The 144,179-nt window shown below is 41.7% G+C and overlaps 1 protein-coding gene across 3 annotated transcripts; it reads right to left on the bottom strand.

Annotated features, from left to right (window-relative positions):
* Nucleotides 1–48,740: 48,740 nt before the first annotated feature.
* On the bottom strand, nt 48,741–117,493 carry LOC138596911 (leucine-rich repeat and fibronectin type III domain-containing protein 1-like protein). Of its 3 annotated transcripts, none has more exons than XM_069668376.1 (8): nt 117,298–117,490; nt 116,248–116,399; nt 115,811–116,064; nt 115,417–115,660; nt 113,992–114,149; nt 112,643–113,017; nt 56,651–57,300; nt 48,741–48,873 (listed from the first exon to the last, which is right to left on the bottom strand). In XM_069668376.1, exons 1-8 carry the CDS (start codon nt 117,488–117,490, stop codon nt 48,866–48,868), a joined length of 2,034 nt encoding a protein of 677 aa, XP_069524477.1. In that variant the 3' UTR covers nt 48,741–48,865. The 3 variants fall into 3 exon arrangements, with proteins under 3 accessions (XP_069524477.1, XP_069524476.1, XP_069524478.1); XM_069668375.1 differs by lacking the exon at nt 48,741–48,873 and adding an exon at nt 51,881–51,933; XM_069668377.1 differs by lacking the exon at nt 48,741–48,873 and having other exon boundaries at nt 56,475–57,300; nt 117,298–117,493.
* Nucleotides 117,494–144,179: the final 26,686 nt, after the last annotated feature.

Here is a 144,179-nt window from a genome sequence, read left to right as displayed (position 1 = left end):
ACAAGCAGGTTGGGCCCTAGACAGTGTATTTGAGACCCTGAATAATAAGATTTTTCCCTCCCAAAAGTGCATTAGTAATATATTAGACCAGTCAGAAAAACACACATTGTTACAGCAACCCACTGTTAGTTACTGAACAAGTCTTCGCTGTGGTGTTGCCATTAATCTGTGAACAAACACATAGATTAGTTCATGACCTAAGAGACGCGAACGTTGGCTTTTAAACACTTTAAAACATGGCCATCATTTTCCGTGTTGTAAAATAAAAACACACGAGGGAAAGAGGACAGATTGTCTGGCATAAATCAACCAATCACCATCTTCCCTCTGGAGACCTCCTCCTTCCGTGTGTCAATGTGTCAGACTGACTGCTTGCACCCAAACTGCCGATACAGCATACACCAATTAAAGTCCGAGAGGACCAGAACTGCTACAGAAATTGTAAACACACTTGTACACACCTACACACACACGCATGGGCACAGCAGGAGGTTGTAAACACTCGCTAATTGGAGTAGTAAGAAGCAGCCTGTCAATCAAAACTCTCCTCGGTTCACTCCAGTATTCTGCTCATTCTGGTCCAACTCTGCAGCACTTTAATCAGCAACAACCGGGACTCGCGTTTACTTCCTGGACCACATTTGGTGCATTTATTTCAGGGCTTGTTTTGCAGTGAAAAGTGAAAGTAAACATTAGAATGGAGGGTTTGAATTTCCTCATTTCCTTTCCTCACTATTTATAGAATTCAAGACATGGCTTTTTAAATCATCAAAAAAGCAGCAGGAGTGCGTTTTAAAGCACTTTAAAGGCACATGAGTCACGAACACGTCTGTGAATAATTACTATGTGCTCAGAAGTGACCATTTGGAATAAATGGAGATGGAATTAAATGTGCACAAAAAAACACAGCGGGCCAATGTCGGGGGTTGGATAGCTAAGGATGCATGTACTTTATAGCTTTTAATTGCAGTGCAGTTTAATTGTAGGAAGATTAACTGCAAGGTCAGAAATAAACAGATACCAAATGCTCTCTCGAAAGAGCTTCTTATCGTGCTTTTATATTTACAGAAATATATTTCATTTAATAACAGAAAAAGTTTTGGAGATAGTCATTACTGTAATTGGCAGCATTGTGGCTGCCAAGTTTGTGTTGCTTCGTAAAATCTGGCTTTTTTTGGGGGGGAACCCAGAGAGGAAAAAATGTTTCCTATAGTTATCCATTAATAAAATGTGTATAAAAGTTTTTTCAACACTATTTCAATTTATTTTCATTTGAAACACAACACAAATCATAGCCTACCATCTGTTTTCGCTATATTGAGTTTGCAATCCTGCTACCGGTGCTGTAGTTGAGATCAGCCTATGGTGACTTTAATTGTAGTGAGGGTGGCGGCTGCACTGGCCTTCATGACGGCACACGTCTGTGACGAAGCTTTAGCTAGATTAAAGTGCTTCATCTGGGTAACACAACAAAATAGCTCTCTAGCCCACTTTTTAGATGAAGAAAAAAAAGTATTAAAAGTGCGTCTTGTACGCCGAATTTTTACGGTCATTTAGTGACCTGATTTTGAGTCTTTGGAGCTGCCTTCCAGTTTCAGTTATGTAAAATCTCGGGGGGTATTTTTAAAGTCGGGTCTTGCCTGTTGTTGGGGAAGCGGTTTGCGTTAGACACTTTTAGGTCCAGTTATATACATTTGAATTCTTTCCAATTTTTCCTCTGCCATGATATTCAACAACTTGGCACTATGTTTAATATAAGTCGTCTAAATACATTTATTGTACGTTTCAGAATTCTGGTCTGGTTAATTATTTAACTTGTGTTGTTCAGTGTTTCCTGGATGTTTCTGTTCGGCAAATGTGCCTCTCAAGTCCATGGATTTACTTTGTTTTGGGACATGCTCCAAACCAGGTTGTCAGGGTGGTATTAAATAGGCTTTGCAGACATCTGCAATTCTGACTAATAGAACACACCACAATGATGGATATAGTGTACTTTTTGTGAATTGGTCGACAAAAAAATCCTGCACCCATTTGCCAACTCATAAGAAAAATTATTTAAAGTTCAACTTATTTCTCCGCAGTCAAAGTAATTAAACCTGCATTCAAATCAACGCATCCAGGGGGCACAATGTGATCATAGCAATTGAGTAAGCAGTCTTAAGGAAGTTATGAGGAGGATGAGTATGCTGCAGTTAATCAGATAGCTACAGGCTAATTCCCATGTAGCAGAAATACCTAGCCAAGTGGTTGTGTGTAGAAAATAATAAATAATACTTGTTCCATTTTCAACATCAGCATATGGAAAATATAACTTTTTATTTCATTGGTATTATCAAGAAAAGCACAACTCCCTAACCGTCCAATTTTGTGCTTTGCCCTTACAACGTGCACCTTTGAACAGATTTTATGGAAGATATAAGAAGGCGGTTCTTGTTACTCATCATGCTTTTATCCTCTCTGGTCTTGTATTTCCTGTCGTCTCCTCCACATCACCACATACCTTTCTCTTTGCATTTAATAATCCGATTGTGGTCTCTCCCTGTTTTCTACATCGCCACGAGAAGATCAGATAAGCCTTTGTGCTCGACTGATGAAGAAAAAAAAACCAGTTGTGCCTTTAAATCGGGACTTAAGAGCCTTTTCAAAGTGGCTGCCTGCCAGCAAACTATTAGTCTGCATCTGACATTAAGAGGCTTCACTAATGTAAGCCTTTGTTATATTCTAAGTGAGTTCAATGATGTGATGATAATATGCAAAATCAGAGTCATATTGAAGTGGCACTCTGCCAGCTAACTGCCCAGCTGTATAAAGAAATTAAGGCTTAGCTAATCTTCAATTTTTGTCATGTTGCATTCTGGGAATTCCTAATGAGGGCAATGATAGGATGATCCTATCTGTGTCGCAGGCATCCATTGAAGGCAGAATGCCAGTGCACTACCCAGCTGGAAAGAGAGAATAGCTGCATCTCTTCTTTTATATTCAGCTTCCTCTTCTTGGTCTTTCTTGACTCAAATATCCAACCTTTGAAAAAGCTGCCACAGTGTAACCAAAAAACCTGTTTTAACAAGGGAAAGGTGAAATAAAGGCTGGGCCATTGGAAAGTTAGGGTGCTTTCACACCTTAAGTCCGTTTGTTTGATCCCAATGAAAGACCAAATTGTTATAATGTTGCAACGTTTTCATGTGCGAGGAAACTGCTTTCTGATTGGACAGAATTTCCATGTGGGAAAAAAAAGCCTGACAAAAACTGTCAGGTCTGAATACACCCTTAATTTGGTTTGGGTTGGCAGATATGGACCCATACCAGAAAAAAAAAACTTCCTTAAAGTTGCTATTTCCTTCTTTATGAGGGCCAAAGTGACATTGCAGTGGTGGTTATATAAGGACATCATTTAACATTTTGTGTGATTTCCTTTCCTGTAATTTGTAACTGCAGACATATGTTGATTAACACAAGCGTAGGGCTGCATGGTGGTGGGATGGTTAGCACTGTCGCCTCACCGCAAGAAGGTTCCTGGTTCCAACCCTGGTTGGGCCGGTGGGGGATTTTCTGTATGGAGTTTGCACTTTCTTCCTGTGCCTTCTCGTAAGGTTAGGTGAGTCTAAAAATTGAACGTAAAAATTGTCTGTGTGTATGCTGTCAGCCCTGTGATTGACTGGCGACCAGGCCAGGGTGTACCCCGCCTCTCACCAAATGACAGCTGGAATAGGCTCCAATCCCCTGCAACCCTGAACAGGATAATCTGTTGGATGGATGATACAGGCTTACTGCCATTTTGTAATAATGGTCGCATAAATCCACGAGTGGTACATCCTCATTAATTTGTCTATGATTTAACTCAGCATAACTGCAACCATCAGATGTGGAGATGATTTTAAGAAAGAAAACTTTCCTGTAACATGAATGTGTGTGACTTTCAAGGTACGTGCAGTCATGTGTTTGCTCTCACCGCCTTCACATCTCTTTGCCTACCATTTATTTGTGTGTATATGTGTGTGTGTTTCTGTCACATGACTGACAGTGTTCTCAATCACAGTCTCCCTGATATAAACACAAGGTGTTAATTGGCACACACACCTGCAGCCTTCTAGCCTGAACTGTATGTGCAGTGTTCACATCTGCAACATCTCATGACTTCCACCTTTGATTCTTATCTCTTACCTGTCGTCCACATAAGAATTATTTTGGTGTATTTCCCATAATCTGGCTTTAGCTGCTCTGTTGGTTGTTAAACAGGGAAAAAGCAACTCTTGCCAAACATTGCAACACTTACCCGGACAAACTGTGATAATCTTTCATTAACGTAATATCATTGCAGGTAAACACATCTGTTTTTTCCTTTCTTCCTTTCCCAACTTGGACATCTTCATCTCTGTTTTGCATGCTCCCCCCTTACTGTTCCTCTTAACTTTCCTTTCCTTCATCTGACTTTTATGTCTCCTTCTTCTCTCTCCTGTTTTCCTTCTTGCAACCACCTGCAGATGGCGGAGAAGAGGAAAATAAGAAGCAAAGACAAAACACGATGGATAGCGAGCCAGAGCAGAGGAAAAGGAAGGCTTCTTTATGTCTGTGTGTTCAGCCATGTGAGGGAAGAACTGGGATGCAGGCCAGCCAAAAGACTATCAAAGAAAACACACCGTACTCTGAAAGTATTACACACACACACACACACACACAAACAACTGGGTTATTGGTAAAACCTGAGGAGAAGATGAGGCAAGTGAGTAATGAGAGGACAGGGGAGTAAGAAGAGAGGAGAGCGGGATGATGAAACTGGTGTTCAGGCCGAGGGATTGAGGAAAAAAAAGAGGGATAAAAAAGAAGCAGAAGAAGAGCGTAGAAGCGGAGGAGAGAGAGTGGAGACGAAAGAACGTGAGGAGAAGCGAATCATTTCCTCCCTCTACGGCTTGTCATTAACTAACAGTTAATAGGACACACCCTTTGGGGAGAGAACAGATGACCCGGCGATGGAGGGTAAAGGACATGGATGAAGAACGACAGACAAAGATAGGACATGTATTAATAGAAAAGTGCAAAACATGAAAAGATAGATAAGAGAGCAAAAAGGGGCCTGATCCTGAGTAACGTGCTCGATCACTTCAGCGTGTGTGTGTCTGTATGAACTGTAACTGTACAGCAGCACTGACATCTAATTACCATCCTCCCCTCCTCCATCACTTCCTCCCCTCTTTCATCTTCCGTGCATCTCAGCTGTTGTGTAATAAAAAAAAAAAACCCTGATTGTGTTGCTCTTTGAAACAACAGCCGCTGCATAATGAACTGACAGGGCAGTATTTGCACAGCATGGGTCGATCGTGAACTCGACCCCATGCGTCGTGTTTTGAAGCGTAGGAAGAAGAGCGAGGCAATCAGCGAGTTCATGTACAACAGCACGAGTCATAAACCGGGTGTGTGTCTTAGTATGTAGACCAGGGTGCGAAATGCAGGCCCTTTGATTGACACTTGAGACCCCTTGGAAGCCTCAACAGCAAAACTCTGGGGGGCCTCTTGAAAAACATTTATTCACAAATATAAATAGCCTACAGAAAAATATTGTTTTGTTGGTGTTTCCTATTATAGCATATCGTCATTGAGTACGCTGCTGTTTCTGGTAAGGCCTTCCTCCAAGGGTGGCGCTGTTGCAAATGGTCCGCAATCCATGTGTAGTTCAGAGAACGCAACGTTAACCCATACAAACTGAAAAGCTGTGGATTTGTTTCTGCTTTGACTTAATGTTTACACTTAGTGAAAAATATGTGTGCATAAAGTCGGTAAAATATGTCAAAGAGAAAACAGAGTTCATTACTTGCTAACTTTGGATTCGCTTCTAAAAAGCCATAACAGAATTACAATGTAGCGGAGACCGTAGCTAACACTGGAGCATCTGCAGCTATTACATGCACAGGGGAGTTGGCTCCTCTCCCACCCAGTCACTCCCCAGAACCAGGTCAGGTTTTAGGTTGAGAGCTCCTCTCAGGGAGTTGATACGGTGGTTGCTAGCATCAGTGACATACCAGCTGGTTGGACAACTACTCAGGTGGGCGAATGGAAAGACGGGCCTCTGTGGTCATTCTCCGTTAAGGTGAGAGAATAATCGATCTCTTGCCTATGTTTGCTGCAACTGAATTATTATAGACCGGCTGTACATTCTGTGAAAGCTTTACACAGACACACGTGTTCATGTGAAGGGTTCATGTGTGTGTTTGTGAATGCGCACCCGCCGAGTTAGCAAGAAAGAGGCGAGTGTGCTGTGGATTCTTTTGCAGCGCATAGTTGTGTGAGTGGCCTTCTTGTTAACGATGCAACGCGTGTTTATCCCAGCTGATTGTCATGGCTTGCATCCATGAAGTTTTTTATTTTGCGTTGAGTCGCGTTGCGTTTGCGTTGGGTCATTAAGCTCACATGATCCTGAGTGTGAGAGGCTCAGCAGTTCCGCCTCAGCACCGTAATGAGGCTCCAGCCTCGTGCCACATTCTACATTGGACCACGCAACGCCGGTGTAAAGCTGCCCCAGTGGGTGTTTTTGAAATAGCGTTCCGCCGTTGCGGAAGCAAAACGTGCGCGAAGTGTAAACAAACAGCGCGTGCTCCTCACAAACACACACTGCACTGTTCCACCAGGCCGGCTCTGCTGTTTACACAGACACAGTTTCGCCTCTGTTACTACCTCTGATGCCGACTCAGAGAGCGGAACGACTTCGCCCCACCATTACGCCTTTGTGCGTTCTACGTAGAAGAAGGAACATAACACAGACATAATAATCCCGCCTTGAACTGGCAGTGTATAAAGGGCTATAGATGGCTTCCTTTCGAACCAGCGGTCTTCTCTGGCCAGGATGTGAACCTTGCTGTCTTCAAAGGAGTGTCCTTTGTCCTTTAGATGTAGGTGAACAGCTGAGTCCTGACCTGAGGAGCTGGCTCTCTATGCTGGGACATGCGTTTGTGGAGGGGTTGTTGTGTTTCCCCGATACACGTCCGTCCCTGCAGTCCTCATTGTACTGCAAGCACTACATTGCTCTGCTTATGTCTGGGTGTTTTGTCCTTTGGGTGGACAAGCCTCTGTCTGAGTGTGTTCAATGGTTTGGAGTGCAAAGGGATATTGTGTTTGTTAAAAGTCCTCCTAAGTTTCTCAGGTACACCAGACAGGTAGGGAATAACAATGCTGTGGCTTTTGTTCTTCTCTTCTTTCCTGTCGGCGTTTTGTTTCTTAGAGGTCTTAATTGGGCCTTCAACAAATTTGTCTCAAGTTGAATTTTTGACCTAAAACTGATTGTTAGCTGAACTTGCTGCAGTTATCTGTTTATAAAGATTAATAAGAAGGTAATTAAAAAAAAGAAGGCCAGTTTTTGCTCTCCACCTGGACTGTTTTTCCTGCACACGCCGCAGCCTGCTGACGTGACTGGTGAATACTACTCAGACTACAAGTGTACTACAAACGGGAACCAGAGCACTTCTTGTCCCTGCCTACAACCATTCAAATATTTGCACTTCCAGATATGTAGGTAAACAAAATGTTGTCATGTCTTGGTTGATCGCATAGCTCGGTAATTTTCCCCGCCTGCTCAAAGGACCGTGTCACGACAACTCTCGCTCAGGCTTCACGCTACTCGAGGCCGACCACTGCCAAGTTTGATGTCCTGTTGGCCAGGTAAGGCCCGGCTTCCTCTGCACCTGGATCTCTGACTGAAACCATCTGCACAGCACACACAGCAGCTGCATCTGTCCTTCTTTACACCTAAAAAGTAGTTTTTCCCCATCATGTTATTGCAGAAATAACTCATAATGCAGATTTGTTAAAAGAAAAAAAAAATCCTTGAAAATGCTTTTTCAGATCTGCCTGCAAGACAAGAAAACAACTGTTAAAATGCTTGTGAAGGGAAAAGAGGTTGGATAAACCACTTCTGACGCTATCTCGGGTTGTCAGTAATGTTCCCACGCTGATGGGCAGATGATGTGTAAACACGCAAATAACGTTTATTTGCTTGATTCATGTCGTGTCATTCAGCGGTTTTGTGTCAAAGTGCCAATTTGGCTCCAGCTTCTCTCCTTCCACTGCACCTTTGTGCACACAGAATACACACAGGCCACACATGAAATATTTTGATGCACAGATCGAAGATAAATCTTCTGCAGAGATCCCACTGCAGCAGAAATGGTAAGTGGATCTCTAGATTAAGAGAGACGCTGTGCACATTAACACACGGGCACAGCAGCATAAATATATTACATATATAAATCTCCAGACACAGGATGGGTCGGGATCTAACGTGTACTTACGTTATCTGCTTGGTCACATGGCTATTTTCTCCTATGCATGCGTAATGAACACTGTATCAATATTTAGGGCATCACTGTTGGTGATACTGGTAGTTATGTTTGAGGCACATGATACATTTACCCCGTAGGAGGTAGAGTACAACGAGCACTTCAGGGACATTCTTCAATAGTAAGTAATTATTAATATTTGCAAACAAACTTTGAGGTGACAAATTTACAATTCCGTCTTTCCACATGTTCTTTCGACTCCTTTGCCTCGCTTCAAGGATCAAAGTCGCTTTCCTTGTTGCTGGATGTAGCGGCAAGACAAAGTTATTTTTAAGTACAGGAGGAGGGTGGGGAGTACAAAGTTGCAGCAAAGGTGTGAAGATGTATAATTAATATCTATTTTTCACATGTTTTATGTAAAAACAATTAAATCAAATAATTTACATGAAATGATTTTCACAAGTTTTAAGTGAAGGTGTTTGTTAGTGTAGCTGCATGAGGGCTGTCAGAGCTGACATCTCTGAATATGCCTCTTGATTAACAAAGCTTTAATGCATTGTTAAATAATTTAGTAATGCAATGTGTGTGAAGATATATTTTTCGCATTTAATATTGCAAATTCTCCTCTTGCTGTGTAGAGATGATCCTTTTTTTTTACTTCAAATAAAGTCCTGCGCATTTTGAAAACCTATAAATAATGACTTTACAACGTCTTATAACAAAGGTCATATTTGATTCAATGAGAACTTGTATACGTAGTTGGTAAAAGAGCTGTTCAAGTAAGTTTTAAATATGTGTAATGTAGTTCAGTCAGCTTGATGGGAGGTAGTCATTTCATCTCTCTCTGCCATTTTTGGAAAGCATCCAAGAACAGCATTGCTATGCCAACCAATAAAAAGGCTGGATTGGTGTTTATTGACCAAACCTTGAATAACAATACGTCCTCTATTATGTAACATCTTTTTATGCCTCTGATCCAAGGACAGCTGTGGACAGAAGCGCCTGTTTTTTCTTTTGTATTTTTTAACTGATAATAACCACATGCTCTGTGAAAAACAGACAGAGACTTGCATTACGTCCCTCCTGTAGATGATATTCTGACCCCTTCTCCTGTTTAATGTAGGTTTATTTATGCTGCTGTTTTATTTTGAGGGAATTGCATTCTTTAAATAATTTCAAAAGATTAATATATCCATTGTTCTTTGCCTGAATTTGGTGCATCTTCTGGAGGTAAAATGTCAATGCAAAGTGCATTCCATTTTCAGTCTGTCTTTGGGAGGCGGTTAGACAGGGTGTCGTGCTGCACAGCGTTGCTGTTATGGATGTCCGACTCGATGCTGGACAAGGACGAGGAGTAGGGACGTTAGTCCTCCTGGCCTTTGCAGTGCAGACGTAGGTTTCATGCACACTTTGCATTAAGGCTTAACATCACTTGCCCTAAACCCGAAATACCTCAAAGCAACTGAACATTAAGAGCCTGCATGACACGTTTGCACAAACAACAAAGACATGACACAAGTATATTTAAAGCTTGTGATGAAAAACAACAAAGAGGCATTCACGAGGACAGCTTTCTTTTCCATGTTCAACAGCTGTAACCACGACCACCACAGACGTATTCGGCTGAAGGTCCCCAGTTAACATGGTTTAACTGTAACACTGGTCTTCTGTTGTTTACTTCCTTACTTTAAACTGCTGCTGCAAGGTAGGCGCTCATGACGTGACATGCTTCCCGAAAAGTGAAGCCAAAACCTCTCGATCGCCCCCTGGGGGAGTGGCTGTTTAGGAGGCGCTTGATTTGATATGCATCAGAGCACACATTTTAAATGTCAATAAATTATTTAATCGTAGGAAGCCAAAGTCGGGATCGGGATTAATATTCGATCAATTATGCAGCCCTCGGTGACCTTTAACCTCAACATATATTTCCTTAAGTTTCTGTAACTCTGTTATCAAGTTATGTTTAACACCAATTTTGCCCACAGAAGTAAAAAGAACACAGAATATTCTCATGAAGTCTGCAATACCGAACCAATAATAAACCAATAATGTTCTACTCTAAAAAAGTGAAAACGCTTTCACACAGGAGGGAAAAATACTGCTCATCTTCATCCTGATAAAATATGCAATACCCAAACTTTTCATTATATTCTTCCACACCTCCTCAAGGCTTTGCACGCGCGTACATACCTGGAGTTATGACACACGTGATATCATCCTTTGCCGCGCTGATCTCTTACAGCAGCAGAGCAAAGCCAATATCTTTTTTATCCAGCACTCCTTGTGTCATGTCCTTACATAAATCTCAGATATTTTTTGTATTGAAGAGCGGGGTAGCAGCTCTGTGGATCACACGGCAATGAGTCAGCTCCTGGAACACCTCAGAAAATACTCCAAAAGTACTTAACATATCCACCGTGTCCTCAGATCGCAGTTCCCTCTCTGATGCTTTTATTGTGAAATAAATTTAAAATTCCTTCTCAATATTTTTTATCACCTTGAGCTCACATTTTTACATACCTCTGCAGTCACATGCATATTTTAATTTTCAGTAGCTCTCGAAAAATGTCTGTGGGATCGAATTTGAACCGTATTATGTAGTTATAGTCACTCTCTCTTGTTTGTAAAGCCTTGGTTCTCTCTGTTTAATCACCAAGGCAACATATTCCACATCAGTTATGTCTTCATGTTCTATTTCCTTCTATTCAATCAGGCTAAGTACCCTTTGCAGTCAAGGTAGACTTATGTGACTCTTTGTAATTTCCTGGACCCTATATTCTTCTCATCTTTTCATCCCTTCTCTCTCTCCACCGCCATCTCTATAATCTCTTGAAGCTCCACTTCCTCTCTGTCACCATCTTTGTCAAATAACAGAAATTGTTTCTCTGCTACTCTTTCTGTTTTTTCATTTAGTTTCTCACACTCTTTCTCCCTTTTTCTCAAGTTTGCTTGTTCCAGGCATCCTTTGCTTTTTGCAAATAGCAGTTGAGTTGTGAGTTTTGTCCTTATGCTCCGTGCATGTTTTTCATTTAAACATAGAGTTCTTGTTGCGCAGAGTCGCTGCTCTCTAACCATTTCTGTAAGTGCTGCAGTCAACTTTACTTCAGGGTCAATTACAGTGGACTTTAAAAGAAATGCAGAGACCTCTGCAGCCGTCAAAGAGTTTTGTGTGGAACTCAAAAAACGTCAAGTGCAAACTTTGCCAGGTAAAACTAGCCAAGTCTACAACAACTATGCACACACAAGATTTTCATTTAAATAAATGTCTGTGAAGTCCATATCTATCGCCGAATGAGGTAACACAATGGTGATTGAGCCTATGGCCCACTGATGAAAGCCTTTGCATTTGCAGTATTATGGACTGGGTGTCTGTGGTGACATTCGCACAAAAAATCACAAGCGGCGCCCAGTTAGTGACGCGTTTTCCATCAGCCAGCAGTGGTTGGTCTGCCAGAGAGGGTAGGCGGAGCTAAGCGGCTGCTTTTCCGGTCTCTGCAAGTGTTGCGAGTAAACAGTAATCTACTATGGCTGAACATACAAAGAAAATAACTTTGAGGTTATATCTTTAAGTCTGCGTATGTTCTCGCAGGTTTTAAAGTAATGGTCGAATAGTTTCCAATAATTATTGAATAGTATTTTTGCCTGAAATGCCCATCCATGCTATATCGAACATGAAATAAGCAGTAAACAGGGATGACTGAGGATAGCAAACTAATCAACAATCAATCAAAAATGAATAAAGTTTGCATAACATGTAGCCCTCTTTGATACAATGAAGTTGACCAGAGAGCATACAACGTCTGCTGATCAACTTCTATTGGGCCACCATTGAAAGCCTCCTGGCCTACTGCTGCACAGTGTGGTTTAACAGCTGCTCAGCAGAGGACAAGAAGCACCTAAGGGGGGTGGCGAAGGACAGCAGAGCGGGTGATTGGGACCACCCTCCTACCCCTCAGTGAAATATATACACTGGCTGACTCCGAAGGAAAGCCAGCTGTATCATGAAGACCCCACCCACCCTGGACACTGCCTGTCCGCCCCCCTTCCCCCTGGATGGAGATGCCAGATAATCAGAACAAACAAACTATGTAACAGCTACTTTCCACAGGCAGTGAAATATTAAGGCCAAAAACAGTCCTTTGTTAAAGCAATGCGGGATGTTTAGTTCTAGCACCAGTGAGACAAAAGTGAAGATGGGGTTACAAAAGAATAAGTTACAATATGAGTCGCATCAAATGCCAAACAGTGCACAGTTACATACATTTATCAGAGAGGATTTTACATCTTAGGAAAGTGTAAGCTTTTCTCCCAGAAATTCACCAGGAACGTCTTCTTGAATGTTTTGCAATGCAGCTTATTGCGCCAGGTTCAGCTCCATTGCAAAGTTACCCTGCATTGTTTTCCTGTTTGTTACATCATTCATAAAGAGCCCAAGTTCTTCTGGACAAGGCCTAATTTAATATTAGAAGTAACAACTTCCATCGTGTTCAGTCTGAACATAGCTTTAGAAACATACTGTCCATTAGAATGTAAAGTAAAAAGCATTCCCTTTCACACAGAGCTATACACATTTTTGATGCCTCCACTTTAAAAGAACTGAAAAGGAGGAGTTTAATGTTATCAGACACACACAAAAGAATCTGATGAGTACAAGCTGCTCCTGGCACCAGAGAGGCAGCTGACCCAGACAGCAGCAGATGCTCAGACAGGAGCAGGTGGAAAATGTCACTGATATGGCTGATGTCTCTCTAGAAATCCAGGTAACTGCAGCCAAACCTCTTATCAGAGGTCAACCGCTGAACTGCTGCTGCTCTGTCAAGACTTATTCTTTCTAACAAGAAACTTTCTTTTCTGCTGTGATGATTAAAACAAGTGCAACGGTTTCTGCGTATTAATACTGCCCATTTTGGCTGTTTAAGGACACATTCAGTGCAACTGTTGTATGTTCTTCTTTTAATACGGTATTGGTGTGATAAAACTGAAATGCATACAGAAAACATTCTACTGCTTTGGATTGAGAATTATACTCTGATACCTTTGCACATAGACATTGTGGTGGAATTCGTTATGCTTGAAGAACCAGAAGATGAAGAAGACTCAGGAGACTCAGATGTCTTAAGTTGAAGAGTTTATACTCTTGATCAAGGAGAAGTGACAGAAACAATACACTAACAATACACACAATAACAGACCAGTCCGCGTGCTCGATTTTTAACCCTGTTTGGACGACAGGGTATCCATCTACTATCCGCCATACAAGGATCTTACTGGAGCCAATAGTCCTAATCTTAGAAATACGTTGTAAGCAATCTTACCTATAGTTAAATCAGACAGACAGCCTAAAATGGGCAGAGACACGGGAACAAGTGTTAGGAGGAGTAATCTGGGTATGGAGCCACTCTGTCCACAACAACAGATAACTTGAAGGCCAACTTGGGGACGGTGCATATCTTCATCAGCACACAGTAGGATTTACGATCTACAGTGTTATAGGGTCATCCTGAGCCTAGGGAATACTATCTCCTTATGCCTGACCTCTGAGTCCGTTGGGCCTCAGTGGATGCTTTAATCTCTTCTTACTCTAAGACCTGAATAAGGAAAATTCTACCACAGACATACTATATATCTTCTTGTGATCATTTATCCATGGTTACATGCTGAAAACTGTTAGACGTCCATTTAGCCACTTCCTGATGCCGTGTGTTGAGTCTATTGACCAATGAGAAGCAGCTTTGGCAAATTTTGGAAATAAGAAATTGGCACCAATAACAAGGAAACATGAAAACAATTAGGGCTGGGTATCGAGGGGGGGCTTTCTGGCTGGGGGCCCTGAGGGCAAACTCCTCCCACTAGCTATTACAATTTTAATGTTTTATTTACACATTGTTGTATAATGTGAAGAACTTTGTTAAAAAATGTTTGTATGAAAAGTGCTATACAAATAAAGTCTGACAGATTGATTGATGAGGATTTCCCGATTTGATTTCCGATTCGATATAGATTTGGTTAGGGGTATTTCAGTTACAATATCAATGCATCTCTAACCTGGTCAAAATGTGTAATGTTTACAAAAACAATTGACCCCAAAGAAGTTACATCATGTACTTAATGACCATCACACAGCAGTCAACACAATAGTAACAATTTCATGAATTGCTCCAGTTTCAGATTTTCAGTCTGCACATCTGGCTCATGGTTTTGATTACGAACTTGGCTTCAACGAGAGATTTGGCCACAAGATCTCATAGCGCGAAGAACAAAACCACACAAGATTAAGGGATATGGGGAAAGGCATATTGTATAACATGCCGATAATAAACTTGCGACCAAAGCCGATGCTAACAGAGTAACATAAACATCAGTGCAAAACTAACTTAGATATTTATGGACGCACACACGATAAAAAGGGTCCGTCGGCGATCACTGATGTCTCCGTAGTAGGTGCAGTAAACGAGTCCGGGCATGTCTCCCTCACTGTCGTGTTTCGGGTGAGTCGTGCTGCGTTCAGGAACGCTCAGAAACGTGAGTGATCAGACGTGTTTTACACATATTTCTGAAAATTTTTCTCGGGATTAATTTATCGATACTGGGTCATTCAAATGAGGATCGATTCAAATCGGAAAAATCATTTTTTTTAAAACTCAGCCCTAAAAAAAATGATTAAAAAAAGGGACAATTCGTAGCAAAAAAACAAATCCTACTGCACTTCTCACTTGAGGTATTATCTTTAGTCAGTTGTTGTTGTTGAGTGGCTACCAATGTCTACTGAGTATTGTGGAACTAAGGTGACAGATTGTATCCCCGGAAATATTAACAGATGAAGACATGAAAATGATCTTGCAACAAGAATAGAAGACACTACAGAAAATGCTCTCATTCTAGACTAATAATTGGAATATCAAAGAAAACTCCACAGATGTGTCAAAGAGACGTCTATGAGTCGGATATATTTGGACTTAACCTGAACTTTAAAAAAGTCAAACTCACAGCACCCGGTAGGATCAGAGATGGATTTTTCAAAAGTAGTCTGTATTAAAGGTTACTTTGGCATCATAGATAAAAGCTGTTTTTAGAAAGACAATGCAACTATAGATAGATCAAAGGCAGGTTCATAGCTTTCACTTCTCGGTTACAGATTTAAATCCTTAAAGGAAGTCTGCACAACCTGTTCAATTAAGTACCAGTGTTCCACACAGTGCTGTATTTACACACACAGGAGGCAGGTTGCTTGCCTTAACCTCAGGAGCCAATGAGCTGTGACCTGGTACCCTGGTGGAGTAGACCACGGTTGTTTGTGTATTGTCAGCTTCCCTGTTTTGTAAGGGAACAAAGAGCGACAGCCAAGTGAATCAAGGTCAACATAAATGAGTGAAAATCTGCAACTGTTAAATTAGATTTCAGATGGAAATAATGGAGACGGTGCTGCTTATGAAAGGATTTATTTTTCTTGGTTAATGTAGTTTTCTGTGACACACAGCACTCAAATTCAATACTTCATTTTACTGCAAGGTGCACATTAAACAGGTCCACGCAATATGCAATTTTTTTTCACAATCTTGCACAACAGCTCTAAGGCAGTGACGGACTAAAACGGTGAAAGGGCTCATTGGTCCAGGGTAATGATTTTCTGGATCACTTTGCCTGGCCCTCCTGGCCTTCTTAAACTAAATTCTGTCTTCAATATCAGACCTTAGGATTGAACCAGACATGTATATTTTCAGCAAGAGGCAGCAGTGAAGTACGACTAAGAAAGGAAGAAAAGCTTAAGAATGAAGCATATGTTGTTTAGTGAAACATTGTGGATTTAAGTAGGAGGGGGGAGCAAAGGTTTTCTATGCTCATCTTTCAGTATGCGTAGTAACACAACGGGGAGAGAGAGAGAGAGAGATCAGCATTCACGAACTTTGTGTTTGCTTTGGGAACAGTCAGATCATTCTGATTACTAATTTGGCGTTGGTAAATCCACATCTTGAATAAATCCTCTCCCGGTGCGTCGGATCCTCTGCTGTGCTGACACATTACAGCTCAATTGTGTGGGAGAGGAGAAGAATCCCTGTTTATAAAGTGTCTCCTGTTTTTACCATTCACTAAATGCAACTTGGAGTGATTCTAAAACGGCAAAAGATGTATCCTCATGTTTTTTTCACTCTTACTTACACCAGCAACAATAATTGTAGATGATGTTACACATTAGAAAAATGCATAAAACACCAACTAAATCTCTTAACCCAATGTTTTTAATGTGAATGCTCAATGGAGGGACGGGGTTTGTATCCTGGTCCTAAAATAAAACCTTTTATAATGAGATATGATGCAGTAAAACTATGGGGACTAACGGGGAGCAAACATTTTGTCTGTTTGAGTTTAATTCATAGACTGTATAATAGATGGAAACATGACAGCTCCTCAAAAATGAAGCCAAAACATCTCTATCGCCCCCTGCTGACTGGCTGCAGTATAGGTCATGAAGCCCGCCTCCCTCATGTTAACAGATGGGACATGAGTCAAACTATAAAATCAAAATACACGGCAAATAGATTTTACCCAAAAATGTTTTCTGTTATTATAGTAAGTTATTATCATGCTGATTTATGTCCAAATGTTCATTTTGCTGAGACGTTTAGTTTTAATTAGTTATTTGATGCTGTAAAAATGGGGTCTAAAGACATGATTGACAGCTCTGTTGACTAATACGGCACCTGCAGCCGATCTGTTCCGGATTAACAGAGTAGAGGAGGAACAGTGAGAGGAGACGTCTACGGACATTAACTTTCCATACCTATTATTTTGCTTCCGACCAACACAAGAAGCTGTTCTGCTGCAGACTGTGCCAACCTAAGGGATCTTTGCTGTTTTGTTGGTAAGTTAAATGTGAGTTTTGGGAAGCGGAAGGGGCGGGACATCAATTCCCTAGCTGAGCAGACTCTGGCTCCAAATGCACAAGACAGGGTTATTTTGGCTTCCATCTTTACATACAGTCATTGTTTTAATTCCTTCTTTTTTTTTGTTAACTTTACTTATTATAACACATTTTTAAAATTGTGCCCCACATTTGGCTCCAATTTGTCTCCATACAACCCTCCTATCACCACAGACGCAGGGGCTAATTCACAAAAGGATTGCTGGGTTTTGAGGCAGCTAAATCTGCTCAAATGTGACAAAAATGAAACATTTGCTTATCAAAGCACAAGCAAAGGATTAAATGTAACCCTAACTGAGCTGCCAAGCAAACAGCATGTTGGTGCTTTGGTGCTGTACACTTATATTTATATTAGTAAATGTGCAAATTAATGGTGCAAAATTGGCGTCTTTGTATGCAAATGAGACCCATTGCAAAAAACATGCGCAGTAGAAGTGAAGCGTCTTTTAAGAGTTTGTAGTAACTGCAGAGTATATTTAAAGATGTGTCACGCTCAGACTTTGCAGTGATCATGACAACAATTCAAACTTCGAGCTTAAACTACCTAAAAAACACTATCTGGGAATACAATCTGTAAAATTCTTTTGACAATACTTTAAAATCAGGGGTGGGATCGGTCCCATGGGGACCACTTCTTCCCAATGTGTTGAGACAGTTCTGGAGCCATTAAAGAGGCTGGGGATGAAAGTGTTGTTTTATGCGGACGAGCGGCTCTGGCAGGCTCACTCCAGGGAGGAAGCAGCGTCACAGGCAGAGAAACTTTCAAAATAACCTGGATAAGGAGTTACCCCCTCCCCCGCCCCCTCCGTACTCATCTGTCTTGGGATGGGACTGAACTGAAATGACACGGCGGCTCTCCCGCAAGAGAGTGGAGGTGCTGATGGCTGTTCTCCACAATCAGACACATAACAACAGCAAATTGCACTCAACTGCAATTCTTTATGGGCTTGTTTGCACTGGAATATCATGAGCGCAGTATCCTTGGAGAACGGGAGCTTGAGACGGTGCGGATAGAGATGCCGAGTGATGCGTAAGTCATGCTGCTATTATATTGAAGTTTTTTGTGGATTTGCCCATCAAAGTTGGAACGTTTTGGACACAGTGTCAACAACAGGAAAGGTAACGTAAAAATAAAAAGTAAAGATAGTTAATTTAAGGGAACACATCTTAGCAGAGAAAAAATATTCCTCCCCTGATAAGGCATCAGTGAAATCTTGGAGGGGCTTTAGCGCTTCAGTGATCGCTTCCAACACCTGGATACCTGCGGTATAACCTTAAAGAAGGTTATACTGCAGCATTACCGCATCACCATTACAATTGTGCTTCACTGTCCACCATATGTTCATGTTTGTTCACAAAACTACTTGAATCTTCTCACCTCGCTTCTGTCGAGTTATTTTCCCCCACAGCTCTGCTGGACTCGCATTCAGCGGCTTGTCCCGCTTTGCCTCTCTCTGTTTGTCTGTGTGCCTGTTTGTGTCTGTTAAACCAACAGCTCATGATGGATGTAAACAGAACAAAGTCGCCAAAATGACGCAATTCGCGCTTTGAATTTGTAACCCGACACCTTTTTTTACACAGCAGCAGGTGAGCTGCGGGTAAAGGAGGCACGTTGTTAAAGACGTTGCTGAGAGGCTGACGTGGTAAAAGACACCGTAACTACACTGCTGCACTTAAAAGCTTTAAGAAAGGTGGCATAAGAAGGGCCATATTAAACACGGACGTACTAGAAGTCGTCTCTCTCTGTATGTGTGTTTCTGCAATGAGCATGTGTGGAGACGCAGCTCGTGACAGTTACAGCAGTGGCAGAGCGCAAGGGAAGAATAATCAGTCGTGGATGAAGATCATGGACAGATAAAATAAGAAACATGATAGAATTAGTCACCAAGTATACCTGGGCAGCCAGTGGGAAACACTGCTGTGGGTGTTACGTAGGTCATCGCTGTTGGGGGAAGGAAATCTCCCTCGTGTGTGCACTAAAACCAAAACGTGTGTAACGTCACCGGTAATTGCAAAATCAATGTCGTTGCAGAACGTGACACCGGTGATGGTATACTCTTGAAGTCTATAGTCTATATAAGTCATGATTGGTCAAACAAATGCAAGTACAAATGGCAAAAGTTGCACCTCAGCACAACCGGACTGGCAATTTTTGTCTGGACTGGCCCCATTTTTCTCCAACATACGCAGCACAATGTCTAGAGGGAGAGACGGCGCGAGACTGAGAGAGAGAGATGATCCAGAGTCTGATCTACAAGCAGTTTAGCTGAATTTATAACAATGTGATCAGTGAGCAGTGAGCAATTTATAAAAATGCAGCGCTGTGAGGACAACGATCTGTGAGTGGTTCTCATGCTCTGCCCCTGAGTCAATAAGGGCGTGATCACTCCCGTATTTCCACGAACAACCTTTATATAAGGCATTCAATATGTTTATCAGAGGAGACGGACGTTAGGAGAGGAACAGATATGACAATCTGTAGAAGTATAAACATCGTCTCCACAGGCTGTCATATGTCCATATGCTGTGCAGTTCTTATATTTCACTGATAGCACAGAGCTGTGGAGGGGTATCAGGCTGATCAAACAGAGTTTCATACCACATCATGTGATGTGAAGCCAGGGTTACCAGGTCCGACTACTTCTGAGGAGACCGGAGAGCAGACCGTTCCTGTTGTGTCGTTCCAATTAGCACCCCGGTGCGATTGTATCCCTTTCAGAAGCTCTGTAATCCAGCCTGAACTGTATTTCTCCCACACACACACACACACACATACATATTTCTGGTGGCCTGGCAGCCTCAGTATATTCAAGGGTCAACTACAGTCTTTTATTACAAAATGTACATTCCAGTTCCCCTTTTCATGAACTTAATTTAACCGCCCCTCCAGCCACCATTAAGCCAATTTTGCACTTAAGTGAAGCCCATGCTTCGTGATAATCGGCGTGTGCTGTCGTAACAAAGACATAAAAACAGGATTCAGTCCTTCAAGGGGGAAAAGTTCAAACACAAGTTAACAACCTATTTAAACAAAATACATCTAATAGGACACATTTAATTCCTAAAATTAGGGAATCCTCTTCAAAGATCTTCAGAATTAAAGAGCCTCTTCATGGTCTGGTTTCCAGTGGAGCGTGGAGATCGATATACGGATGGCGGGCCGCAAATATGCTCCTCTTATATAAAGATAGAACGATGGAGGAGAGTGGAGATGGCTGATAAGAAATGATGGCCTGCGTTGTGCACACACACACACACACACTAACAGACAAACACTCATACACTCTTGGCCTGAGATAACTGCAGCCACTGGCAGTAACATCTCAATCAAGTCTCTCCACCGAGCCTAATCACTGCTCTGATTGGTGTACCAGATTGTTTATCTCCGGCAGGATCATTCCGATAAAGCCGTCTCCTAACTAGACTCTGATGACTTGTGAAACTTTCCCAGTCTTTTCGATGTTTTCTTTTCCTTGTGTCTTTATACACCAGTTTACAGCTCCCTCTCAGGTTTAGCAAGAAGCAGTCAGGGAAACAAGCTAATGAATCTCTTCAGCTTTAACTGAATGCATATTCAGTAGCTCCTTTTAAACCCAGTTGAACTAACACTTAAATTTCAGTCCCAGAATGTGTGATGCAGCTTACATTTGTTGAAGCCTTTTCATTCTCTCCTGTAAAACTTGCAGAGGATTGCGTTGGACAGCAAATCACTTTCAAAGCCCTGGCCTCTTTCTGCCCCTCTGTGCTGCTCACCATTAACAATAAATGGAAGCCGACCTCTTACTGTCAAAAAGCACTCGGGCCAAAATCAGACATCAGCATCTCTTCCTGTCCATCGCTCTGCTATGTTACAAACACTTGCTGACTCTAGACACACGTCTATGGCTGTGTTTCAGTGTCTTATAGTATTTAGTACACCTAAAAAATTGTTTTGCAGTGTAAAAACCAGGCTGCTTTTTCAGCTATGCTGACACACAAGGAAAGACACGTCACATCAAAGAGCCACAGAAAAAGTTTTATTTTACTTTATTATAACAATTAGCTTTAAATTAACGGACAATAAAGGTTCTCTGTATTATAAAATTTGCTTACATTTTATTTCAAATAAAATGTTGGAAAAAAGGAAAAATAAAGACAACTTTCAGGGTCAGTTGGAGTCATGGAGTACATTTTAAAAAAGTGTTTTACTTTTCAAAAGTCATTAAGTTAAAAGAGCTCTGACAGATTGGGTCAGTTTGAGTCCAAGAGTTCAATGGAGCAACTTTGTGACAAAGCAGTATATCCAAATTGTGTGCACACCGAATGGAAAAGTACGTATCGTAACCCCTCGATCCCACAGGATCTGTCTCCAGCGCGTTCCGTCTGCGCTGCGTTTCTGGTCCGTCAGCGGAGCACTGGCCCAAGCAGCTGGATTCGCGAGATCACAAGATCGCGGGAGGACTACATAATCGCGCGATAATTGAGAAATCACGCAATAACATCAATGTTAGCAGAGCAACACACAAACTACAGTTCGGTTTGCACATCCGAGGTTGATTATCTGCTCATTTGGAGATCATTCCGTGATTTTTGTGCTTCTACCATGGAGGAGTACACTACTTAATTAAAAGTGTTCTTTTTTCGAGATTTCAGTGTGTTGATCTTAAAATAAACGGAAAAAAACAGGAGTCTGTACCGAACATGGTGTTTTATTTTGAAATGACCGGATGCTGTATGCTGCTTTCGTGTGTGACTTCCTGTTTGGAGCAATCTGCTCTGTTCAGCTTCATGTGCGTTTGAAGCGGCCTCTGTCAAAAATAGACCTGGTATCTTTAGCGGAGCAGAGCGGAGACACGCTTCTGGGACACGCGGAGATGGACCGGGGTGCGTGCTGTGGAATCACTATCATTGACTTGAATGGGTGTGATAGACTCCAGAGGTCGCGGCGCACACGGAACGCACCGGAGACAGATCCTGTGGAATCGAAGCGTAAGGGTGGATGCAGTAGGAACAGAAGTAACAAGAAAAAGTAAGTTATTTGGTATGCAGGGAAAGAACAAACTCTGCAAACATTAGACGTCACTATCACCATTGCATCAGCTACAGAACAACACAGCAAGCACAGCCTCACAGAGACTCTTTATTTATCAAACATTTTCTCTCACATCCTAATAGAGTTTACTTACTTATATTCAGTCGCTCCAGGAAGTTGCAAAGTGGTGTTCCAGTGAATTCAGGCAAATTCAACCAGCACATATGGATAGCATTGAATGTGAACACACAGGGCAAAATGAACATTCATGGCTATTGACTTTAGTCTTATTCTACTTTTACACATTTTATTTGGTGTCTTGTGACGTAAATCAACAGGAAGTGATGTCAGAAGACAAACAGCTCGCTCAGCCATTAGATGGCTTTATTAGAGCGTCTTTCCCAGTCGCTCATAGTGGATGTGTCATGTGTTACATGTGTTATATATTCACGTATGTTCAAAATGTATCTCAAATTAAAAGAATAACATTGCAAATTTGAAAAGTTAATTAGAAAACAACTCTTTTGCATAACATACAAAATTAAAATAAAATAGTGTTTCTATAGCACCAAAATAAATGAATAGGAATGCTGATTTTAACACATGAACCAATCATTCTTATCACCCTGACACAGTCTACAAATAAACCAAAAATCTTCTACTCTGAACATCTACTAAATCAAATGTGAGTAATAGTGATCAGAAAATGACGACGGAGTATTCGGGCCACATTAAAGAGAAAAAAAAGTCATTTTAAGAGTACGTAAAAGTTATTTTACGAGTATAAAGTTATCTTACGAGAATAAGTCGTTATTTTATTAGAATAAAGTCATAATTTTAGACTATTGTTAGCCTAAATATTATAAATATCAGAAGAGCAGCCCGTCTGCACTAAAATGAGAAACGTGTTAAGTATAACAGTGAACATCTGGTGAAGTTCTGCTTGTAAATGATTGCACAGGAGGCTTAACACAACTTGAGCCGGAGCTGTATTTATTCACCGGTAGCATGGAAGCATAGCATACATGTACCACGCGAGAACATGTGAGATCTACTGCCTAGTGATACGCAAGCACACTAACCATCTGTGTATATGTACAATAGTATAGTTTTCACAAATACATAATACTTTATCTTTTGGAACATCAGCACCACTTTGTCATAACTATCAGGACTCTGAAAAGTGATTTTTTTTTAAAAGGACTCGTCATTTTAGTGCAGGCGGCTGGCTGCTCTTCTGATATTACCGGCTATCAGGCGATACAGGCTAACCATACCCTATACTTACGACTTTATTCTCCTAATATTATGACGTGATTCATGTAATATTATGACTTTTTTCTTGAAATCTTAGATTTTTTTCCACCTATGTGGCCCTAATACTCCGTCGTACAAAATGAACTGAGTCAATCACTGTGTAACTATTATCACAAAAATAAAACTTAACTAACACAGTTGAAAGTCTGGTGATAAAAGAAAAGGATGCAGATATGTTTGTGGTGCATTCTGAGCAGCCTCAATGTAAATCAAGTCTTTTATTTCACTACAGCGCATCTCTGAGACGGTAAAACATCATCGACATGAGTGAACACAGCATGAGCGATGAAAATGGGAGTTTGTCAACCACAACAAAGTTTGTTGACTTAATTGAAATGAAATCCGTAGTGACGGGCTAGTTGTTGTTGTAGCGGCTAAACTAATACATCGCAAGAGTATGTACATGCGATCTCGTCTGCGCTGATTAGATGAGCAGAGGGTTGAAGCAGCGGTGCTCTGACAGCAAGGTTTCCCTTGCCGATTACAGATTTGCATTTTTGTCCGCAACAATCACGGGAAAAGCCTGCGACACATCCTGGAGGGACCAATTTATATAGGCTGGCGCATTTCACAGACATAAGTCACAGAGTGCTTTACATGAACATTATACAACATACAGAAATAAAGGCGTAGATAAAGTGGCTAACTGTGCCACACAATGAAAAGCAGGCAAAACTGACAACAACCAAGTAAAATTAACAACAAAAATACACTTTTCCATTATGCAGACTAAGTGGACATGATTCAACAGAGTCAGAACACTGTAAGCAGGTGGGCAGAGCATTCCACAGGTTTCGAAAGAGTTGTGCGTGGAGTGGACTAGAAAATGTGTGTTTTGAGTAAGCTTGGACATTCCCCTGTTCACTTAAACCTTGATTATTTACATTTGTTTATTGTATGTGGGCCCCAATTTATTTTCAAAACCAGATTTTGATTAGTTTTAATCGTATGAAGGAGATCTATAGCTGCAAACAGACTCTACACAATGACTTTTGTTGGCACTCAGCTGCTGCAGAGCTCCACACACACAGTTTTTAGAATTCGCTTTCGCCTTTCAAAGTCTGATGAAATTGATTAAAAAATGTGCCTCAGACACACACTGAGAAGTAAAGTACGCCTGTTGTGAAGTGCAAAAAAAATCCAGATGCTTACTGTATCTCTTTCCTTCCTTGCTTATGGAGTAAAGAAACACTCACTATGCAAAGATGGTGCACATGCCATATTAATGATGAAAGTTGTTTTATGCAGCGTCCTGTTGCGCCGATGTGATTTCAGATGCATGTAAAGCCCCAGCACAGTGAGGGAAGTTTACCCAATGTTGTGCCACCAATCAGCATGTTCTTCTGGTTGAACAGGTTCGCATGCTGTTTCTGAACATACAGATTCAGATCACTGCAGACCCCTGCGACTTCCTGCCAAATGTGGACAAACGGCACACACGCCGACGAAGATTTAGCCCCAATTAAGCAGCTCTGCGCATTCAAATTCCGAGGATATTTTTCAGAATCCGACCTCCGTGTTTCTCCTTTGTGGCTCTCTCACAGCGGTTTCCTCATCTGGAAAATTTGGGCAGGGAGAGGACGGTAACTTTGGGTTTAATTAGTTGAACTAAACTTGATGAGATCTTGTGGTGTGCATCCAACCTAAGATAAAACCAGGGGAGAGCCGAGTTTTTCAGTTATCCCTCGCTGTGAGCTGTCCTCATTAAAACACATCTGATGGTTGTCTGCGGAAGATTAAACGAAAAACACCATGAGGTGCCGTTATTATAAATACTGAGCTCTGCTGATTACAAACAATTGCATTTATCACCCCCACTCCCTTTCTAAGCATGTAGGCTGTCTCTTAAAAATCCATTCAGCTGCCTTGCACAAGTGATGAGGGATTTTTGAAGTATTGCCTTTTGCTGAGGGAGAACTAAGGTTGCAGAAGAGCAGGAAGCATCTATACACCAATGAAAAATGGGCAGAAATAATCAGGAGAGGGATAGGATGATGTGTCCTGAGTGAAAAGAGAGTTAATTTATTATACACAGTATTTACCAGAGACATGAATAATTTTCCTCTCGCATTACTAAGTACAAAGTAGCTTTAACCTAGTTAATAATCTAAAGTGCTTTACAGATAATAGTGCAAAATATATTATAACCAATGACTGTATATAAAGATGGACGACGCGTCACCACCTCCTCTTAGAGATCGGCCTCTTGTGTTGGTCTGAAGCAGACGCTCAAAGATATGGAAACTTCAGTGACTGTAGTGATTGTTTTAGTTATGTTTCCTCTCGCCGTTCCTCCTTTACTTTGCTAATCCAGAACAGATCGGCTGCAGGAGCCTTATTCGTCAACAGAGCTGTCAATCATGGCGTAAGACCCTTTTTAAAGCATCAAATAGTTAAATAAAACTAAACTTTGTAGAAAAATGACCGTTTGGATATAAATCAGAATGATGATAACTATGATAATGACAGAAAACATGTTTGAGAAAAATGTCACGTCTATTTTGATTATATAGTTTGACTCATGTCCCATCTGATAACATGGAGGAGGCGGGCTTTATGCCTGATACTGCAGCCAGTCAGCAGGGGGCAATAGAGATGTTTTGGCTTCACTTTAATGGAGCTGTCATCTTTTTATACAGTCTATGATTATAACATGTAAATGTCAACTCAAAGAAGACGTGGTTGCTTGGCTCGGCAACAGGTTTTCCTCAGTTACAGCAGGGGCTCTGTTCACTTTGACACACACATGCTTTGAAACTCTCTGCTAAACGTTACTATTATTAACTCTAAGTTCTACCTAAAGGCTCTCTTGACACTCTTGACATGTTAGCATGTCATTTCGCCAAATTAGTCTGCTTAAAATGGTATAAATGTATACAGGATAGTTGAGTATTTAAGACACAAACGGAACTACAAATCCAGCGTTATCTTATAAAGTGAATAAACCACCTGACTCAGCCAGGTGAAATGTGGGCAGGTAGTTAGAAAGACATAATTTTATTCAGTGACTCACTCCTTCCCTCTGAGAGGTGGATTGGGTATTATACACAAGGGCATTTGATGGCTCATTTTGCTCGTGCTCGTGCAGCGTCTGACATTAACCAGGTCTCATATCAGCAGAGTGTTAACTTCACGGTGAGAGGCAGGCGGCGTGTGACATGCGTCATGTGGAGGGACACTGACATGGACGGGAATAAAGTGGGGAGTGAAGTGTTATAAAAACAGAAACCCCCTCTCTATTTCATCTCCTGTTACTATGGAGACGTACAAGAAGTGTCGCCAGAGTCTGTTTAAATACAATCATACTGAGCACTTGTTGCCATGTGAGTTCATCTCAGGTGTTTGGAAGATTCAAATGAGGAGCTGATGGCGACAGAGTGAGAGATCCTCCAAGCAAACAGCAAACATTCTCCCTGACAGAGAGAGCTTTCAGGGACACTCATTTTTTTTTTGAGAACCAGGCGTAATGTGTTGGAGAAAAGAACTGAATGCATCCGACACTTTACAAGAGAGAAATGAGTCTTTTGCAGATCCAATCCCAGAAAAGATGACTGTGTATGCATCCAAGAAGCACTCAGGACAGATGGGGGTCAGGGGAGGTGTTTGATGTCACGACTCTAAAAGTCGTAATGAAGGCACACCCAGCTGTTGTTGCATTTATCCAAACCCCGATCAGTTGAACCATCGACTGATTTGTGTGCGTGAGAATGATGCACAGTTCAGTAACAGCTCCTATTCTCGTTCATACCTCATTAGTTTTTGGTCGGTTTAAGAACAGTTTTTAGCTAACTAGCTGTAGCGCTAATTGTTAAGTGTTGTAACCGAAAGTGCTTAAGTGCACAAGTTAGTCATCTTTTGCTATTTTTGTCATTTCAGGTGCATCGCCACTACCCAGGGTTGATCCTGATGAGCATGTAATGGATTGAAGTCAGATTCATCATTTGGCAAACAGAGGTCTGTGTGGCTAGTCTAAAGTAGAAGGCCAAGGCCAATAGTCTAATCTTGTATTAAATGCTAATCCGCATGTGCCTAGATATATTTCCAAAACATTAAGAATACAACCTTGTCGAGCCGACGCAGCTTTTTATTAAAAAATCCTGTTATCAGCAACACCCTCTTTCCATTGCTGGTAAACACTGAGGCTACATACACTGATTGACTCATATTGTGTAGGTCCCCCTTTTGCAACCAAAAACAGACCTGACCCATCGAGGCATGGACTCCACTCGACCTCTGAAGGTGTGCTGAGGTATCTGGCACCAAGACGTGAGCAGCAGATCCTTTAAGTCCTGTAAATTGCGAGGTGGGGCCTCCATGGATCGGACTTGTTTGTCCAGCACATCCCACAGATGTTCAATTGGATTGAGATCTGGGGAATTTGGAGGCCAAGTCAACACCTTGAACTCGTTGAGTTCCTCAAACCATTCCTGAACCATTTCTGCAGTGTGGCAGGGCGCGTTACCCTGCTGAAAGAGGCCACTACCATTAGGGTGTACCGTTTCCATGAAAGGGTGTTCTTGGTCTGATACAATGTTTAGGTACGTGTCAAAGTAACGTCCACATGAAAGACAGGACCCAAGGTTTCCCAGCAGAACTTTGCCCAAAGCATCACGCTGCCTCCGCCGGCTTGCCTTCTTCCCATAGTGCATCCTGGTGCCATGTCTTGCCAACTTAAACGACGCACACGCACCCGGCCATCCACATGATGTAGAAGAAAACGCTATTCATCAGACCAGGCTACCTTCTACCATTGCTCCATGGTCCAGTTCTGATGCTTGCATGCCCATTGTAGGCGCTTCCGGCAGTGGACAGGTCAGCATAGGCAACCTGACCAGTCTGCAGCTAAGCATACGCAACAAACTGTGATGCACTGTGTGTTCTGACACCTTTCTATCAGAACCAGCATTAACTTCTTTAGCAATTTTAGCTACAGTAGCTCTTCTGTTGGATCAGACCACACAGGCCACCCTTGTCCCCACATGCATCAATGAGCCTTGACCGCCCATGACCCTGCCTCTGGTTGACTTGTTTTCCTTCCTTGGACCACTTTTGGTAGAACCTGACCCCTGCAGACCGGGAACACTCCACAAGAGCTGCAGTTTTGGAGTTGCTCTGAACCAGTTGTCCAGCCATCACAATTTGGCCCTTGTCAAAGTCGCTCACATCCTTACACTTGCCCATTTTTCCTGCTTCCAAAACGCCAACCTCAAGTACAAAATGTTCAATTTGTGCCTAACATATCCCATCCACTGACAGGGGCCATTGTAACGAGACAATCAATGGTATTCAATGGACCTGTCAGTGGTCATAATCTTATGGCTGATCGCCTGGAGTGGCTGTGGCACAAAGTGTTTCTTTTAGCGGCTAAACCTGCAGTGCATGTATGGAGTGATGTTGTGTGAGTGAACAGGTAGGAGATGTATTCCATGCCTTCCCTTCCTTCTACGTTTCATGAAAATGGGGCCTGTAGTTTGGACATAATCTTGCTGAAAAAATGCAAACAAAAAGCACTGAAAACAACCTTGAAAGTAACAGAAGTGTGTTCAGTAATATCTGAATTTTAACAGGCTACAAGACACTTGAAATGTGAATGTGTCTCCCTCTTTGGACCCAACCTACAGCCATTGTGTTTGCGTCTTGTCTTTTGTATCAAGAACTTGACTAAAATGGCTCATTTGTGGAGGGTTTCACCTCAATTTACATTTTCTTCTGTCGAAACCATTTGGCACCTTTCAAATTGCAGGGAATAACTGAAATGCGAGTTGGCTTGTCTCCACCTGAGTAGATGCCATCAGAGAGAAGGCAATCCTCGAAGACGCAACACATCCGGATGTAGCAGTGGACTCCCCCGGGTGTGAATGAGGAGGGAGCGTTAAACACTTGTAAATGAGATTCAGCTTGAAATACTGGGTTTAAATTTATCTTAGGATGTTAGCCACATGACTTCAAAGGCTCTCTTTTACGGTATTTCCTGTCTCTCCACTGAAACTACACAGAGAGAATACCTTCTCAAAGAAACAGGAAACTTGTTTGGTGGTATGGTATGGTCAGACAGAAGCAGTGGCACACAGAGCAAACTCTTAAGGGAGTCATCCAAGCATGCAGGAAGTCAGCTCAACCTCTGAGGAGAAGCTTCTGCTGCTTCCAAAACACCACTTCTTCTTCTACAAACCTTTTGCGTTCGCATTCAAATGTCTCTGCGGACGCTGAATGTGCGTGCATACATGTCCTACTTTCTGTTTCTGAGCACAGGGGCGGATATCTGTGCATGTGTGCCTATAGCACTCATGTGATGTGTAGGATGCAGAGTTTTCAAGGCTTCTGACTCAAGGCTAAACAAATAAAAGCTCGCCTTTGTATCCGTCCAATCAGGCGCCAGTTCTCTGGCCTTGTGGTAAATCTCTAACCAATTAAAACTAACAGTTTTTGTGTGCTGTTCAAGGTTTGGATTTAATAAACAGCAGAGTGAAAATATTCATTTCAACCGTGCTGATAATTCACACTCAGAACCGCCAAGGACGCTGTGACAAAAGTTCTTCTTCTCTTTGTGTTTCTTTTTAATACCCACATTTGTGTGTGTGTGTGTGTGTGTGTGTGTGTGTGTGTGTGTGTGTAGACTTTTTTTATATCTTTGTGAGCTCTAACTCCAGAGCAGTACATGACAGGAATTCAATTTGTACACAGAAAGTTGCCTTTATAGAAGATGCTCTGATTAAACCTGCAGCAGCATACTTTTACATAATAATGAGCAGAAAACAATTTGCAAGATGTTAATATGAACTCTTTCAAACGCACAAAGTATGTTGATATAAACATGCGGCTTAATTAATGAATTCAGTAGCCTAACTTATTATTTCTAATACAGTATCAAGGTGATTATGATGGGATGTTGGCAACTTAAATGCCTCTTGTTTTATTCATACCCTTGGAAGAAAACTTTCAAGCGCGCACATGGGCGAAGGTGACCCTTTAATAATGAATTCATAACAATAATAATGACTCATCGGTATGTTTTCAACTTTGTTTTCTTCTCTGCTGCGTTGATTTCTCATTAGAATCTGCTCTCCGCCTGCTACAGACCTCAAAGAGTGAGACATGAATCAAATTTTAATATTTGGATCTTTCCAAAAATGAGACCCCAGGTGCTGTATTTTCTACATCCGCTAATAGCTCAGGGGAAGACTGCTGCGCGTTCATCCTCCTTTATCCTTTTTTATCCTTTTTTATGTCTTTCATTCCGCTGTAAAGTTGGAGTATGTCTTCTTCTTTCTTTTACCTCTGTTAAAAAAGATGTATTTTATTTTTACTTTCATTATATCCCATCAGTTGTAACTCGTTCTGCTTCATAGGAAGGGGGGAGAAAAAAACAGGACTGGGGGAGGAAATAGAGTTAACGGGTGGAGATGAGACGAGAGGAGAACGAGGAGACAGACATGGTTTGGGGAGCAGATCTGGCGCTGGCATCCTGCCAAGAACTGAGGAGCAAGAGAACTGAGGAGTGGAGCTGATCTGGGGAGCGGGGTGGAGTTGTGTAGAGCAGATTGGGTACTAAAGTTGAGAAGAAAAAAGAGAGTTTGAGAGATGAGGGGATTTGAGGTTAGGAGTGGAGAGACAGAGGGGTGAAAAGCAAAGGGAGGCTGAGGGGAGGAGGAAGCAGACAGATTTAGGTTATGTTCACAGGAAGCAGTCACAACTGGGAGTACGAACGAGAGGTGTACACATGTTTTCACACTCTGGAAGCTTACTAGACCATTAAAAGGTATTGCTGCTTAGTGTATACAGAGCTTAGCAAATGTTGCATCAGTGCAGTGTATGAAGGAGTATTCAGAAGTGCAGAATAAAGATTTTAATTGAGGACAGATTTGGAAGTGTATTTATTTCCAGGACAGCTGCACTGATTTTCCAGTCTGAGAGTCACGATCAAAGACCAGTGAAGGCCCAGTGAGCGATGCATTCATCCAGTCATGTGCAGGAAGGCTTCATGTTGATGCCCCAGCAAACAGAAGCAAAAACATCTGCCATCGGTAAGAGCTAAGTTTAAGACTGACAAACCCACCCTACACCTAAATCAACCGATCAGAGATTTTCCACTTAGAACTGCTGCCTGATGCGGCGAAAACAACCCCGATGACAGCTGTGAGGGTGAACCGGGACAGTTTTAATGTGGACCGTGAAACCACAACTTTATTCTGAAATGTGTAGTGCAGAGGCAAAGGCTTTAAAGATAGTCATTAAATGAATTGGTTATGTTTATAAAAAACATGGCAGCCTTAAAGATGGGGTATGCAATTCTCCTGACATTCTGTTTATTTGAACTCAACAGCTAAACAAACACCTCCCTCTCTTCACTGCCCCCGCAGAGGCTCCGCCTGTCAACTTCATGGCTGTGCATTGCTGCTAGTTGTACCGCGATCATGGTGTACCTGTGTTCTTTTCGGGCATGGAAGAGCTTTTGCTGGTTGGCTGAGGTTGCGTTGTTTGGTTCAAGCCTTCTTGTTGAACATTTACAGAGCCATGCAACCTTTCTGCAAACACTGGACTTTTTTAATCACACACAAGCCCTTTTTTACACCGCGGTTCCACCTCAGCGCTGTAACGAAGCTCCACCGACTTGCAGCCTTTGCCGTCAGAGGCAGAACGACTTCACCCCACGTGTTTTGCATAGAAGACGGAGCGTAACAGAGGCGTAATAATCCCTCCTTGAACTGGCCGTTTAAAAAGGGCTACAGAGAGAAGACAGTGGACCATAAGAAGATATTCTCTGATAGAAAACGTGACATTACAGGTTTAATATAAGGGCCAATAATTGTCATATGTATGTATTTAAAGCAGGGGTATGCAATTCTATTCCAATACACTTTACTAAGTCTGGAAAGCCCCCCGACGTTATCCGGATACTTATTTTTCTTCGATCGAGACAAACCTAGACAATAACAAAGAAAGAATGCAGCCAGTCCAGGAGAAAGTCGTCCATTTTTGTTTTATTTTATTAGAAAAATTCCACACACCATAAAAATTACATGTACAAAACTATAAGATTTGAAATTGCTTTATGTACACATACAAAAGATAAAGCCCAAAGAAAAAGTAAGGGGAACACAGAGGGGCGGGGGAAAGTGAAGACAAAGCGTTTGTGTGTCTTTATTTTTTCCTTTTTTGGGGCGTGTGTGTGTGTTTCTTCTTGGATGGGTCGAAAGGTTTGAGGTCGTCTGTCTGTTTGCTCTTCTGCCAAATTCCATCTCTGCAGGGAACAGCCGTGATGGTAATGGTAATGATGGCTCTGGTGAATGGCGGTGAGTGCAATTACGTGCACACACACATCTAGATGGTACCTTTGTGACACATCCCTTTTACTATAACCAGCATGAAAACCAAGGCCTGAACATGATGAGAGAGATGCTAGTCTACAGCACCTGTGTCATTCTGGTGATGAATATAATATAAGGGTTCTCTGTCGGATACATGTGAAGATGTAACTCTTAAGAAATATGAGTGAGGTGTGACCTGCTGTCAATCACGCTGTATGCATGTAAACACACTCCATGGCGGTAATGAAGATGTTACGATGGGGATGTGCAGAGGGCCTTAATGACAACAATCAAGATGTTAACAAGGCAGCTAATGCAGTCATATACAGTCATACAGCATTTCTATTCACATTTAAGTACCGTATTGGTCCCAGTATAAGACAGGCTTCTTTTCCCTTGACATAATCTGAAACAGTGGGGTCGTCTTTTATTCGGGGTCTAGGCTTTTAAAGGCCAGTCTACGTTCACAACAGTCGACGGCGCCACTTATCTGTAAAGCGAGTTTACCCCGACTGAGGCTAGCCATCACTCAACTGCAGTTCCAGGGGGATGAAAGATGGAGAGACGCGGGGATCTGAAGAAATGGCTTTAAAGTCGGCGAAGTTAACCAAAAACTGAGGCGGAGTAATGATGTCACTTTTAAGATAATGTGTAATGTCCCAAAAAGATCACGGTGCCACCGTCATGCCACGTAGTGCCCCGTCCTCCTGCACTCTCAGCGGGCTTAGCCCGATCCTTCGCACCTTTGGTTAAGCTCCCGGGGGTCCCCCCAGGACTGGACCTGCTCTACCCTGCCCAGAAAAACACTGCAACGGGCCACCATACCGCCACGTACCAGATGGTAACAGAGAAAATCGCACTGTGGTCATCAAAGCAGCCGCTTCCAAGAGATCGACGACAGAGTGTGTGAGTATTACTGAAAAAGGGGACGAAGGTATGCCCGTTACCAGAGCTGTCATCCAGCTGTTCCAAGACTGCTCTACAAATGGACCTCACTTCATTTTGATGGTTAGTGATTTATTAACATCTTTGAAGGTATTTTAAAGAATTTTAATGTAATCTTAAAGATTAAATTAAAAGATTAAAGATTTAAAATATTTAAAAGGTGAAATAAAATTGTTTTCTTCATATAAAAAAACAAATTTGGTCTTGGAGGGGGGCGGGTCGTCTTATATTCGGACCAATACAGTATTTATATTTTCAATGTAAGCCTGTAAACTTCCCAGTGACAGTGACGATGATTTGGATGGAAATACTATCAGTGAGGATGAAGAGTGAAATTGATGCGATTTGGCTAACTGATACCCCGCTAATTAATTTTTTTCTCTCTTATCGGTTCATCTGTTTCCTTCTTGACCTTTGACACGTGGCTTTCCTCCAAATCACTGGGTCTGAAAGACAGAAAGAGAAGAAAAGAAAAAAATTAGCGTACACTTTCTTACTCCATAGTTTGTCTCAGTCCCAACATAAACAGTTGCATTCAAAACTTCTTCAAGTCTTGGCTGACGATGAAAGAAGTTTTGGCTGTAGATCCAAATTAACTTGGAATATGAGAGATGTAGTTGCAAACATGAAAGAGAAAAAAAAAAAATTTCATTTCTCTTGTGCAAAATAATTACATCTGAACATTTCCAATTGCAAAGCAGTGCTTTTCAACCGCCTTAAGCTACAACTGTACCATATTTTCAGCCTTGGGCAAAAAGCTGCATTCAGCTGAAAGAAATGTGTTTGTGTCTTGTTAACATTTGTGCTGCGTTAGTCACAGGCATCGCTCTGAAAGTGTTTTTGTGTGTGTGTGTGTATTTGTGTGATTTCTTTGTCTAATAAGGGCCACTGAGTCAATTCCTATCTCTGTGGATCAGACCAGGCTCAATCAGCAGCCGATTATACTTTGAATTATGAAGAGCACTTCATCCACTTTCTCTTGTAGAAAGGATGGCCATGACAGGCAGAGTCTCTCTGGGTAACCCTGATGAGATGACATAAACAATCCACTTTTTTTATTCACATTTATCTGTCCTATATCTTTCTTTTTCCTGTTTGAAAAAAACACAGTGAAGGACAGTCCATCCAAAGGCTGACAGAATGCCAGCTTTCTCATTACAGATCTGGAAACTACCAAATGATTAAATGCAGTGGAACCAAGCCTATGGCAAAAACATACAAAAAGGGACTATAAACATATCATCACTGTCGGAAAAAAGCCCTGAATCCAGAATTATCAGCAGCAGCACATGCAGACGCCTGTCGATTCCCCTGTTATACAAATGACTAAATGCTTTCTGCTCAGTGACTATGGATTTATGGGAAAAGTGTGATGGAAAGCGACTGGCTGGCCCACCAGCCTCCTTGTTAAACTGGAACAACTCTCCCACTGCCGGCCTCATTAGTACTGTAATGTGAGCGTGCTAAAATGATTAGCTGTCACACTGTAAGGAGTCCTCTTGGGGGAAACCTGGTGCTGAAATTGCTCAATGAGTGGTTGGCAGAAACACGGTATTGTTAAATGCTAATGCTAAACAAATGACTCCAGCAGTCATTCAATGTCAACACCAAATGCCAAAAAAGTTTTAGTTACAATGACAACAAATAATTATATATATATATTTGTACCCAGCGGGAGCACGTTGGCAGAGTGTGGTGATCCGGGTGTTACCTCCACTGCTTACTGTTTCCGGGTCCAAGCCGCTAATGCCACAGTGCTGTTGTCCTCCGTTTAACCGAGTCTAAAAAACATCTCCAGTTGACTTATTTTTTTTTTATCTCCATGTGTTTGTAAAGTGTTTCTTATGTGTCTGTAATTACAGATGGTAAAATAGATTACAACGCGAAACAATGTTTGGCTTTTAGCCTACCGGTGGTTTCTACCGTTGACTAACGTTAGCTTAAAAACATAGAAATGGTTGGCAAACGAAACCCTATTTTAACAGTCTATCGTTCAAAGCAATATATATCCCATTATAGCCATATAAGCCCATACCAGGAGTGGCTTATCTTATCAAACGGACCAGAGTGGCTACAGGTTGTTGCTCTAATCCAGCAGGAGCACATCGGATGCTAATAATCTACTGTCAGACTGAGATTAGCTGATTTAAATGAGTCTAGTCATTCTAATTTCGAGATAGGTGGAAAACAAAGCCACACAGCAAGACTACATCCAGACAACTTTTGTTTAACTTGTATGTAAATGATCTGTATTAGCTGAGCTAGCATCTTGTGCTCGTGTAAAGCTTTACAGTGTTGGATGAGAGAGTCCTTTTTCTACATGCTTACGTTGTGTATGATAATGTATTGGCTTTACAAGCTCTCCAGAACAGAGAGCAGGAAGAGGCTACACAGTGATCATAAACTTCATAAAAGTTCTGATAAAAGACCTGCTCACATTTGAGCTACTGCAGCCTCTAGTAATTTAGCCCCAGCCAGGTAACCATCCAACTTTGTTTTTCATGGACGTGCAGGTTTATAGCAGTCCTGCCCGTTTTTATTATAAATACCTTAACCAGAACATGGCATAACATCTGTAGAAGTCATCTCGCCAGCTTGCTAACAGCTAGTTCACATCAACCTTGTATATCCTCTTTTTTACGAAAGCCCCCCCAGGAGAACAGCTACACTCACAACTCTGTTAGAAATGTATTTAGATCCCATTAAACTCTAAAAGACATCTGAGAGAAGAAAAAAAAAATAGGGTGATTGTGAAGAGACTCGAGGGGATTTGTGTTGACTTGGTTGTTTAAATAGCGACTAAAGGAGCCTTTGGACCAGGACATGGATTCACGTCACGTGACATCAGACTTGAATAACCAAACAGTACTATAGAAAGGATGACAATTATTTCATAATCCAAATATTCTTTTTTTTAAAAGTTAATTGAATAATTTCTAAGTGATTGGCTCTCTGAATGGTGTTCGTGAAGCCTGAATCTCTGCGTCTCTTACAACAATACAGTCTTTACTCAGTGGACTGTTTCCTAATGAGCCTGGAGTCCACGCTCGTCCTAAGAGAAAACCACTTCTCCTTGGGTGGCAGAAAATCCCAGAGCACAACTATTAAACACCCCAAATATTCCCCTGATGACCACTTTTTAAACTGGCTTTACATTTTAAGTTATAAATGAATTCCCTTGTGCACATTTAAGAATCTCTGTACACTAAAACCATATATTTTTCTTTACTTGTTTGAGTAAAATCGGTGAGTACTGTCGTTTGGATGCATTAAATGCTATCAGAAATTTGAAAAATAGTGCTTGATTTTCTATGCAGTCAGGTATGTATCCATCAGCCTCTGCAGTAATACAATAAACCAACTGGCTATGAAAATCATAATCATTAAATCATAGTCATAAATCTCAATAAAGAAGAAGGGTGTGTGATTTTTGGAGAGGTACCCATATGCAACTAATGTCTCAAAAAACAGCTGTGCGCAGTAAACATTTGTTCTGAAAGTTGGTCTTTAAAGCACAATTAATCACTAAAATTGCATTGTTATTGTAACTCCATTTGCACCTCTGCAACACCAAACTGCGCAAGCAAGTCCTGCACAAACAAACAGCCTAGTGTAACCCCCACATTGATTTGAATGCGACCATTGCATTGTTATTTTCCGAGTACCCACCCAAAGCACGAAAGCGCCACTTTTCCTGCAACATAAAGACATGCTGGCTGAGGTTGCAATTTAACAAGCGCAACTTTCTTGGTAGACCGCATCATTAGCCGGCATAGCTTTGGGCGATGTGCTACAATGAGACAGGTTATCAACAGATGCAAAGTGATTCAATCATGACAGTCAATTCACGATTGCTCCTTATGACCGCCCATACACTCCATTCACCTGTCAATATGACACACAGTGCTGGAAAGGCACTATGTTTCAGCACGTCAGCCCCTGCTACTTACATGGAAGGATCTGAACCCGCTGACTGACACTGGCATTCTTCAAGATATGCACTCTAAATAATGGGAACAAATTCCACTAAGTGTTGGTCCTAGTGATTGGACCACCATTAGCCCCTCTTAACACTGCAACATGTGCATGAACTACACTGACACAGAGACATGAGAGCACTCTGTGATCACTGACTACCAACTTCATCTGACTAACTGTACATCTTAATTATACTTGAGCACAGCTGATGATTATCCTAAAGCTATCTAAATCTATCCAGGCAAGGATAAAATGACACTTTGTGGTTTAAAAGCCAGGGCTTACCAAATCTCAGACTGCAGTCCAAAGGGTATATGACAAAATAAAGCTAAGTTTAGCATTATGGGCAGCTCTCTGATGCATATTTGTTATTCAAAGCAGCAGCAAGGAGCATGCATTGTTTAAAATGTAAAGTAGTAATTCATTTGGTGTTTGGTCCAGACCGCACCGTGCATAGACAAAACGATCCTGGGCTGTAAGACAAATAAAGCAGATTAGCAAAGACTAATCCCCTAGAATCCTATTAAAAAGTGACAAATCTAACATCTAATGCAAAACAAACATTCACCAGGACAAAATGAACCCTAGAAACCTTTACCCATAAACCCATCTGCACGAGACGCCGAGCCTCACCTTTCAATGGAACATAATCCTGTAATAAACTAAGCATTTAACAGCAACACACACAAAGAAAACAGCCTAATTCCAGGGCTTTGTTCAGCCTGACATTTAAAAACAACACCTTATCTCTCAATACTACATTTCCCAGTGTTCCCCCTGACACCACTATTTGCGTGAAGCTTTGAATCCGCCAATAAACCAATAACCCACCACAGAGCACTTAATGCTTCTAAAACCTGAAAGACTCCTATCTCCGAATTCAACGCGCTAAAATCTCACCATCATCTCACTCTTCCCCCAACACAAATGAACTGCGTCAGCACTTTCGGGTGTGAAGCTGACAATATATAAGAGCCAGGGAGCCGGTCTGAGGTGAGAACCTTAAACCTGCAGAAGATTTTAATCTAAACAGTTCCATTTGCTCTCCCGCCTGCAGGAGAAAATGGGTTTTCAGCTCATTGAAATAAGCGGAGGGGTGCTAACTCAAAGTCTCAGCAGTTGATAGAGGTGTGAATGCTTGCATTGCCATATATATAGAGGGTATATCATTAACACTTAACATTATTTGCCACTTGTGAGGCATTAAAAGGCACGAAAATCACAACATGACCAGGATGTAATTAGGGATGAATTCACAGGAACACGCTGCATACATTTGAACATAAGTAGTGTGAGAAGCAGTGAAATGAAAGTTCAACACAGTTAATTAGTGTCTTTCTGCATTACATATAAGGGGTGAAATGATTAGCTGACATTGTAGACAAAAAATCACAAAATCAATGACAATATTGCTTGGCAAGAAATGTAGTTGTCAATAGTAGTTGTCAGTAGTTATGTCATGGTTTTCATGCTGTGCGCGGACATGACATTGTTTTTCGGAGCCGAGTTTGCTGAGGAGTGAGCCATCTTGCATCTTATCTCTGCTGAGAGTTGCGCATGCAAAACAGCGACTGGGAAGCAACAGGTAAACAAAACATAGCAAAATGGCGGCAGCTGATGCAACACCATCACATCCTGAAACTTCTAAAGTCTGGCAGCGTTGCACCCTCAACGCTGCAAAGAAAAGGATCGCCTGCAAGATTTGTAAAGCGGACTTTGCTTTTTGTGGGAGCATGTCGGTAATGCGCGAGCATTTGATGAGAAGGCACGTTGGACTTGTGGATGATGCAGACTCACCCAGGTAAGATAATTAGCTTCTCAGCGAGTTAACATTAGCTATCTATAGAAAGAGTTGTATTGGCTTTTAACATTAATATAACTCTAGTGCTGACGCATCTCTCTTTTAAACATCAACTTAACAGTCCAGAGTTACAGCCATTTACATTTTCACCTTAAACACTTCATCTTTTTCTCTCCTTCTCATCTCTTTTTCTTCCTCCTTTATCTTTTGTATCAGTAATGTAAAGTTAATGCAGAACTCATATTTATTGTCTTTATTGTTAGTTAGCACATGCTTAAAATGACCTCCAACTACATTTAAAAGCTAAGAGCTAAATAAGAGCCATTAAGTCATTGTTAAGTCAGCCCTAATTAAAATCCATTTTATTTTCTACTGAAAGTATTGGTGTAAAACAATATAACATGTTAATAAACCTATAATAGTGCCCTGGGCTTGTGCTGTTGTACAAAAAGTCGTGCAGGAACAACCTTGAGCAATTGTATCCCTGGAACAGACTTTCATATGGGCGAAACACAGCTGCAGCCATTTATATGTAAATGGCTCCGGGTATTTTTTTTGTATAATTTTGTTACCTGCTGAATAGTACCATCCCATTTGTTTCTTTTTGTTCTTTTTTTCATTAGTTTGCATCTGTATCCTGAAGGTGCACCATGCATCAAATAGTTCCACTTCTAAAAAAGCAACAGAAGAGAGGGAGGGAGAGCGAGAAAGTTTTATATACGAATGTTATTTATCTGCTAATGCAGAGAGGTAAATCTGCAGCTTCTGTGCTGCTATATTGCCTCTCTCGCACACACACACACACACACACACATGCTTCTCTGCGTTTCAACACAATTGACTTTTACAAGTCCGTGTATCACTTAAATGTCAGCCAGCTTCCGATGCTATCCTGTTTAATATTTAAAACGGTTATAAATTTAAGCGCTGCCCCCCTCATTTGCATCACGAGCTCTCGGTGCCAATTAACGATTATTCTGCTATTCTGAACCTGAAGTTTAAATCACTGTCAGCGCTGCAGTGGGCACGTATCTAACAGATGTGCTCTAATGGAAAAATAAACGGCAACGAGACCGTCCCGTAGTGTAGATTCAGCACTCTTGCATCATTTAAGTATTGTTTCCGTTGCTGAAAAATGCTGCGTATAGACGGAGAGAAGTGCAGAAAGCATTAAAGTAATACGTCAAAGTGGGAGAGAGCGGGACTTTTTGTGTTTTGCTTTAAAATTCATACTCCGAACCCACTTTATTTGATGTGATAAAGGGTGGTGGGATGTAGACTTTTATTGAATACACAAGTCGACAGCAGTGCTTTCAAAGAGCTGAAAACGCTGTGCTACTGACCTTCACAAGCAAATGCTGGAACACTGAGAGCGAGATCTTTTGCAGAACAAATCCCAGTGGCGCTCGCATTTTAGTGCTGCCCAGAAAGCTGCAGTGTTTTTTTTTATAATTTCAAGGCTACTTCAGGGTAGTTTAGTATTCACAGCTTCCAGATGCTTTTCCAGGGTGGCAGATATGTCAACCTTTTTAGTGCTACTGACACATGAATCCATCCACTGAATAACTCACAACTCTCATTCATGCTGATGTATCTGCCAAGTTCATACTGCCCTCATACGCATCAAAGGGAGGTCACGTGATCGCGCTACGAAAATGTCTTTTGTGTTGACGCATTCGTTGCAGCAGAGGACGTCACCGTGATCTTTTTTCAACCCTTTTAAGAGGGGAAAAAAGTCCCAATACACACAAAACATGCATTGTGTGTATCTGTATACGTTGTATCATCTATTATTCAAGCAACCGTGTTTTCTTTTCTTGGCCACCAAAGACACCTCACAGCACAATACAGCTGGAGCTCATGCACGCTGAGTAATCCTCCACGCATCCCACTTGCTGTTCTCCTTCTGTATCCCCATCTATTCCTTCTCCTCCTCCTCCTCCTCCTTCGCTCTTCCCCCTCGTCTTCGCTCTCCTCCTCCTCCTCCTTTTAATCCGTCTTTCCCCTTTATCCTTTACCTCCTCTTCTTTATAAAGCTGCTTATCTTGTGCGGCCCCTCTCCCCCCCTTTTTGCTCCTTTCAATTCAACAAGCAGTATAGGCACAACGAGATGATCGCTGGAGCATCAGTACGTACCGCAGGACCATGTTTACCCATAATGCACGAGGCCTAATGTGTTCCTGTGTACCTTGAATAATCTATTGCTAACATTTTTTTTTCCAATCTCTTTTTCCTACTTTTATCTTTTCTCCCTTCCTTTTTCTCCACCTCCTTAGCCACTTTGTCACACTCTTGTAGGACGCTTATCTTACATCACCACAGGTCAGACATCACCAGGATGCACACACGCATATATACAGTAGGAAAGCACAGTATTCTTCTCCGTATATGCGCTCCATAAGTGTTCTTTCCTTTTCTTCATTTGACTCTCTCTCGCACAGCTGGAAAACCACGTGTTAGAAGTGCAGTATCCAGCAGTGATGTGTGGGAGAAACCAGGGCTTCACTAAAGATGCTGTATATAAGTGCATGCGTGTGTTTGACATAGACCTCAGACAGTTTGATTCAAATGCAGTAATGTATGCATGGCCACGTCTGGTTACATCACCCCGCCTCAGCCAACAGATGTGACATGCTGCTTAAATTGAAGTGGAAGCATGTCCCATCAGCCCACATGCAGGGAGCACACGAGGCAGCTCTTCTCCATTAAGGTTGTAAAAACAAATACAGTCTGTGAGTGTCTCACTGTGCCCTTTTAGCCTACGTAAATGAGATAAACGGAGCAGCTGCCAACAGGAACACTTAACTGCATCTGCAAAATGGCCACATATGGAAGCTGCCACATAAAGACACATAAGACCATGCGACTGTTCTCATGCCATGTTTAAGTGAAGAGACATGGCACGTCTGAAACACATTCACGGTTCACACCATCAGTTAAGTGATTACCAGATTATTGCTTGTGGATTTTGGAGGCTAAAAGACATCAAAATGTTATTAAATGTAATTTCAGTACAAATCTTTGTGGCAGAGCTCTTTGTATATGCACTTAATCGTTTTATTTTAATTGAGGAGAAAAACACCAATCTTATATTTGTCAAATTAATATAGAAGGCGACTGCTGGTTAGCTCCACTTAGCAGCAGCTGGTTAGCTAAGATTAACATAAAGACGGGGGAACAGTTAGCTTGGCAGTAATTTCCTGCGCCCGGCCAAGAAATATTCCCACACAAAACTCCTGTTAAACTTCAAATTATTGGTTTGTGTTTGTGTATGAATTAAACCAACAAGATAGAATATATTACCGTAAAAATAAAGTCGCAGTCTGTTTTCAAGGGTATCCCAGAGGGAAAAGGGGTTTTCTATAGCCATTTATTAATAAAAGCTTGGATGCAAGTTATTTCAACTCTATTACAATTTATTTTAATTTAAAACACATTGAAAACACAGACATTACAGCCTACCATCTGTTTTCGCCATGTCGAGTTTGCAATCCTGCTAGCTACCGGTGCTGTAGCTAGCGGTAGCTGGCAGCCTACGGTAACGTTGATTGGTGGTGGCTGCACTGGCGATCATGACAGTGCACTTCTTAGTGTAGTTTTTCTCGCTGTTGCAAAACAGCACTGCGGTATATTGTTAATAGGAGATGTTGTTGCACCTGGACCCGGAACAGTTTAATGTGGAGATGTGAAGTCACCACTCAACAACCAACAACTAGATTATAGCGCCATTGTCTGGGTAAAATACCGTAACACAATAACATACCTCTCTGCATTTTATACTGGTATATTGGTCGCACCGGTATATTGGACGCAGCCCACTTGTTAGGTGAAAAAGATGTTTTAAAAGGGCGTCTTATACACTGAATTTTACAGTACTTACTGAGCTGGTAAGCATATTTGTTACCTTTTGAAAAGAACCAGGCTAGCTGTGTTCCACTTACCCAGTCTTATGGTTCAGCTAATGAACTCCCAGATTTAGCTTCATGTGTAAGAAGCATTCATATTAAAGGGATACTTCAGATTTTTTGAAGTGGGTTGTATGAGGTACTTACCAATGGTAAGTGTCCTATGTGAAGGACATAACAGTCAGCACAGCCCCTGTTAAGAGAGGCCGGCCGGGGTTCCTACACGGAAGTTAAGCTAAGTACTGCTGCAGACGGGCTCACGAGTACCATGTACTTCAGCCACTTAATAGAGTCCTACATATAAACAAACATTTCTGTTCTAGTGTACGCTGTATTTTAGTTTTTTGTCACTGCTTCACATTTACGTCAGACGAGGGTTTGTAGAAGAGACAACATATTAAAGAAAATACAAGATTATGGAAAGGATGAAGAGCCATTCACGGTACGGACAAGAAGGTATTGTTTACCTCTGCATGCCTGAAGTTTTTTATGCAGCATGTGAGAAGATTGGGTCAGAAAATGCCGCAGCTAGCACAGACTGAAATCAAACTTCACTTTTCTGAAGATATCACCGTTGGTTCTTGTTTTTTGTTATTGTTGTGTCCTGGTTGCCATATAGATTACACTGAGTTCTGTTGACTGGTAATGGTGTTAGATAGCGGTGGCTAGCTCTGCTAAATGTAAACACCAACACTCCACGCACAACACTAAGACAACGCCACGTCTGCACCGATCATTTTTCTAAAGAGGATTATGAACGCCCAATAATCCAGTTAGACCCAAACTTTCCCTTTAAACCCCTGGCAAGAAAACTAATAGCTTAACCTCCCAAAACTATTTCCTTGAGTATTTTCCCTCCATCCTTGACTGAATCTTGTATATATGACTTCCCTCACTCCAAATACTTGTAATCGTACGAGATGGACATATTTCAGTCAAGATAATAAGCTGTTAATGTTCCTTGGTGACCATGACATGTGATCGCAGATAGGGAGGAGGAAAAAAAGCAATGAACAGTGTCTGAGAGGAGGGAACAGCATCTATCAGCCGTTCATCATCATCATTATCAAGGTGTCTGCAGAGCATCTCGCAAGCTTCATTCACTTTTATGACCGAGAGAAAGAGAGAGAGAGACGTGGCGAGAAATTTATTCCTGGAGGTGACAGTGCGGACATTTTTCTCCTGCAAAGAGATCTTGATGTAAACCAGATGTATTTTCTTATCTATCCATAAATGTCAGAACAAAGACATGAATCAGTTTCATCTTGCCAATATTGAGATAATACTGTGCGATCTTGGGGAGGCCGTTGTGAAACCCACCATCGTGTTTGATAATGACATGCAAATGGTTGTAAGCACACAAGACACAGAGCTAATGGGACGCCAAGGACATAATTCTATAACCCAGATGGGTTCAACCAAATTGATTGTAACAAAGGAGATCATAGTTATCAAACAATTTAACAAACACTCAACGTTCACTTTATTAGGTACACCTGTTTAACTGCTCGTTAACGCAGATATCTAATCAGCCAATCGCATGGCAGCAACTCATATCATTCAGGCATGGAGCGCTTCATTCCCGATGGAGCACCTTTGGGATGTGATGGAATGGGAGAATCGCATCACGGGTGTGCAGCCGACAAACTGCGTGATGCTATCACGTCAACATGGACCAAAATCTCTTGAGGAATGTTTCCAGCACCGTTTTGAATCAATGCCACGAAGAATTAAGGCAGTTCTTAAGGCAAAAGAACAACCCGTTACTAGCAAGGTGTACCTAATAAAGTGGCCGGTGAGTGTTACGTTAGATGTACAAAGCTTTAGTAGAGATAGACCGATATGGTTTTTTCAGGGCCGATACCGATACCGATTATTAGTAGTCAAGGAGGCCGTTAACCGATATTTGAAGCCGATATTAATTTGCAGTAAATGTGAAAATATTGGCGTCAAAATTTTGAATAATACAAACTCCAACACTTAACTTTGTTTAAATGCCTTTCAGCATATGCATCAGAGCCAAAATAACCCAGTTTTAAATTGATCTCTTATCGGCCGTCGGATTAAAAAAAATATTAAAATTTTAAAATTTAAAAAAAAAAAAAAAAAGGCAGATGCCGATATGCGTCAAAATGCCGAATATCGGCACCGATAATCGTCTATCCCTAAGCTGTAGGGTAACATTTAAATTCCATTCTCTAACCTACACACAAGCCAATGAGCTTGGAACTCTTGGAAAATTAAATAAGATTCATCCAAACTTTAAAATGTATGAAAACAAAAAACAACTGTAACCAGTGACTCCAGTTGCTAAGCTAAAGATAGAAGATATGCCGCTATTCTCTTTTTAACTTCGGAGCACAACTGAGGACACTTTATGACGCACACTTTATGGGTTTGTCTTTTCTCATACAGGATCTATTTTTATCCTGTGCCTTTAGTTTGTGTCTCTTCCCATCTCTCCTACGTGTGGGTGTGCGTGCGTGTAAGAAACAGGCAAGATGGCTTAAAACAATCACCAGCAATTGCAGGGTGAGGAAATGTATGTTTGTGTAAAAAAACGGCTTCTGGTATCTGACATCTGCAATCATACTCGCACTGTTCATGCTGTCTTGCGAGAACACACACACACACACACGCGCTTTATTCATAGGTGTAGAAACAGAGATAATGATGATAAAAAAGCCCCAGTCCCACCCTTGTTCTTCTTGTGTCTGTGCACAGGCCCAGAAAGACTGACTATCTGACTCATTGCTATTATTACTAAGTGCTTTTGTCACTTTATTATTCATGCACAGATTTAAACTGGAAACAATGGTCCCCGAAACATATTGTAACCATTACTTAAGAAGAAAATAATGTCTTTGCTTCGCTGTTTAGTCAAAACACAGCAGGGATCACTGTTATATTGCTATTTCATATGTCTTTGGAGTGTTAGATATTTTATACCAGCATAAAAGGATGTTATGCATGAGTGCTGTGATGACAGGAATTGAACTGAATGTGCAAAACAAACCGATAACATGAATGTGGACCCGTGAAGCAGCAAAACAAAATTTTAACTGTGCAATGTTTTTCCTTTCATTTCTTTTTCTTCTTCTCAGTATTTTCTCATTCAAAAAACATCCCAACTGTTTGTTTATGTGGGTGTGTATTTATGGTTGTCAGGCTGCATAAATTCTCTTTTGCCGAACTAAATACGACTTGAAATTGTTCCACAAGTCGAGTAATAATGGGGATTGAAAATCGATTGAATGCACTTACAGTTATTCAACACCAGATTCTGCATTACACCGAACTGCTACAATTAAGGGAAACGCATCCCTGCATGATGGGAGTAATTCATGATAATTATATCCAATGGTAATTACTATATATGTAGTCTGAATGCTTATTACATATACTTTACTAAATAATGTGCTTCCATTACTTAAAATAAGTCTGAATGGATTCGTGCAATCTTTGTAGAATTGCGAATGATTGCACAATTTGTTGTAATTGCAGTCCAGTGGAGAGCGCTTTAACGGTTACTTGATCTAATACTTGTTGAAACAGCAGGTGCATGCCAGGAAAATAACATGGCAAGGGATGAATTAAAAGGATTAATATCGTTCGGACCTCAGTAAGGGGACTATTAAACGATAGGGTTGCATCTGCATTCAGGGAAGGCAACATACTAGATACTAGATTTCTGAAATTTGACTTCTTAACAGAATATGGTATTGATTGCCTCTAATAACTGTCTAACTAGCCTGGGTAGATTCAGAATTCTGCAGTTTCTGACCATGCCTAAAGAGGTATTGAAGACCCCCCTTGCACATGGATGGTCCATCCCTGAGGCTGTGCTGGTAGTTCATAACCACATCACTTCCAAGCACATTTTCGACAAGTATTTGATCAGCGCCTTAGGCAGGCAGGAGAACACAAGAGATATCAGATGGACCAAGAGGAAAAGGGGCTACTCAGACACTGAAAGAGCAAGAGGCAAACATAAGGGCAGGGGGGGGTCACATTTCCCTGTCCCCTGTTGTGATACTGTCAGCGGAGAGTGGTAACGAATCAGATCGTTTGGCGAAGGTGGCTCTCTAATTGTATCGCTGACAGCAATTAGATAGCGCTCGTTAAATCGCTGCCCTCATTAGGTTACAGACCACTCGCGGCAGGAAAGTGCAAGCCTGTCTTAAACTACTGGGCAGGACCCCAAAATTGGTGGCCGGCCAAGGTGAATGCAGGTGGGTCACCATATGTCACGCCGATTAATGAGACCCTGTCTTTGGGTGAGAGAACTTCTCATTTGGCTGCCTGTTTGGTTGGGTTCATGGGCTAATCAGTAGATGACTCACCTGTTTAAGTGGGCCAGGGTAAAGGTCCTCAAGGTCCTCACTGGCCCTGTCCAGTGGAAAGCAGCAGATATGAGGATACCCAGACTAGACCAGTCGATAACAAGCCTGTCCAGTAAAGTCTGGTAACTGCACAGTCTGAATCCTTAACCAGTGTGCAACTCCAGTTCAGGCTCCACTGGGGCGGTCCAGGTATATCCAGGTCTGCCCGGGTTAGTTCAGTTCCTTTACATACCGAATGTGCTTTCCAGAACTGGTATTTCGCCTGATCTATATCAGAGTCCAGACAAAGTTAATCCAGCTCCAGAGATCAGCTCAGGGTAGTTCAGTTTAGGAGAATCACATTATTCCATATTAGTTAATAAGTGGAGCCATTATGAGCCAGCCATGTGAAGAGTCCCTTATGAGAAGTTGCGGATAGTGAGCCTTTAGTGTTTAGCATATGTTCATGTCCAAAACCAGACCCATCCAGATGCTTTCCTGTGAGATATTATTCCCTTTAACATATTGTAGATCCAGGTTGGGTGTGATTATCTTTGCATCCGGCGTTTACTGTCTGTTTTTACGGTCCATGCGGTTTCTGTCCGTGCACGTTGAAGCTGCCCCAGATGGTTTGCAGTTCATTCTTCTTTTCTTTCCATTTTTTTGTTGACATATCCATATGCTTCTTTGTGTTGCATTTTAAATAACCCACGGCCATTGTACCAACCTCCACACTGACGCAGATGTTTCGGTGTGGAAATTCCGCAAACGGTGGGCACCGTTCCGTTAAAAGCGAATTAAGATGATCACACCGACAGCTGGATCCTTGCAGCAGCTGGCCAATCAGCAGCCAAACAGACGCCGGGCCTCGATGCGATCGTCCAATCCAGACACGAGAACCGAGATCAGCAGTTAAAAAGTAAACCAGACAGTACAGGTCTCTTACCCCATGGTGTTCATGGAAACAAAGTAATGGGTACAGTAAACAGGAGATACAGGAGGGGAGCTATAGGGCCTTTTTTCTTCAGAGTTTTCACCAGCTTGTCCCTGGTGGTGACGTTCATTCTTCACATCTGCCACTCAGAACAACAACATCAGGGTTCTGGAAACGGGAGAGCAAGAAGACAAAGATCAGCAGAACATAAGATGCACAGTAGTAGGTTAGACGATACTGGGGAAAGGGCAACAGTTGGAACAAGGGGGTTAAGACGACAACAAAACAGGGATCATCGGGTCTTGAAATAGAGGACTGAAACCAAAAACAAAATATAGCGACAGAGGTCTGTAAGACACAATTTAGCACCTGTTAACTCTGGAATATACGATTAGATTTGTATTTCTAGGGACCGGACCAAGTGGCTCTAACATCTGTTGTTTGGTGTCCAACATGAACTACACTTGATCCCACCCACATGCCTGATTTGTAGTGCTCCCAAAGGGGCCTGACATTTGATTTGGGAAATTCCGTCATTAGAAGTTGAATGAAAAGCTAATATTCACAGAGAGTGTGCTACTCCTTTACATCTTAAAGGAAAATCAAACAGATGGTGTTGTTGTTCTTCGACTTTCCGGTAAAACTCATCCTTAAGCTAGACGGATATAAACACAGCTCCCATGTATTGTTGGGTTTCTTTTAGTTTGAAACAATGCAATGACATGACTAGTTTGCTGCCCAAAATGCACAAAGTTACATGTGCATTCAGATGGGGGAAAAATGTACATATGTTAGTGAAAGCACTTAACTTCTTGGCGTCTTAGTATCTGTTTCTTGTCTTGTATGGCAGCTGGGTGAGTGTCACTGCTGTATAGTTGCGAGATACAACAAATGCCTGCATACGCGAGGCATGCTGACAAGGGAGAGCAAAGAATAGCTTGGAGTGATGAGGCAGTGCTTGCTGTGGTAGCATTCTGCCGCAGCTGTTATTTGTAATGTGTACGTTTGTCAGGAGAGCATTTCTTAACTGTGTTTGTCAGGGAGAATATTTCTTAGCGGCGTTTATGTACAGCCAGTGCTTATTGTGTCAGTTTAAGAATGAAGCAGAGTCTTCTTAATGCCTCAGTCTGTATTCATCCGTCACCACCTCTGCACATCTCCACTGTCTTCTCCTCCATCATCCACACCTCCTCCCCCCCATTTCTCTTCTCCTCCATCACTCTGTGCACCGTGCAGATGGATGAAGGAGATGGGGCGACACATGGAAGGAGAGAGGAGAAAGGCAGTGCGAGAAGACGATAACGCAGCGCGAGTGGTGAGGAGATGGATAGAAAGGACATAAGAAATGAAGAATACGTTCACAGACAAAGGTGTTATAGATGGAGAGAGGAGATGAAAAGGAGAGGTAGGCTGGGGCAGGATTAAAGAGAAACAATAAATACAAACAGCATCGGAGCAGAAGGAAATGCGGGCAGGAAGGAGAGAGCACACGATGAGAGGCTGAGAATTGAAAGTGAGACAGTGAGTGTATAAAAGGATGTAATTAAAAAGAAAAGGGAAGAATACAACTAAGAAGGCAGATGAAAGACATGTATAGCAAGTTAGAAATCTATAGATAGTCATTATGGAAGAGTACAGAGAGGGAACATTTCAAGGACAAATGAAACACAAAAAAAAGCAGTTGAATTACAGGATCAGTTCACCCACTTACAAAAAGAAAAATCTCTAGTTAAGTGGTTTGAGCCGTGCCGTTAACTTACCGGAGATTCCTGCCTCCAACCCAATATAATAAGGGTCAATTTATATACATATAAACATCCAGATATTGTCATAATTAGTGTCAACCTGTCAATCTCTCGACAGTTTCCATAGGAACTATTTCTTCAGCAGGCATTTGATGAAAGTGATAATTTGTCAAAAACGCAAAGATAATCTGTTTGCTAGCTACAGCTCGGGGAAAAAAGATAAGAGACCACTCCAAATTTTCCTTGAATCAGCATCTCTCTCTGCATGTCATGGCCAGCCCAATCCAGATCTCCCACTGAAAACCTCCTGAATGTGATCAAGAGGATGATGGATGGTCACAAGCCGTCGAACAAAGGTGAGCGGCTTGAATTCTTGCGCAAAGAGTGGCGAAATGTAACCGTACAGCAGTGTGAGAGACTGGAGGAGAGCATGCCGAGATGCATGACAGCTGTAATTAAAATCAGGCTTATTCCACCAATGCTGTTTAAAGAGGGGATATTAGGCTATTATGGACTGTTGGATGTTCAGACTAAACGTGGGTGAAGTTTCAAATCTGCAGGTTAAAGTATGTTGGAGTAATCCCCAGGCTTCTCAGCTCAGTCTGAAAGTTGCTGTGAACGCCAGGTTTCACACTGTTTTTTCTACACGCTGCACTTTGTGATGTCACAAACTGCAGCCTCAGCAGGCTTCGGAGAGCCGGCCAATCAGAAGACAGTGGGCTTGTAGGGGCGGGGCTTCTAAGAGGGACAGAGCTGACAGAGAGAGAAAATCAACCTATTTTCTTTGCATTATTCGAGGTCTGAAAAACCTTTTTGCATCTTTTGGTTATCTTAACAAGTCGTCATTTTCTGCAAATAAAAGAGAATATTTTATTTGGAAGTAGGGAGAAATTTCTCTTATTTTTTGTTTAGCAGGTATGCTGTAAAGCGTCTATTTCTTAAATTTGAGTTGATGGTGTTAGAGAATGTTTGGCTTTTTGTTGAAAAATTACTTATGGACATGAATCAATATCTTTTGATGTACTAATTATCAACAAATTGTTTCAGCTCTGCAATGAAATGTGGCTGTTGAAATGTCTCTGTAGACACCACAGATTAAATTCCATTGTGCTCCCTTGTAACAGGAGGGAGGCAGGAAGCTCTAAGATTGATATCTCAAAACCTCAGCACACAAAACCTCAAGAGGAAAGTAACAAAATAGTGATTTGTGTGAACTGACCTGGCTAGAAAACAATGGTTAGATGGCAGCATGCTACACAGGAGGCGGCAGCAGGGACAGATGGGTGAGGAGTAGTAATGCAGGTTGAGAGAAAGGGAGAAGCTGTAGGAAGACTATAGGAGGAGGAAAAATCAAGAAGGTTCTTGAGTTTTTAGTGCCAGTCATTACTCTTTGTGTGTAGTGTTGGCGCGCTCTCTTTGTGAGGCCAAGATCAGATCTTAAAGTCTCTCCATTCGACACTATGAGGGCGCCTGTCGTCTGCTGCTGCTGGAGGCATCCGAGAGACGGTAAGAGAGCGAGAGAGGAGCCAGAGACATTGAAATTGAGAGTGAGAGAGAAGAAACAATGAGAAACGGAGAAAAAACACCGAGACAGATGCAGCAAAACAGCACTGAAATTTGGGGTAAAGAGAGAGGAAGCGAAAATGTCAGAGCAGTCATAAAGCTGGTGAGGAAGAGAGCGGAGAGAAAGTGGAGAGAGCTTGAGAAACAAAGCAGGAGGAAAAAGAGAGAGAGAGGGAAGGAAGGAGATTCCAAGAGATGAATTCATGGAGACAGACGGCGGTGAAGAATGAGGCTGGGCATACGGGGTGACACTGAAAGGAGTGATGATAGATTAAAATCCACGGAGGACAGACGGGCTACAGGGTCATGGTTGGGCCATCGGGAGAACACACACTTGCTCTTCACACAGAGTCACACACACATCCTCATGTTATCTGCTGTTTCTCAATGTGGCCTAACCTTATGGGAGCATTTTGGGGGCTAAAGGCGCTTAAACCTTGAACACAACAACACACGGACCTGTGGGGACTTGGTACCGACCCTGAGCTCACAAACACTTGTTTCTGCCCCCGATGAGATGAGTTTATTTATCGATGTACATTTATAACCGGGAGGCTTGGCCTTAAAATTAACCTAGATGTAATTCTCCCCCTGTTAAAATGAATGGTTTACCTGCAGGGGACTGTGTAGAGTCCCCACAACACTGTTAATACATCACACACACACTCGATGCTTGCGTGACTGTTCTTGAACTAATAGCACTTTGCCTGACATAATCATAATATGTTTGTGTCAAGCATATAATTACCGCTAATCCTGATAGAAAATTTCCCCACTTAGTATTCAGGTTAAAGAGCTACTTGCAGTGCTGAATGCGCACGCAGCATCCTGACACAAGCTAGATCTCAAGGAGACGCAACGAGTGCCAAAAATGTTCTCTACCGTGTCTTTTCCTTTTATTGATCTACCGCGCTGATTAATGGATCGGTTCAGATATTCCCTGTTTGTGCTTCCGTTGGAGAGTGTCGTCTTTCTGAGCCACTGCAGATGGATACAGTAGAAGGCATCATTTGGTACTAAAAAGAACGCAACTCGAGACTGTAAGACCTAAAAAGTGAGGGATGTGAAATTAAGCTCTTATTTCTTCTATGGGGTTGAAATGGGGTCAAATGATCAAAGGAACAAGTAGCTCTTTCAATTTGAGACTTGAGACAAAAAGCACTTCCACATTTAAAATGGTGGACCCGCTTCACACCTATGAATGTGAACAAAACAATCTACGAGAAGCAAACAATCCAAAGGGAAACCATCACCCACAGCGTATCTATTTTTTCATGTCGGGTCACACTTTTGACAACCGCGGGCCTTTAATGGGGTCTCTCTGTGCATCTGTCAGATGCTGTGTTCCTCAGGCGCTCTGACTCACTGCGGCTCTCTCTCTGATCAGATCAATGTTGCCTTTCTCTGCAATGCAGCAACCAGTGAAACACATCAGAGACACAGCTACACCCTGAGAAAACCCCAACAGCCTTTGTAGCAACACATGAGTTTTATCCCCCGTTGTAGGTTGCCCTCAAAGTGCCGACGATCCCGGTACCAAAGAGAGGAAACAAAGAACACAAAGGCCAGCGGTAACCTGCTTCCTCGTGGATACAAATAAAAGCCATAATAATCGTCTTGTTTGTGTGTCTTGTTGCAGTCTGGGATGCCTTATGGAGGCTTCTTTGACTTTCACACATTATTCAGTTGAGGTTAGGATGAGGTTGGAGCTGTTAATTAGGCCTAAAGGGGACTGGTTTCTGTCATTGTGCAAATGGTGGCACCACATTGCTTCTAAAAGTTAAATTCAAGCAAGTTCTTGCAAAATTCTAACCTGCTCCAGCTCTAATGAGCACTCCTTAGCTCCTGTACTCTGTGACTCCAATTTGACCATGAACCTCTTAGAACACTCGCTGAACTTCGTGTGCCCAAACTTCCTCTCACAAAGTTTCACAAGCAAGAAATAAGACAACTTTCTGTCTTCAGCCAGTTAATGTCAACGGTAGCTTGTTAGATTCTTGACACCATCAAAAAAATCACTGCAACTCTTCTTCCATGCAATAATTATAAACTCTGATATTTGCAATGTCCAACACTGTTAATTGTGTTATAAATGTCAGACTGGCTGCCGATCCAGCGGAGTTCACGGAGGTGAAAACTTTCCCTGAACTCTCTGGCTAAGCTGCCGCGCTTCTGCACAGTTCCCTCGCCTGCTCCCTTCTATCAACACGAGGCTCAATGACACCTCATTTCAACCCATTCAGAGAGGCCAATTGAATGACATATCAGCAGCTGATAAAGTATTTCCACTCAGCTGTTTAAGCCACTCATGTGAAATGGTGTCTCCATTTATACGATCTAATGAAACCCCAATTTCCTGAGTGGATTAGTGTAAAGGGGAAAGTGCACTGGAGTGGGCTTAGCGTGGCGGAAATCTACCCAAAAAGAACATTCATATGCCCTTGTGGATCCCTATTATTATCATAGCGCCATTGGGCTTTTCAAGTGATCTTTCTGAGCACGTCACTTTGATAGTTTGAATCAACAGAACCAGGGCCTGATTACATAAAAAGTAGGCTTCATCTAATAGCCTGTGCTGGCGTTACATAAAAGCAATTTCCCATGAGTATGTTGCATGTTAAGGAAAAACTATAACATAATAATATCTGCTCCCACAGTCGTGCTTTCTGCACTTCTCGAGCAACTCTTGGAAGGCACAAGAACAATCCGGAATAATTACATTTTTTAGTCGAGAGAATCCCTCAATCTGTTTCTTACCAACTGTCCACGGGCTTTCTCAAACCAATATTCTGTCAGTACGCCAAAGAGGCTAAAAATACTTACTTACACACTACAACTTGGCACAAAATGTTATTACATGAGCAGACACGAGAGGCAAAAGATCAACAGACACTGAATGGAGGCCCAAAGCTCAAGTAGTGCTAATAGCTATGAAGCTGGAAATTAATCATTTACAGAGCGGCGGATTGGGTTGTGACTGTGCTCAACTTTAGCCTGTCATTCACACTCACTGGAACATCCTCAGAAAGTCGTTTTCGGTAAGATCGCTGACTTTGACTGGTTTAATTTCTAGGTGTCAGAGGAGAAGAGTTTCCATTAAGAATCTTGGATACACTGACCAAGGTCATCCATCATAAAACCCCTTTTTTGTAGCTTGTTCTGCTTCTTTCTGGGTGTATTTTAGTATTTCTTATAATAGTGACGAACTTTGTATGAATGCTTTTCGTCACAGCTCCTGCTTTAGCTAAGCAACTGCCATTACTGCTATGCTTCCTACCGCCCAAATGCACTGCTTTTACTGGTAAGGCTGATTTGTTGCCATTACCACAGCCCTCTCTTCCGACACTTTCTTCTCCCGCAGTATATACATTAATAATAGTTGTGACTGCATCACTTGTCTTGTGCATTATGCATATTATGCTCCCTCTAAATTATGTGTCTGCCGGTTTCTGCTTTGCTAGCCCTGGAGGGCTTCAATTACACCCTAGCCGTATCCAAAGCAAGTTGCTCGGATTTATATTGAGAGCACCCTAGGGGGCAGAATCTGAACTGTGAATATGACTGTATGAGTATTCAAACATGCAGCTGAAGTAAAAGGTTTAGCTTCATGAGGACAGTGCCTTACACTGTGTCAAATGTTTGTTGCTTACAGGAGGACACACACACACTTGCAAACAGTAAGACCAGCCGCCCTTTAAAGTATGATCTTTGGCAGGACATAAAATTATTATAAACCTTAAATAGCCTTCCTCTTGGACTGAAGTAACTTTCTCTCTAACTTTTCTACTCTCTGGCACTCCGGTTGTGTCATTCCTAAGGGCCAACAAGCCCTCTCGGGGTGCTTAAAAGTGTAATCGTTTGTGGCACCCTAATGGAGAACACAAGGGATGCTAAGCTGAATTATGGTAGCTGTGTTGCGATGGGCGATCCCACCCGCATTTTAAAATGCCTCTCTCCTCTAACACTAACTGCTGAAGATTCCTTTTACAACCCAGTTATGCAGTGAAAAAAAAAGGACCCTGTATTACAGTTTTTGGCACCAAGGTTGCAAAATTAACTCAACTGATTCTCAAACCTCTTTAAGGTTAAAAGCTTTTGAGCAAAGATGGGCCATCTTCCATTGTTGATGAAAAAAGGCTGCTAATTGGCAACAGCATTAAACAAAAAAATCAATGAGTTTGGGGGATTTAAGGTTAAAGGTCAATCCCACCACTCTGCAGGGAGGTCAACTCAATATTTCTTGTTTCATGTAGAAAAAACAACTGTTCTTACAGTGTGTGATTAGTCAGCAATCACAGAGTAAAGAGTTTACTACATTCTGGACAGAAAGTTGAACATGTGTCTCTCTTACTATCTTCCCAGAGCACGAGGACGGCATCTCTCTTACTCATTCTCTTTCACACTCACTCAGTTTCTCGCGCTTTCACTCCCCGTTATTATCTTGCTCTAATTTCACACCCTCAATTGCTCATTGTCTATTTCTCATACTCCATCTCTTTTCTGTGTGACTATCTTTTTGTCCTTCCTTCTTTGTGTCAACTTCTCTCTGTCTTTCCACCTCTATGAAACACTTCCTCCTCGCTATGCTGCCTGCCTCTATCTACCTCCATCTCCTCCTCTATCTGTCTCTTCACTACCTGCCAGTTCCTTAGGGGAGGTGGGCTCTTTGGCGACAGATGGCGGCCTGCTTTTCATCTCAATGGCGACCCTGGAGGAGAAGCGGGCCTTGGTGGGCGAGAGCAACTCCTCATTGGCCAAGGAGTCAGTCCTTGTCATTGTGCTCCGTCCACTGCTCTCATCCTCCACCAATGCCACAGTGTCTCTCAGTGTGTTGCTAGGCGACATGGCCCTGGACGGCGACAGCGCTTGGTCCTCCTGACTGTCAGGCATTTTGGAGGCAGAGCGAGGGAGGACTTGGACCTGTCCGCCTCCTCCTTGTCCGTTGCTCTGCGGTCTCGCCGAGCTTGCTGCGATGGCTGCTTTCCCGTGGCCCGCCCCTTGGTGGCTGTAAACCTTGTATCGTATCATTAAGATGATGATAAACACCAGCACAGAGGCAACAATAATCCCTCCAATGATGATGATCATAGTGCCACCCAGGAAGTGGCTGTGCAATGCTTGGCACTGGCTGAACTCTGTGTCCGTGGTGAACGAAAGGCAGCCCAAAGGACGTGTTGCAGTCAGCGATGTGACGACATCATCGAACACGGCCAGGACGCACAGGTCGTAGTTGCGGCCTGCGGCGAGGTCCCGAACCAGGAAGTCATTGCTGGTGGATGGAATCATCCTGCCGAAGGAAAAACAAAAGACACGGATATTAGTGTTAAATGAATTGGTCCGAACCTTTTGTATTAGTTCCCAACATTTTCCATCACGTTTTTTGTGTATGTGTTTGGTTTTTGGAGACTTTCTTTGACATAGAAGTTAAGACAAGCAAGCATTTTATTAAGACATTTCAATATATGTGCAGAAATGAATGTACTAAGCCATGAATGAAAATATATTTAAGTTTAAATGGAGCTTCTTTTGCACAAATGTTACAACCAGAGTACACAGCTCTTTGTAGATCCAAAAACCGTAACCCAGACGTAACCAGAACCCTTCCAACACCAAAATATTGTGCCTCGTCTACAGATTCTGCATTCATATGCATATAGACATTTCTTTACAGATTAACATATTTACATGGTTTATATGAATTAAACATATTTATCTGAATAGCAACAAAAGGGGTTTTAAAATACAGCACACTGAAAGGCGCAGTTATTTCAGAGGTTTCAACTCTGTTTCACCTCTGAACGCACCCAGCGTGTACCTGCACAATTCACCTGTACATCACCATCAGACCATTCAAATACAACGACTCCAGTATGGTCACTGTTTTTTGCCTGTCAAATCATGCCTCAACATCTTGCAACCTGTCCTCAGTGACATTGCCCAGCGGGGCTGCTTTCAGAGAAGCCAAATTGATTAACAACCAGCGCAGAGCTAAATCAGAAAACACCTGCCAACACAAACCTGCTCTCTCCAACTCTGTGTCCATTCACAGGCATTCGCAGTGTACCAAACAAGCAACCCACAGTCATATAACAAAAAAATCCATTCCCCAAAATGACTTATGATTACGTCTGCGTGTATCGCTCCCTTGTATTCTGCTGTGTGCCATTATATGAAAGCTGCAGCGGTGACACAGCCCGCTATCATCATACATTTCCATGCAGTCAGTGCTGCCTGTGGCACGACAGCCACCTCATCGCTCTTATTTCCCCACAGAGACGGAATTCATAAGCCTGCGATCTGACGAGCACTCGCACAGATCTGTCCCCCACAGCTGCAGAAATCACCCCTCTCTGATTAAACACAGCCCAGATTCTTACCGTTGTCTACTTCTATTTTGGTCTTTCCCAAGGTAAACACTGCAGCTCCTATTTTATTCTCCTTTCCAGTTTACTTTCTCTTGGGAAATCCATGTTCGGGGGGATCACCAAGGAAAACAAGGACGATGCTTTCTCCACCCGTACCTTATTTTTGCCTTCTCTTCCACCTCCTTGTCTCTGTGCTTTCTCTAGGGGTCTTAAATTGAACTAGTGGAATTGTCGAACACCCATGTGTCATTGCTAAATTTTATCTAAATCATATTTTCCTTCTGCTTCATTCATATTTTCCCCAACGCACTTAAAGTCTCTCTGCCTGTGCCCATCCCTCCCCCATAAATACATTTCCACCTCTGCACTGAGACAGACAAGCTAAGCAGTATATTCAGAGTGAAATAGAGCCGATAGGAGACCAGAGTGTGTGTTTGTGTGAGTGAGAGATAGAGAGGGAGAGAGAGAGAGAGAGCCAGTGGGCAGCAGGGTCTAGTCTCAGTGCCAAGCTCATCGATGGCATTGAACCTCCACCAGGAAGTATATCTTGGCAGATAGCTCCGCGTGTGTGTTCCTGTGTGTGTCTCTGTGTGTGTGTGTGTGACCTTGTGTGGTTGTGAAGTCTGGTGTGAAAGGATCCTTGGACTGAGCTCTTAATAGGAATCGAACCAGGAAACTTGAACTGCCCTGATGTCTTGCAGAAGAGGAACAGCATGATTTGAGAGCGAGGCTGGACTGCAGTTCCCGTAAGCAATTTCAAACGGAGGTATTGGAAGAAAAAAAAAAAAAAAAGGTAATAGAAAACACCACCACCAACCACCTTATTAAAGTTAAAAAAAAACGACACATTGTGAGGTTGTCTAATGGTGTTGAACAAAATGATACCATGGCTGTTTGTCTCGCCTCTCATCTCCGCAGTGAGACAAACTGGATCGTGGTTTATTAGCGCAGAAACTTGGGGGAAATCAGAAGGAGACCACGGCTGACTGTCGGTAAAAATCCACAAAGCACATGTGGGCTTCCAGCCCCGTCTCTGCAGTCCAACACGACTGAACAAACAGTTGATTGCTCAAAGTTAAACCTTGTTTTGTGAAAACAGAGCTTTGATTCTCACGACACAAAGTGAGGTGTGTAATAGAGTCCCAAGGAGCTGAATGATCTGAGTCAAAGCACATTATGTAAAAGTCGTGACTGATTCTAATTAAATTGTCATGGAGACAGAGGGAGCAGCGTTCGGCATTGTAACCACTCACTCACTTTTCACAATGTGCATACAGTCCTAATTGGTGTTATAATTAAGGATATATCACGTATTTTAAAGCCAATTTAAATGCTTCAATCAGCATTTTGTGGTAAAAAGTTCTGATGCAATTCCCTCATAAGTTCTATAATTTGATTTTACTGCCGTCATTTCCAAAAGTGAGAATCCACCAGAGAGAGTCATGTTAGGTTTTAGTGTCACAGTAAAAATCAACAGGGGGAAACTAAAAAGCGTTCCAAATTGTAATACACTTTATTCTAAGCCCGTCCTTGACATTTTCCACTTTGCTCTGATTTGCTGTCAGCTTGTTTCATCTGAGTGATCCCATGTAATGTTTATTTGATTTGTTTTATTCTATTTCATAATGACTGGCCTACACTGAACAAAATATTCTTCTGCTGCCACACAAACACGCAAGGGAAGCTAAGTCTCTGGCTTTCTATTAGGACAACTCTTATGAAGTAATCCCCTTCTCTTTCTTGAGGAAGCCTGCTTAAATGTGCGTCTGTACATCAATCAATCTTCAAACTAATCCAGAATGCAATAAGGAAGTGTTACATTTCTATCAAAATAAATGGTGACACCACAGTGTTGGTAAAGCCACAGCTGGTGAGAGGCAGAAGAAGAAGACATGATCAATCCCCGAGGGGAAATTCAATGTTTTCTCTGCACACACAAAGGCCCCAAATACACACATGCACAAACACACCATATGGAGTTGCACTAATGGAGAGATGATAGTGTGAGGGGGCTGCACATGGACATGTGCCCCGAGCATGGGCGATTTGGTGCGTTGCTCAAGGGCACCTCGACAGTGTCCAGCTACCAGCCTCAATTTCCAAGCCAAGTCCCTACAGACTGAGCTACCGTCTACCCAAACTATAGGCATACAAAGAGCTCAAAGTGAAAGTAAAGTAGTGATTAATTTTCATTTAATACAACACAAAAATAATATAATATAGGCTATTAAATATTCATCAGTATTAATAGGTATGCACCTCACAGCTTCACCTTTCTCACATCGGGTATCTCCACACGTCTGTGACCCCGACACACCACCAGACTTGATCAGGACCGGTATAGGTGTCAGGTCATAAATATCAATTATATTATCAGGTGTGTTGGGACCTCACACCCCGATAGCTTCTTTGTGCTAATTACTGCAACCTATCCTGTAGGATGCTAAATAAGGGACCTCACACCTCAAGTCCTATCAGGATGCTAATAGGGACCTCAAACCTCTGGTCAGTAACAGCTGGGTTCTGTGTGTTGATAATCCCAACAGGTGGCTCTGATGAATTTAACCTTATCCAACCAAATAGAATGAGACTGAAACAGGGAACCTGCTCACTCTACCCAAAAAATCTGTCACAGTTTCTATATAGGCTATGCGTCTCCATCTGCACTCATTGTACGAAAGTGATGCCAAAATATCCCCTGTGACGGGTGCCGCCATCTTGCGATGGTAAGGTCAATTGGAGCCAGAGTCTGTGCAGTAGAGATCGGCGGGTGGCGCTGTCGAGCCGCTTCCGCTAACCAAAACACACCAAAAACAGCAAGGATCCCGCACGCCGGCGTGTTTAACAGCAGAACAGCTTTGTGTTGGTCTGAGGTTAACGTTCACAGGTACAACTGTTGTGATTGTTTTAGTTACGTCTCCTCTCACCGTTCCTCCTCTACTCTGCTAATCCCGAACAGATCGGGAGCCAGATTTGTCAACAGAGCTGTCAATCATCCTTTTGACAGCATCAAAACTAATTAAAAATAAACTTGTCAGAAAAATGAACATTTGGACGTAAATCAGCATGATAAGAACTAACTATAATGACAGAAACCATATTTAAGAAATCTGTATTTGACGTGTGTTTTGATTTTATAGTTTGACTCATGTCCCATCTGTTAACATGGAGGCGGCAGGCTTCATGACCTATACTGCAGCCAGTCAGCAGGGGGCGCTCAAAATGTTTTGGCTTCACTGTTAGGGAGCTGTCATGTCGTCCATCTTTTTTCAGGGTGTATGGTATCTACCAAGAAAGTCAGGTAGGTAAAATCTGGTGGAAATCTGCCTGAAAATCCCACGACATCTCCCCCTTCCGGTTAGCTCTGTTCTTATTAGGAATCAAACCGGGAAACCTCCACTGGCCCGAGGCTTTGCTCAAAGGCAGCTGCACATGAATAAAGGAGTGAGTGGGTGGGATGAGGTAGAGGAAATTCTAGTGGGGGATGTTATTAAAAGATAAAATACCACCAGCAGCTGCCTTGTTAAACTTGAACAAGTTGGATGTTTTGGGTCGTGATTCCCAGTGAATCTGAAAAGGTTTTATGCTTTAATGCCACTGTCCATGTAGTTTTCCTGTATTTCTGCAGCTGCTTATTTCCCCTATTGATCATAAGAAGGGTCAGTTACAGAGCGACCTTGGAGCAAGGAAGGATTAAACGTCTTGTTCAAGGGCACTTCTGTTTGCCGTCACAGGAGACTGAACCGGAGCCTTCCACTTGAAGGACTATTTTCTGCTTCCCCCCCCTGCAGCGTTGCCAGATGTACAAAAATGGTCGCAGCAACGTCAATTATATTTAATGCAATCAGCATATGGCATTTAATTTTCTCATTGGCCAGCATCTGCTTGTGTTTTGTACATCCACAGTTATACAGATGTGTGAGGACTGATGGTGCGTTTTCAACCGATCAATAATTGGCTGTGGCTGGGAGTTTTGGGTCCTGTGTGTCATGGTTTTAAAAAAAAAACCCACAAGGACTGCTGGGCAAAGCAGAAATGGTTCAGCAAGCCCATTTGACACAGCAGTCATACTGGATGATTTATTCAGTTAATGGGTTCAAACACGGACACACACTCAGAGTTAAACAGCTTAATGGATTCCTTTTTCCCTGCAATTCAGATTCACAGACACACAAAGCAACACAAAGCTACTGAACAATTTCTGCTACTCTCTCTCTCACACACACACACACGACACAAACAGATCAACCATCAGTTATGTTTTGTCACTCGGTTTATCCTCACACCCACGGGCACACACACGCACACGTGAAAAACACGCGTACAAACCAACGTGCGCCCACACAGACTGAAGGGCTCATTCAAATACACAAACAGATAAACTATCTCACTGTTTGAATTTAACAGATTAGCACACGCCATGTGCAAAAATACTGCAAGCATGACAATAGCCTGATTAATGTGTTTCAATGATTGCATAAGCTGGCAACTTCTAAAAATAATCCCCTTTTTTTCTCCAATTTATTTATTTCTTTGACATAAGTGAGGCTGTCAACACATGATTACTCTGATTTACACTGCACAAATATAAACGCGACACTTGTTTTTGCTCCCATTTTTCATGAGCTGAACTCAAAGATCTAAGACTTTTTATATGTACACAAAAGGCCTATTTCTCTCAAATATTGTTCATAAATTTGTCTAAATCTGTGTTAGTGAGCACTTCTCCTTTGCCGACATAATCCATCCACCTCACAGGTGTGGCATATCAAGATGCTGATTAGACGGCATGGTTATTGCACAGGTGTGCCTTAGGCTGGCCACAATAATATACTACTATACTACTATAAATACTTTGGGTATTGCTCACAGCTCACAATTTACACCTTTTAATTGTAATAATTTACAATTATTTGACCCCATTTACTGCTGACTTTTCAAAGGATGTCTAATCAGATTATGCAAACCAAGATGCTGAAACACATTTCTTTTTTTTTGTTGCCACTATTGGGTTTTAGCACAACAGTTACAGCCATGAATATGCACCGCTACATGATCAAACACTTGTTTTGGAATAATACAAGAGTACTAATGATTACTAAAAAACATACATGGTAGAAAAACAGACCAAAGATGGACTTCAGCCTCAACAATTAGCAGAAAATACACATAAAATACTGTGTGATATAACTTGCTTACAGCTTAGATAGATAGATAGATAGATAGATAGATAGATAGATAGATAGATAGATAGATAGATAGATAGATAGATAGACAGATAGAGACCGATAATGATATATAGACAGATAGAGACCGATAATGATATATAGACAGATATAATTTATATACAGCTTATTCAGGAGGTAGATGAGACATGAATCTATCAGAATTAAGCAATTACAAACATTTAATTGGAGCATTGCAATAATATATTATCTATGTTACCTTTGTAAACTATACCCTAAGATTGAAGGTGCAAACTAGATAAGGAATGCAAAATACCACACACTGCTTTCATGAGACCTGAGGCTGCATCATGTTGCCTTAGGAAGCCTATAGCAATTCAATAACATGAAAGAGAAACCCTAAGCTCTGGATCAGGAAGAGTAGCCCCCATGAAATGGCAGAGTACACATAGTGTTTTCTACCTTCTTACAAACACGATTAGCTATCAAAACCCACCCATAGTTCAGGATATAAACTACAAGTGTATTAAAGTCATAATGGTTGTTCATAATAAAGTAGTTAGAGTGGGTTATTAACCACCCCTGTGATTGTAATCAATCTTTGCCACTTGTTTATAGAACTTTTTCTTATTACCACATTGTTCTCATTCATTTTTACCTTAGCCAAAAACACGCTAATGTTTCCAAACATAAACACTTCAAATCCTTTTCATGTTTCAATTATTCTCCAGCTGCCTCTCTAATTTGTCATTTCCATTTCCATTAGAATGAAGATTGAAATAAGATTGCTGTCATTTACTAAGTTCCTTCTGCACAGTTTATCCCTTGGCCCGTGTTGTTAATAACGCCTGTTAGCACAAATTGCACCCCAATGTTAACAGACTATTTTGACCTCCTCTGAGATCCCAATGAGTTTTCACAGTGGCCAGTTGGGACTTGAGAGCAAGGCATCCTCCCCCTCGTGCTGTGACAGAGAGCAATCTCTCACATTACATGCATCATCTTGAATACTGAGCAGCCATGGTGATGTTTCCATCTCTGCATATTCGTCAGCTGTGATCTTGTTCAGAAAAAAGTTCCCTTTCTCCTGTTGTTGTGTTTTGAAACCATCAGGCCAATCTTCTCATGAATCTACCTTTTAACAGGGAATTCATATTGACATGTCCCCCCCCCCCTTCATCAGCTCTCCTTTCTTGGCTTTTCATCTGTAACTGCTTTCAACCCCACTGCAATCGAAGACTAGTAATTACTGCCTGGCTGTCATTTCCCCAGGTTATTCCTCGCCCGTGTGCAATGCACAAATCATATCTAACTGCTTGATAACTGTAATCAAAACCCCAGAGAGAATGGAACATAATTTGCATACTTTCTTCTATTTCTACTCTATTTATAGATTGATTTAGTGATAGATACTAGAAGATACTTATTGATACCAATAGATACTGATTGATAGATGGATTGGTGGTAGGGAAGATAGATGGATGGACAGAGTTAGATAGAAAGACTGAGAGACTAAATGACAGAATGACGCGACACAGACGAAAACAGAGTCAGACAAATTATACTATAGACAGATAGACAGATGGATACTGATACTAATACCAATAATGATAGATACTGATAATAAACAATAGACAGATAGATACCGATAATGATAGATAGATAGATACCGATAATGATAGACAGATAGATACTGATAATGATAGATAGATAGATACCGATAATGATAGACAGATAGATACTGATAATCATAGATAGACAGATATACCGATAATGATCGACAGATAGATACCCATAATGATAGACAGATAGATATACCGATGATGACCGACAGACAGATTATTGATAATGATTGACAGATAGATACCGAAAATGAGACAGATAGATATATCGATAATGATAGACAGTTAGATACAGATTGACAAAAAGATACCGATAATGATACAGATACACCGATAATGATAAACAGATAGATCCTGATAGATAGACAGATAGATACTGATAATGACAGACAGATATACCGATAATGATCGACAGATAGATAACGATAAATAGATACCGATAATTATAGACATAAATACTGATAATGATCGACAGATAAATACCGATAACGATAGACAGTTTGATACCCATAAACAGACAGATACCGAGTTAGGTTAGCTCATTGTATCACAAAATGTTTTTTTTATGTTACATTAACAGGGGTCTCAGACTACAATACTAAGTCATGGTGGATTCCACTTCCTTGTGCCAACTTAGCTCTAACCACAGTCCTATCCAAACGACAGTAGACCCAGTGATAAAATAGGATTGCATTCAAAGTCTTCCTTCAGAAACCTATAGCTGGCGTTCTGTTTTGTTATATTTATTTAATTCTGCAGTCTGTGCTGTGTTCACAGACGCAAACTGCCAGGCAGATAACACTTTATCAAACAAACCCTGTGTGCAGAAGAAAATAGTTGGTGGGGTCACAGTATTTTGTTTAAGACCTGTAAAGGATGCCATTCAGCAAATGCATTTGGGCAAAAAAAAAAAAAAAAAAAAAAAATTAGGCTTGCTATTTTATGCTATTATGTTAAGGGGATAGCATAAAATTGTGCACACATATACACACAGAGAACTGCCTTTGTATCTGTGCAGAAGTGTAGTCAGTCTGAGGCTGATGAGGGCCTTTGGTGGTCAGATGGCATTAATAGATGCTAATAGAGCTCTTATCAGCACTCTACTTTGTTAGCATGTCATTAGTGTCTTGTCTCAGGCGAGTACAGTGACAGGTTTGTTAGAGGCTCTTGTTACAACAGCAGACTGACGAGGGTCGCCCCACTGCTGAGTCCTGCGTGCGCCCGCATGTTCATGAGAGAGTGTGCCAAGTCTGAGTGCAGCTGACATTTCCATGCCCACTTTGGAAATGTATACTCACGTGCACATCTGCGTCCGTGCGTGAGCCTGACATTTTCCTGCTGTCTGGATTCAGTTATGATGAGTGACGGGCGGACGTTTTGTTTGTAAATACTGTCCATCAATCAGCCCTTGGGCTCTCGGAATGCATACCCACATTTCCATGAACGCACACACAAGATGTCATGAAGTCACAGTCGGAGCCCTGGGTTCTGACTGTTGATCTAAGCAGAACGTCAAGTGAATATTTATGATAATGTGCCCTGGCTGTTTTTTTAAATAATTTAAAGTGCCAATTATTCCTGCAGTGCAGGCGGTTCAGAACAGAAGAGGGCAAAGGGTTGACAGCAAAGTCCCCGCAGCACACACACACACTGTCCACTCTGCTAGACACACAAAAAGTGACACAAAATACCTCACTGAATTAAATGTGCATTGAAGAATTGATGGGTGGACCTCCAACAAACTTAGTACGGACAACTGCCAACATGTAACAATGACATGAATGACATTATGAATTACTGCGAACGTGAACGTGTAATGAAATCAGTTTTAGAGCTTGTCATTTTATGCAGAACAGAGCAGCCATTAGGTATTCACAGGACCCAGGGGACAAAAAAATGATGTAACAAGCTTTAATTATGAAAATACTCGCCTCGTAATTAATCATTCAGTGTGGACTTCTCCTGTGGGGCCTTGAGCGCTGAGGGCCCTGTCCTGTCCTCCCCTCTTAGGTGAGCCTTCCACCTTCATCTCCCCCTGGGGACCTGAGTCAGTATTTTTAAGCTTCTACTGTTAGATTTCACTCCTACAGTGTTTGGACACATCCCCTCTCTCTTTTCTGTTTTATCACAGCATCTCTCTCTCTCTCTCTCTCTTCACCCTGCATATATAAATTCTCCTCCCTCAGTCGTCCTCTTCATTCACCATGTTCTTCCTTCTGTGAGCCTCTCTCCAGCCCTCTCCTGCTTAATATCTCCCATCATCTCCAATTTCTCTGCCTCTCTCTCTGTATAATTTCTACTCAGTTTGTCTCTGTCACACGCATGGTACCACAGATCAGATTTCAGAGTGGTGAGATGCCGGGACATTTGCACTTAAATCATTTGCGGTTTTATTGCAGATGTAACTGGTGGTTAAATCATCAGATAATTTTCCTATTAACAGAGACAAAGATCTAGGAGCCAGCAGCATTACTTTGAATTGATAATAACATCTATTTTCTTTAAAGCCCAGCACCCGGACGGACAGGGACAAATATTTAAATAATAGCAGTCCCTGTGATGTGCAGGCTGTGCCACTTGCTCTCTCTTCACCAATATTGCATGGGACTACTTTGCCTTCAAAATAAAAGCTTGCCCTTCATTTGAGACTCAAAAATTAAAAACAATTTTTGTTTGCTTTTGACAGATTTAAGCTATGTAATTTTATCCCAAAAGTGTCCACTCAATTTGTGGTTAATTGACTAGGGGGTGATGAGAAAATATATTCAACTGAGTTCTTCTAATACCGACTTACAGTATGCAACATAAAGGTAAGTAATTACTGTATTAGTCCGAAAATAAGAAGTCTCATATTCGGGGTCTAGACTTTAAAAGGCCAATTTACAACAGGAAACCACACTACTTATCTGTTAAGGGAGTGTACCCCTCATGACCAAGGCCAGCAGTCACTCACAATTCATAGTGCCAGGGGGATGAAAGATGACAAGACACGGTGATCGTGCGTAACAAATGGCTTAAAAGTAGGCGAAGTTAACCAATAACTGAAGCGGAGTAATTTTGTCAATTTTACGATAATTGTCGTCACAGAGTGTAATGTCCGAAAATGGCGAGCCCCGAAAGATCTGGAGCTGCATGGCCCCGTGGCTAGCCGCGGAGCTCCGTGCCCCGTCCGTTAAGCTCCTTGGAGTCCTCCAAGACCGAGCCTGCCCTCCCTGTCTTGGAAAAACGCTTCAAAGGGCCGCCGTACCACTGCGTCTAAAAAATGCTAACAGTCTTACCTAACAGATGCTAACAGAGAAAATCGTACCGTGGTCCTCAAAGCAGCCACTTCCAGGAGATTCACAGGAGAGCGTGTTACTGACAAACGGGACGAAGGTATGTTTGCTACCAGAGCTGACATCCAGCTGTTTCAGGACTGCCTTACAAATAGACCTCACTTTGATGGATAATGATTCATTTCAATTTTGAAAAGGCATTTATTATTATTATTTCATTTAAATTTGACAATTCAATCTAAAAGATATTAAAAGCATGATTTTATTTAAAAGGTAAAATAAAATAGTTTTCTTTCTGAGAACAAATTTGGTCTTCAAAACTTCTTGAAAAAGGGGGTCATCTTATAATCAGGATCGACTCATATTCGGACCAATACAGTATTTATGCAGTTACTCTTCATATACAGAGAAGCAATGATGTAAAGAACCAGAGGACAGCTACATTAAAAATTAATTGATTTATGTTAATCATGAATAAATGAGATGTTTAAGTTAAAAAAATATATCTGACAAAGTGCATAGTGACAGACATTGAATCATTTATTTGCATTGGCTGAAGAAGGTTGTGAGTTGTTATCATCATTATAGTGTTCTGCTTTATTGCAGACATTACAGTGTTTCTGTTTTATTACAGCCCCATCCAGCTTTTATCCATCCACTCCCCTTACAGATGGCCAATTCTGACTAAATACATAAAATCATGCTGTAAGTAGGTGATCAACTAGGGGTCAATAAGCAAACTGTTAGGTTGGCACCTTGACTGCTTTTCAGATGGGTGTGATTTGGGATAAATAAGTGCACGAGTCCACTTACTTTAATTTAGCCAGAAGGCAACAGAGCAGCAATAAAACAAAAAATCAGCTTACTGCTTGAAACCATGCAAGACAAAATATCTAACACTTCTCCAACCACAAAGAACTGATTGATTGATTTTAATAAAAATATGACAAATCCCACCATTTAAACCACCAGTAAAAAAGCTGTAATGGACTTTTAAATAGGTTAATCCTGCTACAACACAACTCAGTCACACATCAGATAATGATTTAATCTAACCTTTCCCTGCACTCTCTTTTCTTGGCAATTTCGAACCTGCCCACTCCCTCAATTTCACGGCTCTGCATATTTTGTAGGACAGCTGCTGCTGAGTGTAAAGTGTGCTCCTGCCAGCCAGTGAAGGGCTTCTGGGCAATAGCAAAGGTAGACATACAGGATTTTATTTTAGGAAAAGGAAGCCAGCAACATTTTTTTTTAATGCCACATTTGGTTAAGAATTATTAACCAACATGCATTAACTCACGAGTGGATAAAATCTATTATCCAGTGGGCTGTCATAGCGGCTGCACGCTGTATGTGCCAGCCAGAGTGCCTTGAAGTCGCTACTTATCTTAGGAGGTGGGACTCTTCTCAAGCTTTACATTTGGGCTGAAAATCACAGTCGGGAATGTAAGTGATTCTTGTTCTGGTGGTTCTTAAGTGCCTGATTTTAAAAGGAAGCATTGTACGATACAACAAGTGCCTCGTATTGTAAGATCGGCGCGTTTGTGAAGAGTTGTTTTAAGTAGGTAGTCATATTTGGGCTTTGTGCTCTTGTACAGAAGAAAAGAATCTCGGAGAAATGCTGCAACGCACTCCTCGGCCAAGACGAGGCATAGAATGATTTTTAGCACTTGTGGGTGGCTAGTTCAAACTGTGCTTACCAGATCACCTGTGTGAACCATCCAGCAACAGCATTATCATCCTTGCTCTTCAGCTTGTTTCCTATTCATATGTTTTTTGCCTCACACAATCCCTTTTTTTTCATGTTCAAATCTTATCCTTAACCTGCTACTACTTCAGGGTCTCATCCACATGGGAAATAAAACCCTGCAAATTAATACTTGAGCATGTTTTACAAGGTCATGCATCTTTTATATGAATGTTCCACACTGGATTGCTGTTGAGGAGACACAACTTTTACAAGTACACAGACAAAGAGAGAGAGTAGACCTCAAGTATGAAGGTTTTCTTGCTTTCACTTCTTTTATTGTTGTGATTCTTCAGAATTGAAGTGATTAAGGGTGCTTTCACACCTGACAGCTTTTGTCCGGACTTGCAAGGACTTTATCCTGAAAGTGAGAACACGCATTCAAAATCTTGTTATGGTAGAAAAAACATGCAAATTGACGCTATCCGCTTCTCCAATGGGACCTGGAAAACCTCCGCCAAACTACGTAAAACGCGTCATCTGGCGGAGGCCAGGGGGCTCGCTAAACTACACTTCGTCAATCTAGGATGCCCACCTCCGATGTGTGCAGTGTTTAGTTGAAAAAAACACGTACTGCGCAATGTAATCATTTGTTCTGTGAGGCGCCTTGAAACGCTGCCTGCTCTCCTGTTTTCCCTCCCAGACATTCCACATTTATAACCGAGTCATGTTTCGCTAAAAATCGTCAGGTTTGAAATGTAGACTGAAGTCCTGAAGTTTTTTTTAGACGGTATATACAGCGGAATATTTTCGGCGTATTTCGGATTCTATGCCGCTCTGAGTCGTTGCCTGCAGCCAAACGGTCGTATTTCCCTCCAGCGTCTCTCGCTGGGCCGTTCCTTTCAGAGGAAGGGGCGCAATGCATGCTGGGTGTTGTTGGAATGTAGAATGGGTGAAACCACAAGCTGTTTGTATAACTTTCTCCACAGCTATGGCACCAATTTCAAATATCATTGCTTCTATTGATGATAGATAACACCAGCTTTGACTGACAGTGGCTTTTTCCAGGGGCGAGTTGCTCCTTTAAAGAAGGACCTAATGAACACAAACCAAACTCAAAACTCAACTCAAAGACAACATTGTAACAATGTCTTGTCTTATGTGAAAGCATCCTAAGTTGGAATATATAGAGTCAAGTTTAGAAATGATAGCCAATGAAACTTTGTTTTTAGGGCGAATCAGGCATTTTAAAACTGCTACATATTTCCATCTGATTCAATATAATCCCAGAGGCGCAGGACGAGCTCCAAGCAAAAGACCTATATTTCATACCATTGCAGCCATAATTAAAGAGGCTGCATCGATGACTCTTAACTCCAGCTGTCCCCAGCACTGAACTAATAGAAAGCGAGCAAATATAGAGCTGGATCAATTACGAAGAGCAGAGCATGATGAATAAAATCCAAATTATAGATCCTTACAGTGGAGGAGGCTTGCTTATTTGTTTTGCTCTCCACATGGCCTTTGTTAAATCAATTAAGTGTTTTCTTTATGCTTTAGAAGAGGGATAATATCGATTAAGTCAGAATTGATGGAAAATACAAAAACTAATAACAGAATCCTTCTTTTGCAAATGATTTTGTGTCCAGTGTGGGTTTCTCATTATAGCTCATGATTACATTATGGAAACTGAGTATTAAAAACTGTTCCGATACATAAGTTCTGGACAAAAGTTTTGCTCCATATGGTGAATGGTTGCATTAAATCTCTGTGGCACCCTAGGTCAGAAAGGTCACTCATTTGCTTCCCCAAAGAAAGTAACAACGAGCTGCAAACTCTGTGATTTGCTGATTTCCTATTTGAAAGACAAGCAAAAACAAGACAGTCGATCACACGTCTCCAGAGAGAGGCTGAGAGCCATTCAGAGACCACTGCTCACTATAATTTAGACAGAGAGGAAGCCGTCACACACACTCCCTAACAAGGCCAATAAGAGGACAGCAGTAACAAAATAACGGTGGAAGAACCTGGACATATAATCTAGCTAACCCAAGGCAGCTTAAGGTGGGAACATTTTCCTTGTTCTTAATTTCCCTCTTGTCCTAAATATACCCCGTCAGCTCTTTTCTCCTCCTGTCGGACACAAACTTGTAATCTACCTGTTCGGATTCTTCTGAACCAAAGGCATCTTCCTCATTTCTCATTATACGAAAAAGATTACACTGAGATTTCAGACCTTAAAGGTATAATAAGCAGGATTTTCCTAGAAAAATAAAATATAGACTTTTACAAATATAAATCATCACTTATGGGCCTCTATACATGTGTGTTGGTGAGTGTGTGTGCAGACCCTTCCCTCTGCATCTATTCTGTTGATTTGCTTTGCACGGGACGTTTTCAGGAGGGGCGCTGTTGTGGTTCCCTGAGCCAATCACAGCGTGTAGGTGAGTGTGGGAGTGGATCAAATTAGCAGCTGGGCCCCATTTAGACCGGAGAACATAGCGAAAGAGTGATGCAGAGTTGGCCTTCTTTCTGTTGGACAGGTAGCTGCCTCAAACCGGGTAGGACAAGCTACTGGCGCAAAGGTAACCGGGGGTTAGCATGACAGCGCAAAAGTTACCATGATGCTGTCTGTGTTAGCTTGGCGGGGTGAGAGTGAGCTTCTGGTGACGAAGAACCCAGGAGGAGGGCCCCAGTTTGAATGTGCAAGGAAAAATCCTACTTATTATACCTTTAATTAAATAGTCAATGAAATTTCCAGATCTTAGAAGAAGCAGAAAATCTCAGAGAATTGTGATGTCTAAGTAGGGTATGAAATAAAATTGCAACTTCATATTTCATAGATTTGCACCCTAACCTAACCAAATTGCAACTGTTCCACGTTGTTTTTTAAATACATTATTTATTTAAATAGCACCGATTCCAAACAAAAGTTATCTCTTGACACCTTACATATAAAGCAGGTTGACTGTACTCTTTGTAATATCACATAAAAGAGACCCAACTCTAACATTTGGCAACAGTGGCGAAGGATAAACTTTAAACAGACAGAAACCTTGAGCAGGTTCTGCTCATTGTGTCATTGGTGGACAGCCAGACGCCAAGAACAGGATAGCACTCTCTCTTGAACTCTGTAACAATCGTAAATGTGTTTTGAGAACCACTGACCTGTTCTGTCCTTTAAGGCTTGTGGATGTTATGAGCAATTAAGTTTGGTGAGGTTGCACTTTCTAAATGTGCTAAACATAAATTTTCCCTCTCATAAATACTAGAATTAATAACAAAAGTGGCTGCCGTCCGACAGTGCTACAATCTCCCAATTTGTTATATAATACATATCATGTTTACAAAGTCCACTGCAGGTTTCCACTTGTACTACATCTGATTTTTTTTGGTTTACCAAAGTCTATTTTGGGACGAGGGCTCATCTAATTCTTCAAATAAGGCTTTTAGGATTCCATCAAACCTGCGATACTAGTGTCCGCTTTGTAATCCCCATTATTACTCCTGATCAAACTCCTATGTTCTGCTTCTGTTAAAGAGGCTTAGATGCTTTGCGTATGAGCCACAGTGACATTTATGAAACACAACTAGTCGTCACATAAGAAGCAGCAGAAAAGTTTACACCCAAGCTGTGTGTTGTTTAATAATGGCTGGCTAATCATGCTAACTTGTTTCGTACTTTCTAAAAAGAATTGGCATTAAAGAGTACAGTACGGTCAATTCTTGCATAACTTTCTCCAAAGCCTCAGAGTACCAATCAGTTTTGGAGACTATAACGGGATAATCTTTCATCTTCTTTGCTGCCAAAAAAGATGAAGCGATTATAGCACGCTAGAGGCTTCCAAAATGTTTCGTTAGAGTGTTTCATGGCAGACTTTGTGCGGAGACATTTGGTCTTATTTCACAGTGTGCAGCAGACATGGATAGGAATCAAAGCAGCATTTCCAGTTCTGTGACATTATGATGGCATTTCTGTTCACAAATGATGTCCTCCTTTTGCTTAACAGACTGTGATTTCCTGTGAGCGCTGGAGCGCTTTGCAGCTGCATTTTTTAGACGGTATAAGAGTCAAGCTCTGGTTCCCTTTCAAAAAAAGGGTCACGGGATGATCTGCAGGGCCGTGTTGGACTGTGGCGGCACAATGCATTCATCTTTATTTACCAATGGGTTTTTCATTCTGACCTTCACCTCTGGTCAACAGCTTTGGGTCGTGACCAAAAGGAACACGATTATGGACTCGAGCAGCCAAAATGAGGTTTATCCACACGCTGACTGAGCTCTGTATCCGTGACACAGCGAGGATCCAGGCAGTCCAGAGGGCCTCGCTGTTAAGCTCTGCATTCAGGGACGCCAGCTGAGGTTGTTTGGCACCTGGCAGGGATGCCGACCTCTCGTGTGCAGGCCTTTTGAAGGTATACCAGCCACGGCGGACTGAGAGGACAGCCCGGGGCAGGCCCGGGACATGCTGGAGAGGCGTGCTGGAGGGGCTTCCAGCTGGCAGGAGAGCTCACTGGGATCTCCCGAAAGAGGCAATTGCTGTAGAGGAAGACACTGCTGTTTCTCCTGTTTGCAGCTCCGAAATGTAGGGCAGAAAGAAGAGTAAACACATGTCCTGCCTTTCTTAATTTAAAAGAAACCTGCTCATACTTGGGAGTTGTAACTTTATAACCTTCATGGTGTATATAAATAAGTTGACTGACCACTAAAAGAGCAGATTTCCTGGTGGTTCGACAGCGTTTGAGTTAGACGCGACCAAAGGGCCACAACTTTTCCTTTTAATTTTTGCTTCTTTATTTTCCAAGTTCCAGCGGAGCGGAGGACAAGGCCGGTGCGCCACCGTGCGAACAGACTTCATTAACAATAAGCTTTTGGTGCTTTAGCAGGGATCTGTATAGCTGCATACCTGAGAACACCACCAGCACAAATGGCTCAACTGATAAATCACAGGCGCTGCAGTCAGCGAGGGGGCAGGGTGTTAATACGCACCGTCCTCCCACTCCAACCAGCCGGCATTCATTAACATATCACTCAAATCATAGTTGATAAGTAAACACACATTCCAATCCAAAATTAATGTCAAAATCAAATTAAAAAAATAATTATTAAAGCAACTATTTGACCACAATTGATTCAAATACGATCAGGAGTCCCTGCCATAGAACCATTTATCACGATGGGTTTGGTTATGGATACAAAAAGCATTTTCTTTACTGTGTTGCATAGCTCTTTGTTGATGCCTCCAGGTAACTATCCCGCCACAAGTAAAACCTTTGCCATGAAATTTTCATAGTGATGAGGCATATTCTTTGTTCAATAAGCATGAACGTTTCATGCCAAGATTTTTAATATGCGCTTGATCTGCCAAAAGAATCCTTTGCTCTGGTTAATTTATTCTTCTGGCTGTTAAAAACAATCATAAATTATTCTACAGCACCTGATTTTCATTCAGAACTATTGTGAGGACCTAATTCTCCCTTCTGTTATTCTGATATTTTAACCTGAAAGCACACAATGGCCTGAGTTAACCGCTGAGCACATGGCACAATGAAGAGCACTGTAAGCCCTTAAAACACAATATTACAAAAGGTTGCGTGAGCTCAGGGATAGAGTAAGAATATTAGAATACAGTAGCACATAAAAGACCGGGCGTGCGACTCCATAATTCCCTCTTTACGAGGAAGCTGAATATGCAGGTACAGTGCGTCTTTATTATGGTGTGTTTGCAGCAGGGAGATAACATCCCTCTGTGGTAGACAGAGGTTGAACATGACATCTTGCTGTTCAATATGGAACAGACCTTAGGGGGCAGGTTGTTAGTGGGATGCACAATGCAAAGTGAAGAGGGATGGGAGGTAAGTGGTTGCATAAGTGCGGACTGGAACTGTCTGTCTTGTGGCTGATCTCTTCCAACCGGCGGAGGCACCGGCTCGGGGAGGGGTTACAAATGGCACTTGCGAGTGCAGTTATAAGTAGGTCAGTTGATTTAATGGTGCTCTACATGTGACGTTTCATTCAATCTACAAAAGCGGCGTGCGACTTGCTGTAAAGTACGACTGCTGCGCACAAAGGTACTGTCATAGTGTTCTCTGCTCGAACAAAGCTTATCTCCCTATTAACACTGTGACCTTTAAGATAAAATGAATCAATATTTCTCTTTGCTCGACATATGATTCAATACTAAGAGAACATGACCTTCAGTCTTTGAGTCAGAGGGCAGAGGAAAAGCAATGAGATAACGTCAGCGCTAATCCCCATTGTTACAATCGTCTCGAACTAACAGCCGAGACTTACCGTCCAGCTTAAACACTTTGTATATGACATCCTGCTAGCGTAGCCCTTTGTTAGCGGACTTCCCCTACGAGATAAATATAGAAGTAATCTGTTGTAATAATACTCATATATATAGGATTTACCTATGGCTTAACCCTGTGATTGAGTGGAGACAATGTCCTTTATGAGAAAACACAAAAGTAATTTCCTGGGGTTATACTCCGGATTGACCTTTGTAACAATTTATAAGAATACAATTTGCGGCACATTACATGGAGATAAATACACATTAGGGCTGGATGTGATGAAATACATCTTCATCCATCTTACTAGAATTTTCCACATAATGCTGTATACACAGTAACATGCGTTTTTCATTTCACCTTTCCTCCTAGTTCCTTCACTTCCTTCTCCTATACGTTGCTGTGTTTACTATATTTCACGAATCTATGCTTTTAAGGGTCGAACTTTGACTCGCATACACATTCTGCTAAGCCATTGCTCCTCTGTGGCCGATAAAACCGAGCCATTTTATCGATCTCAGTCGGAAAAATTGCCTCTCCGCGTGTTTTCCCACCATACAGAGGTCAGAGTTCACGGTCAGCTGCGGTACACGCCTGGCAGGAGGCGCCTTAATAAAGGACGTCTCAGCAGGAATAACCGTGAACCTGTGGTGGTCTCTGTAGCCGTGCTGCTCCCTGAGAAAAAAGACATTAAAAAGGTGGCTGTACTCTAATTAGAAGCAGAATTAAACATGTGTAAAGAGGGGAATACTTCCTGAGCCATTTGCTTTTGAGATTGAAGATAATAACCCAGAGTAATCTCCTCTGCTGCGGCTCTGCAATAATGATCTTTGACTTAATAAAAAAGCGTGACCTTACACCCACATTTCAGAACAGTGGACGACCTTTGCAGGATAAATAAATGACATGATGTAATCGACTGTATTAATACTCTACTTTAGTGATGGCCTTCGTCGTGATATCACACTATAGATTTAATCCTGACCCCTGAGAGCAGGCCGGAGAAATTACTAACCACATTTATATTATAATAAGAGAAAGAACCACATTGGAATTAGTGAATACCTTAAATATATGACAAATAAGTAACAAAATGGACAACAATATAAATCAAAGATACATAGATAGAAATATGTAAATCCATGAATTACTCAAAATCTCTTCTGTGACCTTAAAGTTTGTTTATTAAAGTGATTTTCATTGAAATAAATGTCTGTTGTGATGCGTTTTTCATCACCCAGCAGTGGTTGGTCTGCCAGAGAGGGTAGGCGGAGCTAAGCGTCTGCTTTTCAGGTCTCTGCGAGTGTTGCGAGTAAACAGTAATCTACTATGGCTGAACAAACAAAGAAAAGATCGATGACTACAGATACAACTTCAAAAATAAGTGAAAATCCAAAGGAAAAAAAACCCAACTCGACGCTCAGATGAAGGCAAACAGTCTAAAGAGGAAAGCAACCGTCGGCGAGGAAAATCAAGAGTTACAACCGCAGAGACACTGCAACACGAGAGAACGAATTACCACTTTAAGCATGTACAGCACAAAATCAGCAAAGAGATAGGAGGTATAGTTTGTCAACAGGGGGGCGCCAAAATCAACACAAACCAAAAGTGCCTCACAGGAGCTTTAAGGTTATTTAATTTAACGTTATTTACAATTTAGCATTTTTATTTTTTTTTCTATTTTGTCCTCTTTTACCACAAGTAAGATTTAAACACCCACAGTGCCATTTTCCTCAGGGGAAACCAAGATTCTTCTACTCTTACTCCTACTCAACTAAATATGCAAATTCAAATTGATTGGACCTGCGGAAAAATAGCTCAGCAAATCACAAATCTGCAAAGAACCTTAAGTGTTTTAATTGCATCCCGTTGTTCTGCATACCGAAGGTAAAATAAATGAGGCCACAGCCCCGAGGACAATCCCGACACAGGGAACGTATGCGTAATTACTTTGGATTGAATTTACTCTTCAAGAATGCCTCTCTAACTTTCATAATGTGTGTCCTTGTGCTTTGTACCCATTTATTAATCTCTTTATTCAGTTTATTTGATTAAAAGCAAGTCACCCATGACTCTAAATATGTCCTGGCAGGGGTACAGTAAGAAATTAGAACTTAAAAACACCAGTTTATTTCGATTTGGATTCCAAACGCTGAGTGGAAAGATTTTTGCAGAAGCTTAAAAACAGCGAGCACCTCTTCGTGACTGCAGGGACTCCGTTTTAATCTGTTCTGGTAGCAGCTTGTTGATAAAATATTCATAAAACAACTTTTCAGCTGCGTTTATTATCTTAAATTGTGAAATATGAGAAGCAACAGCTCTAGATAGACTATCAGCAACGATAACTCACTCTCTAATAACACGGTGATGGCACCTCTCTTTCTGTTAACCAATCAGAGGATGTCTTCATCAGAGTTAAACACCCGTAAACTCCTAACCTGCTGTTGTTTTATAAGACGTTTCTGTACGAACTGGAGAAGTTGTTGACCTCATAACTCTAATCTCTCTCTCTCTCTCGCCGTGCTGCCTCCCGTTCCCTCACCCCTGCCCAAAAAAAAAAGGAGGGGATAATCTGGGAAAGAGATTATTGTGAGATTAGTTGTGTCTACTGTATGTCATGTGCATGCACTGTGTTGGGGTAGAGCTGGACTCGTGGCCGGCACACAGGCGGAGGGAGGGAGGGAGGGAGGGAGGGAGGAGCAGTTAGAGGGATGGACTGAAGGGAGAGAAAGAGACAGGTGGAGAGATTCAAAGTCAAACAGCGACGGATAGTCGGCCTGACAGAAACATAAAAAAAGAAAAGACAGTTCAGACAATGACACGTGGCTCTGTCTGAATGAGGCTGACAGGTTGTCAAGCTGCCGGGCTACTATTTAAATATGAATGGTTGCCAGCCAAGCAACCTGCTTGGTTATTTTTTGACGACCTGAACGACGACCTTGTTTAAAAAGTCACTTAAAGGGCACTGCATCATGCATGGCCATTATATTACTTCCTGTATGTTTGTGTTTCTATTGAAAGCACCAAGCATACAGTAAATATGATGAATATTTAATACAGCTTGTGTTTTACTGTAACGTGCATTTACTCTGAAAGAAAAAGCACTTTCTTAAACAGCTGAGGTCAAACAGCTGAAATAAGAGAGGCACTTTGAAATGCTCTCAGCGCCAACATTGACCTCCATTAAGTGGGTATGGGCCGTAATGGCACCTATCTACTTTAACTACAGTTTCTCTGCCAATGTCATTTTTAAAAGCTTATTGTGTCTGCTATCAGTTACATTTATTCATTCAAGGCAAGTTGCCAGCTCGCTTTGTCAGTGCCACGGCGATGTTTAACCTCGTATTATCTTACATAAACATGACTCCAATAAGTTCCACTCAGTGAGGTTTACAGGTTTCATCTGTAGGCAGTAGAAAACACTGCTCTTTGAGCTGCTCTCAGTATGCCTGAGTGAGTTTTGGTGACAGAATCAGAATTTAGAAAGATTAATCCTGACTTGTGCGCCACTAATTCACAAGTGTAGTTAATTCTCCCTTCACTTGTGTCACTGAGAAACCTTTCTCGTCCTCGGTTGAAGAGAAGTTGATTGTCTCAGCTTCAGTTCTAGAAATCTCCTCGACCCGACAGTTCTGTTTCTCCGAGACACATGAAAAAACACTTTTGCACCCTCTTTTTGCACCAGCTGTCAAACTGACATTTCTAAGTTGCATATTTGGTCAAAACATTGTGTTTGCTGCATTTGTGTGTGTGTGTGTGTGTTCAAAGACAGGTGTGTGTGTGTGTGTTTTCTCTGCTGCCAATCTCGTATCGTTTGAAAGGGCAGCAAAGAGGGCCTGGAGTGTCTGGACAGAAGGGAAGGCAATACATCAACTGCCGACGTGTAATGAAATAAAAATGATGTAGGTGCTGTTGACACTTTGGTAAAAATGCTCCCCTGGCCATGATGATAGACATCCAAAAAAAAGTCAGAGAAAAATAGACATAAAAAAAAGTATTTTTAGAACCAGAGCGGAGTTTGGAGGCAATATGTCAGACGACTTTGTCATTGATAGCTCTGGGCTACTTTTCCTATTCCTATCTGTTCCTACAAATGAATAACCAGCCATCCTAACACTGCCCCTTTTTTAACGTGCACCAAATAAAGAACAGCATGACCTTTGTCACCTTTCCACTGTAATGCCTCGGCTGCCCAGTGCCTGTATGTTGTTGTGATGTTCTTATCATATGGATTTGACATAGGGCCTAATTTCCATCCAAAATTGGGCTGCGCGATACCAACATGTGCAATATACGCATCGCAAAAGATTGCATTTATCGTGATGAATACGAAAAGACTATTTCAATTAAATGCACCGTGCGTTCACATCTGCATGCAAACATTTGATCTACCAGAGGGAGCTCTGGATACACGAACCATGCATTCACACCGTTGTAGCACCAATCGGTGTCTATTCGGTGACAAGGACAAGGTTAGCTAGCACCAAGATAAAAACACCAAATCACTTTAGCTATTTGGAAATAATTTAGATTTAGAAGAGACAAGTTGTTACAAGCACTGACACTAAGTCAAACATGCCCGACAGCAGCTGCTTACAAACTGTAAGTTAAAGCTAATGTCATATCGTCATTGCAATTTTGAACAATGTTATTGCACATCGCAGATTGTCCTCATATTGCGTAGGCCGAATCCAAAGTTGTCCAACACAGCAACAGCAACTAAGGAGGAGGTTGTGCTTCGGTCATGAAGAAATCTCAAGCCTAGTGTTACCTTTTAAAGGTACAGTGTGTAATTTCTGCTGCTTTGGGTCTCTTAGTCAAAACAATACCGAAAAAGGTGTAGTTTGATGAGATCATGAAGTAGCGAGGGATCATGGGAGTTGTTGTCTTTATTGTCAGATAATCACTTTTGCTGCTAAAAATCTGTAAGACATGACTCAAGAAGAAATTATGTTTACAAATAATCTAATGTACTAAAGTTAGATTTAAAATATGTTTAGCCACGTTTGTTCGTCTTAGGCTGTTTCATGCTAGTAGAGCTGCAAGAAACATTAGCTAACATTAGTAGCTTGATGTCTTTCTTCCTCGCTGTCTGTAGTATCATGTGGTATTGCCCAAATGCAAGGACTTCTCTCGGTTTGAATAGTGTGATATTGGGATAATCAAAGTACACATCTCAACAAAATATATCTAGTTGTTTTTGACATTGAAATGCAGGAATGCAACGTAATATACCTTAACAAGATTTCAGAAATGTCTACCTGCAGGAAAACCAACTCATGCAGACAGTATTATTCAATATTTACACATGTGAGCATGACTAGATAGCCTTGGCCCAAACAAACACGCACACTTGGCCAACTTGACTGTCCTGTCTCCCTCAATCAGTAATGTGCTAAAGATAAACCAATGCAAACACCTACACAAACACAGATTCCTGTAGATCTAAGTAAATATGTGCAAGGACAACACAGACACACACAGACTCGCACATACATAGTCAGTCACACTGTGACAGTCAGAACCACGCAGGGGGAAATGTCAGTCTCTTTGTCAAGCAGAAGAGCCTGACAGAATCAATTAGCAGGGAGGGAGAATGGAGAATACTGGATTCAATTAAACTGACAGCTTTCCCCATAGGCACACCACTCACTGGGCCATTATTCAACCAAACTGCGCGTGTGTGTGTGTGTGTGTGTGTGTGTGTGTGTGTGTGTGTGTGTGTGTGTGTGTGTGTGTGTGTGTGTGTGTGTGTGTGTGTGTGTGTGTGTGTGTGTGTGTGTGTGTGTGTGTGTGTGTGTGTGTGTGTGTGTGTGTGTGTGTGTGTGTGTGTGTGTGAAAGCGAAAGAAAGGAAAAAGGGGAGAGAAGAAGTGAGCGTGTACTTCTATCTGTGTGTGTTGGAGACGGAGTCCGTGTGTGTGTTTATCTTGAGGATGAACTCATTTCTCTCCGTCCGCCCTCGAGGTCAGCTAGCTCTGTTTGGGATTTAGACCCACACAAACACAGCCAAACCTAATCCCTCCTTCAGCCGTCCTAACCGAGCCACACCACAGAGCGCAGAGTTCAAAGAGCAGCTTTCGGTATGAATGCAGCGGATTCGAGGGCCACATTAGCATGAGTAGGACAATGGCTTTTCTGACACTGGCTTTGTGAAGAGCTCCAGCAAAGGGAGACATTTCTATCAGTGTTCATTACAGCTGAATTTACAGTCACGGGCAGGGATGTTGGAAGTGTTTTAGACCCTGGGAGAAAAAATGTAACATTTCCAAATCAATAAGGTGGCTGTAGCTATGAATATACTGCACATCATGTGTTAATAAGTGGAACAGCACAGTAGCTGGGTCTGGGTGGGTGTGTGGTGTTTGCACTTGATTGTTGGTGTTATTATTGTACGCTGAGCACTTTGTTCATTCCATCTGTAATGTGAGTGCTTTAGAGAGTGGTGTTAGTTATTTACAGTAATGCAACAGTGCCTTTGTTTCCTTTAATGTGTTTTCTGTCTGGCGGTCTTCATAAGCATTGAGTACGTATCTAAGAGACATTGAAGTACCAGCAGTTTGTACAGTCTGCTGTTGCCGTCTCTCTCATTCTGTCTGTTCTGAATCATGAACTCGTCTCTTCCGCTCAGTCCTCTTCTCATCTCTCATTCGCTTCAGCTCGTAACAAAGATAAACAGAGAGAAAGAGCTGTGAATTAATGAATAAAACCTAATGTTCAGCAGCCCAAACGATTAGAGCTGAATGGGACTATGAACTTGACGACACCCTTCTGCTGGTATCTATTAGTTTGTCATAAGAGGTGTTTTGTTTACAATTACTCACTATTATGTTGACTCGTGCAAAACAGAACACATTCAAATACATTTCAAATATTTGATATGCATACATGCATATATAAACAATGGAGAGTTTAGCTTGAATGCACATGAATTATTAAAAATTGAGTAAATCACACAGTCGGCACTATACAGGAAGAAGAAAAGAGCGACAGCTTGGTCGCTTCTTTCTGACACAGTAAATTCATCCTCTGGTTTCCATTTCTAAAGCAATGATCCATATTGGAGATTAATGTTGTTTTCTCAGAGCACCTTCACAAAAACTGTTACATTTCCTCCTATAACTTCCAAAATAGAGCGACTGGAACCACATGCAACTATGAAGAGCTTTTCAATGGCGCTGTCCGTGGTGCTGAAGTGGCCTATGAGTTTTGTTAAGTAAGCTGCCTTATTTGACAAATTAGAGGCAACACATATACACTAGTATAAAAAAACAAACTGATACTGATACAAAACAAATGTATTCATATTATTATAACAAATCAATCACAACCATGTCATTTGTTCATCATTAAAAAGCCTACTTTAGTTGAGTGTAGCTACATTACCGAACCCCCTACTACTTTAAACAATCACTCTCAACAGAAATATTATCCGTTTTATGTATACCTACATTAATGACTATTAAATACAATTTTGCAAACAAATAAAAACATAAAATTGGACATTCTGTGCAAATTATATAAACATAAAACTCAATGTCACACATTGATTGAGATTGATCTACAGTCTTACTTTAAAAGCTGTCCTGCTGTGCTCCCCTTTGGCTCGCCAATGACTCACCACTTACATTCATGTCACATTCAGAGGCTTTCTAACCCAATGTTGCACTATAATAAAAATGACGGTCACAATCCATTACTTTTACATTAATTGTGTACAGCTTTACTGATGTGGTATGAGCTGTAAAAATGTACATTGCATTCATGGTGTTTTGAATATGTAACACACATGTAACACCAGGCTTTCTGTAAGAATTCAATCACAAACCGAAAAATCTGAACTTTAACATTTGAATGGGACAAGAAATAAAACTTCTAAATGCTGAGCATTGGTGTCCAGAGTTGTGTAAAAACAGGTGCTGGCTCAGCATGAAAACAAATATTCTGACCCAATTTCCTTCCAGCTTAAGCCAGACAAAGTCAAAATACTTCTCTTTTTGGCCAGAAGCCCAGAACTATAACTCTGGACATTTTATGTGTTTATTCTGGGTCCAAGTAATAAAACCACTGGAGCAGAAGCTCATTATATTTGTTTTGAATCATCCTCTCCAACTCTATCTCACATCTTAAGGAGAGCAAACTCTGCCGTCCGTATTAGCATGTAATGTTTGCTGTCTTGTTCTTTAAAGGATTATAGTGGCTGTTTGAAAACACTTAAAGTGAGTTAGATTCATTTTGATCTTTTATTGAATCATTCTATTTCAATATACAATAATTCACCAGCAGATTAAGTACTATAACTTACATAGAAGCAATGGTCCCTGTTTTTCTCTGTCTGTCTTTGTCTGCCTGTCGTTCTGTCTCCCTCTGCATGTCTATTTCACTCTGGAGCCTGTTTTTTCACGCAGCACGGTATGTTGCTTTATTGTGACCTTGAAACGCATAACATTGAAGAACAAATGGGAGTCGCATGCAAATAAGCTAGTGCTCGGTAAGGTGCTGGTGTTTTCTGAGAAGTAATTGCAAGGGCCGCGTCTCTCATCTTTTGTAATTTGGTGATTTTGCCTCCTCGCGTGAAAGGAATACATGCTAGACATGTGCAGCAGCGACAGAGTAATGCTAGATAATGGGAATAAACGAGAGTCATAATAAGTTCTCTGAAAAAAGAATAATAAAATAGCCTCTCTGTACGGCTGGACAGTAACAACAGGTCACTGGTGTCCGTTGGGAAAATGGATTGCATTTCTCAACCAGCTCACAGCAGAGCAGAGTAATACTGCCTGTCTGTCTTCTTCTCTTCCTGTCTGCCTCCGCTTGTCTGTAAGTAATTTTAGCACTCACACGCAGCACACACACACACACACATACAGACACTTAACCAGTTTGCTCCTAAACCAGTTGTAATAGGTTAGATCTTCAAGAGCTATTGCCAGATTTCCTCCCATTTATCACAACTATCGATCCAGAAACCGCCCATGGCCCATCAAGCACAGAGGGAGAGAAAGGGGGCAAAAGAGAGACAGAGATACAACAGCAGTGAGACAGAGCGAGAGGAGATTAAATTCATTTAAAGTGCAGTGTTGACAGCAGGGGCTGTGTGCTAAATTTAGCACATCTATCATAGATGGAATTAGAAAATAGACGTGTACGTTTGAGCATTAGAGGGGTAAAGAGAGGAAACATGAATGTAGATGAGAATGAAATATTATGGAATAAGCAGTGTTGACACTGGGGAGCATGTATTTAGTTCAGCAGGCGGATTAAGGCCTAATTTTACATCCATCTAAGTGGGCCATAGGGGGAGAGAGTGGGGCTGAGGCTGATGCTTGTTAATGGCTTAAGAGTCTTGTAAGGGCTGGGATAGACTTCTGAGTTCAATGACAAGTTGTACTTGATACACGCTGGAGGTTTTAGAGGCTCAAGAAAAAACATGTTTTCAGTTCAATACAGTCAGGCAGAAGATCAGGGCCCGCTAAACCCACCAGTGTAAATGTAGTGCTGCTGCTAAATTAAAACTGCATAACTCCAATTTGGATCGTGTTTTGCTTCCTCCTTTTAATTGAATGCATTGTCCCTTATGCACTGAGTAAGGTCCCTTAAATTAGGTCCTGCAAAGCCCCCTCGAAATATGAGACCATCCTCACAAATATTATGACTGCATAATTCATTTGTGTAACAGCTTAATACAAATCATATTTATGTTTATAGTCAGGAGGGGATCTCCTAGAGCCATAGTAATTATGATGTAGAAAGAACCATATAGTCTGTTTGGGGAGGTTTTCCAGGATGATGGACCAGTTTAAAAAGAAGGCTTTTTTTGTCCAGAAAACTGGGGTTGTAGCCCTGTGAGAAATTAAAAGTTGCCCGTCACATGTACATAACATCACATACCCAAGATCATGTACCAAACATCAGGTATCAAACATCACCTACCAAACATCACGTACTAATATCACATAACAAACATTATGTACCAACATCACCTACTGGAGATCACATACCAACATCTCGTACTAATATCACATACTAGACATCACGCACTAAAAGCATGTACAAACAACACTTACCAAACACTACGTACAAACATCATCTGCCAACAGCACGTACTAACATGACGTACCAAACATAACATACCAAACATCTCGTACCAACATCACGTACCTAAACATCACATACTAATATAATGTGCCAACACCATGTACTAACATGACGTACCAAACATCATTTACTAACATCACGTACCAAACACGACGTACCAAACATGACGTACCAAACATGACGTACCAAACATCATTTACTAACATCACGTACCAAACAGGACGTACCAACATCATTTACCAAACACGACATACCAAACATAATTTACTAACATCACGTACCAAACAGGACGTACCAACGTCATTTACCAAACACGACGTATCAAACATAATTTACTAACATCACGTACCAAACACGATGTACCAACATAATTTACTAACATCACGTACCAAACACGACATACCAAACATCATTTACTAACATCACGTACCAAACATGACGTACCAAACATCATTTACTAACATCACGTACCAAACACGCCGTACCAAACATGACGTACCAAACATCATTTACTAACATCACGTACCAAACATGACGTACCAAACATCATTTACTAACATCACGTACCAAACAGGACGTACCAACATCATTTACCAAACACGACGTATCAAACATAATTTACTAACATCACGTACCAAACACGATGTACCAACATAATTTACTAACATCACGTACCAAACACGACATACCAAACATCATTTACTAACATCACGTACCAAACATGACGTACCAAACATCATTTACTAACATCACGTACCAAACACGCCGTACCAAACATGACGTACCAAACATCATTTACTAACATCACGTACCAAACATGACGTACCAATCATCATTTACTAACATCACGTACCAAACACGACGTACCAAAGATGACGTACCAAACATGATTTACTAACATCACGTACCAAACATCATTTACTAACATCACGTACCAAACATGACGTACCAAACATCATTTACTAACATCACGTACCAAACACGACGTACCAAACATGACGTACCAAACATCATTTACTAACATCACATACCAAACACGACGTACCAAACATGACGTACCAAAGATCATTTACTAACATCCCGCACCAAACATGACGTACCAACATCATTTACCAAACACGACGTACCAAACATCATTTACAAACATTACGTACCAAACAGGACGTACCAACATTATTTACCAAACACGACGTACCAAACATCATTTACAAACATCACGTACCAACATCATTTACCAAACACGACGTACCAACATCATTTACTAACATCACGTACCAAACATGACGTACCAAACATGCCGTACCAACATCACATACTAGACTTTACGTACCAACATCATGTACCTAACATCATTACCAACATGACATACCAAACATGACGTACAGAGATCACATACCTAACATCAAGTACCTTCATCAGGTTCCTCATATCACATACCATGTGCCGAGTGTCAATTACGTACAAAATGTCACATACCCAACATAGCATGATTAAGGTAACCCAAATGTCAAAAAAAAAACTAACAAAACCATTCTCTTTTTCACCACTCTTTTTTCTGAACTTCCCAAAGTACTGTTATGGCCATTAACTCCCCAAACAGTGACCATTTTGCCGGCATCTATGGGCACTAATTTATGAAAGGTTCCAGTAAATATTTGAGGGGATGAACAAACAACTTCTGTGGTCATGTAGGCTGATGGGCCTTGTTCCTAAATAAAGCACACAATCTTTTGAGTTAACCACATCGTGTCTGTAAAGCTGCAGCCTGCAATAGCATGTTTTTTTTTCAAAGTTTTTAAGACAGTGAGACTGCAGTGATTTGAATTAACTGCCTTACTGTTACTGTGCATTGAAAACGTTCTGTTAGAAAGCTCTCTGTAGAAACCCCATGCTGGGAAAATTGAAGTTCTTATTTGGATTATCCATTCCTGCCCTGATTTCTAATGCATGCATTAAAACCAAATGAATTCAGAGGCATGAACTCCTGCAAGTATGAATACAGAAAAAAGAACATGCATAAAGTAGAGCAGAGATGAAAGAGACACAGTGCAAAGCTATCCAGATACAGAGTGAAAGAATAGACGGGCAGTTAAAGAGAGAGAAACAAAGAAGTTAAAATTAAAGAGGAAGGAAGAATCAGTTCAGCGGCTGGAAAACAGGAAACAGCACATTAATACTGAGGTGCGGCACCGACACGAGCTGGCTTGGTAACATGTTTACACCCTCTCACATACAATCCCTGCGAATGATCTACTTAAGCTTATGCAAATGCAGTGTCAGCAAACGCAATAACACTATTAAATCAAAATGTAGCCACACAGCAGACAAGAGCAAAGACCGTCACACACACACATGCTTAAAGAAACACGCACACAAATGCAAACACCAGCCTTTACATAATTTATTAATATCTTATTTGTCATTACGCACACTCGTACATAAACAGGCACTCATGCGTGCATGTGCGCAGACGATGAGCTAGATCAGCTTTTATTTGGCTGCACGCAAGGCTCACACAGAAATAGACATGTGCCTACACACATACACACACATTCACATGTGTAAATTACGAGCACAGGCAGTGCAGTAGGGAGTTATTAGGTTGTGATTATTCAGCTCTGCAGAGTAGTGCCTCTTTCCATCTATCTTCTCTGTCCTTGCTCTCTCCATATCCTTGTTTATGAACCTCATAATAATCACTCGCACCTTCCACATGTCTCTATGGCAGCGTGTGTGTGTGAGCTGAGGTCTTGTTCATATAACTGGGAGTGTGCGTATGGTGAATATTTAAGAGATGGTCATTACTGCAGCTTCCTGCTGCGTCAAAGCGACGAGGCGGACACACGGCAGAGACAGACAGAGACGGGGCTACAGCATGAAGGACAGTGAGAGACGGATGCTTATCACTAGTCTCAGTAACAGATGACAGATCCCATACATGAGGGCATACGTGCACACCGGCTCGCACACATACACGCACACATTCCAGCAGAGTGTAACAAACTCAAATGGCCCAATTAAAAGAGCCTGCAACTGAGACACGGGCCTATTAGCAGTGACGGGGATGCTGTTTTCAACAATTAGCAGTGATTGCTCAGTGCCCATGTGAGGCCATTAGCTCAGGACACGGGAGAGTCATAAAATGCTTAGCTTTCAAACAACACAATCAAAGGCAACTTGTCTTCAAGATCGTTTCGACCTTTTAACACAAACACTTCATGTGCGATGGCACTCTACTAAGCAGCAAAGCAACAAGATGAACCTTTGAACACAAGAGGCTACAAATAGTAAGAGCCTGATGAGGCAAAGTCAGTCTGCTGTTAAAGCAAGAGAAGATAATGTGCACTGCTACGCTCAAGAGGATTTACAAAGTAGCTATGATTTAAATACTTTTTCTGACCTAATTATATATATTACATATGGCTGAAATAATACTAAGCATGGTTGTGTATTTCCTTTGTAGGACCATCGGTATCAAGCAAAAAAAAAAAAAACAGACAGAAAACTACGGAGGCCCAGAGGGGATAATTTTTTCCACAATAATTTTCGGTTGTTTTCTTGAGCGCTGCACCGCCATAACATCAGACGATTATATTCTATCTCCAGAGTTGCACAAAACAAACAAACATAGGCTTACGTTACTTCATTACTGTGGGCAGTGTCAGCATCGCATGTCTATTGCTGCATTCCAGACAACTCGGAAGTCAGGTTTTTCCGACCTAGAGAAAAGTTGCTCTAGAACGCCATTTAAAGTCAGGAGTAAACTATCAACTGAAAAGCAACGTAATATATATTTGGCTGCATTTAATTGAAATAACTCCTATCATATAGTAACACATGTTCTGCATGAAAATGTCGCTGATGTGTGGTTACTATAAATAATCTCTGAAAGAAAGAAACATCACTTTGTCACGGTCGGCCATCTTTTTTATTTACATTTGGCGCCGTGCACCTGGAACGCTCTGAGGTCGGAAGTCGGCTATTTCTACTGGGAAGTTCTCAGGTTCCCGAAGGAATGCAGCATAAGTCCTGGTCTGTAATATCTCAGAGACCAGCTTATTGTTTTCTTTTCTACACCGCCCAAAAATTTAGTTATCACGAGAAAACCAGCGTTGTTATCTCGATACCGAGATAAATTAATCCGTTATTAGGGAGACCAGTGTTGTTATCTCAAGATAACGAGATAAATACGTTTAGATCTTGTGAAACAACCATAAATTACTCGTTATCATAAAAAATAGAAATAATAACAAAATGTATGGATGCATGTCCGCTTAGGGCTTCCGTAGAAACCACAAAATCTACATTTTATGGTAGGCCAGATACACCACTGTAAAAAAACCCATCTTTTTAACATTTTTAGTAGAGTAGTTTATTTAAGGAACCATCCTGTCATGCTACAATTGTAGCTTGTCAATGACACAAAATGAGTACTCAGGCAGTGCAACAGGTTGTGCTAACATCACGCAAGTCCTCAGCTGCTTGAGTGTCTTTAAAAGAGGATGTTCCTGAAGAATCTGACATCTTGTAACATAAATTTTCAAACACTCACAAGGTTTCATATTTAATATTTATTCCCCAAAATAACAGGCGATGTGCTGTGTGGTTTAAAGAGGCAGGTAATGGTTGTATTTTCTCACCAGAGCACCACAGTGTGGTTTAATATTAAATAAGCCTTTCTGCCAAACTGAAGTGCTTTTGTGCTGTTTATGCCGTTGTATGCTTCTCCAAAGCAACTCAAACAGACCCCTGATATATTTCCAGGCACAAAGGAGTCATTAGAGCCCCAGACTGCCCAGCGTCCGGGCATCCTTCCAAACTCCGCAAGCCACTTCTGCGATAGCTTTGGTCACCCAGAAGTACTTGGTACCCCTTTGTTTTGCAAACATTCAGACTTTTTCTTCCCTCATTCTCAACAAGAGACATTATTTTTTTATTGTACTGACACAAATCCAGGAAAGGGCCACATATCAAAACATTTCCATAGCTCTAAAACACCAGGCAGGGATGTACAGGTACCACTGAGATACATTGAAATTCAAGTGCAGAGGAAAAAAGTGAACACTCAGCAACCTGTCATCAACTTTTGATGATTTCCCACTGGCAGCCCTCCATCTAGGTATGTGCCTTCTAAAGTTCAACTTAACTCTTGGATGTGTTTGCGAGTGTGTGCGCGCGCGAGAGTGCGTGTTTATGCGCAGAGCTTTGTTTTCCATATCAGTTCCTCATCCCAGTTTGTTGCACCTTCCACTCTCGGTGTGGATGAATAAGAGATGGTGTTTGTGTGTCTAGCTCGTTCAGCGGGACCCCTGACAGCAAGTCCTCTGTGTGGAGCTGAGCCCGGGTCCTAACTCCTAATGAGGCTTCCTTCCCTCCTTCCACGCTCCTTCCTTCGTCTCCTTTGCTTCTTTTATTCCATCTTTCTTTTATCTCCCACCTTTTGCCTCCCCATCCTCTCCCCTCCTCTTTTCATCTTGCTCTTTGCCCTTGCACACTCCTTTCCCCTTGTCACCTCTTTACTTCTTCCCTCTTCCTACCCACCTCCTCTCTCTTATCTTTCATCCGCACTCAACCCTAGCCTGTAACTCCTCCTATATTCCTGGCATCCTACTTCTCCTCCACGCTTCTCTCTCATCCCTCTGCCCTATATTTCCCCCTCTCTGCCTCGAATCTCAATAATATGAAAATTAATGAATAAAAGCTGGGTGAAAATGAATGTATGCACCTCTTTGAAGTAAGTCACTCCGGATAAGAGCATCAGGCAAATGCTTAAAAAATGTTTATGTAAACGGGGATCAAAGAACACTACACTGAAGCTATAATTGTCGACTGGGTGTCATTTGCATGGGAGAGAGATGATGTTTGTTGGGAAAGCAGCTCTAAAATTACCTCTAAATGTCAGGCAGACATTGACATTAGCAGCACGATTATACACAGTGTTCATTTTCAGATTTACAATGAAGAAAAGTTAACTATGAAATGCAGGATTTAAGAAGATATGGCAGCTTTTAGGGCTGTGATGTACCGTGCTGTGTGGGCTGGCTAAGGAAGATTATTAAACTACATTTTGAATGAAATGACTAATGTCTGTAAAGGGCAGAATCAATCTTAGAATCGCAGCATATTTAACTAATTAACAAGCTCATGATTCAACTTTATAGACAGATAAAAGGTGGATTTTATGATGGGGACTTTTTTTTTATACACCTACATATGATACTCAGAAGCTGGAGAGCGAAGTACAGGTGACAAACTAACCATGTCACGATGCAGATCCTCCTCAGCAGCACCACCACCGCTGCTCACATCGATTTAGTGCGCGCGCTCCTGTTGGTGGAAACAACTCGCCGCCTTTGGCAACCTTAATCTGCCTGTGCTCGTGTCTGAGGCAGATGTTATAAATAACTGATTATTGCTCAGTAACACTGTGCAGTAATTATTCAGAAATACCAATCAAATATTTATATCAAGGAGGCTAGGTGTTATTTTTGTTAAGGAGCTGCTAAAACAATTCCAGATGCCAGCACTTTTATTTTTTTTAACTGCAGTTCTACTCTCAAGCAAACACACACACACACACACACACACACACACACACACACACAAAAGTAATCTCCTATAACTCTTTTTCTACTTTCTGAAGAGAATTGTCATCTCTGCACGCTCCTCCTTCATCTGCCATGGCTTTGATTGAACCTCATTTGTACTTCACTTTGGACAAAATTGTCTGTCTAATAAGTACATCTAAATGCAATGACCTCAACACACCACGCAGTATATATATACATATATATATAGTGCAGTTTGATCAGACGGGATGAGAAGAAAAATGATGTCTGGTGTAGGTGTCAGCTTGTAAGATGGGTTTGTTTTCACGTTCAAAATAGATTTTCAGAGAGAATCATTCCTGTCTGTTTCTATCTGCCTGTTTACCTTCATATTCTCTATTTGGGCACAGAAAGAAAGACACAAATAGTGCGGCGGCAGGCACAAAGTATAGATTAAGCAAAAACAAGTTGGTGTATCAATGAAATCCAAATGCAACAACGTGCAGGTTCTCAAAATGTTCGATACCACGTGTTTCAAAACGATTTACGTTCGTTATTTACGTTCGATAGTACCGAAAAGTACCGAAGCTTTGAAAAAAAGTTTCAACCCAAACCTGCCACGAGCGCTAGAGAGAGCAGCTGTGGTCCGGCGATATAGAAAGAGAGTGAGCGCACAATTATTGACACCTAGAAATGTCCCAGACACAGCAGACTTAGAAGACGATGAGGAAATACAGATAAAAGGCTCTGCACATGCAGAGAACACTAAACACTTCTTATGTTTATGACTGATAATTAAAGGGTAGGGTATATTTTAATATGGGTCCTAATAATATGAAATGATAATAAACTTTCCTCATTAAGCCTTTAATTACTGTAAACAGGATGTCAAATGAGTTGGTTTTGTGTTCAGTATCTTTTTCTGTACCAGCACGTTGTACAGGAAAAAATAAAAACAAGAAGATTGGTACCTAAGGGCGTTTTCACATTAGGTACAATTGCTCCCCCCCCCTTCTCCCCCAACGGTCAGCTTTCACATTAATAATTTCACTCCGTACCTGAGTGTACTTGCGGTAGGACTCCGCCCGGGTCCCTAATGTGAAAGCCCCATAAGACTGTTGCCATGGTATTGAAACAGATATTGAGTATCGTTTTATTTTTTCTAGTATCATATTGAAGATTTACCTCATTTTTAAGTTTGAATGTTTTTTGGCCTTTTATGCCTTTATTTAGAGAGAGAGGACAGTGGATAGCGTCGGAAACAGGGAAGGAAAGCTGGGGATGACACGCGACAAGGGGCCGAGGGTGGGAGTCGAATGCGGCCTTAGGGGGGGATGCATTTATTTGCTCTTTGTTTTGCTGACAGACTTTGTTTGAGGTCCCACGTGTTATAAATCAATTGAAATAAATGGCTAGTCTACACAGTCTTGAATAAGGTGTTGCAAATAAGCTCCCTGCATCTCTGGGTCAGACATTTTAATGTACAGCTAATTCTATTGTGCTCTTTATTGTTAGTTAATACCCAGCAGGTAAACACATTTGTGTGTGTCTGTTCGTCCAGCTGAGAGAAGATTAGCCACACAGAAATGCAGTCTTCCATGCGATGGGAGACTGAACCATACGAAATGCAGACAAAGGCTGCTGACGGTAAATACTGCAGATCAATGTAACAGCATGCGCCGTTTGAAAAATAGAAAAGTACAACGCAAGACAGGATAAGACGGGATGGCTGTGTGCATATGTGTGGAGGCATGTGTCTGTTTATTTATAGAGGGAATCTAGGATTAGAAGAAAGAGGGAAATAAAAGAAGACACTGGAGAAAGGAGTAAGAGGACGAGGGTATGAATTATGGAGTGATCAAGGAAGAGAATGACAGGAAGAAAAAGCGAGGGAGAGACGGGGAGGCAGCGAGGGTGCTATGTTTCACATCTATACATACAGGAAACCAATGGATCTGTCCCTGATATCCCTGACACCCGCACAACATCAATACGTTTGTTGTAATCATGTTTCATGACCTGCGAACAAGACGTGTTTGTCACTATGGGTTCACATGTCGTGTCCTTGTTCTATGTCACACACATCACGCGTTCACACGTACATGCAGGGAATAAACAGCGTATTTATGGCAGAGTTGTGACTCCTCCAAACAAGTATAAATGCATTTTAAACAGGAGTCATTGTCTTTTAAGAGTTTTCCTCCTTTGCTTAGCAGGAAATAAAATGCAGTTTTATTCGACAGAGGAGGCACAGGGAGCGAATTATTCAAGGTTGGAATAATGATGAGGGAAAGACTAAAAATATAATGGAATTTTGATGCAGGAAATACAGGAAATTAATGATTATTGTTCCACAGTTTATTCATGCAGAGACATTAAGGCACAGTTTGCAGATGAGGTTAAAAAGGCTTTTTACGCTCGTGTAGCTTCTGTGTTTTTCAATGTTTAAAAAGGTTTTTAAAGAGCAGCCAAACACATGGAATATCTGGGAACTTTCTTAACCTCTAGATATGCAAATGGCAAAAATGTGCACTTCACAGTTAAACATTTCTTCTTGCCTGCAGGTAAAAAACTTCGGGTTTACCTTAAATGACTTGCTACTTTACTTTTTAGCCTCTGTGTTCCTGCAGTTCAGGCTGTTACAGTGATACTTACTTTATACAACCACTGCTGTTTTCGGTCGTACCCTTTTTTTCTAACCGCTTGGACAAATACCAAGAGCACTTCAGAGCATCTCCTCACACTCACTTTTCATTACGTTTTTGATGACACAGGATTGATTTGCCGCTAACCCTCTTGATCCTGTCCCTAATCCTAAACCTAGCTTCTAATAACCCTTAACCCTTCACCCCACCCTCCCACCTCCATGGATGAGGGATAACAGGATAAGACTTCAATCCGGATGGTGAGTGCAAAGTAAATCAAACACCCAGAGAGGAGACACAATAACTGTGATTCAACTTGTTCTTGCTGTAAAGTCACGACTGTATCTGGGCCTTTCATGTGCACAAGTCAGCTGCAAAGCAGATGCAAATAGGACAAGGGCAGAAATGCCTAATACTTTGCTAATCTCATCCTGGCTTACTGCTGGACTAAATTGGACTTCATTACACTTCATTCAATATATTGGATCGGGTTACACTCATAGGAATTGGTCGGACTTGTCTTGTTTGCTATTGATCCTTTGTCTTGATGCATTCAGGCTGTTTTAAGTAAATAGATTCACAAAGTATGTAAATGAAGTTAATGGAAAATGCCTTCTTCATGCATTCATTCATTTGTATCCACTCGTTCCTTCTCAGCATTAAAGTTTTGCTATAGCCTAACATCTTTATTTAATACACCATGTCATTAAATAGCTGTTTCCACAGTCATAGTGAAAGTGTTACAGCTTGATGGGAAATCAGCAGGGACGGATGACCTAGAATCACTTATTAAGTTGCATTTTTGTCAGTTCTGCTCAGCAGTATGTAACAATAACTGCTGTTAATGCTGCAGTCAATCAAATTAACGTGGCACAGACCGGGGACGAAAATAGTGTGGGGTGGAGGTTACTAGGTGTATGTGCGATAAATTGCAACTATTGCACTGCGCTTCATCATATTGCTAAAATGCATCAACATGCTGCTGCGTTTTCGACGTTTTTACTGGCTGGTTCTCACTCAAGCCCGCTCTCGAGGTACAGAGTGGTCAGACTCGCTGACGTGCCTGCACTGTATTCTCCCGTGTCAACACGCATATTTAAAATTCCGCAGTTTGAAAACTTAAAATGAAACAGCAGAATAATGTAGGAACAATTAATCAATATCACTGATTTGCCGATAATTTATGATGACTACAGAGATGTCAACGAAAAAACAACAAACTTTGCGCAGGGTTATAATGTTGCTCACCGTCTGCACTATGATCTGGTGACATGATTCCACTCCATGTGACCTTGAATAGCGGAGTTGCAGTTAAAAAAAGCTGACTGTGGTAATTCGGCATAAAGGGGAGTGGATCTCGGGTGGGCAGTGAAATTTAGGCACAACTATAAAAAGAACAGCTCTCACCTACGACTTGGTTCCTGCCGTTTGCACCAAAAAGGCCGGTAAAAGAATCGGATCGTTCGCGAATGTCACAACTCTAGAAAATAGTGGATGGCTGAAATTAAAAAAAGGATTTGTTGTTTTAACATAAGCCCCTTTCAAACATGCATTCCTGACAATCTCTCAGCATTTTGCAGATGGTCTGCATGTGTGAAGACTTTTTCCTGCCAGCCTCCTGGTAAAATGTCTGTAGGAAGTTGGGGTGAGCCGAGCAGCTAATACTATGAAACATCCACATGTCTGAAAAAACGCTGCAAAAATGTTGTAGATAAAAAAAATGCCCTTTGAGTGCCTCAAAGAGAATTAGTCAGCCTCTATACACTACTATGGTTGAGACAACGAGTCCTTGTGGTGTGCCTCTGTAGTTAAAAATGCCCATCACAACTTTCTGCACGTTAGTCCCCCATGGCATACAGCTGGTGCCTCTTGTTTTTTGGCCCTGCCCCTCAAACAGCCTGTGTACGCCACTGCAAAGCAACACGTAACAGAATGATTCGGTTACCAACCCCAAAACTGTTCGCCCACTTGCGGAGACCGGGAAGTGACTCAATCATGTATGACCAACTGACTACACTGCTTCATACATCCCCCTCTGTCCGACAAAGGAGAATCTCCCGCTGTCAGGAACATGTGTGAAAGGGAAACTCTGCAAATTGCCGGGGGCAGGTGTCTTGAAATTGACAGGAGAGATTGTGTGAAGAGGTTATCGTATTTAGCTGACCTGTATGAGCATGTTTGGACCGGGACAAAACGTCTGCAGCTCCGTGGAATGAAAGTCTGTATCGAGCTGTTTTTCTCAGTCACAACAGTGTGCAACAGAAGTAGTTCTGAAATGTCAACACTTCGTTCATCCACCGCTTTTACTTCACATCTCCATCAGAGCGCTGAAACACGGCAGTGAGTGCTTATGCATGAGCGAAGGCCTGAATTACTATTGATCTGAAATAATCATTTAAGACAGCCTGGAAATCTGCTCAGAATACTGTCGCATTATAGAGTCAATGGTCAAATGAATGAAGCACTTTCTTAATATTGATGTTCTGCATTATGGACGGTGCTCGGCTGTCACTTCAGGAAGTCTGGGTTCGACACAAGCAGGCAGATCAAGCATGCTACAATATTAAGCTGGTGCATGCACACAAGGGGAACTCAATCATTAATGAAGAGTCTGTTTACTCATATTTCATTGAGTGTTGTGGGATGCAATCCATCCACCATCTCTTATCCCTATTTACCATCCAAATCCTCCCTTCATCCTCTTGTCTGCGCTCATCCCCTCCTCCTGCCCCAAAGCCTCCTCATCCAAACCACTGCCTCCTTCCTTTCATCCTCTCCTTTGCTCCCTCTTTTCCTCTCCTCTACCCTTCTCCCGCTGTGTGTCATGTGTCTTTGTAATTACTCTTTCCTCCGTCCATGAAGATCCGAAGGCTGGGAAGGGATAGTGAATGGAGAGTGGTGGGGGGTGGGGGATGGGGGCGTGTCGCGGGATAATTAAACATCGATTTGGGACGATGGTGAAAACAGCAACAAGACGCCAAACAAGGGGATTATTGGTCGGGCAGCCGGCGGCGTTCTGCTGAGCTCCGCACATTTCCGGGAGAGGAGAGGAAAGAGAGCGAGGCAGAGCGAGAGCGAGGGCGAGACGGAGGGAGGGGGGAAGAATGCGAATGAAAAATACAGGAAGCAAAAAGTAAAGGCTCTTCAAACAGAGTAGAAGAAAAAGAACCGAAACTCACGAGAAGAAAGTGAAGAAAGCTGCACATGTGAACGAGAGGAAAAAGGAGAGGTGAATAAATGGACCGTGACTTCAGTGTCTTTGAACTTAACCTCTGTGATCTGACTCATTAGGTCTGGCACAAATGCAGCAGGTACCAGCGATGCAAGGGTGTGTGTGTGTGTCCGTGTGCGCATGTGTGTGCATGCGTGGTCTGTTCGTCATAAGGCCCTTAAGCTCATTAGTACGTACGCAGTGAATCATTCAATTAAATGAGAATGACCTACAGCTAAGTGACTGCTCAGCGCCACCAGTGGGTGTTGCATAAATGTGCGTGTGTGTGTGTGCATTGTACATGGTAATGCTAATATTAGCCTGACTATCCTCTCTTTGGTATTGCACACATCCAATATAAGGAATATAATATGTAGCCTGTTTAATAACACACTGTAATTAATGTGAATTTAATTAATGTTCTACTTATTGTTCATGGCAAGACCTGCACCGGCTGTAATTGCTAAGTTGACTGTAAATTAAAAGATGTTGTAATTATAGTTTTCCTTGTTGTCAGTGCAAAAGAACCACCATCATTAGCTGCAGTCCAGAAATGCTGGTATCAGCAGTAGCTTTAAAATGTCATGCATCAAACCCGCTCCTGCGTGCATTTATGAGCATGTACGCTGCCACCATAAAAGCCACCGGCAGTCAATTTTAGTGAGCGTCTCTAACTATACCTCAACATCACTGTGTGAAGAGCGGATATTAATAACACACACTGCTGCCACACAATACAGGGATAAAGCAGTGGTTTATTGGCTTCTGTGTTTTTATGAGCCATGTAATATAATATTGGCCATCCCAAGGTCAAACGCATGTGGCTGAGGCTCGCTCATTAGAATGCAATTTAGTGCACAACTGGGGCTAACCAAGACTGACTTGGAGTCCATGTCACTCAATTAGACAATTTTTCATGCTTTTGATATATAGTCTGGATAATTATAATTTATATATTTATTTATATATTTTTCCATAGACTGTATAGAAAGATGGATGACATGACAGCTCCCTAATAGTGAAGCCAGAACATTTCGAGCGCCCCCTGCTGACTGGCTGCAGTACAGGTCATAAAGCCCACCTCCTCCATGTTACAGGAGCAGTTCGCCCCTGGAAAAAGCCACTGTCAGTCAAAGCTGGTGTTCTGTGTAATCGATAGAAGAAATAATATTTGAAACTGGCGGAGAAAGTTGTACAAACAGCTTGTGGTTTCATCCATTCTCCATTCCTACAACACCCAGCGTGCTTTGCGCCCCTCCCTCTGAAGAAACGGCCCAGCGAGAGACGCTGGAGTGATATAGTTCCGTTTTCCAGTCAGTGACATTGATCGCTGCAGGCAATAAGCGGTAGCGAATCCAAAATACAATGAGAATTTTGTCCAAAAATCAGGTCTGCAGTCTACATTTCAAACCTGATGATTTTGAACGAGACATAACATTGGAGGCGGGCGTCCTAAATTGGTTTTCCAGGGCCCATTGGAGAAGCGGATAGCGTCCTCCAATGGCACAGAGCGAAATTGCATTTTTTAACGGCATTAGCTCTCCATAATAACATGATCGGACTGAGATTGAAAATTGGGGGAACTGGTCCTTTATCAGATGGGACATGAGTCAAACTATAAAATCAAAATACACGCCAAATAATTTTTTGTCAAACATGGTTTCTGTCATTATATTTAGTTCTTATCATGCTTATCCAAGAGTTCATTTTTCTGACAAGTTTATTTTTAAGTAGTTATTGATGCTGTCAAGAGGATGATTGACAGCTCTGTTGACAAATACGGCTCCTGCAGCCGATCTGTTCCAGATTCGCAGAGTAGAGGAGGAACAGTGAGTGGAGACGTAACTAAAACAATCACTGCAGTCATTGAAGTTTCCATAACCGTTAATATCTCCTTCAAATCAACAGAAGAAGCTGTTCTACTGTTTAAAGTAGTAATCTCGAAGATATCAGTTTCGTTGTCTTTGGCGGCACCTATGGCGATTAATGATAATTGCCGGAGCACGCTTCCCAGATATCCAGACAGTGCTGCATGTGTGACGTCCACGGTTAGCTCCAGTTGTAACTTGATTTTCCTCGCTGATGGTCGCTTTCCTTTTCAGACTGTTCGCCTTCATCTGAGCGTCGAATTTGTTTCTTTTTCTTTGGATTTTCACTTATTGATGGCAGCGCCTGTCACAGGCCTATTTTGGCTTCAATTTCGTACAATGAGAGCAGATGGAGACGCGTCGTCCGTCTTCATATACAGTCATTGATTTACCCTTACAAAACCCCAGCTTTTATTTGAGGCTGTGAGCTGTTACCCTCCCTACATAAGCACGTTAAACACGCTCAGAAGAGTACAGATGCACGACACACATGAGCAAGATTTTTTTTTTGTGCTTCAATACTGGAGAAGTCCAAAAAATCTATTCAGGCTGCCTGCACCCACCTGCTCACACACTCACACACACTCTCTCTCTCTCTTACTGCTCAACACGCAGTCACCCACATGCAGGCACACCTCAGCCCACCCAGCTTCGCTCCAGATGCTCACATCACCTGCTCCAATGCTTTTATCCCTCAACACCCTTTAACCACCCACCAACACACTCATACACACACACATACACACTCCGCGCAAACACACACAGAAATACTACTTGTGCGCCGACCTTACTTCATTCATATTTCATTTTAATGATGCTTGACAATTCACTATAAATATAATGTAAGTAATGGATTCCAGCATTCTACACTTCATATTTAATATCCTCTCAGAGGGGAGTTAAAGATATTCTAGGATTAAAAAATAGGAAGTACTTATCCTTAACTTTTTTTCCCTTTATGTGTGGGGAAATAGCCCAGGCTGTCAGAGCCACAACAGAGCTGATGATTGAGTCTGACAATGACACACACAAGCGTGTCAACCGTTGTCATCATCTGTATAAGATAAGGGACTTGCTAAAGTTACATAATCGGTACTGCAGCTTGGAAATCACCTTAAGTAGCGAAAACCACGACTACTTAAAGCGCTGTAGATGTTATTAATGCATATTTCCAGGCACCACATCCTGACTCTGCTGGTCTGCACAGACTTTATGCGTCTGTGAGTCCATTATCCACAGAGCCACAAACCACGCACAATGCAGGATAAAGGTAGACAAGAGAGCAGCTCGTGTGTACTGCGTGTGTGTCTCTGTGTTTTTCTGGGTCTCTGTATGATTGAAAAAGGTTCACATTGACCTCTTTCTGCCCTTGACATCTTGAGCAGTGAGGAAAATGTGAGGCGAATACAATTCTTAAGATCAGCCCGGGTACAAACAAACACACATGCACACACTGAAAAGATCTAATCCCACACACACTGAAAATGGACTCGCTCATGTTTGATCCAGACGACAAAGTGGCGTGAATTTAGAGAAAGAATCGAAGGTGTGAGCTTAAAAGGAGAGATCTACTTACAGGAAGTGTTTGTGTGTACGTGTGCGGTTACGCGTGTATGATGGCACTTTGCATGGATGGCAGAAGGTTAATGTACTGTGAATGCACCTTCAAACACTGTCATGCTCTCACACTGGAGTTGAAATGTGTACTTTATGGAGTGGCTTTGAAAGCTGAGACAACACACTCGATCAGTGATGCTGGTTTTCAATAGAGTGAGTCCTAGAGACCCACAGGTGGTCCTCTGAGTGGATCCCCATATAATGTAGTATAGTGTATACGTTTTTTTTAATATACGGTAATTATAGAATGTATAGAGAGAATTTAAAAATGTAGAAAAATAAAATATAGACTTTTACAAATATAATATAATATAAATCATCACTTATGGGCCTCTATACCAGTGGTTCTCAAAGTGGGGACCCCTGGGGGTCCGCGAAAAAATTATAATAAATTTATAATAAATTATAAAATTGTGCTGTATCATTAAAAGCTGCATGTCTACAGATGAGGACCATTTAGGACCACAGTATTAATGCTGTCAAGTTAAATCCACAAGAATAAAATGACCATCTGTTTTTAAGTACATAAGTATTAACATGATACGTTAAAGTCCAGTTGGGGAAAACTCAAACTCCACCTTTAATAGAGGGGAGGGTAAGAAGTAGACCTCTGAAGTAGCCTACCTTCTCAATAATTGTTGATTTAAGTTTTAAAGTAGTATCACATATATCAATGATTTTTGTTAGAAGCACCACATCACATGCAGACTTTACCCTGTTTGTAGATGGTTATATCTTTCTTCCGCACTTTAAATGTACTCTCTTCTCCACCTTATTAAGTCTTAATTCACAAACTACTTCAATCTGATCACGTTGCTTCCCTCCAGTCTCCCCCCCCAACACACCTGCACGCAGCTGCTGGCCCCGCCCCTCTCTTCCTGTCTGTCTCTGTGTCTGCTGTGTTGACCGTCATCATCAGCACCTGTTTTATTACGTCACAAAAGTTACATATTTTGTCTCACATTCACTTCTCACAGCACGTGAGCCACGTGTGCATGAGGGTTGTATTAATGACGTAGTGCCTCAAAACGATTGATCGTAACCAAAGGACATCGGCACCTTTTAAAGCTTTAAAACAGCGAGAGAAGGAGGTTAATTTTCGGAAAAGACTGCTGCTCGATCAATTAATTTACAGTAGGGACGTACAAGAGGACGTCTGTGTGTGTGTGTGTTGGTCTGCAGAGCATGTGTGTAGAACCTCCTCACGACAGGTAGGCTACAAGACGGAGGGAGAGTAAGGGCAGATTATCCACTTATCGATTGATCCCGGATGTTTTCCTTTCACTAATAGAGGTGAAGATACACGTGCCAATCATCAGCTAAGTAGTATTAGGTGTGGTTGTAATAAGCTATATATAAAGCAATGTATGTAAAGGTACACACACAGTTTGTTCTTGAATATTTGGGGCGGCTGTGGCTTCGTTGCCTTCCAATTAGTAGATTAATGGTTGATTCCCGGCCGCTGCAGTCTACATGTTGAAGTGTCTTTGGTTAAGACACTAAACTCCAAAGTTGCTCCTGAAGGCAAAGCCATCAGTGTGTGAATGTGTTTGAATGTGGTTAGTTAGATCCCAATTAGTAGATTTGCACTTTGCATAGCAGCTTCTGTCATCAGTGTGTGAACGTGTGTGTGAAAGGGGGAATGTGACATGTAGCGTAAAAGTGCTTATACAGAGTGCTATATAAGAGGGGAAACAAGTATGTATGGCAGCAAGTGCTGTGACAGGACAAGCACCTAGCAACACGTGAAAATGTAATTGTATGTGTTTAAGTTATTCCAATAGTTTACCGATTTCAACACAAATAAAATTGATTAAGTCAGACTTAGTATTGATGCACTTCAATGACATCACTGAACATCACATCATACACATGCTAACATGTATAATGCTTAGTCTAAATGCTACACATGCAGTAACACAATCTACATCTGCAGTACTGTTCAAGTTTTCACTGCGATATTCCTCATGTTACCGGATGCTGTGATTGGCAGATGTTAACAGTGCGGAGTCAGATTCCACTCGCATTGCAATATGCTGGGCAGGACCACATCCATTAGGTGGTCAAGTCTGCATTATGACTGTAGTCTGCATGCCTTAAAGTCATGACACAGGAGAGGTATCGCATGCTTCAGCCGCACTGCATTTGCACTGCAGCGAGAGGTAGGTTTCACTCTTAAAGGTGTAGCGCAAAAGTTTAGCTAGTACAACACCAGGGGGCCAGAAATCAACAGATACAGAGAAAAAGGGGGGGGAAAGCAAGACTAAAGCATTAATTGATTAATATGATGCATGTGCTGGTGTAAGTTTATTCCTACTTTGCAATATAGAAACTCCTCTCCCTACTTGGATGAATGGATATAAGAGTAAACGAACATTAACCTAAGCTAATGAAGGTGTCATCTGTGGTGTTTACTAAGCATCGCCATGATTACAAGCCTTACTCATGCACACGAGCAAGACTGTTGCACTGCATTTACCTGTTCATAGGCACATTGTCATTTGATTCAGCGTGATGTAACCTGTAGAACACATGCAGGTATTCAATCTCAGTAGGACATGCAGCTGTCATTTCCAAACACTGACAATGAACGCTGACGGCTGTCACAGATAAGCAGAGCGGGGAAATGTATCAGATTGGTAGAAAAATGGGGGAGGCCACATAATGGCCAAATATGAACACATAGCGATACATCACTTTGGATCGGTGTGACAGGAACTTTTAAATCAAAATGAACGAGAAGTGCATTGTTAGTCAAATACAGCTCTGGGGTTCGGTTCAGCCACAGAGAGAAATCCAAGCTAACGCCAGCTTGTTTGGCTGGATAATGTGCCATCCCTGGTGAGGCCTGTGGTGGAATCAAAACCATTGATCTGTCTTGAACTCTGACTGATCCCAGATCAGTTTATTTCATACTGAGATTCTGCCTGTCCCAAAAGCTCAACCAGCAGCATGCATCAACATGCAGACACAGACATGCATGACACAACGCTAAACAGAATAACTAATTAAACATCATAGGGGGAAACTGTGAAACACTGTATGCGCATCTTTGTCACTTCAGGCTCCCAGTTTTACAGCTCCCCATTAAACAATCAGCAGTATGTGGTGTGGCTTTGAGGTGAAATAAAAAGGGGAAAATCCATTGCAATCAGGTAATTATTATGTTCCACTTAGAGAGCTGTCGGCACAGTTACAACTGAGAGCACTCTCTCTCTCTCCTGAAAGGGCCCAATTAATAAGAAACACATTCTTTAACTAACAGGAACAGAAATACACCAATAATCACACACAGAAGAGGAAAAATGCAAAGTAAGGTGGTTAGTGTGAAAACAGATGAAAAGGAAGCTTAATAGAAGGCGTCGTGTTGGGATCTAATTTGTCTGTGTAGATTTATCTTATTCATCAGTGTTGTGAAATCCTCCTATAAAGTGCACTGTTGCACTTTTCAAATGTTCTACTTATCCAAGAGGCTTTTTCACTTTCTGATGTTTGAGTCCGGCCTGCACCATAACAAGCATCCTTCATGTCCAAATAAAGAAACTATCACTGAAAGCCGGGCAGGGGATTATCTCACACTGTCAACCTGTATCACAAGCTGTTTTTATGCCGTAACGAAGCTCCGCCATCATCTACCTATATCTTTTTACATTAGACCAAGCAACGCCGGCGTAAAGCCGACCCAGTGTGTGTCTTTACATAGCGTTCTGACGTTGCGGAAGCAAAATGTGCGCGAGGTTTAAACAAACAGCGCATGCTTCAAATACACACACACGGCGCTGTTCCGCCCTGTCGGCTCTGCTGTTTACACTGGCGCTGTTACTACCTCCGATGCCGGGTCAGAGGCGGAACGAGTTCGCCCCACCATTCCTCCTCCGTGCGTTTTACATAGAAGACCAGACGTAACACAGGCGTAATAATCTCGCCTTGACCTGGCGACCTGGAACCTTGACTCCTTAAGTCCAGGGGACAAAAGGCTTACCTTGTATACATACAAACTTCACTCCCAATCTGCTTGGAGAACTAATAGCTAGGTTTCAATTTTGGACTTAAAGAAAAAGACATAAGCAACCTATATAAATGTACCTCCTTCGATTTTTCAGCAATATTATCTTTCATAGGCCTAACACAATGCTGTGCATTTTTTACTGACAAATTCACGCATACATACTTTACAGTTCAGCACAAACGGAGCCAATGGAGGGAAAAAAATGATTTAATTTTATACGCTTTGGATTTGTTTTTTCCAATTATGTTTTTATCGTATCTGCTGCCTGCATTTTGTTTCCTGCCAATATTTCCTTTGTGTAGGAAATGCAAAATGAATGTGTTTCTAAGAGATGTGTGAAATTTGCCAAAAATAAAAGAAGCAAACCTGCTCAGTGGGATTGTGGAAACTAGAGCAGCAGTCTTTCCCTGTTAGAAGAGGTTAGAAGTTAATGACATAAAAGCACTGTTGTCCTTCAAGTCACTTTGGACTTTTCTGTAGTTAATAAAGACCAACAGCTTTACTTAATGTTAACGTTACCCTTAAGTGCAACATCCTCCATTTATATTTGGCTGTGGACCTTGGTTGGCGCTCTCTCTCTCGCTCTCTCTCTGACTCAATTCATGTTGTCTATCCAATATCACTATTTGATGAAAGACATTTGAAGCCTAATATATTTGATTTAATTAATAACAGTGATAAGATGAAAAAAGGAGACAGGGCTGGAAAGCACACCCAAATAAGGTGACAAGTGTGGATCAGTAAAGGAAGGAAAGCATGTCAAAGAAAGTTGCTACAATTGAACTTAAGTGTTTTTGCATTTTTACAGACTAAAGCAAATATTTTGTACCTTATGAAGTTGGTTTCAAGGTGCAAAGAGACATGAAGAAAACTGTGAGCTTTTGTAGTCTACTTAAAATAACACTCATACACACACATCTACACTAGCGACACACTCAGAGGCCTCCTGCAGTGCTCTGCTGCAACTGACGGCACTGGAACTGACATCGGGTTTTTAGCTCTACAGCTGCCAGCTGGTGCAGCGCGCACACACACAAACACCCCTAACACTTGCACACAAACACACACTTGAATGAGCATTGATTATATTAGTCAGGGGGTTTGAAGAGCATGTCTCAGACACAGGGTTAACTAATAAACCGTCGACCGATGGTTTCCAAGCACATACACACGAATGCGCCCGCGCAGACACTCGCACACACTCGGCGCTATAATGGCATTGATCGTAAGTAGTCAGGGGGTTTTGAGACTGCGTCAGAGAGCCCTCTTTATGCTCCAAGCTCCTCAGAAAATCTCCTGACTATTGGTGGTCTTTCTAAAGTGGAAATGGTTCCGAATTGAGCCGCTTGCTTAAATAAAAGTTAAATAAAGAGGACATCAAGGGCAGTGTATAGATCACAGCGTGCTGAGATCTGGAGGCTCTGGCTGGAGTCATTTTCTCAGTGGAAAATTAGAGCAATTATTCTGCAGTAAGTTTAATATGCATTGCATATGCCTGAAGCAGCATTTCTACTTTCTTATTGTAAAAAGAAAAACATTTTTCCTTTTCAAATCAGTCATATTGATGAAGCTTCAAAAAGTGTGACATACTTTAATTTGATCTTTAAATGGAACAAAAACAACAAATAAAGAGGTAAATGCGTTTGTTCAGGTCATGGCCTTAACCAATGTTTTGTTCTTCTTATTTCCTTTCTTCTCAGCACTTCAGTCCCCTCTCCTCCTTCACCCTCCCCCACCTCTTTCCCCCCTCGTGGCATAATGCCTCACCCTCCCTAATGGATATTGACTAAAGAAAGACAGAAGAGAGGAACTGTAGACTCATCCACACAGACGCACTCAGGGCTGTTTGATTTATTTTTTTCTTTACTCAGAGCAGAGCTGCTGCAGAGATGATACCTTCTAATGGATGTTAATATATCAGTGCCATGTGATTCCAAGTCTGGTGTATCAAAGTCATCAGCAGCCATGATTTTATGAGATGGAGTAAAATTACCCCCCAAAATGCTCATGTAACACGACATAAAGCCAATTTTTTCCCCCACAGGGTAAATAAAACTTAAGAATGTTTTTTGTCACAGCATGTTAACTGCAGAATGAGTGGATTAAGTCGCAGGATGCACCGGACAGTGATATGGTGATAGACATGGCATTTAGGATTAACTCGGGCCATGTTCCAGCCACCGTTTCTCTCCATCAAAACAGTGACACAACAAGTAGGGCTGATCTGACACGTGAATCGTTAGAATCAAAACTTGCTTCCTGTGTATGTAGCAGGAGTGGCATTATAAAGTGTAGAAGGTAACCGCACAACAGCAGCTAGCAGCAGACCAGGGGTTACCAAACTTTTCAGCTTGCGACCCCCAAAATATCGGTGCCAGAGACTGAACGACCCCCACTGTCCCTGCTGGTGGTTAAAGCATATCATTTTGCACACACACACTAGCAGGCCTGTCCAAATACGGGCATTAAAACAACACAACAACATAACAACCATAATATTATTTTATAGTGATTTAAGAACACAAGTAATCTGCATGTATAGGCTGCAGCACTTTTATTACACATTTATGAAGCAAACCTACAGGTGATGTCTGTACGAGTCTGTAAAGAGCTGCAGATACCTGCATTGATGCGGTCATGTGCAAACGTACATTTGAGGAATTTTTACACATTACTTTCATTTCAACATTAAACTCACAGAATGAGATGGTTCGGCACTACGTATGGAGCAGAGCAAGTCCACTCCGGGTTTAATTTTGGAGATGGCCACTCGGTCATCACCCTCCGTGTTTTGTAGCAATCTGTATTTTTTATGCAAGTCAATGCTGAGGAAGTCTTTTCGCATGAGTTAGTAGAGCCTCTCCGCCACGCTGGCCGCTTGTCTTTGGTTGGTATTAACCAACGTTTTATTCTGGCTTAAAAGCTAAGATACTTAATGTAGCTGGTTCGCAGAAAATTGGCCGACTTTCGTGCACATGTCGCTGTGTTTCCTCTGCCTCTGTAAATAGTCCTGCTGCGACTGATGCTTTAGCTAACCTGTTGTACTCACCTCGAGGGTCATGTGTTATTTGCATGGTTTTATTACTTATTTTTTTACAATAATAGATCAAATATGCAATGTTAAATCATTTAAAATTTTGTTTTTGGAAGGCATCTTACGAACCCCTGGGGAATCCAGACCCTCATTTTGTGAACCATTGGCATACACAAAAAGGTCTGTAATTAGTCATTCTTGATATGTTTTATCTGCTGCTGGTTAATTTTTCTTCTTGGTTCACATGATAGGGGCACAACAAATTAGAGGAGGGGACACTGACATGGCCAATAAGACTCAATCTGCAAGTTGATGTGGGCGTCTGCGTTTTTGTTTCCAAAATCAAATGGTCAATAGCCTCTCCAAAGGTTTCTGTTTTACAGTCTTTAAATTGGCAGATTAGGTTAGATGTTAGGTGTAAAGGTAGCAAACGGAATATGCATTTTAAAAGTGAAACATATAAGTGTGGATGTAGCCTTAGATATTTAGTGTTCGAAAGCCGTAAGATGCAAAGTTGTCACATATTTGCATTGTGCTGAATCACAGTGACTAGATTTACCTGAACTGGAGCAGTCACACTTCTGTAAATATCTTGTCATTGTTGCGTTCTTTGTCGAACTCTAAACACAAAGTTGTAATCTTTAGGATTTGATTGATAACTGATTTATTGACACGTGTTTACCGTGCTAACACCATGGTTAAATGTTGCAGCAACTCTTTAAGGAACTGCTTTTTCATAAACACAACAGCAAATACAACTTAACGCATTATGTTTCCTGTGGCTGCTTCACAATAAAGGCAATCCTGTGTTCATCAGTTAAACACTAAATGCATTAATTAGCATTAGCAGTAACTTAATACAACTCCTCTAAACGGGAAAACAGTCAAATCTTCTGTAAGGCTGATCAATGCCTCGGATTAAATGCTTCCATCGTTTCCCTGCAAATCCGTTCTGCATAGGAAGTCTCAGTCCAGTACAGGATTGGTGGACTCTGCCAATAAGTGCTTCTACGCAGAGAGATTATTACTCTACATAAATACATTGAATGCCTCGTGAAGAGAGATGCAGACCATGAAAGGGATTAAAAAGACTGTATGAATTCATGAGAATCTAAAGGATTCAGACTTTAAGCTGAGGCCAGACATTTTGAGAAGTGTGCTATGATAGATTACTCAAACAAAGTTATAATATTTTAATAACTTTTTAAACACATTTTAAATTGGGTTATTTAGAAGCCATAGGTAAAGAAGAATGTGCATGTGGAGAAATAAGCACTGAAATATTGTCTCTAAGAATCTGCAATCAGTATTCCTGACATAAATGCCTGAATGCGATTTGTTGTTTCATTCACATCTACAATTGTTGGAGGCCTTAAGAGGGAGTCTATTTAACATCCGAGGCATGCAGTTCTATAGGTATTGTAAACTCGCTGACCATCTGCTTTATGATGTGAGGCTCTAAGAAAGATCCACAGCTACACACACAAACCCGCACACATCTACACACACCTGCACTTCACCGGAGACGAGTGTATTTTGTCCCTTCGAGGGCCCACTGTTCCCTCTAACTGCATCCAACCTTGAGCGGGCAGGTGCAGATGGACAGTTGCTTAGTAGGAGAGCTGCTTTCATGCTTAGAATTGTAAGAAGCTGCTTGTCTCCCACAGTGAGCTCAACTGTCTGAATACAAGTGTGTCCTCTCCAGCGAGGAAATAACATCATAATCACTTTTCAAAACGTACAAGTTCTGTGTTTTCAAAATGTTAGGGAGAACTTTCTGATTCTCTTAAAATATTCTCCCACCGCTTCTCCTCTCATAATATATTTCCCCAACAGAGAGACTTTGTCAGCTATTCAACATCAGTAAAAAGGCCAAGAAGAGCTAAATTGTTTATCAGAATATTCTCTCGGGCAATTTTATTTGAAGACACTCGTGATTTGTTTTCTGTTACAGCAGAAGACAGGGTTATGTATTTTGCCAACTCATTTGCACCTCTGAAATAATCAAATAAACAGTCCTTAGTACACTGTGATAGCATTAAAGCCGCCTGTCACTCATTAAAAGATCTAAGAGGTTTTCCCAACCTGTTGCCAAGACAGCTCCACATCATATGAAAACTCCTCAGAGCTGAAAATAAACAGGGATTTACCAGGCTACCCGAGAGAGTGAGGCAATAATGGTGCCAGTCTTGCATGGTTCAACAAAAGTTTAATCATGGTTGTATGATTTCTCGATAAAATTACCTTGCTGCTTACTCAAGTGTTGTGCATCAAATGAGGTTATTTGAATGGCAACATTTTTTGGAATTCAATTGATTCACACCCCGAAGAATTACTACCAAACACCAGCTCCTTTTTCCAATCCATTGGAATTCTGTTGTGTTAGTTGGGTTGACACACACAAAGAAGAAAACTTACTCTTAAGCTGAGAAATCTATCTATCTCCATTGAATATTGATGTTACCAAACTGTCTTGCGTTCCAATAGTCTTGAGTTTAATGGGGGCTGGTCTGTTAAATATGATGAATTAAAGAAGAACCAACACGTCCTAGTAAACTCCTACTCAACAGAACATGGGGAAACATCTAAACCCATCCATTATCTATACTACTGATCATGTTCAAGATCACAGGGAGGCTGGAGCCAGCTGTCACTGGGCAAGACGCGGGGTACACCCTGGACTGATCGCCAGTCAATCGCAAACTTCTTAATCATAAAAGACATATTATAAAAACCAGCAATTAAATGCAGCAACAGCATCGGCACATCAATGCAGCACTGAACCACAGAGACAGGCAAGCATTAAAACTCGTTCAGCCACTACACTTGTCACATTTGGCCCAGGCCTCCATGCATCCAGCAACCCGACAATGACTCTATTCCACTACAGATGTCTTTATCATTTCAGTTGATTAGACTTTTACGACTGGATGACTGGCTAATCTCCACTTGTACCATCTATCATCTGCTCCCATCCTCACAGCAGAGGCTGATGACTTCTGATTAACTTACGCACAACTGAGCACACAGTTGCTGGCTCACTAGACAAACTCAAAAGCTTTTTACTAATGAGCCTTAAAAAAACAAAGGTCACCATGTATACTGTGCAGCAGACAGAAATCCACCACAAAGACAGACAGATTATACATTAGCAGAGAAGATGGACCGACCTGTAAACCAGTGTATCATCCCCAGAGCTGTTGTACTGGACCTGGAACATCCTGACTCCAGACGTAGGAGTTTGACTGCTCCATCTTATGAGTGCAGAGTTTCCTGTCAGTTCCACCAATGAGACCCTCCGGTCGCCACCTCTCGTCTCGTTGTTCGGCAGGGCTACCTTAGTTTGGACAACAGAGGGCGCAGGTTCGGAGGACGGGTCCCGGCTTCGGCTTGTGCTGTTTGCCAGATGAGGCATCGCCGTGACAACTAGCTCCACCCTTCCTGTAGATTCACCCGCTGCATTGGAGGCAATGCAGGTGAAGTTTCCTGAATCCTTCAGGGATGTGACATTGATCTCCAGGCTTCCATTGGGGAAAACCAAAGTTCTGAAACAAATTCAGATGTATGATTAAATAAAACATCCATCCTCATTCCTTTCATTCATTTTTTCCTCTCTAAGTCACATTAACTGGTTCCTAGAAATTCTCTTAGAATCTCATTGTAATTCTCACCAGAGTAGGCTGAGACTCCAGGTGGTATATTTGGGAATTCATATTAAAATTGGCAAGGCTAATTCTCACACTACTCATTTCAATGAAGGAAGATTATTTTACATCTGGTCGCAAAATTATGATTTCAAAGTTAAATCCACAATCATGTAAGCCCTCCTTTTCTGCCACCCACACAGGAACTAATCACTAATCAGTGTTCTCCTCATTAGCTCATTTAGTAGCACCTGTGCATTGCTGCCTGCAGCACTTGATGCTAATGCCAACTCCCACCACCATCCATTCAGGCACTCGATCCAGAATCAATGCAATGACTGCCAGGCTGAGGGGCTATGTCACTGACTGGCTTTGGGCTTCATCCCTATTATTAACTGCATAAGTTGCCTATTTTGATCAATATATCTAAAGATAAGAAAACTGCAAAGACTTTACAACTGAAGGTTTATTTGACATATATGCCAACTGGGTAACCAGATGGAAATGTGAGAACAGGGTGACCTCATAAAATACCCTCTCTAATCCTGATTCAGAGTTGGCCCACATGAGTCATGTACCTACGCCCTACTACTACAGCCAAGACAAAATGATGTAAGACACACTGTCTTTTTGACTCGGTGTCACATTGGCACATAGCTCTGAGCTAGAGCAGTGCGAGGAAGGATATTTACACAACCCCTTTTTTTTTTGCACTTGCCAAATACGGTACCAGGTTTCTGACATCATTTAATGCAAAGTAGCGCTCTCAGAGTGCATTTAAAACATTGCTTTTCAGTTTGAGGAAATTGTCACATCTAAATGCCTAGCCGTTTTCTATGGTAGCTTAAAAAATGCTTCAGAAATAATCTTAGTACCTGGAGCCATTAGATATAAGTCTCCCTTCAGGGCTGATCCAGTGGACTTCCGGCTCTGGGTCGCCATTCGCTTTGCACTTAAGGCTGGCAGGCTGGCCTTCCATAGCTACTGTATGAGGTGACTTACGGGTCAGAACTGGTGGGTCACAGATAAACTCCTAAAGGACAAAAAGAGGAAGGTCACAATTCAGACACATTTGTTTCAAAATCTGAATTTGTTTAGTCTTTTTTCCTATTCAAGAGCTTTATATTTCAGTTTATTTTGTCATGGTTTCCCTCAAAACCATGCCCTCTTTCTCAAGTAGCCGCCACTTGCAGTTAGAATTGCTTGAACTATACAAAGAAAAAGCTGTACATGGGGGTAGTAGATGAATCCTGCTAAAGAGTGAAAGCCAAAATGGGACGCTCTAAAAGCCTCAAAAGGCAAACGCCCTCAATGGGCAGCGATCATTCCACTGGTCAACACTACACCTGGGATTCTATTATTTGGGGGATTTTGACAGGGGTGTTGCACAAAAGCAGAGCAAACCCTTCATGCTTGACAGAATCAGCTCCAGGAGAGGGGCTGAACTGGATTGCAGGAAATCTGTGCAAGGGCACTAATAGCCCGATGTTACACCCCCAGCGCAAGTGTCATTGCCACTATCCGCAAGATTCAGTTGTCATCTACATGCACATTGCCTCCATCATTCAAAAAGCAAATGTACTTGAGCCCATCTTGGCTCATGGGTGTTTTGATCTTAAGATGAGGTGTGGTCAGGCACATTGGTAGCACAGTGCAATCTTGAGGAAGCAGCAAGCGACTGCACCATTAAGCTACAGAAACTCAGTCCAAAGTCAATGGAACAGTATTTCCTGCTATTTAAAAGGCGCATCATTAAGAAAGTAAGATATGCTTGCATTGGCGAGTTTACGGCACACTTCCACTCTACTTGTTACACTAGAGACACCCAGTACTAGAGATACCCAGCAGCGCTCCTACTGCTCAGTCCTTCTCAGAGGATTGGGATATAGCGAACTTCTGTTTCCTCCTTCTCTTGATTTATATGACTCCTGGCATTACAGCCATTATGGTAATGCCAGAAGATGAGGACACACTAACCGGTACCTCCTCCCACGCATGCTTCACCTCAGGGTGGTTCCTGCCTAAATCAGGCACGAGCCAAAAACTCAAGCCCGAGACCAACATCATGTACAGCTTCTCCACATCGGAAATAATCAAAATAAAAGGCCTGTGTGTGTTCTGTGTGTACAAGGGCATGATGGAAGGTGAAAAGTTGCATAAGCCAGTGCAGCCAGTGCAAGGTTTTGAGGGAAAGCAGTACAAAATGTAAGCATGAAGTCGTGTTCTCAAATTGAAATACCATGCTCTTAAATAAAGACAGGAAATCAATCCAGACACAAGTGGAACACAGAGAATGTTACCTCTTCTGGTATTGTCCAGAAGTATTTGGCACTGAGGTCGGAGGGAGAGGCGCATGTCTCGAGGTCATCTTCTCTGGTCAGTCTTCTTAACCACAGAAGTTCACAGTTACAGTGAAGAGGGTTGCCTCCAAAACTCAACACCAAGGAGGTTAAGGGGGAGCCTTTGGACTTGGCATAAACTGGGATTCTCAGGAACAATGGGTCCGGGGGTATTTTCTTTAGCTTGTTGGATGTCATGTCTAGCCTGTAAAAAGAAGGGGTAGGGAGAAGGTGCCGGATGTATTAGATCAACAGTAATGTATCCATTGGGTCAGTATGCAATCCAATACATCAAAACTAAATCTTTCTCCACACAAATCCTCTGCTTATTCATTTCCTGTATTTACTCCTTTACCTGGCCAGTTTGTGTAGGTTGGTGAATACCCCTTGGGGAACATTTTCTATGAGGTTATGGTCCATATTAAGGGTATTAACATTGGTTAGGCGCCCAACCGTGTCCCAGGGCACCTCGGCAAGGTTGTTGTAGCTGAGGTCGAGATCCTCCAGCGTAGAAAGGAAATCATCAAAGGCATGGGGAGCTATAGAGTGCAGCTGGTTGTTTGCCAGGATCAGGTGACGAAGGTTGGTGAGGCCTTTGAAATGGTCATCCTAATGATGGAAAAAGAGAAAATACAAATAGCATCATCATGAAGATGTTTCATCTATTCCAGTACTGTCATCTATTTCTATTGTAGCTCTATTTTTCAATTGTTTGTATCTATTAACCAACCTTGAACTTCAATTGTGTGGCTCTGAGGATTCTAAATCAATTCAGTGTTTCATCAGTCTTACCTTGATCACTGTTAATCTGTTGGAGTCTAAGTGGAGTGCTCTGAGTCGCCGCAGGTCACTGAAAGCTGAAGGGAGGATCTGACTGATGGTGTTTCTGGACAGAGTCAGATGTAGCAGGCTGGTCATGTTGGCAAAGTCCTTTCTTCGGACCGCTAGGAGTGAATGGAATAAACACAAAGTTGTTTTTATGAATTATGTCTTTAGATAGCTGATAGGATACAATAAGCTTTAAAAACCACATCGGTAATGTTGTGGAGCTTCTTTCGTCTAAGGCTAGGCCCTATGAGTATACCCATGGCAACAAACACTAAGGACTAATGTTGACAGCAGAGAAAAGCTGATATCCTACAAAATAAGATACAGAATGAGAGCGCTGAATAGTGAATAGTACAATGTAACTTAAATAACTGCGTCTGTGTGATTTTGCTAATGGCACATCAAATTATCTTTCAGGACCATGTGAAAGCAGTCTTTTTCAGCTCGTGCGTCTTTTGTTTTGGTGGACTATAGAATAGAATTTCTTTTAAGTCGAGTCTGGGAAGATTAGTTGGCTGCCTTGGTGAGAGCTAATGGGAATCCAGATTATAATAAAAAAGGATAAAGCAACACTTCAGTTCTTAAAAATAAGTACATTTCACACAAAGTATCTGAGAGAACTCTTTGATAGAGGGAGATGATGAATCATGAATGAGGTTTGCTGGACTGAAGCACGAAACAAAAAAGTTTTGAAGTAAGTTAAAGTTATTCTCATGAAGTGCCACATGAGCTGACATTTGCTATTGAACAGGCAATAAACAACCCATGATAGCATGTTGCTACATTCATGTGACATACTCTACTCATTGTTTCCAATGTGCCCTTTGACCTCCTGCGGTATTTAACCGGTCAAGTCAACACCCACCCTTCATATGTGAATTTGCTGCTGTTTAAATTCTCAGTATGACATTCTCAAACAATGGTTGATGAGGGTAAGGCCCGTGGATCAGGCAAAATGTGTTCATACCCTATGGTGATTGATGAATAAATTACATTTGCGAGCATGAACGTTACCTGTTATGAAGTTCTCCTGAAGCCGTAGCTCCACTGTGCGTCGGTCAATGGCAGCAGGAACAAACAGCAAGCCTGTCTTTGAGCAGAGGATAGCGAGCGACGGAGAGAGGCTCTGGCACATGCAGCGTTTCGGACACGGCTGCCCCTTGCATGCTGCTGCCAGCAACAGCAAAGAGATCCAAAGCCGTTCCATTATCCTCCACTGGGAACGGGGCAACTGAAAGACAGGAGCAAATGAGCAATTATTTGAACGTGATACAAAGGTAGTGTCAGTAAGGACGAGGCAACGGGGAGCATGTAGCAAACCAGGGTGAACCACTGACCTGCAGGAAAACACAGTCTTTGAACTAAAAAGCTTTATGAACATTTAAATCCCCCTGTAGACACAACAAAATTTGTTTTCTAAATGATTTTGTCATTGCTCTACTAGACATTTGTTACACATAAAAAGCAGTGATGTCAGAAGTAATACAGATCAAGAGACTGCAAGCCACATCAAGCAAATTAGAAGTAAAAATTTCCAATGAATATAACAAGCTTTAAATGTTTTTTGTCAGGTAAACAAACATAAATACTAGCTTTGTAGCATGGTAAATCAGCTAATCTGCTAACCACAGGACACTTGGCGTGTTAAACGAGGCTCTGTAGCTGAGGTCAAGTCAATATTTATTTGTATAACCCAAAAGCACAGCTTGCCTCAGAGGGCTTTAAAGCTGACCAACAACTGGCACAGCTCCGTAATAACTTGCCTTCAGCCTTGATGCGGGGACATTAAACGAGTAATGTGAGATCTGATCTAAAACTGTGGTCTTGTACACGCAGTTTTAAAAGCTCTATAATGTACCAAACTACATTTACTGCCTTTTCACGCTGAGCCACGTTGTAAAAGTTCTTCTCTCTGCCTGTGTTTGGAAAATTAGGTGCACTACTTTTTTGAGCCTGTGTCCCATGCTTGTGTCCCATTTGAATCTAACTTTTTACACACATCAATACATGTAATTCTACAGCCAAACTGCTATTGAGCGCAAGACTTCCTTAATAATAAAGATGATAAAATATATAAATAAGTTTTAATAATAAAGTCAGGATCGTGAGAAGTAGATTCTGGCACTGCCTAGGAGCTGAACAATGCAGGGAGATGATAATGGGATACAGGTGCATGGTGAGCTAGCATTTTCCTCAGGCACAATGGGGACATCCATTTCCATTTCCTTGCTGGTGCCTTTGTGATACTTTGGCAAGCTTCGATATTGGCTTGGAGTGTTGAATAGTCAATCCATTAAAAGACAGCAATTTTGGCCTGTTGGGTTTCAGTTTGCATCAGTGTTATTCTGTTAATGGAAATAATGGCAGCAAAGCGAAGATGTTAATATCTATAAACTCTAAATAAGGCTGTGATTTGTGTTTTGTCTGCAGTCTCGAATCTGAGTGATGCACGTTCTCAAACCCATTTGTAGCTGGGCTGTTTCATAATGATCACAGATACTCTTCTGCTCTGGTCGGCATCAAACTGGTGTGTTATTTCGGAGTATTTTGGAGCAGTTTCTTAGTATATGCAGTGCAAATTAACAGGATTGCTGGGCATGGTAACACTCTCGGCACACAGGGGACATTCGCAGTTGAAGCATCAAAAAACTGCCAGACAAAACTTCTTTTTCCCATTTACACTTTACTTAAACCCCATCAGGACCATCCCCTCCTCTCTCAGTGTCTGTTTCAAACAACACCTGTCTACTTTATTCCAAAAGATCTGGCAAAAGCAGCTCCTGAAGCATCACAGTTATAATTGCAATAGATGTTGACCTCTGCTCGGGAAATGAAGCGGTAGAACAGAATCATGACTGCTCATAATTGTACTGATTATATTACATCCTAAATAATAATTAAATTAATCAAGCTACACAAATGTCAGGACAGTCTGCAGATTACCTCATTGTTACTTGAACTTTTACTTTATTGATTGTGTCACAATGGCATCTAGAATCACAAGTGAAATTATATCACATTGTAAATGTGACGTTACTTCATAGAACACCCAAAAAACATGACTTGATCTTTGGGCAGTCACTATACATAGACAGATTCTGATCTGCATGAATAAGCATTACTCTGTACACTATATAATTTAACTTGACAATTTCATTACCTTAATTTTTGAGACCATCACAAAACATTAAATAACGATGTTAAGAGTCATCAGTCTACATAAGGCGAGACTACCATCTTGTGAAAGATATTCTCTGACTATCTTCTGTTAATAAGTTGTCATGAGTGTGTGTTTTTTTAACAATTTCTTTACCATGGTCTTTAAAACTACAGTGAAACTCAAAAACCCATGCTTTTATTGATCCATTCTTCTAATAAACATACATACATTAGCCACAACATTATAACCACTGACGGGTGAAGTGAACAACATTGATTATCCCGTTACAATGGCTCCTGTCAGTGGGTGGGATATGTAAGAGCAAATAAATATTTTGTCCTCAATGTTGATTGGTAGGTAGCAGGAAAAATAGGCAAGCGTAAGGATAAGAGCTACTTTGAGAAGAGCCAAATTGTGATGGCTAGCATCTCCAAAACTGCAGGTCTTGTGGGGTGTTCCGGGTCTGTAGTGGTCAGGACCTACCAAAAGTGGTCCAAGGAAGGAAAACTGGTCAACTTCTACAGGTTTATGGGCGGCCAAGGCTTGTGGGGAGCAAAGGCTTGCCCGTGTGGCCCGATCCAACAGAAGAGCTACTGTAGCTAAAATTGCTGAAAAAGTTAATGCCATGGATGCCCAAGCTAACTCTATGTCCACTGCCGAAAGTGCCTCCAATGGGCATGTGAGCATCAGAACTGGACCACGGAGCAATGGAAGAAGGTGGTCTGGTCTGATGAATCACGTTTTCTTTTACGTCATGTGGATGGCTGGTTATGTGTACATCGCCTCCCTGGGGAAGACATAGCACCACAATGCACTATGGCGGCGGAGGCAGTTCCCTAATGGAAGTGGCCTCTTCCAGCAGGATAATGCGCCCTGCCACACTGCAGAAATGGTTCAGGAATGGTTTGAGGAACACGAGTTCAAGGTGTTGACTCAGCCTCCAAATTCCCAAGATCTCAATCCAATCGAGCATCTGTGGGATGTAATGGACAGTCCGATCCATGGAGGCACCACCTCGCAACGTACAGCACTTACAGGATCGTCTGCTAACGTCTTGGTGCCAGATACCTCAGCACACTTTCAGAGGTCTAGTGGAGTCAGTACCTTGATGGGTCACGGCTGTTTTGGCGTCAAAAGGTGGACCTACACAATTTTAGGCAGGTGGTCATAACGTACTGGCTGATCCGTAATGGATGTTGTACACGGTCAAAATTATTTGCCTGGGCAACATTATTATCATTATTATCATACCATTACAAATGGTCACCTTCTTTATGACATCTGCTGTAGAACAATGTCAGTTGTCACAGTACAACCAGGCTAAGTATGGACCCGTCTCCACACTACTACCCTTTGAACACTGCAGACACGACTCAAAACTCCTGGTGTGATACATGCGTGCGCCAGTGGGCAGCAGTATATTACCAACCCAGTTTGACCAGCAGGCTAATCAATAGCATTGAACTTGTATTCAATAGGAACGCTGTGGAAAGCTCTTCTACATTCTGCTCCTCTCTTGATGCTCCTAAAAAACCTCAACAGAGCATTTTTTTTTTATCCAGGAATGTCAGTGTACTACAGCATCATGAGATAAAAATACCCAGTGTTGCTACACGCTTTTCTCTCTTTATCTTCATTTCCCTGCATACTGTCCAGTAAAGCCAATCTGCCAAGTATATAAAAAACAAACAAATAAAAGTGGATGCAATCTTATGAGCCGGCTAATAATAGATCTGCTGTTATTTGATACTTCATGTTCTCCATCCTCCCACAATGCAGAGGGCAGAGAAATGATAAGCTATAACTTACACACAGACACCTCAGCTCTTGCCATTTAACTCCCTCCCAACATTTTTCTGCCTTTTGGTATATGCCACTCCATCACTCTTGATCGTTATCGCTATGCTTTACCTCCCCATCCAATTTCCCTCATATAGCACATTATTCACCTGTTTTCTCAGTCATACTCGGGTCTTTCTCTTTTCACTCTTTACCCACTCCATCACACTTATTTCTTAACCCATGGGAATACATCCCATGTAGCTGATCTCCCTGTATCATATAAATTCATTGGTCCTTTTCACTCCGTCCCTACCCTCCCTAACTTCCGTTTTTTTTATGATATAGTCCATAGCTGTCCATTATCCTCTGTAACTAATGGATTTTCTTTCAACCCAAGTAATTCTGCTTCTCAATATCTATCCTTCCACCCTCATTCTGTCTTGGTCTTCCTACCAACTTCTACGCTATACTTCTATTCTTTCCTTCCTCTTTATCTTTATGCAGCAAGTGTGCTAAAAAAAAAGATGTAGTTCTTGTTGCTAATCACCCCCCACCACTCTTCCTTTCATTTTCACTTCCATACTTTTCTCATTAACATCTATCTTTCAGCTTCCTTCCGTCAGCTTTGTCATTTCTCAGGCTCCACATGCTTACTTTGTGTTTTTCCCTCCATTATGCATCCCTCACCCTGTCTCACTCAGTTTTACGATGGCATTATTGTAATGTATCTCTAATGCGTTTACGTGGCAGGAATTGCTACCAAAGGTGGTTTTAAATGCACACATCCTTTACTCCCACCCACTCATGCAGTTTTCATGGGTACAGCTTCTGTCTACAGAATAATAACTGTTCTATTTTACACAATTAGGAACACCTCATTTGGTTTCTCCCACACACCCAGACTATGTGTGTTTTTGAGGCTATTCAATTATGGACATTTGTTTTATTTTTTTTGTGTAATTCAGTGAGGATGATAGCGATCAGTCACCCACCATTACTCACTGACGTGCTTGTTCAGCTATGGAGAGTTAATAACACAAGAGAAAACAGTTCCAAGCTGTCTGCCCTTGTTAACAGTCAAATCGGGCCATTATCGTTGTTGGCAATGATTTGAATGTCAAACTGATGGTTTGCAAATGCTAACTGCTGAGACATCTTTGATGCAGGGTATAGCTTGACAGTTCTGTCCCAGCTCTATGTAACTCCACCTGTTTGGACCAGCTGTGGTATTGACTGGCTGTCTTATACAGTCTGAATAATGTACTGCTCAAAAAATATGACTCGAAGTAGATAAATCATGTGGCAGACACCCAGGAAGCCCTACAGACTTCATCTATCATTGGCCACATCAACGTTCATTCAGACCTGCCCAAAATGCACTCCACATGGTTCTAGGTGATACTTCTGTGACGTTGGTATAGTCAGCTGAAAATGGGCATGTGGCCATTGCTTATTTAAATTTGGTAAGTCTGCAGGGTTTATTTATACTTAGCTTTATAAACATACTGATCATTTTACAGCTCTGGTAATGAACAGCTTTATCACATGGATTATCCTGACAAAGTTCAAGCTTGGTCTTCAGAGAGAATTTCAGTGGAAGACAGTAGCTTTGGGGTAGACAGTAGCTGTAGGGACTTGGCTTGGGAACCGGAGGGTGGTTGGTTCAAGTCCCTGGAATTGGGGCTGGTGGCTGGAGAGGTGCCAGTTCCTTTCCTGAGCACTGTCCTTGAGCAAGTCACAGAATCCCCCGACTGCTCGGGGTGCATGACCATGTGCAGCTCCCTCACTCTGACATCTCTCCATTAGTGCATGTCCATGGGGTCCTGTTTGTGCATGTGTATTTCGGGTTTATGTGTGTGTAGTATGTTTGTATTAAAAAATCCCCTCAGGGATAAATAAAGTATGTCGTCTTCTTCTTCTTCTTCTTCTTCTTCTTCTTCTTCTTCTGGCAGCATTGTAAATGACTTGATCTCGAGCCGAATAGGTATTGGTTTTACACTATTGCATTGCAGATTGCACTTGTCATTGACTTAACTTTTGTGGTCTTAATGACAGCCCTGGTAGTTGAACCCTAGGTAGAACCTATTGGTCAATTAAATTGTATACAATCATATGGGCTTTCTGCTTTTTACGTGGGTGACATGCAGTATGGCAAACCATGTGGGTCACATTGCTCCAAATTAGAACTCTCACACTGTCCCACAAACACAAGTACTGCCTGGAGCTCATTGTTATAATAAACCAAACTTTTGGCCCATATAAAAAAAACTTTGTCCGTGTTTGACCAATGTCATGGCCCAGTACAGTCACACATTCAATGTATTACATTGAGCCAAATCCAATCTAGGAATCCCTATATCTGACGTTGATATCGCCTCTGGGAGCAAGGGCCAACTTTTCAGGGCTTCCGCTGTAGCCAGTAGTTAGCAATAAAAGACTCTGAGCCAAGGCTTCCCTTTTCTTACGCTGCATTGTTCCAGTCCCACGGGCAAATCGAGAGAACAGAATAGAATTGGAGTTGAGATACGATGTCCAAGAACAGATTATTAGCAGCACTTGCAGGCAGATATCTGTTTAAAGAGATAGTTGTAAGATCACCACCGATGGGAGCATTGGCAATGCGGCCCCTTTGGCGCTCCACACTAACTGTTTTTCCTGTATACAACCAAAGCCTGATGATACGTGATTGGTCAATACTACAACAGAGATTAAACCAAACTAAACCTGAATATAAATGCTTGGGTATCTGACTAGATAGCAATCTGTCCTTGTCAAACCATATCAGCAGGTTACAATCTATGATCAACTCTAAAATGGGCTTCTTGCATAGAATGCGCTCCACCTTCACTTCATCTGCTAAACTAACTCTTTTTCAAATGACCATCCTTCCCATGCTTAATTATGGCGACGTCATATATAGGTCTGCATGCAAAGGCACACTCCAGAAGTTTGATGTTCTTTATCACTCTGCTCTTCGTTTTGCTACTAATGCTCCTTTCAAAACCCACCACTGTACTCTTTACTCCTCCGTCAACTGGCCCTCTTTATTCACCCGCCATCAAATTCATTGGTTCATGCTGATCTACAAACCTTCCTTGGTCTGTCCCCTCCCAACCTGTGCACGTAACTGCAAACTACATCTGCTGCTTACAACACCCGCTCTGCTCACCATATTCTTTTGAAAGTTCCTAAAACAAATACGGCAATCGGTCTGTCGGCTTTGCGGGCGGCTGCTGCCAAAGACTGGAACGATCTACAAAGAACACTTGCTCTGGAAAATTGTATCTGAAAGTCAGCTTTCAAGGACTCTATCATGGGCATTCTCACTGAAACATGCTGCTGTTTCTCCACCTAAAACAAAAATCAAGTAATCTCTGTCTGTTGACTACTTACTTCTTGTGTATGCTTCCCTTTGTTTTGTTGTATTGCCTGTCACTGTTTGCCTGCTAGTTACCGGCCCAATGCTTGTGTGCTAGACTGCATGACACACTGCATGTTTTGATGTGTGCTGCTGCCTTTTAACTTCTGACATTTCCTTTTTAGCCCCTATCCCCATTCCCTCAAGAGGCTTTGCCTTTTGCCAGGCCGCCATTGTAAACAAGAATTTGCTCTTAATGACTTGCCTGGTTAAAAAAAGGTTAAATAAAAACTCTTTTAATACTTATTTGTACAAACACGACTGGGATTTCCATTGAATCCAATGACAAACCTTGTAACAGCTCATAAACCAACAACACGTTTAATCTGCTTGCTAGCCTTAAGGAAAACTGCCCACTTCTGATTGGGAAGTAGGGACCTTAATTGTGTGGGTAGGGTTGTACTGAGAAAGAGTGGCAGAAATGATGGCTTGCGGGTAAGCAGGCTGTGCCACTTCAGTACTTTGAGCTTCATCAACATCGAGTTGCTGCACTTAACTATATTAAACCGTGCAGAATGGTGCCTGACATACCGTAGCATTCCAATCATATGCAAAAGTAACTGCAGGGGCTGGAATCTAGGAATATTTCTGTCTCGCATTCTGCATTGAGAAACTATTAGAAAAACCATACAAGTAACAAAGTCTTGTCACAGCTGCTAAGTTTGCTGGATCTGTGAAAACAGCAGAATCGTCATTTAGCTGGTAAAGAACCACACCTGGCATTTTCATCCAACCATGAAAAGCAGTGTCATCTGCATACATGTTTATCCAAACTTGAGACACATTTTGCTGAAGTGAAATATGGTTTAATGTTTCTTTATGTCTGAAGGTCAGATGCAATCGACAAAACACATGCAGCACCATTCTGCCTTAATTACACAGGGGAGCTCTGCAGTGCTATTCATTTTCTGCAAGTGTCTATTAAAGCTGTCAGAACGCCATCGAGGATGTCTCCGGCAGTGACAAATGTTTATGTTTCGATGTTTTTTTCTTTGGAAAGTAAGATACAAACAGATACCGACAGTCTCTTTGTTTTGCCTGACAGTCTGATCTCCGCTTTGCATTTGTGAATCAATCAGCTCCTCTCAGGCAGTTTATTTGTCAGTGTGTTTACGACAGATATTGCGTCAGACATGAAAGCTACATTGCTATATGTGCTGGGATTTAAAGGCACTGTTTTGAAGAGAATGGTCATTACTTTTGGGAAGAAAATGCTAAGAGATACACAAAGCACTTCAAACACAGTTACAGCAGCAGCGCAGTTTAAGGTCCATTGCCTCTATAAATACCGTAGAGTTCTGAAGAAAGCGGTAATTAGCAAGACACTGCAAAGACACCCCGCGCATCCTTCACAGGTCATATCGACCTTACCAGCGCCTTCAGCTCCTTACTCTATTTTTCTCCACCGCTTCACCTCCAATCAATGCACACAAGGTGGTGTCTTTACTAATGTGTTTATTGTAAATTCATCAAACTGCAATGCCTCACTGTTAACCCTGTTTGAAGAAGCGATGAGCTGGAGTCACCTTTCTGATTAAAGCTGACTTTCTTCTGATAAAGTCTTTGCTTTCAGTCAGAGAGAGCGAGATGTGATCAAAAAGCCCTGAAGGCAGGTAAAGCTTCTTTATTTCATTGCATGCATAATTCATTTGAAATACAAAAGAGAACCACAATGTTTACAGCGTTCACATTAAAGAATATGAGATGAAAAACAAGAACTTAGCAGTGGTCAGACACGGTCAGATAAGCAGATGTAAGAACTAAAAGAACTAAGAACTACATCTTTTAAGTTTTGAAAAAGCAGTGTTGATAAAGCCCCGTCAGAGGCAATTAGCAACACACACACGCACACACACATAAATAATCTTATAATAGGGGTGGAGAATGAGGCAGGAAGAAAGATCCAAGAGGAATGATCACAGTGAAGTGCAAAAGTCAGAAGACAGAAAGGGAAGAAATTTAAGAGGAGGTAGCAGTTAGGGAGTAAAAAATAGTCAGGTAGTTGGAAGATAATGAGGTGAAAGAGAGGAGGACAATTCTGAGTGTTTAAAGTAATAATCATAAAATAAAATAAAGATTTTCATTTAAATAAATGTCTGTTAAGTCATCTGTCGCCGAATGAGGTAACACAATGGTGATTGAGCCTATGGCCCGCTGATGAAAGCCTCTGCATTTGCAGTATTACAGACTGGGTGTCTGTGGCGACTTTCGCGGACAAATCCCAAGCGCAGACAGTTAGTGACGGGTTTTCCATCACCCAGCAGTGGTTGGTCTGCCAGAGAGGGTAGGCGGAGCTAAGCGGATACAGATACAACTTCAAAAATAAGTGAAAATCCAAAGAAAACGAAACAGTCTCAAAAGGAAAGCAACCGACAGCGTGGAAAATCAAGAGTCAAAGTCAAAGAGAACGAAACTGAGATCTTCAAGATCACCACTTTAAAGAAATACTCAAGGTGTAGCTCTTGGACTTTATTTATTTTAAATTACTCCACAGTTCACCTCGGTAAGTCCAGACAGGCAAAAACATTTCCAGGAACAGCGTCCTCCTGATGCTGACACATTCAGTCACCTGATGAAATGACCCACATGCTCTGCTAAAGCCACAGACTGATGGGGATTATGAGAATGGTTTTTCAAATCATACCTGAAGGATCAGAAGATCCTGGCCCCCCCGGTTTGCTATCCCTGGTTTAACAAGGCATGATTTTAGCCTCTGAGGAAGCAAATGCCCTCTCATTTTCTTCCTTAATTGCCCACTGAAGGATACCTTTAGAATGGCGTCCAGTTTTGCCTCCACCCAAGTCCAAGCGTCGTGATGTAATGACTTCATGAATTTCAAACGGATCTAATTTACTGTGCGGGCCCTCTGGTGGTAATTTGTATTCCGTATGGCAACCTTTGATCCCAATATCAGCGAGGCTCACCCCCTACTGATGTAGCACTCTAGTTACATAAAAGTGATTCAAGTATGTATTAAGCTGTATATGCGGGATATAAGGACACCGATATAACTACCTGTGTATGATCAGAATAATAAGAGCATTATTTTATTATTCTGCTGATGTAAGTGATTGCTAGAAAAAAGGAACAAACTAACAGATGGCAGCAATAATGAGTGTATCCGAATGCAACCTTTTACTAAGGATGTTTGGCAAAGTTGGCTGCGTGTCTGTCAGTGAAAATGTTGCTATTTGCATATGAAGTGGGATCAAATTGCGAGCAATTATTGCTTTTGGAGAAGTGTGATTTTTAGACTCAACTGTTCTTTGCCTGGTAAACACGGCTGGAATACCACAGCGATGTGGATCCTTTATAACCAGCTTCAATGGTACTTCAGTATAAAATGGACTATTTGCTTTTAAATCCTGCATTTAACACTGAATAAATCAGACGTACAGGCCATAAACACTGATGCAGTGCTCTTTTAGCTCGGCGATAGTTGATATATTGTAGCTCTATCACCTTCCGCCTGGTTGTGTGCGCCATCATTCATTACATTATAATTGGAAATAATCCACTGATGTGATCTTTGCACTCCGTAGCAGCAATTCATCCATGTCTGCATGTGTATGTGTGTCCGTGTGTGTGTTGCTAGCCCCTCACTTACGCTGTGTCCGGCCTGCTTTCCCAGAGTACACTGCACCTCACAATGGAGATGGATTACCCTGTCAGCCTCCTTGCAGAACCACTGCAGAGTGCCTTGTGTGTATAATTGACTGTATCTGTGTGAAAGCATGATGTTCATGGGCGTGTGTGCACATGTGCTCGCTGAGGTCCTATCACATTTGCCTTGAATGTGCACATATGCAGCTGTTTTCCTGAAATGTGTGTTTTTGTGTGCATGCATTTATGTGTGTACGCATAAGTGTATGGATGCATGAACATGTGTGACTGAAGACTATATGTGCTTTCTTTCTGCTGTCCATGAGTGCATGATTATGTGTTTTTGTTTATGTGTGCACAAGAAAATAGCTGCATGTATGTTGTGCGTGTGTGTGTGTGTGTGTGTGTGTGTGTGTGTGTGTGCGTGTGTGTGCACTCTCCATCTATTTCTGCAGCTTCTACTCGAGCGAGAACACTGGGTTATTAAGGACCTAGAAAGCAGCATCATCCTTCTGCAGCACACACACACACACACACACACACACACACACACACACACAAACATACTGTACTGTGCAAACATGCACACACTGAAAGTTCACTCGAATTAGGCAGGCAAGTGTGTTAGCTTAAATGACAGCGTGCGTGCATGTGTGTGCATTTGCACCCATTAGTGGGGCTATAAGCGTACAAAGCTGTGCTGCAGCTTAATGCTGTAGTGATTAATGGTGAAACAGATCTGCACAGTTTCTGCTTTGACATTAACAATATGTCAACTGTCACTGAACCAAAACAACACCTGATCTACCTCTGTGTATGCGTCTCTCACTTCCTAGTTATTACAGCTCATTATATCACACTCCCTGAATGCATGGAAGGGGAAAAAAAGGAAAAAATAACGCATGAAAGCAAGTGACTGGACAGGTGGAGGCAACTGCAAGGGAAAAAAAGTGGATATTGGTGAAGCTAAAGCAAAAACAAAGTGCTCCTACAGAATGGGGTTTCTGTCAATTCAGTGGCGAAAGCAAAGCTTGTATTGGCTGCATTAAAACTTGGTGGGGGCCTGTAACTTAGCAACAGCCAATGACACATGGATGGTAACAGTGAGGAGGTGGGAAGAGTGTGTGTGTTATGGTTGAGGGGGTGTAGTGAGAGTGTGTGCATGGGGGCTGCGAGAAAGTGCAAGATTGGTTCGGAGATCTCGCAAGTAATGAATCTGGAGTGTTGCCGTCAGAGCGGGTGAACGTGGGGGAGAGAGAGAGAGAGATGAGTGCGAGAGAGAGAGGGAGACGGCATGCAGTAACAGTGTAGTGGTCCTTAGTTTATTTTTGTCCAAGATACATATTGCATCAGCGTGTCCTTGTAATCATACAAACAAACATGCTGTGCTGCTATTCACAAGCGCTGTAACTCAGAGGGGGAACTTTTCACGAGCCCATTAGGCAAAGTTTTAACGACATAAATACAACCATTTGTCTAATTTACCTTTCTGCATAATTCGAGGGAACTCCCCTAAGTGCATCCATACTCTCTCCAGAGTCCCGCACCACATGGGTTGAAGCAATTTCTGCTTTGTAATGGTGCCAGCATTCACATCTGTTTTGTGAATTGTGTAGCAGGCTGTTTAAGCTCTCATGCAACGCATTGCATTAACAAAAAATCACTGAAAAGCTAATAGTGATTTAAAGCTGCTGGGAGGAGTTTTTAGCTGTTTTTGTAACAGACTGAAATTCATACTGATGTTTCTATATGACCTACAAAGGCAAACAAGACCTTTGACTATTTCTTTATTGTATTTTTTAATGGCTGATACCGTCAACGGGTCTGACGAGGCGATTAATAACACGCAAACCAAACAGCTTTTGTTTGACATTTTCCACGGCAAAGATTCACAGTCAGTGATATGTTTGACTCTTCAAAGCAGTGTTAATTTTGTTAAATGTTCGAAAAATGTTCATCAGCGCCCTTTTGTCCGAGACAAAGACGAGACGATGAAGAGCTAAATATACATTGTTGAAAATAAAAACTCTGAAGACATGTATGTTTTGTTTTCCGCTTACGAGACGAGACGGGACTCAAATGTGCTCACGGAAAAAGGGCCATTTTACACGTACACTTCTTCCGCACAAAAAGGAGCGATGTCTGCTTCAGTCAGACTGTTTAAATGAGAAGCGACCAACACTGATGCTGCAAATAAGGCAATAGAGGAATGTGCAGTATGTGCCACTCAGGGCCGTGCACATTTTTGGGGGCAGGGGCTGATGCGGAGTACTTTCTAAATTGATTAGGCACATTTTTCATGGATACTACTTTACATTTCCGTCTCCGTCTTTCCATATTTGATAGAATTATAAATATAAATAAATATATAAAAATAAATAAATAAATTAAGGGAACTTTTCAACTCTGGGGCTGCAAGGGCATGGGCTCAAGCCCCCTTTGGGTCCTATCTGTGCATGTGCCTGGTGCTACTGTAACTGCACAGCTTGGTTCTGCGGCTTTACATTGGTAACGTTACGTTCCAGAAGTTTCCACATACGACCTCAGTTGAGGATCTATATTACCTGTGCAGAACATCGTTAGGAAATAATTAATGTAGGGACGGATGAAAGGACTTTACAGCAGATTGAACATCTATCGGGCTAATTGAATTAGTTTAAAGAGAGAAAACTTTTTGACTAAAAGTAATGACTAAAGTGTGATGACATTTTAATGGCAAAATTGGCATTTTTCGTTCTAAGACTAAATAGCTGCCAAAATGATCACTGGTTCAAAAGGAAGCAGGATGAGATTTTTTTGTTAGACAACACAACTAATGGCCTGATCAGACACAACGCATTTTAGCAGCTGGGGGCAGCTTTTTTGTAGTTGTTTTCAATGAGAGGGACGCTTTTTTGCGCGCTGGTTTTGCGTTGCTGAGCGCCTCATGTTTTTGAGGAAACGCTCTGAGCGCCTCGAGTTGAAAAAAGTCCCCAAGGTCATTGGCATTCTTTCTCATTGTCCAATCGGATGAATGGAAAGGCCTTCGGTCAGTTTAACGGTTAGGTTATAGCTAATGATTCAGTGGTAAAAACAAAAAGACGCAGGGAGCCGCTCTTTCTTTAACTGTAGGCTTCAAAGAAGCCTCCTTTTGTTTTTTTGTTGATCTGTCTGATCAGGACCTAATGCAGGTACATGACAAGATCAGCAAAGAGGTAAGACGAACCACTTTGTCCACAGGGGTCACCAGGAGTAACAAAGTTCACCAACCTATAGACCACAGCAAAGACCGTCTGCAGTAGCTGGGTAGTGGTTCAGCATCACTATTATTGTACACACTTTCTTCACAGTAAACTTGCACACAAAAAACCTTACATCTTCCACTAGTCTTTTCCCTGCACCACCCAATGTTTTGTACAAAACAAGACAATTGTCAATCACAAAAGTTGGTCCTTGACAATGAGAATAGCATTTGACCCAACAAATGCTAATCAGTGTTCCACCCGCTAGCTTTTACCTAATCTTGTAGGCAAATCACAAGATCTTCATCAGCTTAAAATGCTATGCACGAGCAGCCACCGAGCCCACATGTCAACAAACACATCTCTATAGCAACTGAGCAAATACCATCATGTGGTTTGAATCTCAAAAAGGGAGCTTGTAGCTAAGTTCCTCTCCTCCTAGAGAAATCCAACATAAATCTTGGATAAGCCTCTTTTGATCTTCCCGTTGGACTGACTGTTCCACTTTTCAGTTGTCACACACTTGGACCAGCCCTCAGCTGAAAGGGCAGAGGGACGAACCCCCCGTGCCAGCAAGGTTCTGCCCCACCAAAGTGTCCTCAAACAAGAAACCCAATCCCTGTTGGCTCCAGCGGTGCTGTTCTGCAGCTGACCCTGACCTTCCCGTGTAGGAGGACAAGAGAGCAGACGCTTTCTCTTCGGGGAGCAGTATTTTTATAGCCTAGGAGGTGTGCTGCTCCCTTTCTGAAAGCAGTGGGAAAAAAGGTGTGTTAGTTCTGCTTCTTGGCAGAGCAGCAGCTGCCTCAGATATAACCTCAGAGTTGTGTATCTTTCAGAGCTGACTTCCTTTCTCCAGTTTGACCTTTTCTCGGACTCGTTCCCAATCTGTAAGTAACACACATCCGTAGGGCTGCACGGGTGTTGCAAAATGACATTGCGATAACTTTTTATTCTGTGATAGTTTTGCAATTTGAAACAAATCAGATAAGATAAACGCCGTCTGTTTTTACAACAAAACAGACTCGTGGGCTGCAGTTGTGTTATATATGTCATCTACCATTTCTAGTGATGTTCAAATCTATGTTTCATCAGCATGAACAGCTCGGTGACGGTAACTTTTAGAAACAAAAGCTCACCATCTCCTACTTCCTGTCACCACATACGACCATCATGCCGCGTGTGTGCGCTGCAGGCGTAGCCGCTAAAAGGTGAACACCCCAGCTCCGTTACCAGCCCGTATATGTAGCCACAGCATGAACAACCACTGGGACGAGGTGCCGCTGTAGGTGCGGCAATATACACTGATAAGCCGCCACACACAACTACAAAGCTGTCTCGATCATCCTGCTAACGTGATCTGTGACAGCAGCACCGCCCCGTGCATGTTTACAGTTAGCTGACACACTTGGATTGCACTTGGATTTATGAGTAACTCTGGCTCCCGTCCTCCTCACGGTAAACTTTATGAATAGGGAGGCTGACCATCACTTAGTCTACATAGTGTTTTCTTCTTACTTGGCCTCTCTCGGAAAAGAGATGTTAGTTTCAAGAGACGTCCTAGTTAAATAGTGATAGAGATGATTAAGAGGCTTTTAATGTGAAAGTTTGTATCGGAAAGTAATCACCTCTCTCTGCTTTGGACTCTTTTCTTCGGCCTTATCAGCCTTTTCCCTCCAGACTCTGCCACAACCACATCGATTTTGTGTCATTGTATACACCTGTGAAAAGACATACTCCCCATGTACAGCAGGCCGACACGGTGACCCATGACTGAACCCATGTTTCAGGTTTCAGCGTGAATGGGTCAGCAGGCGTTTTTCAAGCTGCAGTTGTGACATTGCTCTGCTTTGGTGTGAAAGGTGTAGCATCGATCTCTACAGTATGATATAAAAGAGGTACTATAAATGGTGTTTGGCAGAGTCTAAATTGGCAGTTCTAGCCGACTTTTCTGCACCTTCTGCTTCTCTAAATATGCGACTGCACTGTGTTTTTCATGGATTTAACTTCACTCACAAGCTGCACGAATAAAGAAATCCCATAAAGTTAAACATACCCTGCACACACGCAAGCCAATTAATAGGAGCCTGCAGGAGGAAGGGAAGCGAGTTTGGCCGCTAAATAAGAAATAATTTACACACAGCAGATAGTAAAGCAAACATGAGACAACTGGCTCAGAAAAGTTACTAATTTCACAGCCCGATGCACTCTTTGTTGGCGGTCTTTTCCAGAGGAATTTGAGGGAAGACTTGCTCCAGTGTGTTATTCCGTCAGCCAGAAACACAAGGATTTTTGGCAAGCAATGTAAATTAGCAGCCTACAGTAGATCATCTAATTTTTTCATGAGGAGGACTCGCAAGAAAGCCTTCGAGGAGTTGTAATTGCCACTGTGCCACTGGCTTGCTCCGAAAAAATGGAAATGCGAGACAACCCCGGGGGCAGCTGTAAGGTCAGAAAAACAAAATTATACAGTAAGCGTCGGGGTTGCATCGCTGCTTTTGTGTGGAACATTATTTATTTAATTTTCTCCCTTTTTTTTTATGTTTTCGTTTTAATGACATGTCAGGGTCTCTCTAAAACTTTCTCGTGATCTTTCGCTCGCCTTGAACGGCTCTCTCATTTTTCATGGCTTTTAAATGTCATAAAATTGGAGTATAACTGCTTAAATTTCATTAAATTTCACTGTTTTTGTGACTAAATTGATGCTCTTGGTTGCAGTGTTAAAAATATTTGATCCTTCGTAGCTGTAAATAGTCGCAGTTTTAGTCCCCATCATCCAAATCTCTCAAAGCTGCCTTGCAAATACACACACACACACACAAACGCATAATGGCACAAATAAATACACACACACACACATTGGCACGCAAGTGCTTCTACACAGTTGCCCAGACAAACCCTCATCTCCAATGTGGAACTGATACACCGCTGGGATGTGAGCCACACACACACAGACACACACACACACACACACACACTCACACTGTGATGCTGTCTTTCAGAGATGTGAGCGAGGAAGGGAAACAGGCATTTGCTAATGGCTCTTTTGTTACATGACTCCCTCGCTCGCCTGTCCTCTCTCTATTTACTTGGTCTCTCTCTCTGTTCACACTCGGTCTCCAGTTCCGTTTCTTTCAATCTATTAATCTGCTTCTCCTTTCGTGTCTTTGTCGTCTGCGTTCTTTCTCTCTGTCCCTCTCTGTATCTCCTTTCCGACGCTCTGTCCTCTCCCTGTCGGTACAGTAGATAATGAGGTGATTGTGGCCTCTAGCAAACTGCATCAATGCTGTGTTGCGCTGCACTCCATTGTAATACTAACCACGGCCTCTGGTTTACAGTTATACTAACCACACACACAGTGACACGAACACATGTACCTGCTGCTCTGTCTCTCTCTGATACCAGCCATGTCTTTTGCTTCCTCTCTTACACTCACACAAATGTAATAAGAATACATTCATCCAACACTCCCACTTACATCCTCACTACGTTAAAACTTAAGCTGCTTTCCCATTGGTCAAAAAACCCGCTAACACCCGGCTATTTAGCTTAATGCGAAAGGTTACAATCGGCATTCAGACCCGGGTCAAATGACTCTGCAGTAGACCCGGGTAATTATCGCCTCGGCTCCAATCAGCATTTATGGGAACACAAAACACGTGTCGACACGCTAATCTCCTACCCCTTTCCCGCGCGATGCTATGCTCTGTCGGTAACTTCTGCGACTCAGCTACAAATTCTACCCGTCTCCGTCCGAGCAGCGCTCAAACATTGTTCCAAATTTGTGGCGCCGAGTTTAATAAGCAGACTATAAAGACCATTAACCACCATAACATCTTCACTGTTTACTCACCCTGTCTCCAGCGTGTTTGTGACATCAGACCGTGACGCAGCAGAAAAGATACGTCACTGGCAATGGGAACAGAGACAATCGGCATCTATAAATTGGTCTTCCCAGGTCTGAAAAACCTGCGTCATCTCACTAAATTTAGGTTGGAAAGGGGTATTTTAAATCTCTTATCAACACCATGTCTAACTGGAGCCATCGTCTCATTTTTCTGCCATGAAACAGGGACTACTTCACGTCACCCTGCTTCTGGCCCTCTAACAGCCTTCGCCTCACTCTCACCAGTGTTGTGTGATATAATTGTCAGCACAGAACATCAATAATTCTATTTTTATACTGATCATATAGCTGTGCCTGTTAGCCCTGTAGGGTCTGGTTTCAACCTTCTGTCAGTCTTTCTGTTGGCCTTTGGTGTAAAGAAAAAAACTAAAAAAAGAATGGTGCTATCTTAGCCTTAGCTTGCTTCATTAACCTACTTTAATGTAAAAAAAAAAATTAAAAATGTTACACTTATTTCTCCATTAGAATGTTGTGCATATAAAATTCCAGTCCATATTTCTGCTTCATTAGAGCAATTATTTGCTGCTTCCGTGTACCACCCCTTGGCTTACAGACAGTTGGACTACCATTTCGTAACCCAGAGTTGGCATTTTGACCCTCACCATCTTGAATTTTTAGAACCAGAATGAACATATTTGGACAAGAGGGTGGAGCTGGAGAGGAGTGAGGGGTAAGCAAAATGTGAGTTATCAGATGACACTAACGTTAGCTTGGTGAGCAAGATGCAACCCTTAATTCAGGGTACTTTTTTAATTGTGATGTCGATTTAGGTGAGCTAAAAACAAGCTTTGGTCAGATTCACTATCCAAATATGTACAAAAAGTTAGGGTGGTTGGTTTTATTCTCCAATTTACTCTTAATGGGACAGCGATTTACAAAAGGCTGATGATGCTGCATGATAAATGGACTGGCCTTTTATCGGGCTTTTCTAGTCCTTAGACCACTCAAAGTGCTTTTACACTACATGTCACATTCGCCCTTTGAAACACTGATGGTCTTCTATGCAAACATAGATTCATATTTGGGGCTAGCAATTTGGGGTTCAGTGTCTTGCCCGATGACACTTCAATATGCGGACTGTAGCAGTCAGGGATTAAACCTTCCAATTGGGAGACTCTACCACTGAACCACAGCAGTCCAGAAGACTTGTAACCGTCGATTAATCGCATAAACTAATTAGGAAAACATTTCCTGAGGGGTAAAATCAACTGAGAACTTTTTGATAGACTTATATATGATATGACTTATTTATGCAACAATTGAAATCATCTACAGCTGCCCATTTGAAAGAGGCCACTTCCACTTCCACTTAATACAGTATGTTTCTGACTTAAAGTCCCCCTCCAGTGAAAATCAAGTGTTTAACCTTTAAACATCTCCATGTGGTGTTCTTCATGTGCTACAGGACATATCAGGGACAACATAAGCAGTCATCTCCACGGCTGGGCCTGTCTGCTTTTAAACTGTAGTGTACCAAGGACAGGCTGAACAACACGTTTTCAGATTGGCAGGTTTGAGACGTCACAAACTTAAGGAGCCAATTCTGTTAATGGACGGGGCGACGCTATGCATATCATTATGTGTAACCTATGGCAACCACTCTGGCGATGCACGAGCCAGCTGTAACCGTCAGCGTAATTTTTGCAAACTCACTACTACTGACTACGAATGTTAACGTTACTACTACTGATTACTACATTTCAAGCTAGCTAAGTTTCAACAAGTTGCCGCTAAACAATGGCGGAGACGTGTTTTGTTTTCACGATGGAGTGGGTGTTCGGAAACCTGCATAGTGGGCGGGGTCTATGCAGATTCAGGAATATTTAATGAGGGAGAAGGAGGAGATGACTTGGGAGGATTCTTACAAGGTAATTAAATGTATTTTCAGAAAAAAACATATTAAACACAATTTATCATTTAAAGCAGATAATTGTATATGTCTAAAAACATGACTGGAGCTGGTCTTTAAGATTGCATGTCTGTTTTTTTTGTTATAAAATTTAATATACACTTCTACAATCTCATGCAAAAAGAACCCCTTTGAAGACTCAAACTGGAGACACTGTTATTACTTACACCCATGACGACCTTTGTTCTTTTTTATTCTAAATTTTTTTCAGTTTTCTGGTGAAGTGGAGGCTTGTATACCAGTAAATTTAGAAAGCATGACAACTGTGTTAGTAGTAGAAAAAGCACGGACCAAAGCCTCAAAGAAAACTGTTAAAATGTGCCTTCACCTGCCTTCTCTTTTGTCACCTTGGACAAGCACGATCACACTGTCCACAAAGGCTGCAGGTTGGAGTCATTTCTACTCTCATTCAACACATTTAAACATTACAAAGACAATTAGCAAGGACATAATCAAACAATATCAGCATGACAAAACTCCAAGTGCAACCGAGGCAGTCAGGGGAATATAAAGATCTGAGAGCTGTTTGATCATCAGCTGTTTGATATGCTGGAACACGCGCGGCCAAACGACCTTGAAAAATGATCAACGTTAAAGAGCTGCCTGATAGATGTTAGCATGCAGATTCCAATAAAGGCATGGAAGAGGAAAAGACAACACACACGTCCCACTGGTCGGATGTGGTTCTCCTGCTGTCGCCTTTATACGTGTGCTCCGTTACGTTTGAACCTCCCCTGAGCTGGTCTCTGATACGGTGCCCTTGAAGTTCACAAGCCAATGGGCCACGAAGCTCTCCGACACGCGCGTCCTCTCTTTCTTCCCTCCATCTATCCCTGGCTCACTTCCACACACACTCACACACACTTTGTCTATACAGGGAGATCTCTCCAAATACTCGCTGCTGTAGCTAATGGGGTTCTGACTTCAAACGCTTCCCAATCTGAAACACTACTAAATATAGACCCTTTCTTTTCATTAGGTCTGCCTATATTCTTACTCCCTTCTTCTCTGCTTAATAACTTCTTATTAAGCCATTTCTGTTCTTCCTGCCATCTTTTATTTTTCCTTTTAGCTTTATTTCTTTTTCTCTTTCTTTATTCCTTTTATGCTTCCCCTTCTCCTACCCTTTTCTTTTCTTTAGTTTCTGCCTTCCTTCCTCTCTTTCTTCTGCTCTTCTTCTTATACGAAGTGTGTTTAGCTGTGAGAGATGCGTCTCATTTTACTGGATACAGAAGCACTTAGAGGAAGAGTTATCAGAAAGAAAAGTATGAGGTAGGAAGAATGGAGAAGGTGGATGTAAGTAGCGAAGAGAGGGGGAAGAAAAGAGGACAAAAACATGGGCAAATATGTGATCCAATCACCAACGGGGGGGGGGGGGAAGAAGCACACAAAAAGATAAGGGAGAATAAAGTAGAAAGGAAGAGAAAAGAGAGGAGAAAAGAGATTGAAGAGACGTGTGTGCCACTTGGTAGTCATCACAGAGAAGCTTCTCCATTCAGGAACTCGGCGTGCAGCTGTCGCTTCAGGGAACTGATCACACACACACTCAGTCACAGATACAAACACACACAGTCACACATGCACACACTATCTCCCTCTCTCACACACACTCTTGCACCCATGCTTTGGGCTGTGCTTTGAACTGATCCCTGCCACTGGAGTGGCACACACACACACACACACACACACACACACACACACACACAGAGCTTGCTGATAATAATATTATCCTATGGCCTTCATATGGTAATATGGTTTTATTGCTATGGAGAAATATGAATATTATGGCTTTCAGAGGCAGCTTAGGGAATTACATGGCTGTCATGGCTCTCAGCTTCAATAGAATATTTGGATTCTCTATTTATCTCGGGTCTCTGGGCGGGAAATCTATTAAGTTATTTACCTTTGCCATGATACGTGCTGGCGTGTTGTGTATTCGTACCTACGAGAAGCTACAAAGGAGAAACCATGGCACGCCCTGAGATGGCATTGAGTGAAGGTCACAGCTCAGTGGGGGAGACAGGAACACATCTGGAAAGGATTCTGTGAGACAGGCTGTGGGATGATACGGCAGAGTAAGCACACTGGCTGTTAACTCAGTGGAGAGCCTAAAGCTATTATAACTTATGGCCAAACGTCTTCTCCATTCATTTTCTGCCCTGACCTATCAAGGTATCAAAAAATCATCTCATTCATCACAGGCAATTAATCACATTTATGATATAATGATTTCAGTCTGGATTACCCTCTTTCTAGATGGTTACAGGGACATGGTGCACGAGGGACGTTATTAATGATGTAGTGATCAAAGCGATCAATCGATCAATAGTTACCAAATGCACCTTTTATAAGCTTTATAAACGGCAACAATCAATGCATTTACAATAGGGACATACGGAGATACACAGTAGGATTGTCATTTAATTGCAACTTCGGGACAGGTTCTAGAAATCTGAAGCAGGCAGGATGCGCTGCAAAATGTATGTAGCAGAAACACTGCTATGTCAAAGCTTTAAATTAATTTGCTGCTGACAGGGGGCTGCACAGTGGTTAGCTGTTGCCTCACAGCTAGAAGGTTACTGGTTCAAACCCCGTTCGGGCAAAGAATTTGCATGTTCTCATTATGTTAACTGGTGACTCTAAATTGCCCGTAGGTGTGGGTGTGAGTGCGAAAGGTTGTCTGTCTCTATGTGTCAGCCCTGTGATTGACTGGCGACCAGTCCAGGGCGTACCCCACCTTTCGCCCAATGACAGCTGGGATAGGCTCCAGCCGCCCAGCGACCCTGAACAGGATAAGCGGTATAGATAATAGATGGATGGATGCTGCTGATAGGAGAGAGTATATGCGACAGTATGCGTTGGCTGGGAGAAAAGGCATATGCAGAGCACCTTTTTCTCCAGAGTGCTCAGACTTTTTTGCACTTCTACTTGAGCATCTCTGAACTTTACAGAAAATTGTAGCGTTGTCACAGGTGTTCTTTTTCGGACAAAAAAACATAAAAAACAAGGAAAATTGAGGGGAACCTTGTCCAGGCCGTGTCTCTTTAGACACAAATTAGCATAGTAGAGAAAGGAAGGCACATCGGCTGGAACTAGGCTCCATCTAATAAGCGCTTGTGAGGAAGGCGATAATATCCTCCATGTCTGTGCCTTCAGATAAAGTGGTGACAGCAAAGACCTCACTAAACTCAACTCATACAAAGTTTGAGGGGTGGCTTCCCTTGGTTCAAACTGATAGTAAAACCAGAGTTGCAGATTTAGCTTATCGTACAAGAGCGGTTGTCAAGATATTGTTGTCAAAGAAACAAAACCAACATACTGCCTTTTTTCTCTCCCACCACACAAGCGTTTCATCCCAGTTCTCCTCAGCGCCCTTCTTGCTTTTCTGCCAGAAAAAAAAAATCATTTTAATCATCTAACTTTTAAGTCAGTGCTCTATTTTGTGTCCTTTTTATTAAGAGTCTTATCTGCTTAATTTTAACATCTTGGAATGAAACAAGTCAGAAATTACACAAGTGCTGCGTTTTCTGCCTCCGGGTCCAGTTAAGCGCCATTAATACGCCAATGAGCTTCCCTATCCCTCCACCTAATGAAAGACATATTTCCACGGATGATATTCCTCCATCAAGATGTTGCCCTTGAACCAGCTGTGATGAGGGAGGAACACAGCTGCAGATGCATTCTGCTTGAGGGGAAGTAGTGGTCTAAGAAAGTCATTCTCAAACATACTGAGACAGAAATCAATCAAGGAAAGGAGATTCCCTTTAACTGGACGAGCTAATTCCAGTTCAGTGGAACACCAATGAATTGTTTAAGACAAAATGTTGTCAGTGATTCACTGTTATCCTCAATCTTAAGCTCCACCACTTGATCATAATACTCTTGTCAAATGGGTACTGTCGTGTCTGTCATGTCCTTTCCTCCATTTCCATTTATTTATTTATTTCTACCAGCATCATTAGCCTCTTGGAAAACTGCTGCCACACAAGAATTTAAATGTTGGACAATCTGCAAAACCCCAAAATTAAGTTCGGTGACACGGTTTCTTTGTCATGGTCAAGGTTTGGTTCAAATGGCTATACAAACATGGTGTGAGATGGTTACATCCTTATAATGAAGCAAAAACAACATAGCATTGACTGAGTGTTTTGTTAAGTCAAGTTTTCATCTGAAGCAGTGTAATGTACACCAACAGCAGTACATAACAAGCAGAATATTCCTCCTAAAACTGAATAATATGAAAGCTCTGGTAGCCTAATACTGTGTAATGAAACTTGTGCATTTTCATTGTACAGAAATGAATGCCCACAGGAGCAAATCTGTTTGTTTATGCACACGCACTAAACCAACCAAGTGGATACCTTTGTGTAAGTTTCCCTACACCGATCATTTAGATGTACTGTTTGGAAGTGGATGAGACAGCACAGCGAGGATGCATTTGGAAACTATAATCAATGTTTACTTGTTTGATTTCTGCGTTGCAGAGAGGGATTAAAATAGCCTGAGCTCTAAGATTGTTTATGTCCCTGACAAGTCCTAGATGAAGAGTCAAGATAATATATTTAGATTGGTTTTGAGCCTTGTAAACGACAAAATGGCAAAAACAATAACTACAGATGCATCGTTTTGTCTTGCACAAAGGGATTTTGAACTGACCAACTTCGATTTAATAATGGTGGATAAACACTGTCACACACTATAACCACAGTTATAGTGTGAAAAATGTTTTTCCAAGCGTACCCCAGGTATGGCCATTTATTTTGATTCATTGTGACATTTGCTTTTGTTGAAAATTCATTTTAGATGAAACTAAATAATAGAGTTATTCTGCGCCCTTAAATGCATCATAACATTACGTTAGCAGTAGTGAAAGAGATTCTCATACATTTTTTCTCTCAGATATACACAGATCAGCCATAACATTATCACCCCCTGCCTAAAATTGTGTAGGTCCCTCTTTTGTCACCAAAACAGCCCTGACCCGTCAAGACATGGACTCCACTAGACCTCTGAAGGTGTTCTGAGTTATCTGGCACCAAGACGTTAGCAGCAGATCCTTTAAGTCCTGTAAGTTGTAAGGTGGGGCCTCCACGTGTTGGACTAGTTTGTCCAGCACATCAGACAGATGCTTGATTGGATTGAGATCTGGGGAATTTGGAGGCCAAGTCAACACCTTGAACTCTTTGTGTGTTCCTAAAACCATTTCTGAACCATGTTTGCAGTGTGGCAGGGCACATTATCCTGCTGACAGAGGCCACTGCCATTAGGGAATACTGTTTCCATGAAGGGGTGTACTTGGTCTGCAACAATGTTTAGGTACGTGTCAGAGTAACATCCACATGAATGGCAGGATCCAAGGTTGTGGATTGTGTCTTCCCCAGGTATGCATGCCCATTGTAATGCCTGAAAAACGAATACAACCCACTGAAACTGATATAAGAAAACATGCAAGTTCACCCAAGCTTTGACATTGTTTCTGAGTTATTTCTCAACACCTAATACTGGAGTGAATCCCACTTAAACTTTATGTGTACATGGTTTACCCTAAACAGTCAAACAGGAGTTTGTACAGATGCCATAATCACTGCTCCTCAGTCCCTATAACTAATCAAAAAGCCACATGATAGTTTGTGGATTTCCAGTTGACATCTACACAGTTACCCAATTAGACTGCCAACATCTTCTATCTGTAGAGGACGATAATGAACAGACTTAAGCAGCAGTAATTGTGTTCACTTGTGATTTAGATGTTATGACTGTGTTAACTACTTTTATGTATATTGAGAGGGACGCCTTGGTGGGGTTGTTAAGAACTGATTATCACAGAAATACAGAGTGTATGTATCTGTGAAGGTGTGAACAAAGTCAAACTGACTGCTGCACCCACACTTCTCCTACCCTGTTAATTAGAAGTAGGTGCACAGGGTCCCTAATTAGATAGCAGTAAATGACAAGTCAGATTTTCAAACAGGCCAGATGTCAACTCATTACATTGAAGGAGCAACACTTCTAATCTAATATGTTGACTTGTGCCCTTTACTTTTAAGCTTATATAGAAAAAAAACATGCACTGATAATAAGGGAACATTATATTCTTCGTTGTCCTTGCTACTTTACCACACTAACACTGTACCGAGAACCCCACTGTGATTCCAGGAAAACACATCCAAGTGAAAAACATGTTGCAATTCGCACCATTCAACAGAACTGAGCTACTTCAACACAATAGAAATGTTTCTCAGAAGGCTGACAATTGTTCTGCTTTGAATTCTGTGTGAAAGAACTTCCCATAGGGCGAGCCTTACACAACCATCCGCCCACACACACTCACGCAGAGGAATCACCGTGACCTATTGCAGTCTTTCTAGGCTTTATGAACTCTAGATATGTACACTTCAAATATCCGAATCTGTCACATCATTCCCCTTCAATTTCCGAGATAAGTCATCTTAGATAAGCCGAAACCTCTCTGATACCACGCTGCATACTTTATTTGATTCAGATGTGTAATCTATAAATCACAAGGGGATAATGAAATATAAATAGATGGTATTGTAACAGATATCACAGTTCAAACGAGAGAGTTATCTTCACAAGTATTAGGCAGATAAGAAGTTTATGTATTCGATGTCTCATTATAAACTCTTGAAAAAGTTAGCTTAATGTCAGACATGCCTTATCTAAAGCTTCATCTGTCAGTGTTTGATGAACGTCTATTTCTGCCATTAGTTCACTCTCCTAAACCGCTCATGGCAGATGTGTCTCCCAGGTGCGGACGGACATTAAAAAAGAAACGGCATGAGAAAGGCTGGGATGGCTACAAGCAATAAAGGAAACAGAATGTGGTACAAATTGTTCTGCAACCTTTGTAATGAAATCATTTTTCAAACCACTTGTGA

The sequence above is a fragment of the Semicossyphus pulcher genome, unplaced genomic scaffold (assembly GCF_022749685.1).
Source record: "Semicossyphus pulcher isolate SPU_LCO1_2020_fin unplaced genomic scaffold, fSemPul1.0.p SCAF_19, whole genome shotgun sequence".
Taxonomy (NCBI): Eukaryota; Metazoa; Chordata; class Actinopteri; order Labriformes; family Labridae; genus Semicossyphus; species Semicossyphus pulcher.
The sequence above is the reverse complement of the archived record's forward strand: the minus strand, read 5'-3'. Positions and strand labels throughout refer to the sequence as shown.

Excerpts from the sequence above, each read along its gene's own strand:
- LOC138596911 (XM_069668375.1), bottom strand. The coding sequence starts at position 117,490 with ATGGAACGGCTTTGGATCTCTTTGCTGTTGCTGGCAGCAGCATGCAAG. Across the intron at positions 116,065-116,247 it reads ACAGATTAACAGTGATCAAG|GATGACCATTTCAAAGGCCT; the intron begins GTAAGACTGATG and ends TTCCATCATTAG. Across the intron at positions 113,018-113,991 it reads CTTATATCTAATGGCTCCAG|AACTTTGGTTTTCCCCAATG; the intron begins GTACTAAGATTA and ends AATTTGTTTCAG.